This window comes from Lissotriton vulgaris, chromosome 6, assembly GCF_964263255.1.
Source record: "Lissotriton vulgaris chromosome 6, aLisVul1.2, whole genome shotgun sequence".
NCBI classification, from domain to species: Eukaryota; Metazoa; Chordata; class Amphibia; order Caudata; family Salamandridae; genus Lissotriton; species Lissotriton vulgaris.
The window spans coordinates 1,588,717,488-1,588,861,666 of NC_141694.1; positions in this window are offsets into that span (position 1 = coordinate 1,588,717,488).

Consider the following 144,179-nt stretch of genomic DNA (forward strand, 5'->3'; position numbering starts at 1 on the left):
TTTGTCGCCCTAAATAGGAAGGGTATACCCCGACTTGGGTCCCGTGCTCAATGCGCTACTGGATTCAAGCTAGCCTGGCTGATGAGGGCTGATGCCCTGACACCGGTCCCAGGATGCTTGTTTCCGGTCAAGGTAGGACCTGGCTTGGCAGTTAGAGCAAGACTGTTCCCATGAGGAACAGGGTCAAGACTAATTTGCATATGGCCGGGTCCAAACTGGGGTGCTGTTGTGAGTAAAAGAATGATCGATTAAACCCAGACCTTTGTGATTGGGGGAGAATGTTTGCATTGTTCAGCATTCCGCTCATCATTTGTTACTTTTGCACCTGCTTAGAACCTATCAGACAGCAAGGCATGTAGGTTGGTGCCACAGCAGGTTATTTCATTTCTAATAGTATCTTGCGCACACATTTTTATTATTTGCTTGCACTCGGAAACCACGCAATTGAGATTGTTGATGCCCGAATACATGTTTATTCCTTAGTATTCTAAGTTTGTTCATATGGGATACTAAATGTATGTATTTACATGCCAACATACTTAATGTCATAAAACGATTAACGAATTAAGCAACAAAATGTTTTTTCTTCCTTATAGGTACCATATGGTAATTTGTAATTTTAAATTTGCCTTGTATTAACAGCAAAATATTAGTGGGATAATGTGGTGAAGCAATTTACTCTCATATTATTGCTGCTCAGCAGTCGTAAATAATTCGTGATTCGAAACTGTCATGTAAAAATATACCTGACACAGGAATAAATTGAGTTATGTTGAAGATGTAAATAATATATATTTTTTCACTGCTCGGCTATACAGTGTGGTTAGCGCTAAAAACTTCAGTTATAGTGTGCATGTATTTTCATATGTAATTCGATTGCATTTTCACTGCCAGCATATCTTTTAATTATAGTGCATTGTATTATTACACTAGATCTTTTGACATAAAGTACGCTGCACACAAATATTGTCAAGGCATGGAAACACGTACAAGAAAGCCAGATATTCTATGAGATTATTTTACATTTTCTTAGGAAAAAGCATGAATACGTGTTTTTGGAACTTATCGCCTTATAGCATACATTTACAACGGCTTGTCTTTTCTCACAGACTGCCTTAAGGCTACTGGAATACGCAACATTCATTTTGACATCTCCTGTCTGGTTTGTTTGTGTGGTGGGCTATCATGGTGGTCCAGCCTGTCTTCTTGTCAGCATGACTGTCTTCTTCCGCCAAAAATATTTTGCACAAAAAGCGGGTGAAGCTTGCACTAAAGAACATATTGTCACCCATTTCATTTGAAAGTTATAGTTTGCACAATTTTAGTAAAAATAAAAATCGGGGCTCAGCTTTTCTGCGTTTTTAAACGAACTGCGAGTTAAAAACGTGCCCTAGAAATACTGTAGAATTGTTAAATGATTAGTATAATTATGTGGGCTCACTCATTGACTACCCAAATATTGTCGAAGTCGAGTAAATAAAATTACAATTTCAAAGCAATGTAGGATTGCTTCAGGGCTGGTAGTCTGTTAATTAGCACGTGGTAAACACGTCAGTATTAAGAACGGGTGGCAATTAATATAAAAAAACGACAGTCATTGCTTTGTGAATGCCATTTTTGTAGCACACGTAATTAACGTCAATCAAAGCACATGTAACTTTTAAAGGGACTAATTTCTTTTTTCCACTGACTAGCCTCAGATTTATATAGCCTTTGCTCCTCTAACACTCCCCAGATTTTTTTGACTGTTAGTCACTCTTTCCCCATCCACAAATCTTCCACTCTGCTGGCACTTGTACCAAAGCAATCATTCAATACAAAAAAATCAAACATGTTTCTAGTGTTTCTTGTGATATCATATAATTCCAGTGATGATGTCTCAGATCCAAGAATAGTGAATGAATAAATAAAAATGTATAACGCGCAAACAGTAACCCAAAGGCATCAAGGCGCCTAACAAAACAGATCAAAAGTAAAATCGCTACATCGCTACAGGTACGCTTGCGCAAAAAGGTGAGTTTTCAAAGCCCTTTTGAATGCCTGAAAGGTGGGTAGTGATCTTATTTCCAGGGGAAGAGCATTCCACCACTTAGGGGCCAAGGTGGAGAAGGCCCTGCCTCCCCATTTCACTCTCCTGAAACGGGGGTCGATAGCAGGAGTCTACCGGAGGACCATAGATTCCTGGGGGGAGAATAGCGGGACAGGATAGATCCTAGACCAGTGGGGCTATTTCTGGCCAAAGCCCTGTATGTCAAGCATACGGTTTTAAAGTGGATCCGCGCCTCAACAGGGACCCAATGTAGCAGCTTTCTAGCCGCTGTGGCTGAGGTGCGCCTGGGAAGATCCAGGACGAACCTTGCAGCGGCATTCTGGACTACCTGCAAGCACTGCAGTAGGCTCTTTTTCAAGCCCGCATACAGCGCATTGCAGTAGTCCATTCTGGAGCCGATAAGGGCAACAGCTAGCTGTTTCCTTGCCTGAAGGGAAAGGTAGTTCCTAATCCTTCTCAGGATATGGATAATGCCCCAGCAGGTAGAGATGGTTCGACCGACCTGCTTGCTCATGTCAAGGGCAGGGTAAGCATGGGCGAATTTTGCGAATCTCGCGTTCGCGAATTTTGCGGATTTGCGAACTCGCAATCCGCAAAATCCGCGAATTCTCGCGAATTTGCGGATTTTTATTTTTTTTGTGTTTGCGCGGGTTTCTGCCAGTTCGCGAGGGTTTTGTACACTTTCGCAAATTGCGAACTTACCTGTCGGGTCGCAAGTTTCGCGAACTTGTTGTTTCTACGTGTCCAGACTGTTTGGGACACTCTTCTTCATCACTGCCACTCTCTGTCACCACTGCCACTCTCTGACTACTCATGCCACCCTCTGGCCCACCCATGCCACCCTCTGTTTCATCACAGCACCCTCTGGTTGTCCAGTCAGTGTACATTATTGTGGCAACGCAAGCACACCTTCCCTGCCTCAAGTGACCTGAATTAATTTGGGGCTGATTAATGTGTCACAGAATATTTTTTTACCTGGCACCTGCTTCCTTAGTGCTTCCTGATTAGTGATCTTTTGCACTTGCTAAGTGCTTTCATTGTTGCAAAATTAGTTACAACACCTGCCCTGCCCCAACTGACAATAATGAATTAGGGGCTGATTAATGGATTTGAACTTCCAGCCTGGCTCCTGCTTGTCTCCCTTAGCTGTAATTCAGGACCTTTGTGGCATATGTGTAACTATTCTGAGGTTCAGAGCAGGGTCACATAATAGTTGCAACTGGCAACTGAACTCTGGAGGGGCCCCTCAGGAAGCACTACAGGAAATGGCTACTAATGATGAGCCTGAACTTTTGAACCTGGTAAGTAGTTTCAGTTTTGCTGAGATCGTATTTCTGCAATTTTGCACTTATTCGCGGGGCGCGAAGTTGTACTGGGAAGCAGCGAACTCACGCAAACAGTGCAAGCAGTGCGAGCAAAATCCGCTGCTCGCGGATTTGCGGATTTTGCGGGAGATTCGCGAATCTCGCGGATTGCGAATTTACCGAAAATCCGCAAAATCCGCGAGCGAAACGGATTTTCCGCCCATGCTTAGGGCAGGGTCTATCATAACCCCCAGATTTTTTGCGGAGGAGGTGGGGGTGGGACAGGCTCCTAATGAGTCTGGCCACCAGATGGGAGACCATATTTCCTCTTTCCCTCCGAACACCATCACCTCTGTCTTCTCTCCATTTAATTTGAGCGAGTTTATGATCATCCATTTACCGACAGCCTCCATACAGGATCTAAAATTGGAGGCAGTCGGGACGCTAATGTGGGAGAGAGAGACCAGGATCTGGGTGTCGTCTGCATAGGAAACTATCTCCATCCCATAAGATCTGATAAGCCTGGCAAGTGGGGTCACGTAGATGTTAAATAGGGTCGGACTAAGGGCCGACCCCTGAGGGACCCCACATTGCACAGGGAGGGATGGAGATAGGTACTCCCCCAGCTTCACTCTTTGTACTCGGTGGGTGAGGAAAGACGTGAGAAGATCCAGGGCTGCTCCACGCACCCCAATCTCCCTCAGCCGAGTTGTTAGTACTGAGGGAGAGAGGGTATCAAATGCCGCAGTCAGATCTAGGAGGATCAGGAGGGTGGTCTGGCCCTCATCAACATGTGTGCGTATGTTATCCAACGCTATGGTGAGGGCTGACTCAGTGCTGTGTTCCCTCCTGAAACCATGTTGGGAGAAGTCGAGACATTCCGAGCTCTCAATGAAAGCGGCAAGGTGCGTATTGAGGTGCGCCTCTAGCATTTTTGCTGGGGCAGGGAGTAGGGAAATGGGCCGGAAATTTTTTAAGACCGACGGATCCAGGGAGGGCTTTTTTAGAAGAGGTTTTACAACCGCTCTTTTCCATTGAATGGGAAAGACACCATCTCTCATGGCTCTGTTCATGATGTCTACCAGAGGAGGCAGGAGAGTTTCCCTGCATTGTTTAAGAATCCTTAGGGGACATACATCCAAAGGAGAGCCTGATTTGGTTTTGTTAAGGAGGTTATCAAGCGTGTCCACAGAGAGAGGGGGAAAGGAGTCTAGGGTTCCCAGGAGGGTTATTTCTACCGGGGCGGGGTCCATAGGCCCTAAAGTAGGGGGCCCGCTCATGAGAGATTTTTGTAGCTCCAGGGCTGAGTAGATGTCAGATATTTTTGTCTGAAAGAAAGAGGCGATGTTATTACAAAGCTCTTGGGACGCCACTACAGGATCAGGGGTTTGAAGGGTTATAAGTGAATCTACAACCCTAAAGAGCTCTTTAGGGGAAGACAATGAAGTGGTCAGGGTCGTGAAGTGCTCTTGTTTGGCTTTAATAATTTCGGCCTTGTATTTTCTAAGCAGGATCTTATGTGCTTCCTTATCTTTTAGGTTCCATCCTGTATGCCAGAGGCGCTCCTGTCTCCTAACCTCCTGTCTCAGGAGTCTCAGGTGTTCAGAGAACCAAGGGGCTGAGGGCCTTTTCCTGGTACGTCGGCAGAGTTGTAGGGCGGCTAATTCATCTAGAGCTTCCATCATGGTTCTATCAAACTGCATTGCAGCTATGGGGGCACTTTCTTCCTGAGAGGGACACCATTTGGATGCCCACCTGGAGAGGGAACTATTTGAGATGTCTTTGTAGTTCCTACGGAGTTCCTGTTTGCTAGGTGTGTTTGGGGGCACAGATGTACGGAGGTAACTAAGTAGGAATGGGACAGCCATATGGTCAGACCATGACAGATGGATAGATTCCTCAATCGATATCCTCTCGTCGTTGGTAAAAATGCCGTCGAGCGTATGCCCAGCTCGGTGAGTGGCCCCTTTGACCAGCTGGTTAAAGCCGCAGGCTGACAAAATGTCCAGCAGAGAAATGGTATCCTTGTTGTCGGACCTTTCTAAATGGAAATTAAAATCTCCTAATATAGTGAAGTCTTTTTGGCCAAAAAGGGTTCAAGGACTTGGAGCAGCTGTTGTCCAAAATTGGTACGAAGGCCTGGGGGGCGGTATACCAAGATACCAGTTAGGAGGGTTCTGTGGCCACTTTTTATGGCAAAGGAAAGGGCCTGAAAACTGTCTTTAGGGTCAGTAATGGTGACCGTGTGACAGTGAAGATGGTCCCTATATAGGATGGCGAGTCCTCCACCCACCCGGCCAGGTCTATCATGGCGGGACAGGCAGTAACCTTCTGGTATTGCTTCGATAAGATCCGGACCAGAGGATTCCTTGGCCCAGGTTTCGGTAATGAAGACCATGGAAGGCTTTCTAAGAGAAACGAATTCCCTAAATATAACATTGTTTTTGATAAGTGAGCGAGCATTCAGAAGGACACCCCTTTCTGTCTCAGACGAGTTTACCGGAGTAGTAGTGAGTGACTTGGGTCTAAACCTAGGAAGAGGAGGGGTGGGGCTTACCGCGTTGAGAGTCCCGCAGCCACATGTAAAAGGGCGTAGCAGTTCCTCAGGGGAGTAGGTATGCGAGCATGTACGACTCGAAGGTTTAAGTGCGAGCAGAGTCTGAGGGGCATATTTCAAATAGGGGGGGTTAAAGGTAGCATGACCAGACGTCCAGCTGTCCAGCCCGTCCTCAGCGCGGACGGGCTCAGACGGGCTGGACTCTGGCGTGACTCCGGCGGGCATCCGGCGCGTCCGCAAACGAGTCCGCTACGCGGAGTAGGTCCGTCCCCTTTTGTACACAGCTAGAGCGCGTCAGGGCGCAACCACACACAATATGGCCGCTGTCCCGCCCTCACCTCCCCGGGACCAACTCTCACCATCAACACTCAGATGAGAGTGGCCCAGGCGGTAGAGGGAGGTAAGAGGAGTCAATTCCAAAGTAAAACGCTTTTTTAAATCAAGCGAGGAAATTTGCACAAATAAGTTTTAAAAACAACCTAAAATGCCTTTTTAGTCCAGCGTAGGTCTGCTGGCTATGTAGGAAAAGACAGAGCGTAAGAACCTCCGACTTCCGCCTCAGAGGGTGAAGAGTAATGTTCTGCGCGCCAGAAAGAAGCCCCTTTTGTACACAGCTAGAGCGCGTCAGGGCGCAACCACACACAATATGGCCCCTGTCCCGCCCTCACCTCCCCGGGACCAACTCTCACCGTCAACACTCAGCTGAGAGTGGCCTAGGCGGTAGAGGGAGGTAAGAGGAGTCAATTCCAAAGTAAAACGCTTTTTTAAATCAAGCGAGCAAATTTGCACAAATAAGTTTTAAAAACAACCTAAAATGCCTTTTTAGTCAAGCGTAGGTCTGCTGGCTATGTTGGAAAAGACAGAGCGTAAGAACCTCCGGCTTCCGCCTCAGAGGGTGAAGAGTAATGATAGTGTTGACGGTATTCTTTGCACTCCTAACCTCCAATGTGTCCATAATCAGGTAGTGTCTTTCCTTTTAATAATACATGTTTTCTGCCCAAATGCGGCAGTGTCTGTAATGCTTTTGGATTTCCTTACATGTCGTGGTAATGGAGGGACGCAATGCAACAGTAATAAAGTTAGTAGAGCTAGCTGTTCATGATAAGTCCAGGATGCCTTTTACCTGTCCCTCTCCTCATCTTGGCTCTTGGATACTTTGGGGTCATTCCATTTGGTGCGCATCTATGCTATGATAGTGTCAATACCACAGGATGAACTTATTGCTTGACAGTTCTTGTTCTCAGGGAGGTAAACCCAAGAACATCTATACTTACCTTCAGGCATACTTAAAGGAATCTAGAGTCAAAGATTTCCATACGTAATCGTGTTCCATCGTGTATCCAGCAATAGATTGCATGCATGGTGAACAATTAACAAGACTAAACTTAAGGGAAATGTGTATTAGCACATTTCTTTGTAAAAGAACTTTTTTTCTCCAGAGAAGAGATGTTATTTCATGAAGAGGGACTTCCTTTCTTTTGGTTCTATGAAATAGTAACTGTTCCCTTCTGCTCCCATGTAGCATAAACACTCCTGTCATTTGGACAAGTACCTTTCATGTGTACCTTTATCACATTAGCTTTACAATATAAATATATATATACATACACACACACACACACACACACACACACTTATATATATATGTAGCTCAGGGACCTGGGTTTTAGAATGCATTTATATTCTGTACAGTATGTGTAACCATATGGTAATGCGCTACTTCCTGCATATGAGTAGAGAAACTCCTCATTTTCACTTTTTGCACTTTATTCGATTACTTGCACTTTGTTGATCGATTGCTGCTATTTCAATTTTGCTATTTGCACATGATGATTTAATTCCTTTCATTGAGATGTGATGTTTCCCTGATCTATAGATCACTTTAACCATTCAGGAATTATGCCATTTTGCACTACTAGGATTCATTGACCTATTTTTACTTCTGGATTTTAACCTAGTTGTATTGTAGTGTGTTATGAGTAATTTTAGCCATTACCCGTATCATTGTTGGATTTTATCCAAAAACTGTATGTTGCATGTGCATTAAGCTTATTTTTCTATGTGTCAGCAATAGTCTTTCCTCACTTGTCACTATTCACACAACACTGGAGGTTACCACCAGGGGGCGGTAACGGAGGATTAGTAATGCATTAAAAAAGCTAGTGAATGTTCAGTTAGTCGCAGCGTGATCAAGGGTACTTGTACTCGAAAAGCGTTGCTGATGGTTCTGTGAAAGACTAATAAACCACATTTGCTGATTTCTGTGGTCCGTTCCTTTCCTTTGTTGGCGTGGAGGCGTGGGTCCCGAGCGCAGAGCAAGCGAAGAAGGAAACTTTGGTATTTGCATATATATATATATATATATTATATATATATATATATATATATTACCTACTGGCGGTCGCCAGTAGGTATATATAGTTAGGATTTTTTCTCTATGGAGCTTTTGAAAATTCTATGTCTAATAACTTTGGCGTTTGTGGACGGAATCGGCTGAAATTTTCAGGAAAATTGCACTTTTTTTTTGAGCAACCCCTGAAAATTAGGGGGGGTTCCGTCAAGGGGGGCCGAGAAAAAAGGGGGGTCCCAAAACGCGTTTTTCCCATTCATTTTTCCATAGGGCGTTTGGCCTCACTTTTAGCTCGAACGGCTGAATGGATTTACACGAAACTTGGCAAAATTGTAGGGACTGTTAGCCCGATTTGCCTTTGCTGGGTCTCAATATATGTGCTCCAGTGGATTTTGAGAAATTAACGTTTAAAAAAACAGATATATCTGTGACAGCGTCCCGGATAGCGCTCCAGATCGCGTACTTTTCGCGTAACGGAGCTTTGCGAAGCGAAGCTGATTGGCTCTCCGGTGTCTGTCAACATTCTAAACAGTCCAGTGCGGACGCCATCTTGTCTCTCGGTAGGATCGAGAGACAAGAGGAGGAGAAAAACGAAGGGGGAATTTAATGAAAGGGGGCAAGGTAGACTCCTCTTGACCCCCTAGGAATGATGTTGGGGTTATTATAGGGTCCGGTGGGGCAAATAAAAAAAATTAGATTTTTCGCGGTAGAAGCGCTTCTCAGTTCGCGAACCGGGTCGCAAACTGGTAGCGAAACGGGAATTTTGCCATTTTGTGTTTCGATTTAATTAAATTACAAGATTGAGGAAAAGCAAAGTGAGTATTGGGTATAAGGGGGTATGGGAGACGTATCCTGACCCCCTATGTTTTCTGAGGGTGGTTGAGGAGGCTCATATATGTTGATACTTGTCTTCCAGCGGCTGCGCGTGAGCGTTTTTTTTTTTTTTTGCCGCTTGACTTCTGTTAACGTTCGATTCGAAGGAAATCAGGAAGTGTTGACCGCCATTTTGACACTGCGAGTAAATATATTGTTAAAAATAATTGTTATAAATTAATTCGTATTGATAAACATTGTCTGCGCCATCTTGCTTTTTTTCCAATGCCACACTTTTGTCGTGCACGGCAGCCATTTTAGATGCCTTGACCAGACCCACTCTCTGCACGCCGCCGATCCTCAGCATGACTCCCCACCCTCGCAAGCATCTCCCCCATGCACTGGTCACCCCTGCTCTCTCTCTCATGCATGGGCCATAAACCTCCCCCCATCTGCGCTGCTCTTCCCTGAGTATCACACCCTGTGCCCGCCCGACACCTCTCTTTCACCCTATTCACTACCGCACCCTCTGACACTCCTCTTCCTTTGTGTCTGATTGTTCAGGCCGGTCCCAGGCTATCACCTAGCCCTGCGGATGTAGTTTATGGCCCCAACTGTAAAGAATCACCCCTGTTCAAAGGAGTTACAGTAGATCAAGGCCCCCACCTCATGAGATCCGTCACACCACACGCGTTCCTACTATCTGATAACGATCCTGTATTGTGATTGGGGAGTGGATCCTCACTGTAAGGGTGTGTGGGACCGAGCCTGAAGCGGAAGATTCCAGGGATGCCTTTTTGTACTTCAAAGTCTTCACAATTATGTGTCTCATTAAAAATATATAGCACTCCAACAAAGTAGAAAGGTTTATAACACTTTAATAACTTATAAATATATACAACGCTCCAACAAAGTGAACACGTTAAAAAAAAACTTTTTAAACAACTATTTACATGACATTGCTTTAACCAGGATAGACAAAGAAATGACACAGTGATGTAACAGTTTCTGAAAGAAATACCAAGAACGTCCCATGTGAAAGTGAATTTTATCTGGCAATTTTTTTCTTTTCCTTCTCATGAAAAGAAAGTTAAAGCCAGGTTCGTTACCTGCCTCATCTGCAAAAAAAAAACTCTTGAGAGGGACCGAAAAACAATATAGCTATGGTAATCATACCATGCATCGGCACATGGAGAGGTGGCACCCTCTTAATTATTCTAAAGCACAACTTCGAGATTTGGTGGATAACCCCCGACCGGCAAAAACATCCACCAATGACTTAGCTATAAGTGAGTCAGAGGCAAGGGAAATGGTCCCAAATCTGCAAAAGAACTTTGGGCAGATGAGATTGACTTGTGTAGCATGTGGAAAATTAATTTCATGCGGAGAGATGAGTATTACTTTAATAAATAGATCATATGAAATTCATCAATGTCCAAAACGTCCTAGAAAGTAATTTTTGTCATTTTTGAGGAAGAGAAATAACCTACAGTGGTACGGGGTCGTTTTCGTTCGTACTAGGGGGGCCAGGTGACATTCCTTCGGGGTGGCTTAGGGGCATTTAAAACAACTTTCCTGATACAGGTAGCATATAAAGTAGAGGCTAAATACCAGGATCTTTATCGATTGCTTTATGCTGTACAAAAATGAAAAACACATACAACAAACCTGGACCATTCATATTTTCAATTTTTCTGCGTACTATACTTTTTAACCCTTAACTAATTGAGCTGCTTCATTTCACCTGCTTTTTAAAAAAAAAAAAAAAATCGGAAACAGTGGCCATTTATTCGAAACTTACCAATCTACGCGTTACAACTACGTTTGCTTTTTCAAAAACCTTTAATAAAAATGTTGGTGCCCAAATACGGGCCTACAACCCCGTGGGCCGGCCACGGAGCAGGCTGGAACTGTAAATGGGGGGGGGTATTTATTTGTGGAAAACATAACAGAGAGTCAGTGGTCGTTGATTTCATAGAAAAAAGTGCGACAAGTGCAACAAAATCATATCGATAATTCATTGTGAGCAAGTACCAAAAGTGTCGACAATTCGAACCTTCAATAATAAATACAGTAATCAATGATGCATTAGAACTTAATATCAATTCATTGTTCGAACGTGTAATCAGTACCCGTCCCATGTCAATTCATTGTTCGAACGTATAATCAATACCCATCCTGGATCAATTCATTGTCCGAACATATAATCAGTCTTATCCCATATCAATTCATGTGCAAAAAACTGCATACATATCTCATGATATCAAGGCTGAGCAATCGGGGCACAACAAGGAGTTGAGAGTTTCATTTGTACCGGCGCCATTTTGGGTGAGGTCAGGAAGGTCCAAGTATAGTCAAAATGTCTCCAACAACTCGTGGTTGGACCGGGACCTCTTTCGGCAGTCCAAAAGTTTTCGTTGAAGCGTAGCAGAGGGGACTGCCGACATGAACCATCAGTCAAAGTGGGGTGGGAGGCAACAATCTCTCCTACCGGGTCCTACTGGTGTCCCACCGGAACTGATCAAGTTGGTAGTCATGCAGGATTTTGGTCATTTCAAGACTGAGGCCGGCGCCGGCATGAGCGCGCCGTCGTCCCGCGGCTACGTCGTGGTCGTTCCGTGGGTGATCATGGCAGTCATTCCTCATCGGGGGTGTCTGCGGGGGTTGAGGGCCCCCATGGCCCTTATAGAATCTTCAAAGTTGAGGAGAACGTTTCTGGACGCAGGACTCATTTTCTAGTTGAACTCAGAAGCGCTGTTGCACCGCAACAGTAGACGAGACCCCCGCTGCGTGAGCGGAGCATCATTGCCTCGCAATAGTGGACGAGACCTTTTGTCGGGTGAGTGCAGCGCCGCTGCATCGCAAGAGTGGAGGAACCCTTGTCGGGTGAGTGGAGCGTTGGGGGTGCAGCTGAGGAGGGGGGTGGGAGAGGCTCGTTCGCGCCACCTCTCCCTCCCAGCGCACCCCACGCTGACACCTGGCGTTGATATCCGTGATGTCCGGACCAGGCGATAAGAGGGGGGGGGGTCGGAGGCAGAGGCAAGACATCCCCCCCGTGGCCTGCAGGGCGCCGCTTCAGGACCGAACGGGGAGCTCATACCAAGCTGGGGCCAGACCAGGAGATACGAGGGGAGGGGTCGGTGGCATGTGCAAGACATCCCCCCCCAGTGTTGTCGCAGCCATTAAAGAAAGAAGAGGGATCCCGTCGGCGTCAGCTCCTTTCCTGGCCTGGGGGGGGGGGTCGGTGGCATGTGCAAGACATCCCCCCCCCAGTGTTGTCACAGCCATTATTGAAAAAAGAAGAAGATACCGTCGGCCTCGGCTCCTCTCCTGGTGCACCTTACGCGACGACCCTTTTGTTGGGTGAGTGGAGCGTTGGGGGTGCAGCCGAGGGGCCCCCACCTATGGGGGTGGGAGAGGCTCGTTCGCGCCGCCTCTCCCTCCCAGCGCACCCCACGCCGACACCTGGCGTTGATATCCGTGATTCCCGGACCAGGCGATAAGAGGGGGGGGGGTCGGAGGCAGAGGCAAGACATCCCCCATCAGTGATGTCATTTGAGATGTCATCAGTGATGTCATTTGAGATGTCATCAGTGATGTCACTGAGCATGTCATGAATGATGTAATATGTGACATCATCAGCAGTGGATTGCGGGTGCGCGATATATAGTTAGTGCATCTAACTATATATGCGAATTTCAATGGTTTTGTGCGAGTAAAATAAGGTTTTGAAAATGCTAATCCCTAACTATATATGGTCTATAACCTATGGTTTTTTCAGTGAATATATATATATATATATATACTGAAAAAAACAAAGGTAGTTAGCATTTATAAAACCTTAGAAATTCATTGAAAAAAACAAAGGTTACAAGAACGTTATAATTAGGCTCAGATTTCACTCATACAAAACTAGTGAACTTCAGCAGTTTTAGTTAACTAAGCAAACTATAACTCGCGCCACCCCACAATGCACTGTTTATGACCTCACATATCACAAACACTCATGACATGGTCAGTGATATCACTGAAGACATATTAAATTGCATCTTTCAAAAATGACGACCTCTCAGCAATCCAGCTGTGTGGGTCCTACTGGAGGTCACAGGAGGGATAGTTGGCCTCCAAGGACTCTCAAACACCAAGGGTATTGTACCCCCCTACTAGTAGTGCTCCAAGAGGCGTGTTTGCAGAGTGATGGAGAAAGGGTGTTTGGATTTCGACAACCTCTCAGCAATTCTGCACTGTGGGACTTACTGGAGGTAACTGGAGTGGTAGTTGGCCCCCAAGGACATCCTCGGGTGCCAACTACACCTCCTGTTACCTCCTGTATGTCCCACACAGCAGGATTGCTAAGAGGTCTTTGGAAGCCTTGCCCGCTTTTTCCACCACTATGCAGACACGCCTCCTGACACACTAGTGGTTGTGGGATGAAGTCCACTTTACTCCTGAGGGACCTTGCGGGTCAGGAAGCCATCCTGGTACCTACTGTAAGTCCTACACAGCAGGATTCCTGAGAGCTGGTCGGAGACCCAACCCCCTTTCTCCACCACTCTGCAAACATGACTACTTTGTATAAAACCATAGAAATTCACCGCCGGGGTTAACACCCTCATGCAGGGTTCAAGACAGGAGATGGAAAAGGAGCCAGCACCAGGAAAGAAGGCTGCACCAACAAGACCAAGCCCAAAGACCACGCAAACACCTACCAGCCCAGAGAAGACTGTGATGGAACCAGAGGCAAGTCGGGACATCCCCACAGGACCAACAGGCTCGAAAAAAACCACCACCACCCACAGAAGTTCAAACCAAGCAGACCCAGGCATCGTCTACGACCACTGAGAAAGAAGGGCCAACTGTCACAGGAGCACCAGCGAAGTCAGGACTAAACCAGAACAAGAAAGGGAGGAAAGGAAAAAAGGAAAAGCAGGGGCAGTGAAGCTGAACTTCAAAGGGAATGGAGTCAGATAAGGTCCCAGACACTGCGTGCCAATTTCAAGAAGGAGAGGGAGGAGAAAGAAGAGTGGAGGAGGCACACCAGGTCTGAACTGATGCCAAAGCTGATGCCAAGACCAGCGAGGAGGAACTGAAGGGTGACCAGTGCTTTTTCCAGATCAACGGGAAGAGGATGAAGGAGAGGAAAAGGACTTCTACACAAGAAGAGGATAAACAAGGCCCAGGAGGAAAAATCAGAGGACGGGTACGTCACAGTAGATTTTAAACCAGAGGGCAGCAAGATAGAGGATACAGGTACCACTCTGGTATGCCCTATGGGGGCAGTCCTGGAGGACCAGAAGAGGCTGCACTGGAAGATCAATAAAGTGCCGGAAACCAGAGCAAACAAAGAAGAGGAGGATGAGGAACCAATCAAGTTGGTTGCAATCTCTGATGTTGCAGCGTTGTTCTCCATCAAGATCCCAGGAGAGGCAGCACCAGCTACGGAAGGCATGCAGGAGGTTCAGAAACCAGCTGTACAGTATCCATCTCCTCATAGTGGTTTTAAAACCAGACACTGACAGCTAGCACTGAGACAATGGCTATATCATTGTTCACCCTAAACGTCAGGATTGTGATGTAGCATATCAGGCGGATTGGCGTGTTGCACTTCTGGGCAGCCCAGGACCAAAATATATGCTTTCTGCAAGAATGTGGGATTCTGTATTCCCAGTCGTACTGCCAGCTCGAACGTAAGTGGATGCACGGGCCATCATTTTGGTCCAGAGGAAACGATTGCAAATCGTCTGGAGTTGCCATTCTGATTAAGAGAAAGCATATAATCCCCAACAAGATCACTGAGCAGGTCAAAGGGGGAGTGCTGGTTGTGAATGTCTCATGGACCAGTGAGCCTATTATGCTCATTAACGTCTATGCCCCTCCAGAGAAGAATGAGTGGCTTGAGATGTTTAGGGTGCACAGGATGCAACTTGTGACCTCCAGGAGCATCCTGATGAGTAGTGACTTCAACTTCACAGTAAAGATGGATGAACAAACTGGGTCAGACCCTGCAGGGATGGATGTTACATCCAGGGTGTTGGGGGGGGATAATATTTGAGGCATCCCTGAGGGATGTCATCAGAAGCATGGTGTTGAACACCAGGAATTTGTCCTGGAGTAGGCCTTATGGATCTGTGCGTTCATGGATCGACTTCCTATTCACCTCCCCAATGGTAACGCCTGGGCGAAGCTCGATGGTCGCCATCCAGTTTTCTGATCACAGAGCAGTCAGTTTGGAGGGGGAACTTACCAGGAAAATAAAATTGGTGGTATTTGGATATAGTGCCTGGGTGATGCTTTTGCAGTTAGGTTGTAATTACTAGTGCCCCCTCGATGATTAACATATGATTTCACTTATCCCACTTCAAAAAAGAATTGGGGACCTCCGAGGTTTATAGCCTCAATCATTCTCCTGTATTGACATGCACCCTCTTCCTAATGTTCAAAGATGGTGACTGGGGTATAACATACTATTTAGATGCCTCTCAGCATTCATATCTGGTGTCTGTATTTTTTATGGATTTTTAAATCCCCCAGAACATTTTCAGACTACAGTTTTGCTGCATTAAAAACACCATGTGTGAGCTACTAAACTCACAGGTAATCATATCGAGGGACTGGGTGAACACTTGGCAATGCTTAAAAAAAAGAGAAGCTCGTCAACTAAAAAAATCCACTTTTAAAGGAAACTACTAATGAGACGTGGTTGCATTTATTCATATAATTCTGACAATTTGAATTGCATATTATCAAACAATCATGGAGTCTCTCCTGTGAGGAGGGTTAAGATGACTGATCTCTCAGACTTGTGCATCTCCTTGTTCTGAACATAATCATAACCCACAACAGTGATAGCTACAATATATTCCTGCTTCAGTCTCTTTTGTAAATCAAAGTTCACAAAAAGACCTCTTTCTGGACCAAGAGATAACTTTGTGCCATATTTGCTGTAAATCCGTTCAGCGGTTCGGGCTGTATTCATGTTCTAAATTGCTATGGGAAATTGTATGGGGAAAATGCATTTTGTGACCAGCCCCCTTTTTCTCAGCCCCCACTGCATGGATCACCCCAAAACATTCCAGACAGCACCTGAAGTGACCAGGACACTACTTTTGGAACAATGGATTGGGATGCAGCCTGTCTGAATGCCTATGGCTGATATTAATTCAATCATTCTATCCATCACCTTGTTGTTTTTGCATTTGCTGCCCTAAGGGACCGATTATGATCGCGGACGGACTTGCGTCCGTCCGCGATCATTGAGGAGGAGGGGACGTCCGCATGGGTTGCGGAGTCCCCTCCTGTGCGATTAGGATGTGACCGCCAGGGTGGCGGTCACATCCTCTATTTTTAACATTGCGGCGGGTGCGGCTTCAAGCTGTATCCGCGGCAATGTTAAAAATGCACGCATTGCATTTGCATGCAGAAAGGGGCAGGCACCGTGCAATGCCTGACGCTTTCTGCATACAAATGCAGAGGGGTACCATAGGTACCCCCCATGTGCACCCCCCACCCCCCCTTCACCTAGGGGGCCCGCAACGGGCCCCCGCAGTGAAGTTACACATGCTTTTCCACGGCGGAAAAGCCGCAGCGGAAAAGCATGTTTGCAGGCACATACTAATCTGGCGGACGGTGTCTGAGAGACACCGTCACCATATTAGAGCTTTTCCGCCGTGGTTGTAAGCCAACCGCGGAGGAAAAGCTGCGGACGGAAACCAGGACCCACCAGCCATCCTAATGTGGCGGTGGGTCTTTGGTGGGTCCGCTGCGGATTTTCCGCATCCTCCGGGCCGGCGGTGGCTTCCGCCGGCCCGGAGGATGCGGAAAATCCGCAATCATAATGAGCCCCTAAGTGTGCCGAATATGCGCAGATGTGGGTCCTTTAAGCTAGCTTGACTGATGAGGCGTGATACCCTGAAACAAGTCCCAGTATACTTGTTTCTGGTCCAGCCCTGACCGGGGCTGGCAGTTTGAGCTGGAATGTTCCCATGGGGAGCAGGGTCAAGACAGATTTGCATATGATCACCACTGACTAGTTCAGCATGTCACTGAGCCAGAACCCATCGGGCGACACCAATCTACCCAACACCAGCAACGCAGCTATCAACCTCGCACAGTGGATCACCAACTGCACCAACAACCTCGCTCCATTGAAATAGCTCCACAGCAAGACCACCAGCAGAAGACCCTCCTGGTTTACAGATGCCCTCAAAGCTGCAAAGGGATCCTGCTGAACACTCGAAAAGACCTGGCTCCAAGAACGGACAACTGAAAACCTGACAACTCTCAAAGCCGCCACCCGCGAATACCATCAGCAAATTCGGCCCACCAAGAGGACAGAGTTCAAAGAGCAACTGGACAACAACACCCAGAACAGCAAGGAACTCTTCAGCATCGTAAAAAAGCTCTCCAGTCCCGACGCCAGCAATAACAATGTCACCCCCTCGCAAGACCTCTGCAACTCCCTTGCCATATTCTTCCACCGAAAAATCACAGACATACACGACAGCTTCGGACCCCAAACTCCACTGCCGGACATCAAACCAGCGACCCCCAGCATCACCATCAACTCCTGGGCCCCATCAGCAGAGAAGGCACCATCCACGTCATGAGAACCATCCACTCCGGCTCCCCCTCCGACCCATGCCCCCATCACATCTTCAACAAAGCCGGCACCACCATCGCACCCCACCTGCGGAACGTCATAAACAGCTCCTTCACATCAGAAACCTTCCCTGAGAGCTGGAAGCACGCAGAGATCAACGCCCTCCTGAAGAAACCCACAGCAGACCTCAAGGACCTCAAAAACTTCCGTCCCATTTCTCTTCTCCCCTTCCCGGCTAAAGTCATCGAGAAGACCGACAAACAGCTGACTGCTTTCCTCAAGGACAACAACTTGCTCGATCCCTCTCAGTCCGGATTCTGAGCCAACCACAGCACCAGACCGCCGTCATCGCAGCCACCGACGACATCAGAACCCTGATAGACAACGGGGAAACAGCTGCCCTCATCCTTCTGGACCTCTCCGCAGCCTTTGACACTGTATGCCACCACACCCTAATACACTGCCTCAACAACACTGGAATCCAAGGAAAGGTCCTGGAATGGATCACCTTGTTCCTCTCCAACAGAACCCAAAGAGTCGGCCTCCCTCCCTTTCGGTCCGCGGCCACCGAGATCATCTGCGGCGTACCTCAGGGATCTTCACTCAGTCCAACACTCTTCAACATCTACATGAGCCCCCTCGCCACCATCGCACGAAAACACAACATCAACATAATCTCCTATGCCGACGACACCCAGCTAGTACTCTCCTCACAAAGGACCCAGCCACCGCCAAAACCAACTTCTAGGAAGGAATGAAAGAGGTAGCAGACTGGATGAAGCGCAGCCACCTCAAGCTCAACTCAGACAAGACGGAGGTCCACATCCTCGGTCAATCCCCATCTGCCTGGGACGCCTCATGGTGGCCCACGGTGCTGGGAACCACAACAACACCCACGGACCACGTACGCAACCTGGGCTTCATCCTGGACTCCTCCCTCTTGATGACCAAACAAGTAAACGCCGTCTCATCCTCATGCTTCAACACCCTGCGAATGCTCATGAAAATCTTACGATGAATCCCAACCGGAACCAGAAGAACAGTCACCCAGGCTCTTGGCACCAGCCGACTGGACTACGGGAACGCCCTATACGCAAACTTCAGACTCGGCTCCAGCGCATACAAAATGCCTCCGCACGTCTCATCCTCAACATCCCTCGTCACAGCCCCATTTCCACCCACCTAAGAAACCTCCACTGGCTCCCTGTCAACAAGAGGATCACGTTCAGTCTGCTCACCCACGCACACAAAGTGCTCCACAACATGGGCCCGACTACCTCAACAGCCGACTCTCGTTCTACGCTCCCACCCGCCAGCTTCGCTCCACCAGCCTCACCCTCGCCATCGTCCCACGAATTCGCAGAACCACCTTCGGAGGAAGATAATTCTTCTACCTGGCAGCGAAGACCTGGAACTCCCACCCCACTCACCAACGACTGACCCAGGACCATCTCAGCTTCAGGAAGCACCTCAAGACCTGGCTCTACGAGCAGTAGAAGCACCCCCCCCCCCAAGCGTCTTGAGACCCTCACGGGTGAGTAGCGCGCTTTATAAATGCATTGATTGATTGTTTGATTATGATAGGGTCCAAACTGGGGTTTTATAGTGGGCAAAAACCAAATAATTAGGATGCGTCCCGAGCAATTGCCAGTGGCTGAGATTAAACCAAGCTTTCCATCATCACATTTTTGCATTTGCTGCCCTTAGTGCGCCATGTATGTCCAGATGGGAGTCTCAGGCTCACTGTGCCACTGGATTCAAGCTAGCCTGGCTGATGAGGAATGATACCCCAAAACCGGTTCAAGGATGCTTGTTTACGGTCTAAGGAGGATCTTGCCTGGCAGTTCGGGCTGGACTGTTCACATGGGGCGGAGGCTCAGGACTGATTTGTATATGGTAGGGTCCAAACTGGGGTGTCATGGTGGGCAAAAATGATGAATTGGGATGTGGCCTGGGCGATTGCCAGTGGCTGAGATTAATTCAAACATTACATCATCACCTTTTTATTTTTGCATTTGCCGCTCTAAGTGCACCGGGTTTGCCCAGATGGGGGCCCCAAGCTCACTGTGCCACTGGATTCAAGTTAGCCTGGCTGATGAGGGGTGATGCCCTGAAACGAGTCCCAGGATGCTTGTTTGTGGTCTAGGGAGAACCTGCCCTAGCAGATCAGACTGGACTGATCCCAAGGGGAGAAGGATCAAGAATGATTTGCATATGGCTGGGTCCCAACTGGGGTGGCATGGTGGGCAAAACAACAATGAATTTAACCCAGATCTGTGACTGGGGATGAATGTTTGACAATGTTCAGCATTCCGTCCATTATCTTTTTGTGGTGCTATAGTAGGTCCTAGAACAGAAATATTATTGTCTCAAATGCAATGTCATGGGGTCCTTTTACCTGTTCTAAGCCTGGACTTCATCTGTAAGCATTTCACATGAACCTAGAACTTAGGTAAACTAAAAAGGTGGTATTCAAATGGAAGTTTTTCGTCCTGATTCATAGAGTCAATATCGTGCCTGGTTTATCCACCTCTTAAATAGTTTGCTGTAAAACAGTGCGGGGGGTGTTTGCAGGAGAGACATGAGATGCAGATGCAAGGAAGTACTATGCCATAAACTTTATAAGAAATATATGTACAACTGTCTATTCCATTTTATAGTGTATTTTATTTCTTCTTAGACCACTGTTTTTATAGCAGTTTTTTTTGTTATGTTTTAGCAAATGTGTCCATGGTTGGGCTGTACAATACTAGTCAATGGCTGATAATGGATCCTGGATTTCTTCCCCTACTGGTGCCACCTTGCCGAGCTCACTTAAATCAGACCAGGTACCAGTTATGACACTTTATCATCAGCACATGGTGTAGCAAAATTGTGAAGAATAATTATAAATTGTAATTGTGAACCTTGCAGACATGTTACAAATCTGCAACTACACCGTAACACTACTTTCTGACTACCTGTTCAGCAAGAGCATCACTTACAGTGACTCAGAACTCAATGGTTCTAAAGCAAGTTTCACTATTTTACTGTGACTACATTGGCAAAACACTCAAGTAAATTAATTTTTTTACACGGCTTCAGGCAATGCCATGTGACTGCTCACAGCTTAATAATGTCCATATGGAAGAGTAGGGTTAAAGGAGTTGGCTTCCCATTTAATAACAATAATAATATTAATACAGAATTTCTAAAGCGCAAACAGCTAATTCACATGGAGGTGTCCTGGTGCTAGGTGAGCAGCCAGATGTAAATAGCAAAGGGGGGTGGTTTAGATTTTTTGAGTAAAGAGCCAGGCATTTAATTGCTTCCTAAACAAAGTTTCTGAAGTAGCAGACCAGATGAATAATAATACAGGTATAAAGTGAACATTTGTCTAACACACAGATGTTGGGCATAGGTATGCCTCTGATCTTCAGGGTTAGCTGATCTCAAATTGGGTTTAGTTGAGTTTTGCTGAGTACAATTGATAAAAAGGTCTTTCCCCACAGCCTGGTTATTGATTAAGGGATGTATGACGTTACAACGCATATAGTCACAATGCATACCATCACAACACAACTTTTGCAACGCAGGATCCATTACAACGCAAGCCATTACAACGCATGCCATTACAACGCAGATGCTATTACAACGCATACCATTACAACATAAGTATAGGTAAGTATATAATTTAATTAATATTAATTTAAATTCAATTTAATTACAATTATTTTAAATCATTTAATTGAATTAATTTTCAATTTTAAATTATTAAAATATAATTTACTATTCTAAATCTAGGGGTGTGTAATAGTAGGGTAAGTGCTGGATAGTGTAGGAGTAAAAATTACTATTCTAACTCCAGGGGGTGTAATGGTAGGGTAAGTGTTGGATAGTGTAGGGGTAAAAATTACTATTCTAACTCCAGGGGGGTGTAATAGTAGGGTAAGTGTTGGATAGTGTAGGGGTAAACATTACTATTCTAACTCCAGGAGGGTGTAATAGTAGGGTAAGTGCTGGATAGTGTAGGGTTAAAATTACTATTCTAACTCCAGGGGGGTATAATAGTAGGGTAAGTTTTGGATAGTGTAAATAAAATATAATTAAATTAAAATATTCAAAATTATTATAATAAATGACATTATAATTATTTTAGGAAAATTAATTAAAAAGTTGTAATTAAATACAAATAAAAATAATATTAATACAATTATAAACTTACCTATACTTACGTTGTAATGGCATGCGTTGTAATGGATCCTGCGTTGTAAAAGTTGCGTTGTGATGGTAGTGTGTTGTAAAAGTTGCGTTGTGATTGATGTTTCCCTGATTAAGCAAGGATAAAAGTTAAAAACCAAAATATTTTTTCTTGAACAAATTACAGTATAGTCAATATTTTTATATAATTTATACATCTTGTATTATTTATCTATTTTTCGTATTTCATTCCCTACTGCTCCTGTTACTCGTTTGAGTTCACACTGAAATACTGATAGAATTCACATATCTCAATGGTTAGAAAAATGTTGTTACCCATCCCTGAAGTGATTCGCCCTTTCTTTGGCACACAAGTCGTGGGCCTTCTGAAGGCTGGAATATTCATATACACTAATAAACAAAGATCAAACGAGTAGAGATAACATTGGCAAGTTGGTGAAAGATTACGCTGTCTCCAGGGGGGCAAAACAGTGCATCATTTTTTCTTTTGGAAACTTCTTTATTTGTGACTGCATAGTATATCACATTACATAGTATGATATTATGAACAAAGTACAGTCTTTTAACTTTTTCCCCCACCCCATATTCTCCCCTCGTTTGTTTTTGCACCATTTCCATTACAATTGCAGCCAAGTACACAAAGAACATGCATGTCATTATTAAGCACATCTCCAACACCTCCTCCCCTGTTCCCTCCCAGCCCTCCCTATGCGTCAGTCCCCAAAGTCCAGCGCCTAAGTAGCCCCCCATTAAGAACATCAGAGTCCATTGCATTGATATCTCCCAGCCCCAAATGTTCACTCCCTCTCTGATACCCAGCCTGCAAGTGTCTGCGATCTCTCATAGTCCTCCATCAAGGCCGTGATAGTGTCTCCATTTGCCCCACACTCTACGAAATTTCTTCGGGCAGCCCCTCGCCCGATATGTGACCCTTTCGGCTGCCATGTATAGGTCCATGCTCCTTCTCCATTCCTCAAGCAGCGTAGCATCAGGCGCCCCCCATTTTCTAGCTATATCCTTCTTGGCCACTACCAAGGCTAGCCCCAAAAAAATCAGGAGTGGGCGTGCTAGGTTCACATCATTAGTCATCCCTAATAGTACTACCTTTGGGTCCGGCGGGATGTCTGTCTCCAGCACCTCCCCCAGTTCAGCTAAGACCTCCCCCCAGTACGTTTGAATGCGGGGACAGGACCAAATAGTGTGCAGGAAGTCTCCCCTATCATGGCCACAGCGTAGACAGCACGAGTCAGGTATCCTCCCCAATCTATAAAGCCGCACTCTATCAAAATATGACCTATGCAGGACCTTAAATTGGATCAAACGGAGGCATGATTTGATCGCTACCTCTCTAATGTGCATCAGTATTGCCCCCCAATCCACATCATCCATTTCTCCCACCTCCCATACCCATGTGTTCCTGAGGCCTTCTAATTTGCTTGGTCTATTATTCATGATGGTTTTATATGTCAAGGACACAGCTTTCCCCGGGATTTGTTCCTGTAAAAGGCGGCCTTCTAGTGGGGCATATTCGGGAAGTGCCTCCAGCGATGACCCTTCCACCCTCCATGCATGTCTGAGTTGCATCTATTTAAAGAGCTGGGAGTGGTGGAGTCCATACTCCTTTTGGAGCGACGGGAAGGATTGTAACACCCCTTTTTTAATCACATCCCCTAGAGTAGAGATACCAATGGCATCCAACTCCTGGAACCCCTTCAACTTGTGTAATTCCTTCAGCCAGGTCCAGTGCCACAGTGGGGTTTGCTTCGTCGGTTTGTGTTCTCACTGTATTGCCTTTGTCGCCCACTTCCATGCTCCCAGCGTGAATCTAGTAGCCGGTAGTAATCTGGCATGCCCTTTCCCTCCATTGATGTAATGAAGACCGCTGTGGATGCCCATCTTGTGTCGTTCTAGTGCATAGGTGGGGTGTGTGGCGTGTGCATGGAGCCATTCATTTATGGGTGCCAAGTGTTCTGCCCAGTAATAGGCCTCTAGGTCAGGCAAGGATATTCCACCATCGTATTGATGTCTCTGTAAGGTCAAGAGAGCTACTCTAGGCTGCTTACCCAGCCACAGATAGGACCTCAACGCCGCATGGATGTCTTGGAATGTCTTGCATGGCAAGTGCGTATAGAAATCTGGGGAGCGTGACCATTTTAAACATAGCTGCCCGCCCCAGAATCGTCAGTGGGAGCGATTGCCATCTACCAGCGTCATCAGAGAAAGTGCGTAGGACCCGGCTGATATTACGTTCGTAGGAGAGATTACCATCAGTCGTGACAAATATTCCTAAGTACATAAACCCCTCCCTAGTTGTTTTCAGTCTCTTGGGCAGCATGGGCCAGTCCTCCCTACCTTGTGGATCGTACATCGTCGACTTGTGCTAGTTAATCTGGTACCCTGATTTATTTCCGTAGCGGTCTAACTCTTCAAACAGTGCCGGTATGGTAGTGTCCGGGTGTGTAACACAGTAGTAGTACATCGTCTGCGTATAGGGACAGCTTCTCGTCTGCTCCATCCGCTGGCCCCATTCGGACCCTGGTAATTCCTACATTTTGTCTCACTGCACATGCCAGCACTTCAATGGATAGAGCAAACAACAGGGGGGATAAAGGGCATCCCTGCATGGTGCCTCGTTGAATCGGGAAGTCCTCCAATAACGCCCCATTCACCCTAACCCTAGCACTGGGGCTGGTACACAAGAGACTGATCTTATGTCTATACTTGGGCCCGAATCCCATGCACTCCAGCACACCCTCTAGAAAGGGCCAGTGGACAGCATCAAACACCTTCTCGGCGTCCAGGGAAAGGAACCAGTGGGGCTCAGTCCTGTCCTCCTCCTCCCTAACCCAGTTATGGGTCCGTCTTGATTGTACCTGGTGGCCCGTTCCGGGATGAACCCCGTTTGATCTAGATGGACCAGCCCTGATACCACCCGTCGCATGCGGAGTGCTAAGATTGTGGCATATAGTTTCGCCTCTACATTGAGGAGGGAGATGGGGCGGTAGGACAAGCAATCGTCTGCCGGCTTCCCCTGCTTGTAGATCAGAACAATTTTTGCCTGCCTGAGGTCCAGGGGGAACTGCCCCTCCTTCTCAGCATCAAGGAATAGCCCCAGCAGGTGGCGGGTCAGGAGATCCGCCGTTTTCTTAAAGAATTCTGCCGGGAAACCATTTGGGCCTGGGACCTTTCCTGGTCGGAGCTTCGTCAATGCTGCCCTTACTTCTTCCTCCGTTATGTCTGCCTCTAAGTCCACCCGCTCAGATTCTTTAAGCTCCGGACAAGAAACTGCCGCTAAAACAGCAATAATTTTAACGAGGTTCTTGCTAATATGCCCGTATTTTCCCAGCATGTGCGAATATTAGTGCCCAACAGTGCATCCATTAATGGGGGGTTTACTTTACTTATTTGTGTTTGCTTTTCGCTGTTCTGCACAATTATCAACTGATGTGATCGTATATGATCACTATTATTACCTTGTATTATGCCCCATTAAAGTGAGTGAGAGAAATCTTGCACACACATATTCAATTTGAGCAATGAGGCAATTAAGCAATGATAAAAAAAGAATTCCAAACAAGACCTTACATTTTTAAGCCAAAAAGGATAACAAACGCTATGTAGAAAGTTTAAGGTTGAGACTTAGAAATAGATTAGTAATAATCCGAAAGCAGTCAGTTTTTATTTTAACTTAGGTCAGATGCATACTTCTATTTAATAGACATGCTTTAATTGGTTCCAGTAATGATTGAATACATTACATTCTTTCTTTAACCTAGATTAGTCTTATCGTAGTATTTAGCAGACATATGAGAAAACAGGGTCGAGAAGTACAAAGGCATATTAAGTAATGATGCAAAGCATTTTAAAACTAATCCTGTACACCCAGGTACACAATGCAGGTCCCGTACGTATTTGGTGACTGAGCAAAATTTGGGCACCTTCAGCAGGAGCTGCGCGGCTGCTTTTTGTAATGATTGCAATTTGTGTGTGGCAGCTTTTGTACCGCCTACAAAACAAGGCATTACAATAATCTATCCTAAAAAGCATGAGCATGACTATGACAGTTTTTTGAAGATCTTGTGCGATAAAAGGTAACACATTTTTCAGTAGCCTAGTAGTAATATAGCATGTGGAGGTTGTATGATTGATTTGCTCAGAAAAGAGTTGGTTATCAAAGATCACCCCAAGATTTTTAATCTTCGAGGCCGGGTTGTGCAATCGACCAAAATCATTCAGCCACCAGGTAGAGTTCTAAAAGTTGATATTTTTTCCACTAAGGATCACCTCAGTTTTTTCAATATTCAGTTCTCAAAAATTATTACACATCCAAGTCAATGCTTCAGTTAGACAGCTTCTAAGATTTTAAGGCTGTTTAACCCTCTTCTTCTGGAATGGCCACAATAATTTATGTGTTGTTGCCATAAGAAACCGCATACAGACCGCAAGCCTGAAGGAGTTTTAGCAGAGGCGCTATGTAGATGTTAAACATAGTTGGGGGATAGAGATGACCCCTGGGGAAACCCCGTATGGCAAAGAGACAGGTTCAGTTTTAAATCCGCTGACTTCCAGTCTCTGGAATCTCTCTGTTAAAAATGACCTGAGGAGGGACGGAGCAACGCCAATAATTCTGATACTCCTCAGTCGCTCGATAAAGACCTCATGGTTTACCATATCAAAAGTGGCTGAGAGGCCGAGAAGGATTAACGCTGCTCTACCCCCCTCATCTACAACGCTACAAATTTCTTCAGAGGCATCCACTAAGGCAGATCCGGTGGAGCGCTGAGCTCTGATTCCATGTAGAACCAGATTTAGGATTTAATTTGTTTCCAAAAAGACTGTGAGCTCTTTATTCAAAGGTTTATCAAGATTTTTTGCTGGGAAAAGGCAATCAAGAGATCAGTCGGTAATTCTTAATGTCGTTTGGATTCAGATTATCTTTTTTTCAGAATAGGCAAAAACTGATGCTGACTTCCAATCTATTGGGCAAATCCCTGCTTCTAAAATCTGATTCATGAGTTTTTTAAGATATAACCCCAGTATGTTAGGTACCATATGCCAAATGCACGGGCATGAATCATTTGCTGAACCCGACTTTTTGGTCCTAATAAGATTCTCACCCATCTCCTTCAATATCAGGGAGAAGTTATTCATCTGTTCCTGTTCAAATACAGCCACTGGAGCAGTATTTGCTGAATTGACCACCCAAGACTGATTTATGGTGAAATTGGAGCAGCCCTCGCCCATTTCCCAAAGGGGTTGTCACAATTCCGTTATAAATCTATTAAATTTTATTCTGAAAGAAGTCTGCCATCCTATAGCTGTCCTGGTCTAAATTGTAGGGGGGGTCCTGTTTTAAATTTGGCCGAGACTTTATCATTTTAAATAGTTCTTAAAATTAGTATTTTGCTGATTTTATTTTAGTGGAAAAAATAGAGTTTTTGTGCTCATTATCAGAGTATATTACTCCTTACAGGTCCTGGCATACTGATCTTTCCTGGCTTGGTTATACCTCTTTCTCCATAATTGTTCTGCTAGTCAACAGTTTTCCTTAAGGTGTTTTAGTTCAGGAGTATAACAAGGAGTGGAGGGTAGCTTACGGTGGGTAGCCACCTGTTTTTCAGGCTGCAGCTATTTCACTGCTGAATCTATCCAATTGAACAAATTATTAGAGGCAGTGTTAATATCAGGATGTCTGTTGGGGCAGTTCTCACTCAAGATGGTAACTAGGTCTTCTTTCACCACCTTGCACCATGGGTGATGGGTACTGGCAAATTTGTCCGGGCTTTGATCGAGCTCCTGCCCAATACCTAAAAAAACAATACCACCTTAAGGTCAGACCATATGCGGGGACGACACATTCCTATTCTTAGCCAGGAATTGTTTTTAATCATTCTATCTAGTGTTTGGTAAGCCTAATGGGTAGGCTCTGCTACTTGTTGTCTCAAACCAAAACTACCACACACATCAATCAGCTTTATAGTGTCTGGGTTCGCTGCTGCCTCTAAGTGAAAGTTAAAATCAGCCAGAACTGTGAATTTCTGTAGTTCCATGCCTGACTCTAGGAGCAGTTGTAGGTTGGAGGGAAATGACTGTCTTCCATTAAAGGTAGCTTGATTTGCAAGTGTACAATTAAGCATGATACACTCTCCATCCCAAAGAGGGACAGGTGTACAGTCTGTTATGGATGTTTTCCTATACAAAATGGCCAGGCCTCCCCTTTGTTTCCCTTCTCTGTCTAGTCTGTTTATGGCAAAGCCATCTGGTACTACAATATTGAGGTCTGGATCAGCCGCATTGTCAAACCATGCATACAACCATGTTTTAGATGGCAAATGCTTAAAGTCCTCCCAATGCTTGGTGATTTGTTTGAAGACAATTGCTAACACAAGGTCTACTATTTGCACATTAATTGAAACATTATATGGAATTAATTTGATCCCAAACTTGCTGCCAGAAAGTAGAGACATAGCGACAAGTAAAGAATAAATGATTGAGGTATCTGGATGAATTTTATGAAGGAGAACAGGTGTCGTAAAACGTCTATTATAAACAAAAAAAACATTTGTGTAGTATTTGCTGTGCAAGAGGATGTTCTAATTTTGATCCAAATCTGTTTCCATGTATAGATAGGCAAGGTGACTTGAGTTCACTTTCCCAAGTAACTTCTGTTGGGGATTTAGGCAGATCACTCATTGTATTTTGGAGGAATGAATAGATAGAAGAGGATTTTGGCTTTGTCCATAAAAGATTGGCTAGATTATTGAAAGCGGGTGGAAAAATAAATTATTGAGGTTAGCACCAAAACCAAACCAAAGGAGGGTATGAAATAAAAAAGACTAATCAACCCTATCAAAAGCCTTCTCTGCATCTAGAGCAATGGTTGCTAGGGTTTCATGGTGAGTAAAATCGAAGAACAAATCTGAAACATATCTACGTGAGCCAAACCTCAATTGCTCCTTTCCTAGAACATTAGGCAGAAGAGTTAGTAGTCTAGTAGCTACTAGCTAGTACCTTGACAAACAATGTATCATCTAAATTGACCGTAGAAATGGATCTGTAATTTTTTCAATAGACAAATCTTTATCATCTTTCGGGATCAGTCAAATAAGTGCTGTGAGAAAGAACCTGAAGACGTGGAAGAATCAGAAAAAGATTGAATTAAAGTAAGTAACTTGGGTAAACGAATTTGAGAAAAATGAATGTAAAATTCAGCAGTAAAACTGTCAGGCCCAGGAGCTTTATCTTTTAGACAGGAAAGAAGCGCAAGATGCAGTTCTGAAAGAGACATTTCCTTTACCAGAGATGAAATATCTATTTGGGAAAAATCTGTTTATTGAATAGAGGAAAGATATTGTATAATGTCTTTCCCCAAAGGTGAAAGTTCAGCTGTATATAAGATGGAATAAAAGTGATGAAATCGATTCAGAATATCTGTCAATGGAGGAAGTGTGATCAGTGTCATCTATAATGGATTCCAGAAAAAGTCAGTTTTGTTCAATTTTAAGATAATTTGCTAGCAACTTGCCAGATATATTTTGACCTCTGTAATATTTGGCACTAATCTTAAAAAGATAAGATGAGGCTGACTCAGTGGATACTTTGTTAAAAGATAACTTAGCATTAATAAGTTGTTGCAAGGACAGCTGTGTATGAGAAGTGTAATATATATATATATATATATTACCTACTGGCGGTCGCCAGTAGGTAGTTATAGTTAGGATTATTTTCAATGTTAATTCTCAAAATTCTATTTGGAATAACTTTGGCTTCGGTTGACGAATCTGCCTCAAAATTTCCTCAAAATGGCCTCCCGGCGCCCCGGTCCTTCCCTGAAAGATTGGGGGGGATTCGTCAAGCGGGGGCCGAGATAAAAGAGGGGTCCCGAAACGCGTTTTCCCCATGTTAATTTCCATAGGGCGGTCGATTTCACTTTTAGCTCGAACGGCTGAATGGATTTACACCAAACTTGGCAAAATTGTAGGGACTGGTAGCCCGATGTGCCTTTGCTATGTCTCAAGATATGTTCTCCAGTGGATTTTGAGTAATTTAGGTTCAAAAAAATATATATATCTATAGGCGCTCTCCGGAGAGCGCTCCAGGCGCGACACGCGACTTGCGTGCAGAAAGCTGATTGGCTCTTGGGTGTCTGTAAACATTCTAAACAGTCTGGAGCGGCCGCCATCTTGTGTCTCGGTAAAATCGAGACACAAGGGGTTTGAAAAAAAAGGGGCTAATGACCATAAGGGGGCAGAGTAGACCCCCTCTGACCCCCTAGGTTTGATGTTGGGGCTAAAATAGGGTCCTGCGGGGCATTAAATTATTTATTTATTTTTTCGATGTGCGCGGGGGAAGCGCCCGGTACGCGCTCCGGGAAGCGCACCGGGGAGCGAAGCACGGGGAAAACCCAGGACCATATTTATGAAGGCCTTGCGCTGCCAGTTTTGGCCACCTGTGCGTCACTTTTTGTGATGCACCAGCGGTGTAAAAAAATGCGCCTTTTTACGTTATATTTAAAAAGTGACGCATCTATCTAGATGCGTCACTTTTTAAATATAGCGCAACGAGGCGCATTTTTTTACACTGCTGGTGCGATGCGTCACTTTTCTGTGTGCACTCCTTATGACATTCCAGATGTGTCATATTTAATGTATGACGAATCATGTTGCAAGGAGTTACAGATACGTCAGTATTTCTGACATATCTGTAAACATAAAAGTGACGCGAGGCAGGTGCAAGATTTTGACGCAACAGCATCCTAAAAGTGACGCAGTGAAATCTCATGGATTTCAGTACGTCGTTATTACCAAGCTTTTTGCGGGGGAATGCCCCCTCTGCATACATTATACCTGACGCAGATATAATGTGGCGCAGAGTTTTAAAAAGTGACCCATGTACCTAGATGCGTCACTTTTTAAAAATAGCGCAACAAGGTGCATTTTTTTACACCGCTGGTGCGATGCGTCACTTTTCTGTGCGCACTCCTTACGACATTCCAGATGTGACATATTTAATGTATGACGAATCATGTGGCAAGGAGTTACAGATACTTCAGTATTTCTGACATAAAAATAAACATAAAAGTGACGCATTGCTGGAGTGCGTCACAAAAGTGACGCAAGTCCAGTAATGCGTCCTTTCACAAGGTGAAAGCACCATCGCACCAGCGGTGTAAAAAAATGCGCCTTGTTGTGCTATATTTAAAAAGTGACGCATCTAGGTAGATGGGTCACTTTTTAAAATCCTGCGCCACATTATATCTGCGTCAGGTATAATGTATGCAGAGGGGGTGTTCCCCCGCAAAAAGCTTTATAATAGCGACGCAGTGAAATCTATGAGATTTCACTGCGTCACTTTTAGGATGCTGTTGCGTCAAAATCTTGTGCCTGCTTCACAGCAGGTGTAAGACTGACGCAAGACCTTTCACATGGTGCTTTTTCCATGCGAAAGGACACATTACTGGAGTTGCGTCACTTTTGTGACGCACTCCAGCAATGCGTTACTTTTGTGTTTACAGATACGTCAGAAATACTGACATATCTGTAACTCCTTGCGACATGATTCCTCATACATTAAATATGACATATCTGGAATGTCATAAGGAGTGCGCACAGAAAAGTGACGCATCGCACCAGCGGTGTAAAAAAATGCGCCTCGTTGCGCTATATTTAAAAAGTGACGCATCTAGGTAGATGGGTCACTTTTTAAAATCCTGCGCCACATTATATCTGCGTCAGGTATAATGTATGCAGAGGGGGTGTTCCCCCGCAAAAAGCTTTGTAATAGCGACGCAGTGAAATCTATGAGATTTCACTGCGTCACTTTTAGGATGCTGTTGCGTCAAAATCTTGCGCCTGCTTCACAGCAGGTGTAAGACTGATGCAAGACCTTTCACATGGTGCTTTTTCCATGTGAACGGACGCATTACTGGAGTTGCGTCACTTTTGGGACGCACTCCAGCAATGCGTTACTTTTGTGTTTACAGATACGTCAGAAATACTGACATATCTGTAACTCCTTGCGAATTGATTAGTCATAAATTAAATATGACATATCTGGAATGTCATAAGGAGTGCGCCCAGAAAAGTGACGCATCGCTGTTTTCACGTAGCGATGCGTCACTTTTCAGAAATGAGGCCTCCAGTTTATTCACTGTGTCACCTCTACGACCCTTTCTTGCGTCAATACGTCCCTTTTGCATACATTACACCTGATGTAGGAATAATGTGGCACAGGGGTTTACAAAGTGATGTATTTACCAAGAAACGCCACTTTGTAAATATGAATAAATAAGGTGCATTTTTTATTGGAATGTTGTGTCACAAAAAGTGATGCTTTGGTGGCGTTAAAGTGACGCATGGCTTCATAAATGAAGCCTTCTACCTTCAACTCCAGCAATGCATCTTTTCTTATCCTTCAACACTCCTGTTCTTTTTCAACATTTTCATTGAATATCAACATTCCCCATATTCACTCTTCTTCTCATAACTTTCTTTTCTAACACTCACCTTCTTTCAGTCCTCCTACTTCACTTCTTTTTTCCTCTCATACCTTTCTGTTCTTTCTTACTCATTCTCCTTTCAATTATCAATGCACTATATTTCACTTACTCTTCATTTTTTTAAGAATATAGCTCTTTGATGAGAATTGGAGGTAGTTCTGAAAAGAAAACTTTTGGTTTTCTTCTTTTTTCAAAACAGGAACAAAAACAGGGAATGGAAACTGCTCAACAGGAGCAAAATAAAACAAAAAAAATTAGGGGTGGGAAGGGCAGCAATGGTTCTCCAATGCTCGAACCATGAGCTGGACACTTTGCTCCCCATAGGTGAGGAGTTGATTGCAGTATCTGCATCTGAGGACACCATGGTTAAATGCAAGTTGAATGTTTGGCACCTGCTTCTGTGATTGCCTCCTCCCAGAAGAAGTTGCTCCTCCGGTTGATGTAGAGGCCCCATCACTGGGAACCTCTTGTGCCAGAGCCCTGACACTTTCCCGGGCATAATTCTGGGGGTGCCTCCTTTCCACATGCCGGATCATCGTGAAGTTCCCAAATGAGTATTTTTTGGGGGGGTCACCCCATGACAGGACCTGTTTGCAGATCCTGCAATCCACTTTTGGAGCATTCACCTTCTTCTGGTCAGCTGGAATCTTAAAAAATTTCCAAATAAAATGTTCCTTCACCTTTGGGGTAGGAGGCTCTTCATTGATGAAATCAGGTTCATCCTCACTGCTGGATTCTCTGGCAGCCATGGTAAATCAAGAAAGATCCAGGAGAAAAAAACAGGTCTTTCAGTCACAAAAGTGAAAGAAGAAGTGAAGGAAATGGGTGGGGATTTCATTCTTTGTAAAAAAACTGTTAGCAACCAATGAAAAGTGTTATTTTAGGGTCACATGACCTGACGCGTTTACGCTGCGCGCTCCGGAGCGCTTCCGGGTGCGTTTACGCGGCGCGATCGTAGGCGCTTCCGGGGCGCAAACGTGGGGCGAACGTAGGCGCTTCTGGGTGCGTTTACGCGGCGCGAACGTAGGCGCTTCCGAGGGCACTTCCGTTGCGCGCCGAAGTGACGTCATCAAACTTTTACAGAAATGTATAATTATTTTCCTTATAAAAAAAAACTGATTTTATTTGTATGGTCCGAAATGTTTTGCATTATTATTAACTTTTCATTCATATTTTTTTTCACGAACGACAGTAGCGCTCTGGGTGCGCTTTCAGGTGAGCTCACCGGTTAGCTTACCGGAAAGCTTACCGGAGAGCTTAGCTGAAAGCTTCCCGGAGCGCGCACCCAGAGCGCAAAAGAAAAAAATTATATATAAAAAAAAATGAATACTTACAAAAAAACAGCAAATTGTAAAAAAAAAAAAAAAGGTTAGAAACTCGATATAGAAAGGAATTAGCATTTAAAAAACCTATGAAATTCACTGAAAAAACCATAGGTTTCACACCAGTTATAGTTAGGAATTAGCATTTAAAAAACCTATCAAATTCACTCTAAAAACCATAGGTTTCACACCAGTTATAGTTAGCTGGAAATTTTACTGACATAAAACCATTGAAATTCCCACGTTATAGTTAGTTGGACTCACTATAACTTGCGCGTGTAATGCACTGCTGAAGACATCACATATTACATCACTCATGACATGGTCAGTGACATCACTCATGACATCACTGATGACACCATCCAGTGAATGTGTGTCTTTCAGATAAATAAATATATTTTATATATGTATGTTAAGGTCGATGGAAGAATATTTGTTTAAATTATTGTCTTAATGGATGTTTTTTTTTAAAAAAAATGATTGGATAACTGCCTTATTAAGTGTATCTTAGTGAATACATATATTAGCGAGTAATGTCTAAATATTTAAATATATGTATCAGTGTTTCACAGAATTATAGGGACTGTTAGCCCGATGTGCCTTTGCTGGGTCTCAATATATGTGCTCCAGTGGATTTTGAGAAATTAACGTTTAAAAAAAACAGATATATCTGTGACAGCGTCCTAGATAGCGAACCAGATCGCGTACTTTTCGCGTAACGGAGCTTTGCATAGCGAAGCTGATTGGCTCTCCGGTGTCTGTCAACATTCTAAACAGTCCGTTGCGGCCGCCATCTTGTCTCTCGGTAGGATCGAGAGACAAGAGGAGGAGAAAAACGAAGGGGGAATTTAATGAAAGGGGGCAAGGTATATCCTTCTTGACCCCCTAGGAATGATGTTGGGGTTATTAAAGGGTCCCGTGGGGCAAATAATAAAAATTTGATTTTTCGCGGTAGAAGCGCTTCTCGGGTCGCAAACTGGTAGCAAAACGTGAATTCGCCATTTTGTGTTTCGATTTAATTAAATTACTAGGTATAAGGGGGTACGGGAGACGTATCCTGACCCCTTATGTTTTCTGAGGGTGGCTGAGGAGGCTCATATATGTTGATACATGTCTTCCAGCGGCTGTGCGCGAGCGTTTTTTTTTTTTTGCCGCTTGACTTCTGTTAACGTTCGATTCGATGGAAATCAGGAGCTGTTGACCGCCATTTTGTCACTGCGAGTAAATATTTTGTTAAAAATAATTGTTATAAATTAATCCTTATTGATAAACATTGTCTGCGCCATCTTGCCTTTTTTGCAATGCCACACTTTTGTTGAGCACGGCAGCCATTTTAGATGCCTTGACCAGACCCACTCTCTGAACGCCGCCGATCCTCAGCATGGCTCCCCTCCCTTGCAAGCATCTCCCCCACGCACTGGTCACCCCCGCTCTCTCTCTCATGCATGGGCCATAAACCTCCCCCCATTTGCGCTGCTCTTCCCTGAGAATCACACTCTGTGCCCGCCCGACACCTCCCTTTCACCCTATTCACTACCGCACCCTCTGACACTCCTCTTCCTCTGGGTCCGATTGTCCAGGCCGGTCCCAGGCTATCACCTAGCCCTGCAGATGTAGTTTATGGCCCCAGCTGTAGAGAATCACCCCTCTTCAAAGGAGTTACAGTAGATCAAGGCCCCCACCCGATGAGATCCGTCACACCACATGCGTTCCTACTATCTGATAACCATCCTGTATTGTGCTTGGGGAGGGGATTCTCACTGTGAGGGTGTGTGGGTCCGAGCCTGAAGCGGAAGATTCCAGGGATGCCTTTTTGTACATCAAAGTCTTCACAATTATGTGTCACATAAAAAATATATAGCACTCCAACAAAGTTGTAGGATTATAACACTTTAATAACTTATAAATATATACAACGCTCCAACAAAGTAAACACGTTTAAAAAAACTTTTGAAACAACTATTTACATGACATTGCTTTAACCAGGATAGACAAAGAAATGACACAGTGATGTAAAAGTTTCTGAAAGAAATGCCAAGAACATCCCATGTGAAAGTGAATTTTATCTGGCAATTTTTTTCTTTTCCTTCTCATGAAAAGAAAGTTAATGCCAGGTTCGTTACCTGCCTCATCTGTAAAAAAAAAACTCTCGAGAGGGACCGAAAAAAAATATAGCTATGGCAATCATACCATGCATCGGCACATGGAGAGGTGGCACTCTCTTAATTATTCTAAAGCACAACTTCGAGATTTGGTGGATAATCCCCGACCGGCAAAAACATCCACCAATGACTTAGCAATAAGTGAGTCAGAGGCAAGGGAAACGGTCCCAAATCTGTAAAAGAACTTTAGGCAGATGAGATTGACTTGTGTAGCATGTGGAAAATTAATTTCATGCGGAGAGATGAGTATCACTTTAATAAATAGATCATATGAAAATCATCAATGTCCAAAACGTTCTAGAAAGTAATTTTTGTCATTTTTGAGGAAGAGAGATAACCTACAGTGGTACGGGGTTGTTTTCGTTCGTACTAGGGGGGCCAGGTTACATTCGTTCGGGGTGGCTTAGGGGCATTTAAAACAACTTCCCTGATACAGGTAGCATATAAAGTAGAGGCTAAATATCAGGATCTTTATCGATTGCTTTATGCTGTAGAAAAATGAAAAACACACAACAAACCTGGACCATTCATATTTTCAATGTTTCTGCGTACTATACTTTTTAACCCTTAACTAATTGAGCTGCTTCATTTCACCTGCTTTTTAAAAAAAAAAAAAAAATCGGAAACAGTGGCCATTTCTTCGAAACTTACCAATCTACGCGTTACAACTACGTTTGCTTTTTCAAAAACCTTTAAATAAAAATATTGGTGCCCAAATACGGGCTTACAACCCCGTGGGCCGGCCACGGAGCAGGCTGGAACTGAAAATGGGGGGGGGAGGGGTATTTATTTGTGGAAAACATAACAGAGTAAGTGGTCGTTGATTTCATAGTAAAAAGTGCGTCAAGTGCAACAAAATCACATCGATAATTCATTGTGAGCAAGTACCAAAAGTGTCGACAATTCGAACCTTCAATAATAAATACAGTAATCAATGATGCATTAGAAGTTAATATCAATTCATTGTTCTAACGTGTAATCAGTACCCGTCCCATGTCAATTCATTGTTGGAACGTATAATAAATACCCATCCTGGATCAATTCATTGTCCGAACATATAATCAGTCTTATCCCATATCAATTCATGTGCTAAAAACTGCATACATATCTCATGATATCAAGGCTGAGCAATCGGGGCACAACAAGGAGTTGAGAGTTTCACTTGTACCGGCGCCATTTTGGGTGAGGTCAGGAAGGTCTAAGTATAGTCAAAATGTCTCCACCAACTCGTGGTTGGACCGGGACCTCTTTCTGCAGTCCAAAGGTTTTCGTTGAAGGGTAGCAGAGGGGACTGCCGACATGAACCATCAGTCAAAGTGGGGTGGGAGGCAACAATCTCTCCTACCGGGTCATACTGGTGTCCCACCGGAACTGATCAAGTTGGTAGTCTTGCAGGATTTTGGTGATTTCAAGACTGAGGCCGGCGCCGGCATGAGCGCGCTGACGTTCCGTGGCTACGTCGTGGTCGTTCCGTGAGTGATCATGGCAGTCATTCCCCATCGGGGGTCGGGGGCCCCCGTGGCTCTTATAGAATCTTCAAAGTTGAGGAGAACGTTTCTGGTCGCAGGAAACTAGAAGCGTCGTTGCACCGCAACAGTGGACGAGACCCCCGCTGGGTGAGCGGAGCATCATTGCCTCGCAATAGTGGACGAGACCTTTTGTCGGATCAGTGGAGCGCCGCTGCATCGCAAGAGTGGAGGAACCCTTGTCGGGTGAGTGGAGCGTTGGCGGTGCAGCTGAGGGGCCCCCACCTGTAAGGGTGGGAGAGGCTCGTTCGCGCCACCTCTCCCTCCCAGCGCACCCCACGCTGACACCTGGCATTGATATCCGTGATGTCCAGACCAGGCGATAAGAGGGGGGGGGTCGGAGGCAGAGGCAAGACATCCCCCCCCGTGGCCTGCAGGGGGCGCCGCTTCAGGACCGAACGGGGAGCTCATATCAAGCCGGGGCCAGACCAGGAGATACGAGGGGAGAGGGGGGGGGGTCGGTGGCATGTGCAAGACATCCCCCCCCCAGTGTTGTCGCAGCCATTATTGAAAACAGAAGAAGATACCGTCGGCCTCGGCTCCTCTCCTGTTCCACCTTATGCGACGACCCTTTTGTTGGGTGAGTGGACCGTTGGGGGTGCAGCTGAGGGGCCCCCACCTGGGGGGGTGGGAGAGGCTCGTTCGCGCCGCCTCTCCCTCCCAGCGCACCCCACGCCGACACCTGGCGTTGATATTCGTGATGTCCGGACAAGGCGATAAGAGGGGGGGGGTCGGAGGCAGAGGCAAGACATCCCCCCTCGTGGCCTGCAATGCGGCAGAAGAAGGGAATCGGGAGACCAGTACATTTCGGGCCATCCACCCCACGGCTGCCCTGCACGTGTCGAGGCCTCATCTTTCGGATGGGCGTAACCGTGGCCCTGTTGCACTTCGGGAGTTTCCGGAATGGGGGTAGGTATCTGCTGATTTGTATCTATTTCATGTTACCGTTAATGGGCGTGGCGGGCGGTGGGACAGACATGCTTGGAGCAGTGGGGGGGTGGCGGAGCCTAGCTACCTCGTGGCTGCCGTAACGTCAAGCTTGGCTTTTTTCACCACTTCCATGTTTCTTAAGGTATTGGTGAATTATACTTCTCCGGAAATTTAAAAGTCACAAATGTTTTATTTGTGTAATCGTTTCAGGTCAAACGGATTGTGGGACAATGTTCAGAATGGAAGAGTCACCAAAAGGTGAAATTGTTTTTGATGGTAAAATGATGTGACTCCTGCAATGTGTCGCTTTTGCGGAACAGATATATGATGTAATTGTGTTGGTAATGTTACGGTGTACATGTAAAAAATGATGCATAAGTGTTGCACGGGCATTGTAGATACTCTCCTATGTGTGCTTAGCAATTTCAAGTCACTTCCCCCGGGTTCAAGGGCCTTGTAAATACGTCCCCATGTGTGTCTGGTCATTTGAAGTCATTTTCCTTGTAGTGTAAGGCCCTTGTAAATACGCCCCCATGTGTAAAATTAATTAATTTGCCCTTAAATGTTGCGTTTTCTGTAATTTTATCGAATCGGTAATTTTACCGATTCGGTAATTTTACCGAAAATGCAAGATTGAAATGTGGGTAGCCAATTTTCCAGTGGCACATGGCTTTCAGAATCGGTATTTTACCATGGAATACAAATCCATGGTAAAATACCGATTCCTGTGTACATGCACATCTGTGCATGTACACATATGCCATGTGACAGACAGACGTGTCCTTAGGGCATGTCTGTGTGCCACATTGCACACATGCCCGTTTTGGGGGTGCTAGATGGTGTCAAAGTGATACCCCCTGCACCCTTGACAAATTCGGTATTTACCGATTCGGTAAATACTGAATCGGTATTTGAATTGAATCCTATGGGCTTCAAGGCCCATAGGATTCAATAGCAAATACCGATTCGGTATTTACCAAATCGGTAAATACCGAATTTTTAAGGAATCGGTAATAAATCAGATGTTGGTACTTACATCCCATTTACCGATTTTGAAATACAGAATCGGTAAAATTTGGTAATATTCGGTATTTCAAAATCGGTAAATGTGATTTACCTACATCTGGCACTAGGTGTATTATTGTTTTACATAAAATGTTTTAAAACTTTGTTTGAAATCAAATGCATGCACACTTAGGGCCAGATGTAGGTGGTCGTTTCAGGCCATTTACCGACCGGTTACGGCCGTTTTCGGCCATTTCCGATCGTTAAATGGCAAATCGGTATGTAGGGGCTTAAATCCAAGGCCACGTGTAGGTAAATCTACATTTATAGAATCAGAAAAATTATTTGTTCGGTAAAATACCGAATCGGTAATTTTACCGATTCTGTTAATTTGTTATGTAGGGGGGAGTCTTCTGAGTCCCAAAGACCTTAACGAATTGGTATTTTAGCATGAAATCAAACTTCATGGTAAAATACCGATTCCGGTGTGCATGCACATGTGTGCTCGCACACCTATGTCATGTGAAAGGCAGACCTGCCCTTAGGGCTGGTTTTCTTGCTACATGGCACCTGTGCCTGTTTTGAGGGTGTCAGAGGGTGTCAAAGTGATACCCCCTGCACCCTTGTGCATACTTTTTTTTTTTTTATAGCATTGTTGAATCTAGTTCTTACTGTTATTGATTTACTGTTTGGTAATAGTGGTTAATAACATTTTTTATTATATTTCACCACAGATTCAACTGCAGATTATTTGGGAATTAGACAATGCCGTCTAAGGATAGAATTCGAAAGGCTACAAAACGTCAAAGACAGCTTGACCCCGGGAGCCGGCCGCCTATGTCGGGTGCGATCTCAGGCTACACCAGGGCTATAAGACTTGGGGAGGGGGTCGGAGCCAAGCGTCTTCTCCGAGTCCGTGCCATGACACCGCCCCTCGGGGGCCTCCGTCAAGCGGTTTAGGGAGGTACCGTATCACATTGTTTTCAAATGCAGTCAGGTCCACAAACGGCCCCCACTTACTTTGAGAATAGTGAAGCTGCAGCAGGTGCAAATAAGCTTTAGACAGTGTTACAAGCGCTGCTCAGAACTCTGATCTATGGCACCCAACATCCAGGACTTATGCCATTTGTGCAAGGCAGTGACATCGAAGCAACTCAGGGACCAAAACCATGAACGAACACTCATGTATTAAAATTTTACTATTGATGCTTGACTGAGGCAAAAGAGATCAGAGTGCATGAGTCTCATGCTCGATCGATTGAGCTAGCCGGATCGGGCAACTAAAAGTATAAAATAGTTATGTAAATAGTTATTTAATAAAATGTTTTACCTTGTTACTTTGCTGGTGTGTTGTATATATTTATAATATTTGCATAGGGTTTGTCGTTATTTTGGGTGGGGTGGGTGGCGGAGCCGAGCTGTCTTGCAGCCATCATCGTGTGGAGCTCAGTTCATCTCACTAGTTTTGTATTTCTCATGAGGGGTTGTTTTTAATGTTTCTATTTTAGCTAGGTCAAAAAGAGATCCCATTAGTGGCCTACTGATTTTGCTCGATTCCTTTTGTTTTTTAAAACGATTTTTCACTATCTGCAAAGACTAAACAGAGTATTGCGACTCTGTGCTTGTTTGTAAATAGAGAATGAACCAAAGAGAACCAATTCTAAAACAGTAAATGCTTGGATAACAATCAATCAAATGGAGAGAGAAGCAGACACGGCGGATTAGAACAGGGGCAAAGGCCTGCGTTAACTACCCTTCACTATCTGCAAAGAGAGAGTACTGCTAAGAGAAAAGCGAGGGGGGGGGCAGCGTTCAAAGTACATCAGCGTGCATAAATACGAAAATGTTTTTACCTATCACGTACTTCACATTTGACAGCGTTTGATATTTGCTATTAAAAAACCATTGAAATTCACTGAAAAACCATAGGTTTTAGGCCATATATAGTTAGGGGTTAGCATTTACAAAACCTTAATTTACTCGCACAAAACCATAGAAATTTGCATATATAGTTAGATGCAATAACTATATATCGCGCACCCGCAATCCACTGCTGATGATGTCACATATTAGATCATTAATGACATGGTCAGTGACATCACTGATGACATCACTGATGACATCTCAAATGACATCACTGATGACATCACTGATGACATCTCAAATGACAACATCCAGTGACTGTATGTTTCTGAAAAGTCAAAATATGTCTTACATATTGAAGAATGAGTGGATGTATAAGTGTCTGGATGAAGGATTTAGTAGGTGCATGACTGACTGTATGAGAGAGTGATTAAATGTGTCTCACTGAGTGCATGGGTTAGTGACTAAACTGTCTTAATTTGTGCATCATTATATCTGTTGTTCTATGAAGTGCTGCATGTGCTAATCAGTAGGTATATGAGTAACTATATGGGTTATTGATTGGTTGCCTAAGTATTTCTATGGGAGAGTAAGTGTGTGTGTAGGGGTGGCTGGGAGGTGTGTGACTCTGTGTATACATGTGTGAACAGTTGATTCACTCGATCTATGGGTTCAAAACTGCATGTTGAAACAGCTGTATGGGTGGTTGACTGTGTACAAGTGTATTGGTGAGTGAATGGATATCTCAGTGCTACATGTCAAAGTAAGTAAATATGTAAAACACAGTACATGTGAGAGTTCACATATATAAATTACTGTGTATAAGAGCCAGTGAATGTGTGAGTGGCTGAATGGATCATTGAAAACTTGTATCAGGAATTGTAAAAGAGAGTAAATATGTGTTAGTATATGTTTGAATACTTAAGGTGTGTATAACTGTATAGCTGATGAAATGGAGGTGTGATTGATTCAGTGCATGACTGACTAGGTGTGTGAGTAACTCCATGGATGAGTGACAGTCTGTGAGTGTCTGTTTAATCTGAGTGTATCTAAGGTTATATTAGAGTCTGAAGAGGTTGATCGTATTATCACATGATTGATGTCATCAGTGATGTTGTCAGTGATGTCATTTGAGTTGTCATCAGTGATGTCATCAGTGATGAAATCAGTGATGTCATTTGAGATGTCATTGGAGATGTCATCAGTGATGTCATCAGTGATGTCATTTGAGATGTCATCAGTGATGTCATCAGTGATGTCACTGACCATGTCATTAATGATGTAATATGTGACATCATCAGCAGTGGATTGCGGGTGCGCGATATATAGTTATTGCATCTAACTATATATGCGAATTTCTATGGTTTTGTGCGAGTAAATTAAGGTTTTGTAAATGCTAACCCCTAACTATATATGACCTAAAACCTATGGTTTTTTCAGTGAATATATATATATATATATATATATATATATATATATATATATATATATATATATATATATATATATATATATATATATATATATATATATATATATAACAATTCCCTTGCAGGCATAGAGTGACGCATAAATTATGCAAAAAAGAAGGAGAGAACTCTGGGTAGTTCCCAAGTTTAGGTGGAAGGCAGCTCCTGTATAGAGCACCCTCAAAGCCAGCGAGACTCTAATTTTGCTCACCTCAAATGTCTGCTTTTCTATCAACGTTTTTAAGCATAGGATCAGCACAGTGCTATCCATGCCGCGATAGAAATGGACAAAGTCTTTTGCCATTTGTACAGCAAAGTCTTTAACCATAGGATTAGCACAGTGCTATCCACGCCAAGCTGTAAAATGACAAAAGCCATTTACCACTCCAGGCACATTATTACAGCTTTGGATTGGTAAAATAAAAGCAACCCCTGACATGTGTTTGGCTCTCATTACAGCTCTTCAGAGAGGTTTAGCTTTGTCCAGACACAAGGGAGCACCCAGTATAAGTCAAAACAAATCCCTTGCAGGCATAGTGATGCTTAAATTATGCAAAAAAGAAGGAGAGAACTCTCGGTAGTTCCTGACTTTAGGTGGAAGGCCGCTCCTGTATAGAGCACCCTCAACACCAGTGACACTCTAAATTTGCTCACCTCAAATATCTGCTTTTTTATCAAAGTTTTTAAGCATAGGATTAGCACAGTGCTACCCACGCCGAGATAGAAATGGACAAAGTCTTTTGCCATTTGTTCAGCAAAGTCTTTAAGCATAGGATTAGCACAGTGCTATCCACGCCGAGCTGTAAAATAACAAAAGCCATTTACCACTCCAGGCACATTATTACAGCTTTGGATTGGTAAAATACCATGCAAGCCAACCGGAAATGAATAAAAGCAACCCCTGACACGCGTTTCACGGTCATTACAGCTCTTCAGAGAGGTTTAGCTTTGTCCAGTCACAAGGGAGCACCCAGTAAAAGTCAAAACAATTCCCTTGCAGGCATAGAGTGATGCATAAATTATGCAAAAAAGAAGGAGAGAACTCTGGGTAGTTCCCAAGTTTAGGTGGAAGGCAGCTCCTGTATAGAGCACCCTGAACACCAACAACACTCTAAATTTGCTCACCTCAAATGTTTTTTTTAATCACAGTTTTTAGGCATAGGATTAGCACAGTGCTATCCACGTCGAGAAAGAAATGGACAAAGTCTTTTGCCATTCGTACAGCAAAGTCTTTAAGCATAGGATTAGCACAGTGCTATCCACGCCGATCTGTAAAATGACATGATTTGAAAGCCAACAAGATCCTTAATGTGAAAAACCCCTTCAGGGACAGTATCCTCATCTGGAGGAGATATATAGACGATGTCTTTGTAATATGGAAAGGTGACTTGCAGTCAGTCATGGACTTTATGACATGGCTGAACATCCAAAATACCTTCCTAAAATTCACAAGCTCTGTCTCTAACGAATCCCTGGTGTTCGTAGATCTGAATATCTACCCTGGAGGTGGCACATTCAAAAAAACCACCCATTTGAAACTGACTGCCAGAAACTGCCTGCTAAGGTTTGACAGTTTCCACCCTCGACACCTACGAGAGAATTTACCCTATAGCCAATTCCTACACCTAAGGCGGAATTACACTGACGTGGCTATGTACAAAACACAGGCAAGAGACCTAAAAACAGAGCTACAAGTAAGGCAGTATCCTGACCGAATAATTGATGCAGCAATGAAATGGGCGGGGAACAACAACAGAGATGCCCTCCTAGACGAAAAGGCCAGAACAGACAACGACCAGAAAAGACAAGTCTGTGTAACAACATACAATACACATTCTAATGAGGTTTCCAAAATCATTAACAAAAACTGGCGATCCTAACCTGTGAGGAACTGGATTTTGAAAAACCAATGTTCGCACACAGGCGCGGAAGGAATCTGAGGGACATGCTGCTCCATACCCGCCCCAAAGAATGTCAACCACATACACCATCCATGCATGGCATACAAGGACATTTCCCATGCGGCAATTGCAGTAGTTGCCATCTCACCAAAAAGAGTAGATAACTAACATTCAGGAACGGCACAACATGGGAACAAAGGAAATTGACCAATTGTAACAGTAAGAACGTGATCTATATGATTACATGCCCCTACGCACAGGAGTACATAGGAATGACAACCAGAGCAATCAAAACACGGATGAGTGATTACAAAAGCAACATCATATGCAAAAAAAGTACCACGAAAATGGCAACGCATTTCCTGGAGTCCCAACATTGTGTGGATGACATCAAATTGACAGTGATTGAACAACTACAATCAGACACCGGCCTGTTCTGAAAGGCACAATGCTGGGTATTCCATTTGGGCACCCACATTGTAGGGCTTTACAATGAAATCCTGTGGGGTCAACTGAATTAATTAATTAACTGAAGTCTAACCATATTATGCAGTACTACCTTCTTGAGAAAGGCCTGCCACCATGCAGTCAATTTAAGTGATATAGAATATGTACAACCTCCTGTGACCCCCATGGCTGTCACCTTGACCCCTGTTTTTCAGTAATGTAACTATAACCGGGGTATAATATCGGAAGGTTTACTATATTTCACTTATGACACCTTATTTATATTTGACCTCGTATGTTTTCTTAAAGCCTTCTCCACTACTACCATGGTTTTATATCCTGGGGTACTCCGCCCATTATAGATCATATATCACGTGTTTAATGACATCCAGCCACCTGCCTTCATCCCAATACCAGATGAGACACGTGCGCCTCAGATTACATGCGCGACCACTTAAAAAAAAGGCATTCGGCACAATCACTTCTGACATAACGCAGGAGAGACGCATCTCAGACACGCCCATGCGCAATCCACTATAAACGATACTAAGCAGGCGCGAGCGAGAGCAGTCTCCCTCAGCCGCACATACGCTTTGGCTCAGAGGACAAAGAACTACAAACACGGCTCTGTGAACTACTCACACAAAGCATGCCGGCAGAATACCCATACAAGGTCTTTCCGACGGGTCCAATTATGCCTCTAATTGTAATCAATGAGAGTTTCTGAGCACTTAAAGTATTGCCCCTCTAACGCACTACCGCACTCCCAGCGGAGCCGAGTTTGGGGGAACAAGGACATTCCTACCGCAGAGACTCGTGAGTATAGATCAAGGAGACAGCGGTAATTGAGTCATCCTCCTGTAAGTACTCGCAATACTAATACCATGTATTACCCTCAGGAGCAAATTGGCAAGAGAAAACCCCCAACGTTAGGAGGCTCATGAGGCATCGAAAAAAGAACAACAAAGTATGCTTTTTATCCTCCCATATTTTGATATCCACACTAGAAGTTATGTCCTAGAGGCACAGCAGGTTAAATCCATTAGAGAGTGTGTTTTATGTTATATGTGTGTCTGTAATGTCTTTGTCCCCTTATTTTACAGGGTTACCATCACAAATAGAATGACAACATTTGTCTAGTGATTGCAAACCCCACACTATATATATATATATTTTTTTTGCAGGTCACTGTACCGTATGTAATAGGAGGAGCAGAGTACTACATCTGTGGTCTCTTTTTTTCCCCTTTGCCTTCTCTAGGTTTGTTTGCATAATAGCAGAGAACTCTTTATTGTAGGCACATTGTAGCACTACATTTTCACTCTTTTGTAAAAACAATTTTTTACTTAGGAAAACGTGAGTAAGGTGGGATGTGGTGCATTCCGTCTTGAAAAAGGAGTTGATCTCCGAAACATGTCGGCGCACCCAAGAGATGATGTGCTTAATACCACATAATCACCTCATCCTGCACCTATTTTTAATAGTACCAGCCCGGGGGCTCATTAAAATTTGTCCTGACCTACCCCACTAGCCAGGCACTTTTTAACCATTCACTCACTTAACTTACTCCACCACATACTCACACTTAACCCTCACACGCACCACGAATAGTCATTGGATCAGTGCTCCCGCGTAGTTGTAGGTCGTAGCACACCGCATCCCGTAGAGGGGTGCGAAGACCCCGATGATGAAGCATGACACCAAGGGTCCTTTTAGTGTGTGAGGGGTATTTTAAAAACGCTATGTGCTCCCCACCACAGTAGGGAACACATCACCCTAACAGGCGGATTCCTGTTGTTTATACATGTTGTCAAACAAGACTTTGATGACGTTATCCCTAGAGTTCCCTGTCCTGCCTATCCTATGGGAGTAAACCCTCGGTAGAAGTGTAAATATTTATTCGCAGTGTAAGAATCAGAGGATGTCATACCCAAAGCTGAAAGATGAAATTGGAAGTATACCAGTCAAAACAATTTAAACCAATCCTCGCAGCTGCCAATATATGACAATGGCATGGACAACAAATTGTTGCTCTTGTGAGTGTCTGAAGGGAGCAACCCACAAAGCCAACAATTAGTTGTATTGGAGACTTTAGGAGCTTGATGCAACAATTGTAAAAACACATTGTCGGTTTATGACAACCTATTCGCTTCTTTGTGTGGAGCTAGAGTAACAAAGAGTGGTCAGGGGAAGTGAGAGTTTTACCAACCAAGGAATGTACAGGGAATTTCTCCTCTAAAAACAGGATATTTCAAATATTTCTATTAGTGCAATCACAACAATTATTATGTAAACAATTTTACTCTTTGTTGACCAACCCTGTACTAAATGCGGTGGTGCAAATGGTTGTTCCTGCTCATCAATAGGCCGACCAAATGGCTGCATTATGAAGCAAGTATAGGAGTGCAATAAAATGATAGCAAAAGCAAGTGTTCCCAGGGTCCGTCAGAGCCTCACTGGTAAAGACTCCTATTGTTCATCAAACATTGGTGCGCTTGAGCACCGTAAGTAGAGGTTGCTCTGTCCTAAGCCCACCATGAATCCCTTTTCGATCAGGATAATGTACCCCCATCGAAGGGAGCACGTTCAAGCTATCCTGCCCAATGTCAGGACAGTGCACCAATTTCACATCACCCTAAACTAACTCCATTGGTACAATAGCAAAGTACACCCTAACTTAAACAGTCCATCCCTGATTAATCTGACTTTTCCTTTAGTGCACTATTCCTCAGCCAAGGACGCAGATTGTAGCTGGTGACTCCAGGCACAGAGTGATAGACAAACAGTGGCTCCTTAATAGCTCGTATTTCTGGGGGGACTGCTGCATTTAGCACTTGTTAGAACTGGGGGTCTCTAGTTGGCTGAGGTAGGTACATTAGTCCAAATAGGGACCCTTGCTTCTAAGTCAAGGAAAGGAAGGACACCTTCTCAGATGGCCACTGCTCACCCCCTCGGTAGCTTGGCAAGAGCTGCCAGGCTTATCTCCAAGGCAAATGTGTAAAGTATTTGCAACCATGCTCACAATAACACAGTGATAACACCACAAATGGACACCACACAAGTCTCATAAAAAAATTATATGTTTATAAAGAAAAGGTACGACGAGACCAAACGATATAAATCCGACATATGCGTATTTGTAATATTTCACTTTGCCAGTTATTAGGCCAGCAAGCACTTGTAGGTTCTTGCAGTATTAATGAGCCATTCTCGATGATCTAATGCAGTACTAATGCAATGCTATGCAGTTCGTAATGCAAGAATCAGGCAATTCGTAATGCAAAAATCAGACAGTTCATAATGTAAAAATAAGGCACTTCGTAATGCAACAATCAGGCACTTCGTAATGCAAAAATAATGTACGTCGGCACAGATTGCGGTGCTTTGGACGGTCTCTATACCACTCTTACTGACTTGCAGTCAGCTACTGCAAAAGCATGCCCCCAACACTGTCATGATGGAAAACAAAGTGCGGTTCCACACTCCGGCCCCAGTAATGCCACTCCTCTGCACGTACGGTCCGCGATACGTTCTTGAGTGGAGACTTGCGCTGATAATATAGGAAAGGCTGAGAGTGTTTCTATCATAGCTCGCACTCCGCCCAAGGCAGCGACACGCATGCTCGCTGAGCGTTACCTGCGGGGTGCGATCTCACTCTCCTCTGCTCATGGCTTGGGCCTCTGGGGCGACTTTGTTGATCTTGGGCATTAATAGGGGGTTGTACCCAGCTAAAGTCACTGGGACCTGGGTTATCAAAGTAATTATAAGGAGGGGTCCCAGTAAGGTAGGAACAATATGCAAAACAAATAAAGATTAATCAACCAAGAAACAAATTGATCCACATTGTTTTAATCACAATGGGAATGTATATACCAAATATACAATTTATCCAAAGAAACAAATAAATTAGTGGTTTCACAGTGCCCCAAAAGGGATGGAAAAGGGGGGGGTTTGGTGAGTGATCCTGTGAGGATGAAGTGAAGGGAAGGAGGAAAATTCTTAAGTGACAGTATAATCAATAAATATACAACATTCGTCCATGTTACACAGTATGTGCAGAGACAAGGACCATCAGGTTCAAATTATTGTTTCCACAAAACAGCATACTCCACAAAGTTCAATAAATGAAAGCAATAGGGCGTGGAGTTGATAAATACAGGTGGTTGTCGACGTTTCGACCCTCTTGTATGCAGGTACGGTTGCTATCCTTGCTGCGGGGTCTTCATCAGGACTGGGGAGTGGGACACATAACCTATTTAATATAAATATATAGATTAAACACGGGAAAGAATATCCCTTGATATATCGAAACAAAATGGCACATCGGTCCCATGACAGGACGGTAGGGGATATGAGTTTACTAGGTCCCGAACTCGTTCTGGATTGTTAACAAAGGAACATAGTACATTAACTAAATTACGTTGAAGAGTTTTAATAACTGGTTTATGACAAGATTAATGTCAATTCGAGTGGCGCTAAATAGTCAAAATGACTTGCGATATATAGAGGATTGGATTGGAGAAGAGCCAAGCCGGCATTGGTGGCGACAGCTGGACATCTCTAAATCTTCAAGCATGAGATTTGGTAAAGCACCTGTGACCCAATCGGTCGGGCTCAGAGTGCAGACACCAAGTCTGTTGATAATGGTAATGGACCAAGTCCGGTATTCGTGTGGACTAGCAATTCAAATTATGTAGTTTATAAGGAACTTACCACAAGGTGGTATTAATAGGACCCAAAGTTAGCAGGACACGTTCAGTCGGAACGGGATGGTGGTTCAGTCTATCGGGTATAATTAACATAGACAGGGTGATGGTGAGTTTAGAGGGGAATTGCGTCATACAGCTGAAAATGTTGAGAGCGTAGATAACTCACCACTTCGCAGTTAGGAGAAATCGGTGTTTGGGATAGCTCAGAGGTCTGGCGTGGTCCAGAATACCGACGACGCTTTCAAAACTAACGAATATAAACAATGGGGAACAAAGTTTAACATAAGGGAAACTCACGGCATCACAACGACATGATGCACTGAAAGGAGGGCACTCACCTAAGAAATGTTTAAACAACGCGATCAGCCGAGGATCGTGGAGAGGTCTGGTCAGGTCGAGATTTGACTCGATAATTCTAAAAGAAAGGGCGGGATTTGTTATTGAAAGGCCCGCGTAGAGATTTAGCCGAGGTTGCTAAACTAGCATCCTAGAAATTTGTATAGTGCTTACCGGGTACGGAATGAATCACGTCCTCAACAACGCTCAAAGTCGCAATGGCGAAGTACAGTTCCGGGTTTGGAGATATCACCATGGCGATAATGTCACGTGGTGCGGAGCACCCGTGTAAACATAGTAAAAAGACTACTTGAGTTGCCAGGTTACAATGACCATAACAATTCAAACACGGACAACGTCCGAACTGTTAAAAAATACACAAGACAGTCTCTAAATAGATAAGATCAGCGTAGATTGGTCTAAATCAAGATAGTTGCTAATTTAGATTAAATAGGGACGCGTCACGATAGAGTTCGTGACAGTGATAGCCGACTTTAGTATTCACTACATCAACATGCCTAGTGACTGACTTGTCTAAGCATGAGGTAGCGTACTGCCTGGACGTGAGCAAGGGCTGGGCACCATAACCGTCAGCTGTGTGTTATTATTTGACCATATTGAATGCAGAAAAGCAGATTTATGCATATAGTGACATCATACATAACTTTACGAAACCTGTCTGAGACAGGGAGGTCATTCAACAGCATAGAAATTGTGGCGTAACTTTGATATGGGAATAGGTAATACAGATTATGGTCAGAGTATTATGGCTGGTTGGAGGCAGAGAACAGCCATGACATTCAATTCAACTACATTATTTTTAGATATCCTTACTGGAGCAGGGAGTGACGTACCTCTCACACGAGGGTAAAGGCCACATGTCATAGTGGTCAATCAAAAAAGTGCTTTACATGTTGTTATATACAGAAGATTCAGCAAGGAAAACATCATATACCACTTCTAGAGAAATGAAAAGTAATGTGCCTCTGTGTATCTCTCATACAGGGGTAAAAACCACGTAAAATTGGATTTAAATAGAGGATAAACAAACAGCTATGACATTAAATGTAGCTGAGTCCTAGAGGATAACATCACTAGAGCAGGGAGTGGCATACCTATCACATGATGGTAAAGGCCACACATCTGTTATAGTCATTCGGATGTTGTGCTTGACATATTGTGTATGCAACGAGGCATATGGAACTCCTTGTTCCTCTCATAGATATTGTGAAAAAGTTTATACTGACAACACTTCGAGTAGGGCGTGGCGTACCCCTCACATGAGGGTAAAGGCCACACACTTTTTTTACATGTCTCTCACAAGAGGGTGAAGGCCACATAGAGTGTAATTGAGATAGATGATAAAGTGGCTAATTGAGAGAAGGAGCTGTCGTGCTCGTTGAGCCCATTCTCAATGGAATCAAACCTAAACATCCATTTTAACTCATGGGTATTCAAGATACTCGCGATGTTACCGCCCCGGGGTCCTAAGGTGGCTTTTTCAAGGATTACCCATTTGATACTTTCAGGTGTGTGACCGGCCGTAGAGAAATGCTCGACCATAGGTGCGCCTTGTACTTGGCACCTAATCCTACTCATGTGTTGAAGGATCCTGGCTTTAGCTTTTTGCTGTGTCTGACCGATGTATATCATTAAACATGGACATAGGATGGCGTATATGATGTTTGATGAATTGCAGTTAGTGTGTGTTTTCAGAGGAATTCTGTGATGACGATAAATACATTCCTTGGTTTGAATTACACTGTCACATGCTTTACAATGGCCACATCTGAAGTGGCCAACAATTGCAGGCAGGTTCCAAAGAGTTGTGACCGTGGGGTCCTCCGGAGTCTTCAAGAAGGAACGAACGACATGATCTTTTACACTTCGTGCTTTTTTGAAAGCATGTAGAGGCGGGTTGGATTGCTTGATGTCATCTGATATTAGTTCCCAATGGTGGTTATTTATGCGTTTGATTTTATTGCTTTGGGTGTTAAAAGTGGTGACGCATACAATTCTGCCTTCCTGTTGGTCTTTGTCTGTTTTTGGGGTGAGCAACTCTTCACGGGGGTAGAACCAGGCTCTTTTCCTTGCTCGCTTGATCAGTTGTTTGGGATACCCTCTGCTCTGGAGTCGTTGTTTGAGTTCTTCCGATTTGGTGAAATAATGGTCCTTGTTTGAACAGTTCCTGCGAATTCGCAGGAACTGCCCAAATGGTAGGTTGTCGCGCAGAGCTCTCGGGTGGTGACTGTTATAGTGTAATAATGAATTCCTTTCAGTAGGTTTGCGATAGAGCGTTGTTAGTAGGTGACCCGAACTTTCATAGATGGTGAGGTCCAGGAAGTTTATTCTGTGGTTATCGGATTCAATGGTGAATTTAAGGTGTTCTGATTGCTCATTTAACCGACCGAAAAACAACATTAGTTCTTCCAAGTCTCCATTCCAGATCAGTAAAATGTCGTCTATATAGCGCATCCAGAGACCCAAATGGTCTCTGAACGGGTTGACTTGATTGAGCACCGTATCCTGCTCAAAGGCTGCCATATACAGAATGGCTACATCGGGAGCAAAGGGGGCCCCCATTGCTACTCCGGATGTTTGAATGTAGAATTTGTCTTTAAATATAAAGAAATTTTTAGTCATGGCAATGCGTAATAGAGCCACAATAAACTCAGTTGGTACTTGAACTGGTGCCGGACGTTGATGTAGACAGCGTGTGATAACCATTAACGCTTCATGTTGGGGAATACATGTATATAAAGATACTACGTCGCAGGTGGCCAGTCGTTGCTGTGAGGCATCGAATGCTGAATTTTCGATAATGTTAATGGTGTGCATAGTATCTCGTAAATACGCAGGGGAATCCTCAGCCAGCGGTTTCAAAAAGAAATCGATATATTTTCCCAGAGGCTCAAGCATGGAGCCACAACCCGAGACAATTGGACGACCAGGGGGGACTGCCATAGACTTGTGAATCTTTGGTAAGGTGTAGATAGTGGTGAGGCGTGGGTGCTTTTTATTCAAGAAATTGAACTCCAGTTCCGATAAGAAACCCTGATCAAGACCGGCTTGGGTAAGCTCCAAAATCTCACGAGCAATAGTCCTGGAGGGATCTGATCGTAGTTGCTGGTAACTGGTTCCATCATTCAATTGCCGGAGAATTTCGGACTCATAAGCGGTTACGTCCTGCACCACTATGGCTCCGCCTTTGTCTGCGGGTTTGATAATAAGTTGCTCATTCCGAGCAAGTGATTGTAAGGCCAATTTTTCATTTTTGCTGGTATTGTATTTGATAAATGACTTTGTTCCCAGAAGCTGTAACACATCTCTCAAAACAACTGATTCAAAAGCAAGAATTTTGTGCGACATTGCACTGTTGAATGGAACAAAGGTGGAGGGGGGTCTAAGCCCAGTGACAGATGGTTGAGTGGTAGGTTCAGAGTTGCGAAAAAAATATTTTAACCTTATTTTGCGAAAGAATTGAAACAGTTCAGTGCGAATGATGAAAGTATCCGGATTATTGGTGGGGACATATGATAGTCCTTTCCCGAGTACTTTAATTTCATCATCATTCAAGGTTTGTTTCGATATGTTAACCACCGGGCTGCCGGCCACCAGTGGAGCTCCTCCAAGCAGTCTTAGTCGAGGGTAATTTTCCAAGTTGTCTACCATCTGTAGGTTTTGTTGCGGGTCACTTGTTCCCCATGTTGTGGTTCCGTCTGGAATTGCACCTGTTTCTGTGGTTGTCCGCGCCCTCCATTCCATGTGCTTGTGCCCTGTTGTGACCCACGTTGTTGGCCGCATTGCCAATTGTTGCTTCTGCCGCGTGGTGGGCGCCATGGCCATTGGCGTTGCCCTAAAAAAGGGTTATATTGATACTGTTGGTAGTAAGCGTAGTCCGGATAGTTCTGCTGAAAACTGGGACCTGGTTGTTCCTGCTCTTGTTGATCTTGGGCAGTGGAACTCAGACCACCGACGGTGATAAATTGAGGTCCGTCCTTGGAAAAGGTCGGCTCATGCCGGTGGCAGTGACTCCTCACAGCTCCTCTGGGGATGCCGGTCCCAGCCGATGGCAATGACGATCGCAGCACTTCTGGTCACGCTGTCGATCGTAGCAGAGAACAAGACTGCTCTCGGTCACACAGTCACGGGGCAATTCTCACAAAGGTCTCAGGCTGCAACAGGGCACACGCACACAGCGTCGCTGAGACTCACTTGAGCACCGGGTGTACACTATCACAGGGAAATCCTCTCGAAGGTCTCAGACTGCACGAATCACATGCACACAGCGTCGCTGAGACTCACTTGGACTCCGGGTGCACACAATCACAGGGCAGTTCTTGCGAAGGTCTCAGGCTTCAAAAAGCATGTGCACACAGCGCCGCTGAGACACACTTGGAAACTTTTATGTTCCTGAGTTTCAACAACGGGGAGCCAGCTCTCCCCTGTCCCTTGGGGACAAGTTACTTTGGGACACAGCCCACAGCAAAGTCCTTTCAAGCAGGGGGACACAGCAAAGTCCCTTAGCCTCTCCTTGGTTAAATCAGGAAACTTCAGGACATCCCTAGAACACACAGCAAGGTTAAGTCCTTTTCATCAGTCTCTTCAGCTGTTCTTTTTTGGCAGAGGTCCCTCTTGACTATGAAGTAGTTTTAATCCTTTTCAGTCTTGATCAGTCCAAAGTCCAGGGGTTTCAACTCTCATAGTTATACCCCTAAATGTCTTTGAAGTCTTTGTGTTCGGTGGGTACTGACCCCTGTCCAAACCCGTTCTGGGTGTCTCCATGCCAGTGACACCATCTTCCTTTGATAGTGGGGGGTCTGGGTCCTCAATCACTCAGCAACAGATGGAGCTATTGTTTTATGGCAGCAGCCCAGGCCTCTTCACCTCCAGGGGCTCTCCTCCCCCCTACACTCTAGATGCAGGTCAGCCGTGGCTGTCTCACCTACTCCTCCCCTGGGTCAAGACATTCCCTAGATCCTATCACATTCAAATCCAGACAGTCAATACACAACCAGGCAGAGACACACAGAATTGTTAAAACAAAAAAACAGCCACTTCTCACCCAGTGCCATAGGAGGCATCAGCATCATCATAATAATGTGGCCATGCCCCGGGGAATGGGGTCCCCGGGGCTGGAATTGGCCATGGGAAGGGGGCCCACGAGGTCCCCTTCCAGTTCATTTTTATTTTTTTTAAAAGAGTTCAGGCCCTGGGGGATGGGGTCCCTAGGACCCAAAAAAGGGAAAAGAAGGGGAACCACACAGCCCCCTTCTAAAAAAAAAGAAAAAAAAGACATGATCGTGCCAGAGACCCCGCCCCCTCCCAGCAACACACATTTTAAATTGGGGAATTAAGTGCCCTTCAATGCTGGTAGGGCAACTATCCTACCAGGTACCTCCAGTAAGCGCCACAGGGGTGCGTTGCAGAGAGGTAGTCCAGGCCACGCCCCTTTTTACACATCTCTGCAATGCAGCTCTTTGGCAATTACTGGAGGTACCTGGTGGGCTAGTTGGACCCCAGGGACCCTCAGGATTCAAGGGGACTTAATCCTCCAATTTAAAACACGCCACAGGGTGCTTTTGCACGGTGGTGAAGGGAGGGGTTGGGGCCTGAGGTGACATATGTGCAAACACACCATGTGGTGCCTTTTAAGTTAGGGATCTAATTCCCCTTCAATCCTTAGGACCCCTGGGGGCCAACTAGCCCACCAGGTACCTCTAGTAAGTGCTACAGGGCTGCAGTGCAGAGAGATGGTCCAGGCAAAGCCCCTTTCTACACCTCTCTGCAACTCAGCTCTGTGGCATTTACTGGAGGTACCTGGTGGGCTAGTTGGACCCCATGGGTCCTCAGGATTCATGGGGACTTAATCCCCCAACTTAAAAGGCACTACGGGCGCGTTTGCACAGTGGTGAAAGGAGGGTGGGGCCTGAGGTGACATGTGTGCAAACAAGCCCTGTGGTGTGTTTTAAGTTGGGGAATTAATTCCTCTTCAATCCTGAGGGTCCCTGGGGTCCAACTAGCCCATGAGGTACTTCCAGTAAGCGCCAGAGGCCTGCGTTGCAGAGCGGTGGTCCAGGCCACGTCCCTTGTTACACCTCTCAGCAAAGCCGCTCTGTGGCACTTACTGGAGGTACCTGGTGGGATAGTTGGACCCCAGGGACCCTCAGGATTCAAGGGGACTTAATTCCCCAACTTAAAACACACCCAGGGGGTACATTTGCAGAATGGTGGAGAAAGAGGGCATGGTCTTTGTCTACCTCTCACCAATCCCACTGCGTGGGGCTTACTGGAGATAAAATGTAGGCTATTTGGCCCCTAAAGAAGCCCCAGCAGTGAAGGTGACTTCCATCCCCATCCAGGAGCATTCCAGGGAGTGCCTTTGTAGAGTGGTGGGCAAAGTGGGCATGGCCTGATACGAACTAACCAATGCTGCTGTGTGGGACTGACTGAAGGTAATATTTTGTGAATTTGGCCCCCCAGGATGTCTTTGGTGGCCAACTACCCCTCTTGTTACCTCCAGTAAGTACCACATAGTGGGATTGCTAAGATGTCTTCGAAGGCCATGGCCCCCTTTCTCAACCACTCTGCAAACATGCCTCGTGGCTGACTATGGGATGGGGGATGAAGTCCAATTTAGTCCTGAGAGAGTTTGGGGGCCAAACATCCCTCCTGGTACCTCCTGTAAGTCCTACGCAGCGGAATTCCTGAGCGTTGGTTGGACGTCCAGCATCCTTTCTCCACCACTCTGCAAACGTGACAACTAGTTAAAGTAGCATATTTCTGCACCTCTGATTTAGAGATAGCCTGCCCTATTATGTACTAGGGCCTTACAGAGGAGGTCATGCTAATCACAGGGGTACCCCAACGCATAGTGTTCCCTAGTGTATGTAGGTGTTTTCACTGTATGCTAAGTGTCTTTTAGCATAGCACTGGCTCTAGGCCTGGTTAGTCAGAGTCAGTTACCACCAGTACCCGTCTGAACAAGCTGTGGGCACTGGATGATTTTGCAACAAGGCCTCTTTATGCTACTCTGTTGGTTCTTTCTGCACATGTCTTGCTTCTTCCTGCACTTTTCTTCGTCTTTTTGGCCTTCTATTGCTTTTTTCTGCATTACTTTTGCTTCTTTCTGTGCGTTTTTTCTTCTTTCTTCACAAGTCCTACCTCTGTAGGCATAGTTAGAAACTAGCATTTAAAAAACCTTAGAAATTCACTTAAAAAATTCACTTAAAAAACCATAGGTTTAAGGCACGTTATAGTTAGACATTACATTTAAGAAACCTTTGAAATTCAATGAAAAAACCATATGTTTCAGGCACGTTATAGTTAGAAATTAGCATTTACAAAACCTTTGCAATTCACTGAAAAAAACCAAAGGTTTCAGGCACGGTATAGTTAGAAATTAGTCACTGACCATGTCATGAGTGATGTAATATGTGATGTCATCAGCAGGGCATTGCGGGGGCGCGAGTTATAGTTAGCTGAACTAGCTATAACGGGGGAATTTCCATGGTTTTGTATGAGTGAAATGTCCAACTAACCTTTGGTTTTTTCAGTGAATTTCAAAGGTTTTTTAAATGCTCATTTCTAACTATAACATGCCTGAAACCTAGGGATTTTTACAGTGAGATATATATATATATATATATATATATATATATATATATATATATATATATATATATATATATATATATATATATATAATATTATTATATCATATATTTATATATATAACAAGCCTGCGGGACAGGCGAAACGCATCCGAGGGTTGACAAATAAACTCATTTGTCTGGTACACAGTCTCGCCAGCGTGTGGTTTTTCTACTGATTGTGTTAATATATATATATATATATATATATATATATATATATATATATATATATATATATATATATATATATATATATATATATATATATTACCTACTGGCGGTTGCCAGTAGGTAGTTATAGTTAGGATTTTTTTTCAATGCAATATCTCAAAATTCTATTTGGAATAACTTTGGCGTCGGTTGACAAATCTGCCTGAAAATTTCCTCAAATTTGCCTCGTTGAGCTCCGGTCCTTCCCTGAAAGTTTGGGGGGGATTTGTCAAGCGGGGTCTGAGATAAAAGGGGGGTCCCAAAACGTGTTTTCCCCATGTTAATTTCCATAGGGCGGTCGAACTCACTTTTAGCCCGAATGGCTGAATGGATTTCCAACAAACTTGGCAAAATTGTAGGGCCTTTGCTATGTCTCAAGATATGTGCTCCAGTGGATTTTGAGTAATTTAGGTTAAAAAAAAATATATGTCTATGGCAGCGCACCGGTACGCGCACCGGGGCGCGTACCGGGCGCGCCACGCGACTTGCGCACGGAAAGCTGATTGGCTTTCGGGTGTCTGTAAACATTTGAAACAGTCTGGAGTGGCCGCCATCTTGTGTCTCGGTAGGATCGAGACACAAGAGGTGGCCAAAACAAAGGGGGAAATGACGATAAGGGGGCAGGGATAGACCCCCCGTGACCCCCTAGGTTTGATGTGGGGGCTATAAAAGGGCCCCGCGGGGCAAAAAATAGGATTTTTTTTTCGTTTTGCGCGGGGGAGCGCCCGGTACGCGCACCGGGGAGCGGACTGGGGAGCGTACCATGGGGTAAAAAGAATGACAGACTTTTCAAAAATTGTATGTTTTATAAATTGTTCTTTTTGTTGTTTTTTTTTTATTGAATACCAACATGTAGGTACCAATGCAGAGTCTAAAATTTAATATACAACGTCTCCTTTGTAGATATCTTGCATGTTGTTACAGAAGTTATTGTGGTATATGGAATTCATAGCATAGTCTATCAGGAAAGCAGAAACAACATGGAGGCAGGAGATGATAAAGAGATGTTAAATACACATTGGAGATAATATAGTGGGAGAAAGAAAGTAACTATGAGCAAACTTACTATGTAACACAAAAAAGTTGGACAGTATACTATAAGTCTCACTTTATATTATAAACATTTCGGAACTACTTGATGAATTACATATAAAAATGAATAATGGCTCGAACAATTTTTGATTATTAAATATTAATTTATTCTTCTGATTCTTTTTCATAATTTAATAAAACTTCTAACAATATATTGTCTGGAATGTCCTCATTTTCATTCTGTGATTCCATTGATTCAACACACTGAACTAATTCATAGTCCAGAGACTCATCCATAAAATCAAAGTTATCATTCTCAGCAATTTTTTCTTCTGTGTTGTTGTCCAAAACAATTTCAAAAGAAATATCCTGTTCTCCTTCCATTTTGTTGCTGTAAATTGCATAAAAAAATAATATATATGTAGAGACAGGGCACTGTTGTGTTTAAGTTCAGACAGGTAGTTTGGATTTTTTAACAGTGAAGTTATCTTTGGGCAGTGTATGATATCAGGCTGGAATTAGAAATATAAAAAAGTGTATGTGATAAAGCCTAAGTAAATTTATAATTATACAAGGGAAGCCTAACTCAATCCATAACTATAACAGAGAAGCCTATCTCAATCTATAACTATTACAGAGGGATAGTATATAACTAACAGAATATTTTTTCTCAAATTAACTTAAAGTGCACAACATACTTCACTTTCCAAAATAACAACTTACCTTTGAGAAAGCAGTTGAAGTTCTCAGTGTAATTTCTTTTCAAATATACTTCAGGAAGTAGTAGTCAAAATGGCTGTGTTTCCCTCTCTTTTTTTATATATATTCATGTACATAACCAATCAAATGTCAGGAAATAATCGTAGAAAATGAAAGTAACTTTTTAATTGGTTGTAAATTCTAACACTTCATATGTGTTTTGGTCATGTAATTTACCTCAGGATATTTAGACAGGACTGCAGCCTAAATGTCTCAATGGAATTCCACCAAATTTGGGTAAATGATAGGGACTGCTATGTAGTAGGGCCTATTCTATATTTGATGAAAGTGTCTCCAGTGGTTTTTCTGTAAATTACTTTCCCACCTTTTTTGTGATCAAGCTGTAAAGGCGAAACGCGTTATGGCGGCGGCAGGCTTGCTGGAATAAAACACGAAGGTTAAAGCACTGAAACCTGGGTCCGTTCTTTCGTCAGCGTTGAGTGTTGGGCTGGGGCAGCTGCCTTAGCCGGTGACGAATTTTCGTACATATATATATATATATATATATATATATATATATATATATATATATATATATATATATATATATATATATATATATTACCTACTGGCGGTTGCCAGTAGGTAGGTATAGTTAGGATTTTTTTTCAATGCAATATCTCAAAATTCTATTTGGAATAACTTTGGCGTCGGTTGACAAATCTGCCTGAAAATTTCCTCAAATTTGCCTCGTTGAGCTACGGTCCTTCCCTGAAAGTTTGGGGGGGGTTTGTCAAGCGGGGTCTGAGATAAAAGGGGGGTCCCAAAACGTGTTTTCCCCATGTTAATTTCCATAGGGCGGTCGAACTCACTTTTAGCCCGAATGGCTGAATGGATTTCCAACAAACTTGGCAAAATCGTAGGGACTGGTAGCCCGATGTGCCTTTGCTATGTCTCAAGATATGTGCTCCAGTGGATTTTGAGTAATTTAGGTTAAAAAAAAATATATGTCTATGGCAGCGCACCGGTACGCGCACCGGGGCGCGTACCGGGCGCGCCACGCGACTTGCGCACGGAAAGCTGATTGGCTTTCGGGTGTCTGTAAACATTTGAAACAGTCTGGAGTGGCCGCCATCTTGTGTCTCGGTAGGATCGAGACAGAAGAGGTGGCCAAAACAAAGGGGGAAATGACGATAAGGGGGCGGGGATAGACCCCCCGTGACCCCCTAGGTTTGATGTGGGGGCTATAAAAGGGTCCCGCGGGGCAAAAAATAAGATTTTTTTTTCATTTTGCGCGGGGGAGCGCCCGGTACGCGCACCGGGGAGCGGACTGGGGAGCGTACCATGGGGAAAAAAGAATGACAGACTTTTCAAAAATTGTATGTTTTATAAATTGTTCTTTTTGTTGTTTTTTTTTTTATTGAATACCAACATGTAGGTACCAATGCAGAGTCTAAAATTTAATATACAACGTCTCCTTTGTAGATATCTTGCATGTTGTTACAGAAGTTATTGTGGTATATGGAATTCATAGCATAGTCTGTCAGGAAAGCAGAAACAACATGGAGGCAGGAGATGATAAAGAGATGTTAAATACACATTGGAGATAATATAGTGGGAGAAAGAAAGTAACTATGAGCAAACTTACTATGTAACACAAAAAAGTTGGACAGTATACTATAAGTCTCACTTTATATTATAAACATTTCGGAACTACTTGATGAATTACATATAAAAATGAATAATGGCTCGAACAATTTTTGATTATTAAATATTAATTTATTCTTCTGATTCTTTTTCATAATTTAATAAAACTTCTAACAATATATTGTCTGGAATGTCCTCATTTTCATTCTGTGATTCCATTGATTCAACACACTGAACTAATTCATAGTCCAGAGACTCATCCATAAAATCAAAGTTATCATTCTCAGCAATTTTTTCTTCTGTGTTGTTGTCCAAAACAATTTCAAAAGAAATATCCTGTTCTCCTTCCATTTTGTTGCTGTAAATTGCATAAAAAAATAATATATATGTAGAGACAGGGCACTGTTGTGTTTAAGTTCAGACAGGTAGTTTGGATTTTTTAACAGTGAAGTTATCTTTGGGCAGTGTATGATATCAGGCTGGAATTAGAAATATAAAAAAGTGTATGTGATAAAGCCTAAGTAAATTTATAATTATACAAGGGAAGCCTAACTCAATCCATAACTATCACAGAGAAGCCTATCTCAATCTATAACTATTACAGAGGGATAGTATATAACTAACAGAATATTTTTTCTCAAATTAACTTAAAGTGCACAACATACTTCACTTTCCAAAATAACAACTTACCTTTGAGAAAGCAGTTGAAGTTCTCAGTGTAATTTCTTTTCAAATATACTTCAGGAAGTAGTAGTCAAAATGGCTGTGTTTCCCTCTCTTTTTTTATATATATTCATGTACATAACCAATCAAATGTCAGGAAATAATCGTAGAAAATGAAAGTAACTTTTTAATTGGTTGTAAATTCTAACACTTCATATGTGTTTTGGTCATGTAATTTACCTCAGGATATTTAGACAGGACTGCAGCCTAAATGTCTCAATGGAATTCCACCAAATTTGGGTAAATGATAGGGACTGCTATGTAGTAGGGCCTATTCTATATTTGATGAAAGTGTCTCCAGTGGTTTTTCTGTAAATTACTTTCCCACCTTTTTTGAGGGAGCGCTTACCGGTGCGCGCCCCAGTATGCGCACCGGCAGCGTTACGGGAGTCCTCCATTTTGTGTTTCGGTACAATCGAGACACAAGATGGAGGACAAACAATGTTGGGAATGGGTAGAAGGGGGCACGGTAGACAGCCCCTGACCCCCTAGGTTTTCTGAATGGGGCTTAGGAGGCTCATAAAGGCTAAAAAAAAAAAAGGTTTTAATTTTTCACGGGGGAAGCGCCCGGTACGCGCACCGGGAAGCGTACCTGGGAGCGTACCGGGGAGCGTATTTTGGTGAAAAATAGTGAAAAAAGTTAGAAAAAGAAAATCATTATGAGTGATCAGAGGTAGGGTAGCCCTGAAAAGAGCTTTTGGGTTCTGTGGCTGATTTAGGTACCTACAAGTAGGTTCTAATGCACAGTCTTAAATTCAACAGGAGTATTCTATTCCCCTCATCTGAGAAGTGCACACCATCTCCTCTGTAGATGTCTTGCATGTTGTAACACAAGTTATTGCTGTATATTGAACCCATTCCACAGTCTCTCATGTAAGCAGAAACAGATTTAATCACATGTTTCCGTGCTTTCTCAAATTGTGGACAAAATTGGTTGGACCAGTTCCATTTCTGTCTTTGGCATATATTAGAATATACCAAGGCAGTTTGTGGAAAAAGTGTCATCAATTGATCAAAGGTGTCCTTTAAAAGCATTTCCAGACCAACCCCAGTCATAGTGCCCAAGTCATTTCCTCCACAGTGCACTATTAAGAGGTCAGGGTTTGGCAGATGCAAAAAGGTTTTCACCAATGGTATCAATTGGTGATATCTCAATCCTCTCTGGCCAATCCACTTGATTTCCACATTTGATAAATCAAGGTTGTGAAAATTTCTGCTAGCTGCATACCTTTGAGCCCAGTGGATGTAGCTATGACCAATATTCCAAACAGAATATATGGAGAGAGAAGGTTCTGGCGCAGTCAGATGAAGTGTGGGAATGAAATGGCAGTTGGAACAGTAGGAGTTTACAAAAAAATAATTGTGGAGTTTCCCTGCTCTTGAATCACAAGCAATGATTGGTGGATTTAAAACTGAAAGTTAGGGTGCATGGTTGCGTTGTGTGAAAGAAGCAATTTGAGTGGTTAAGAAAAAGTCAATTAAAGCAATAATGCCCTGGATAAGCTGGTGTATTGAGAGGTCAAACATCCTTGCTGACTTAATTTGCAACATTGTAGAATAAAGTTTTGAACCTGAGAGTTCAGTTAGGAGGGAGTTGCTATGGTAACAGATAGAAAGGTCTGAGAGGGGGAAGGGTGTTGGTTTGAAAATAGTGAGGGAAGAGTTTTGATTGGTTGAAATGAGGCATATGTGTGTAGAATTAGAGGTTATCAGTGCCATTAATGGTTGCAGTGCCTGGAGAACATACCTTTTGCTCTTGCTCTGCTAAAGAAATATTGGTGTGTGTATCTGACACTGTTCTTAATCTCCCAAAGCATTTATAAAGGTAAGTAATGATTCATTTAATTTAGATAGAGACATATTTGCTCTATGGAGAAGATTTGGAAGCAGATAGTGAAGTTTCAGTAGTAAAATTGAATGCTTGTACATAGGACTTGTGCTGTGTTTGTAAAAAGTTATTTAAAAAACTATTTTGGGGTAAAAGAATGCCTTTTATATTTTTGAGAAGCAATTAATGGTGTCTGCCTCTGTCTTTGCTATGTATATTTGCAAGATTGGGGATTTGTATTTTGTGAAACAGTGAGGTTTCAGTAGTGAAATTGAATGCTTGTACATAGGTCTTGCGCTGTGTTTCTAAAATGTTATTCAAAAAACGATTTTGGGGGCAAATCAATGCTATTTACATTTGGGTATTATTTATGATTGCCTTGTGGCGCCAGTGCGTCACTTTTAACATGGGAAAAAAGTGACGCACCGGTGGCGCAAGGCCTTCATAAATAAGGCCCTGAGTTTCTTTGCTATTGGTTTCTATCTTGCTTTTTGATGATGCCTGCTATGTATATTTGCAAGATAGGGGATTTGTATTTTGTGAAGCAGTGAGGTTTCAGTAGTGAAATTGAAAGCTTGAACATAGGTCTTGCGCTGTGTTTCTAAAATGTTATTCAAAAAACGATTTGGGGGGCAAATCAATGGTATTTATATTTGGGTGTTATTTATGATTGCCTTGTGGTGCCGGTGCGTCACTTTTAACATGGGACAAAAGTGACGTACCGGTGGCGCAAGGCCTCCATAAATAAGGCCCTGAGTTTCTTTGCTGTTGGTTTGTGTCTTGCTTTTTGATAATGCTTGCTATGTATATTTGCAAGATAGGGGATTTGTATTTTGTGAAACAGTGAGGTTTCAGTAGTGAAATTGAATGCTTGTACATAGGTCCTGCGCTGTGTTTCTAAAATGTTATTCAAAAAACGATTTTGGTGGCAAATCAATGGTATTTACATTTGGGTGTTATTTATGATTGCCTTGTGGCGCCGGTGTGTCACTTTTAACATGGGGGAAAAAAGTGACGCACCGGTGGCGCAAGACCTTCATAAGTAAGGCCTTGAGTTTCTTTGCTATTGGTTTCTGTCTTGCTTTTTGATGAATGAAATGAAATTTGATTTGTAGAGCGCATGGCTACCCGAAAGCGTCCCAGCGCTTGCTTAGGGAACCCGTCCTGGTATTCCCCTGCGAGATAACCCATTACTGGGCATCCCCAAGGTGAAAGCCAGGCATCCCGCTGCGAGGGGCCGTTGTGGAGATTAAGCAAGCTATTGCCCAGAGTTACAGAGTGGGACTCCATGATTGGAATAGGCACCGAGGCGAGAATTGTCAGGTCCAGGGAAATTTTGAGCCCAAGACCCGCCGAGGCGGGGAATTGAACCCTGGTCCGGGCCAGACCTCTGCATCAGGGTCTGCCGCTCCAACCACTTGAGCCACACTTCTGATAAAGCTTGCTATGTATATTTGCAAGATAGGGGATTTGTATTTTGTGAAACAGTGATGTTTCAGTAGTGAAATTGAATGCTTGTACATAGGTCTTGCGCTGTGTTTTTAAAACGTTATTCAAAAAACGATTTTGGGGGCAAATCAATGGTATTTACATTTGGGTGTTATTTATGATTGCCTTTTGGCGCCGGTGCGTCACTTTTAACATGGGACAAAAGTGACGCACCGGTGGCGCAAGGCCTCCATAAATAAGGCCCTGTGTTTCTTTGCTGTTGGTTTGTGTCTTGCTTTTTGATAATGCTTGCTATGTATATTTGCAAGATAGGGGATTTGTATTTTGTGAAACAGTGATGTTTCAGTAGTGAAAATGAATGCTTGTACATAGGTCCTGTGCTGTGTTTCTAACATGTTATTCAAAAAACGATTTTGGGGGCAAATCAATGGTATTTACATTTGGGCCTTATTTATGATTGCCTTGTTGCGCCAGTGCATCACTTTTAACATGGGAAAAAAGTGACGCACCGGTGGCGCAAGGCCTTCATAAATAGGGCCCTGAGTTTCTTTGCTATTGGTTTCTGTCTTGCTTTTTGATGATGCTTGCTATGTATATTTGCAAGATAGGGGATTTGTATTTTGTGAAAAGTGAGGTTTCAGTAGTGAAATTGAATGCTTGTACATAGGTCTTGCGCTGTGTTTCTAAAATGTTATTCAAAAAACGATTTTGGGGGCAAATCAATGGTATTTACATTTGTGTCAGAACCTCCACTCCTCAGGATCTGGGTGATGCAATAAGGGGTCCATCTCCAGACATCCCCGAACTCTGAATTATAGCACAGAGTTGAAGGGTTATCAGGTGAGGGAAAAAAGATGGAAAGCCGGGGCCGGGGGTCGAACGGTGAACCTGTGGGGAGAAAAACAGAGGTTCAAGGAACATGAAACAACACGCCCTACTCTCATTCAATTCTCGCTAATGGCGTACCTTTTCTATCTACAGGATCAGCGTACTCTAAAGGGATATCCACCTCAATCAGAGCACTCCCATCGACAGAACCTAATACACACAATAAGGCAGAAGTTATTACACACAACTCTATATGGCTAGTTGCAATAGTATGATGGAATCTAGAACAGAGCTCACCGGTTTAAATAATAAGTGATTGCATGTACCCCAATACAAGACAGACTTTTGGCCCCAGAAAAATATGAATAAGAATGTTCAGTTTGTAGAAAACCAACAATGTCACGCTACTGGGCTTCCACGGTGTAGCATACCGCCGCCCTTCCTTGTTGATTGCCAGAAAAGAATATAACACAAACAACGCTTTCAATATTGGTCTCGGTTACGTCACCGATACCAATGTGTAAATAAAGTAGACCCTTGTAATTCCCCACTTATTCAGGCTTCCACGGTGTTGGTACAACCGTCGCCTAATATGTGGGGGTATTACTATGGCTCTTGCCCTTCTTGCTCGGTTCTTCCCCAGGAGAAACGGTTACGTCACTGTGTTTTCCTTTTTAAAAGTGACTTTTCAGTCTAAACGCCAAAGTTATCAGGAAGACGGCTCTGCAAGCCTCCACTTCCTTTGGACGGCTACACGGTTTCCTAAAACGGTATCGCTAGTCAAAATGTACTCACCACAGCCGTGGTTATGTTCAACAGGAGCAGATCAGGATACATCCGCGTATTCGTTTCGGGAAACGCCAAGTCGCGATGTCGATGCAGGAACAGAATTACGCACACCGAGTGCGCTACGGGTGTCTAGATAACAGTACTTCCGCCCCAGCGCCTCATGGGACATGTAGTTCGATTGAATAGGCGCGATTCAGTTCATATCACGAGCGCTATTTCCTGACAATTTGGGCCCTATTTATGATTGCCTTGTGGCGCCGGTGCGTAACTTTTAACATGGGACAAAAGTGACGTACCGGTGGAGCAAGGCCTTCATAAATAAGGCCCTGAGTTTCTTTGCTATTGGTTTCTGTCTTGCTTTTTGATGATGCTTGCTATGTATATTTGCAAGATAGGGGATTGGTATTTTGTGAAACAGTGAGGTTTCAGTAGTGAAATTGAATGCTTGTACATAGGTCCAGCGCTGTGTTTCTAAAATATTATTCAAAAAACGATTTTGGGGGCAAATCAATGGTATTTACATTTGGGCCTTATTTATGATTGCCTTGTGGCGCCACTGCGTCACTTTTAACATGGGAAAAAAGTGATGCACCGGTGGTGCAAGGCCTTCATAAATAAGGCCCTGAGTTTCTTTGCTATTGGTTTCTGTCTTGCTTTTTGATGATGCTTGCTATGTATATTTGCAAGATAGGGGATTTGTATTTTGTGAAACAGTGAGGTTTCAGTAGTGAAATTGAATGCTTGTACATAGGTCTTGCGCTGTGTTTCTAAAATGTTATTCAAAAAACGATTTTGGGGGCAAATCAATGGTATTTACATTTGGGTGTTATTTATGATTGCCTTGTGGCACTGGTGCGTCACTTTTAACATGGGACAAAAGTGACGTACCGGTGGCGCAAGGCCTCCATAAATAAGGCCCTGAGTTTCTTTGCTGTTGGTTTGTGTCATGCTTTTTGATAATGCTTGCTATGTATATTTGCAAGATAGGGGATTTGTATCTTGTGAAACAGTGAGGTTTCAGTAGTGAAATTGAATGCTTGTACATAGGTCTTGCGCTGTGTTTCTAAAATGTTATTCAAAAAACGATTTCGTGGGCAAATCAATGGTATTTACATTTGGGCCTTATTTATGATTGCCTTGTGGCGCCGGTGCGTCACTTTTAACATGGGACAAAAGTGACGTACCAGTGGCGCAAGGCCTTCATAAATAAGGCCCTGAGTTTCTTTTCTATATGTTTTTCTGTCTTGCTTTTTGATGATGCTTGCTATGTATATTTGCAAGATAGGGGATTTGTATTTTGTGAAACAGTGAGGTTTCAGTAGTGAAATTGAAAGCTTGTACATAGGTCCTGCGCTGTGTTTCTAAAATATTATTCAAAAAAACGATTTTGGGGGCAAATCAATGGTATTTACATTTGGGCCTTATTTATGATTGCCTTGTGGCGCCAGTGCGTCACTTTTAACATGGGAAAAAAGTGATGCACCGGTGGTGCAAGGCCTTCATAAATAAGGCCCTGAGTTTCTTTGCTATTGGTTTCTGTCTTGCTTTTTGATGATGCTTGCTATGTATATTTGCAAGATAGGGGATTTGTATTTTGTGAAACAGTGAGGTTTCAGTAGTGAAATTGAATGCTTGTACATAGGTCTTGCGCTGTGTTTCTAAAATGTTATTCAAAAAACGATTTTGGGGGCAAATCAATGGTATTTACATTTGGGTGTTATTTATGATTGCCTTGTGGCACTGGTGCGTCACTTTTAACATGGGACAAAAGTGATGTACCGGTGGCGCAAGGCCTCCATAAATAAGGCCCTGAGTTTCTTTGCTGTTGGTTTGTGTCATGCTTTTTGATAATGCTTGCTATGTATATTTGCAAGATAGGGGATTTGTATTTTGTGAAACAGTGAGGTTTCAGTAGTGAAATTGAATGCTTGTACATAGGTCCTACGCTGTGTTTCTAAATTGTTATTCAAAAAACAATTTTGTGGGCAAATCAGTGGTATTTACATTTGGGCCTTATTTATGATTGCCTTGTGGTATAAACTTAGATACGTTGCAAATTAGTGTTTATATTGTTTGCTTATTGTGATTGCTTTGTTGTTTGCTAATAGTGGTCTATAATGTGTTATTTTTTTCTTTACCATAGATTGAAATCAACGTTTAAAAAGTTAGCAAAAATGCCGTCAAGGCAAAGGAGAAGAAAAAATAACATACGGAAAATTACAAAATTAGCAACAGAAGTAAAAGATTCCTCTACAACAAGTACTTCAAAAAACACCCAAAAAGGTCCTGGTAAGACAACTAAGTCTTTTTTTCGCAATATATGTAAAACAAAAACAAATGTTAACGGTAACGTGAAGATCCAGAAGGAGAGAACAAATTTGAAAAGGAAAGAGAGGGCGTCAAAAAATGTCTCTATTGGAGCAGGAGAGAAGAATATGGATAGCAATAGAAGGTTAAATTAATTTAGGGACATTCGTAGACGAATGTTTCGCAATAGGGTAGTTTTAAATTTGCTAAAAAATGAAAAGAAAGGTAAACAGAGAGCTGCTTTTTACAAGAAAAAGAAAAGTGTAGAGAAGATTGTTGATCAGGCTTTTGAAGTTAAGAAAAAATTATTTATTTTAGTAATCAATAGAATTAGGATACTTAATAAGGCAATTGATGTTTTCAAATCGAACAGTAGATGGAAAAGAATAATTAATCGGACTAATTTTTGTGAAGTATTTTCTGGAGAATGGATGCATAGTTCAAGTTCTGAGCCATTTTTTAATGAGGAGAGTTACTTTCAGGAAAGTAATTTGGTGCATGCAGTTGACACTGGTGGTCGAGCATATGAGGTGAAAGATGGTTGTGTGATGGAAAAAGAGAAACTTGTGTCTAGAGATGCAGAAGAGGTGTAAGCTGATGAAGTTTTAGAGAGACGTACTAAGGGTCCAGTGTACACATGGAAGTGCAGTAGTATTTGTAGTGTGCGACAGGATTCAATCGATTTGCTTCGAAATTTCTTACGTGCATATAGTAAGAAAAGTCTAAAACAAAAAATGAAGCTCTTGCAAGACTTAGATCCTTGCAGAGTGAGAGAAAGCACAGGTTTGCATGGGCATTCACTGGCTTGTCTTTCTAGAAAAGTATGTCAGAGTGTTTTTCATCATTTTAGGATGTTAGGAGTGCATCATAATAAGGTGAGGAAATTAGTGAGAAGGTTGTATTATGCAAAAAGTCCAGCACTTAAGCTTAAACAGTTAAACAGTGCTCTTTTGCATGGATCTGAAGTAGATGTGAAGACGATTTGTGAAGAAATTGAGTTTTGTTATTTTGGGAACAAAGAGGACAGTGTAGAAATGGATATAGTAATGGATGGTAATGTGGAAGACAATGTAGAGATTTCAAGTACAGAAAAGTTTGACGAGGAAATTACCATGTTTAAGGTGAAATCATGTGAAAGGCCTAATTTAACTTGTGTGTGTTGTCGACTGACTCATTATAAGATTCAGACTAGGTTAGTTAATTTATATGCAACATGTGAATTGGAAAATAATAGTGAATGGAAGGATTTTGTAAGTTATTTGTTGTTTGAGAATTGTTTTGATTTGAGTTTTGATCAGCGTATTTGTAATTATTGTTTGAAAAAATTAAATGAAAATAGAATGCCTGCTAGAGCTGCTCATAATAATCTTCAGTTGATAGATATTCCTTCTGAATTGATGGATTTAAATACTTATGAATCAATTTTGATTCAATGTGTCCATCCTTTTCAAGCTATTGTTCGCATGGAGCCTAAGATTGGGAAATTACCTCCTACAGATTTACAAAGAGGATTAAAGGGAAGAGTTGTTTATTTGCCTCTAGATGTCAAGAAAAATATTGATACAATTGGTGTAGAAAGAGTAGAAGTGGATCCTCTGGTTATTTTAGTTAATGGGGTTCCGACAAAGAGTAAGAAAATCTGGCAAGATTTAGTGGATGTTATGAAAGTCAAAAAGGCAACGTTGTATTTGGTCAAAAACAATGAGTACTATAAAGATGTAAGTGTTGGAGCGGAGGAAACAGCTACAGAAGAAGACAGTGATTGTTCAATTGGCCAAATTGAAAAAGTTGATGTGTCTAGAAGTGAAGAAATATATGAACATTATACTGTTCATCCTTTGCATTCCAAAGAAGTAATGGGGAATGCAATTGACTTGTTTCAAATGAAAGCAGCAAAAGGAAGTCCTATTAGTGTATGGGAAGAAAGTTTGGAAGCTCGTTGTTTTCCACAGTTGTTTCCAACAGGTCGAGGTGGACGATATGACGATCGACCAGTTCAAATTCCTGCAGCTGAATACCGGACTTTAAGATTATATGCTGAAGATCCAAGGTTTCGTGAATGCATTACGTATTTGTTTCATCTACTGTATGAAAGTGATTTGTCTGGGCTTTCTTATGCAGTTAATCATATATTGAAAAGTGGAGCTCATCTGCAAAATGTTTCGGGGAGGGACTTTATGGAGAAAGTCAATCTGCAAGACAGTATTTTAGAATCTCAGCTAATCAATCTCATGGCATGTCAGCGTGGGACAAACTAGTATTGTTCCGTCGTCATGGGGAATTAAAATGTATGCTCAGAAACTTAGGAACTCCTACATGGTTCCTCACTCTTAGCTGTGCTGAGTATGCATGGGACGACTTACTTCAATTTCTACGAGAGGCAAATGGAAACATACAAAATATAGAATTGAAAACACCTGGAGAACTGTGTTCTTTGGCTCCAGTGAATGTATGCAGATATTTCAATCATAGATTTGAAGCTATGATGTCTTTTATTACCAACAAAAAAAAACCTTCCCTTGGAGAGGTTTTGGATTTCTTTTGGAGGAAGGAGTATCAAGCGAGAGGTGCTCCTCATATACATATGTTGTTATGGATTAAAGATGCACCCAAATTTGGATCAGATTTGGATGAAACAGTGATGAGTTTCATTGAAGAGTATTCAACATGTGCTGTTCCGAAAACTACTGAAGAAAACAGTTTAAGGCAACAAGTTTTACGTTTTCAATCTCATCGTTGTGGAAAGTACTGTCTTTGAAAATTCAAAAACAAGGAAAAGTACTACACGAAATGTCGTTTTGCGTTTCCACGACCAGTGATTTCTAAGGGAAGAGTAAATAATTTAATGTCATCTCTACGACATACTGTGACGAGGAAATCACCTAAAAATACATATAATTTAAAAAGAAACGTAGAGTCCAAGTACATCAAAAACTACAACCCAGTGATTTTGTCCATGTGGAATGCTAACATGGATATTCAGTTTGTTGCTGACAACTCTATTGCTGTGGCTCGATATGTGACATCTTACATCACAAAAAAAGAAAAGACAGAACTGAAGGAAATGTGGGAGGACATTTCACATGAAAAGAGTCTAAGCAAGAAATTATACAGTTTCAGTCTGAAGATGTTGTCGCATCGAGAAATTGGAGCATATGAATGTTCTGATCGGTTATCATCAGCAAGTCTCTATGCCAAATCAAGAACAATCATTTGGGTGAGTCTAGGTCTTGCTGCAACACGAAACCGAGTTTTGAAATCTGTACAAGAAATTGAATATTTGGCGGAGAAAGAACCAAACAGTACAGATATTTTGAAGACAAATATGTTGGATACATTCTATCCAAATAGAAGTACTCACCTTGAGAACACTTGTTTGTATGAAGTTCTGCAAAACTACAGTTATAAGAGGAACATCACAGAAGATATCAATAATGGAAAATATGCTGTCATTGGGTATGAAGGATGTCTAGTGAAGCAGAGAAAAGGCCATTTGATTAATCATCGAAAATTGAGTTGCGAAGCTCCAGACAAAAGAGAATTTTACTATTTAGCTCTTTTGCAACTCTTTAAGCCATGGCGTACAGAAGAGGAACTACTTGGAGATTTTCTCTGTTATGAAGACTCTTTTAATGCAACTAAGGATACCATAGAATGTCCTGTTTTTCCAAATTATCTGCAAATGTTGAACGAAAAAATAGAGCAAGAAACCACAATTGCTGAAGAGATTGCTAGAGACAGTTCTCACGACAGTCAGAGTTCTACTTCATTGAGCCAGGATCCACTAGGAGGACCAATTATCCAAAATGAAGCTGCAACTGCCATGGATGAGGTGGAAAGAGCTATGGAACAAGCTCAAGAGGATGGAGTTAACTTAGAAGATTTGGTAAAGCAACTGAACGTTGAGCAGAAAAAAATATATGACGAAGTTACAGAAGAGATTGAACATGGATTCAGACATGAGAAAAAAGTGTGCTCATGTACATCATTTAAGCCTGTTCGACTGTACGTAAGTGGAGAAGCGGGAACAGGAAAAAGTTTTCTGATTAAAGCCATTGCAACTTATTTGCAGAAAAGGACTGAATCACCGCTGTCTTGTGTTGTAACCGCTCCAACTGGACTGGCAGCACATAACATTAACGGGATTACTCTACATCGTTGGCTGATGCTGCCAGTTGAGCATGATAATAAATTGCATTACAGCAAGCTATCTGGAGATGCGTGTTCTGAAGTTTCCAGAGTCTTGAAGAGAATTAAACTTCTTATAATTGATGAAGTAAGCATGGTCTCAAATCTAATGCTTGCTTTTGTGCATTTGAGAATGCAAGAAATTCTTAGAACAGAGTATGATGTGTTATTTGGAGGAAAACACATTATTGTTTTTGGAGATCTACTGCAGTTGACTCCAGTAAAAGAACAACCAGTGTTTAAAATGCTTACGCATGAAGATACCAGGAAGTCCCTTGGAAGCATTGGAAACGTTAATATATGGTTAAATTTTAAATATGCTGAACTGCTTCAAAATATGCGACAGACAAAGGATGAAGATTATAAAAATATTCTACAAGATGTAAGAATCGGAAAAGTAAGTGAGCTTGGGAAAGAAGCTTTACATGCTCGATTAATTTCAAATTTGTATCCAAATGAAAACATTCTTCCAGAGAATATTTTTTAAAAAATGACTGAGAAGAAATCTGGGATATGTTTGATGCTAACTCTGCAAGAATGTTCCATCTTCAACAACAAAATGTTAAAGTTAGAAAATGAAGAGATTGTGAAACTGGAAGCAATAGATAAAATAGAGCATATGGGGGCAACAATTGTTTTGTCAGAAAATTTGAAAACAAAATTGGATTCATTAGAGAAAATTATTTCTAAAACAGCTGGTTTTGAAAAGACTCTGAATGTGTGTTTAAATTGTCGTATCATTTTGAGAAGGAATTCAAATGTTGAAAGAGGTCTGGTAAATGGAGAAATGGGTTATGTTGTTGATTTTGTGAATTATAGAAATAGAGATGGAATTGAATTTTTAAAAATTAAATTTGATGGCATTGAGCAAGTACAACAAATCAGTCGTTGTTCTGCTAGATTTTTGCTTGTAAAAGACTTATATGTTCACCGAAAACAGTTTCCTGTTTGTTTGACATATGCGGTGACAATTCATAAATCTCAAGGTTTAAGTGTAGATAGTGCTTTGGTGAAAATTGGAAGATCTGTGTTTAAAGAGGGTGTGGCATATGTGGCATTATCACGAGTCAGAACTTTATCAGGATTGTACTTGATTGAGTGTGATGAGACAAAGATTTGTGCAGATCTAGATTGTGTTAAAGAATACAATAGGTTAAGAAGAGAGTATGCTCCACATTTGCCTCAAAATCCTCCGTTTGAAAAACGTGTGGTAGGCCGAAAAAGAAGAAATGAGAATAATTGCAGTGAGGTAGTAGCAAAAAGACAAAAAGTAGATGAAACTGTAATTCAAAACAGAAAGAAAAAGGATTCTGATGAAAATGTTGTTGGATTTCAGTTTGAAAACAGTTCTGGTGTCAACTGCTATGCTAATGTACTGGTTAATGTTGTTTTTTTTCTTCAAACTTTACAAAAACAGATTGTTGAAAATCGGGATCAAAGATTGTGTAGTTTATTGAATTCTGTGTTTGAGAAATGTAGCAGTGATAGAGCAAAAATAGAAAGTGTAACAGAAAATCGAAATATTTTAGATATGTGTTCTGGTCAAGATACATTTTCACAGAATATTCAGCAGGATTGTCAGGAATTTTCAATTTATATGTTTGGTATTTTGGAAGATGAAGGTGTAGATGTAGATAATCTTTTTAGCCTTTCTTATCAATGGCAGCATGACTGCCACAACTGTAGTTCATCAAGTACTACTAGAATAGACACTGAAAGATTTATATATTTGACTTTACCAGCCTATAATCAGTGTCATTTAAAAATCTATTTGAAGCAGCAGATCATAATATGGTGTGTACCCAATGTAAGTGTCAAATGCTATCCACATTATTTATACAAAGTTATGGTCAGTATATCATTTTAGTTTTCCAACGATGTAGACCTGATGGAACTAAATTGACAACTTCTATCAAAAAATTTGTGGCTTCTCAGTTATCAATTTCAGGAAGAACCTTTACAACTGTAGCTATTATTTATCATGACGCTCCTTCGACAACATCAGGACATTATACATGCTACTTAAAGTGTCAAAAAGGTTGGAGTTACTGCAATGATTCTCATTTGACTTATAAACAACGTTTGCCTTATGACTTTAAAAATTCTTACCTAGTGTTTTTTAAACCAAAGTTTTAGTAAAGGTAATTGGCCTTTGAAGACGGGAGTAGTTAATAAAAGTTAGTTAGTTAGTTAGTCTAATGTTTAAAATTATTTATCCAATCCAAAAATTCTTTATTTCGGCCATATAGACCATAAAAGATGCAGTAAAATACAATACATACATTTAAAATACAATGTAAAATACATATAAAAGAGTCTCTTGAATTTGAATTTGAATTTAAAAACATTTGTATAGCGCGCTTTTACCACGCGGTTTCTTGGCGCTTTTGGATTGCGAGGAGACAACAGGAGCGGAGGGAGTTTAGACATTGTAAGCTCGGGAGAAGAGCAGGGTTTTAAGACCTTTCCGGAACTCAGTGTAAGAAGGTGTCGTGCGGAGTTCCGCAGGAAGGGAGTTCCAAAACACAGGAGCAAGAACTGCAAATTTTGTTCCGCCCGCCTTTTTCTTTCTGAATCAGTGGGTGGTTAGAAGTGCCTGGTGGGTGGAACGGAGCTCTCTGCCCGGTGTGTAAGGCTTGATAACTGAGCAAATGAACTCCGGGGCGGTGCCCATTTTGGCCTGAAAGGTGGTGCAGCCAAGCTTGAACAAGGCTCGCTCTTTCACCGGCAGCCAGTGTAGTGCCTGCAGTAGGGGAGTGGCACGGTGGAATTTGGGCAGGCCGTGGATCAGGCGGGCAGCCTTGTTCTGCACTAGCTGCAGACGGTGAATGGCGTAGGCCGGAGCGCCATTGTAAATGATGTTACCATAGTCAAGGCGCGAGAGCACCATAGCCATCACTATGATCTTTAGGGCAGGTAGGGAAAAAAAGCGAGAGATCTTCCTAATGGTTCTGAGGGAAAAGAAGCAGGAGGAAACAACCGAGTTAACCTGTGAGTGAACGGAGAGTGAAGGATTAAGGAAGATACCAAGGGTTTTGACCTTGGGGACAGGGAGCGGGGGAACACCAAGTGAAAGTGGCCAGTGAGAAGGGGACCAGGGACTGCAACCACCTCCGGTCAAGACTAGCTCCGTCTTGTCCGGATTGAGTTTGAGGTGGTTGCAGTTCATCCAATCCTGGATGAACAACATGACAGATTGAACGTTCTGGGCAGATGAGGGGGAGTGGGAAAGGTTGAAAATTAGCTGGAGGTCATCGGCGTAATTGAACACCGTGACCTCAAGCTGCTGTAACATAAAAATAAGGGGGTAGATGTATAAATTAAACAAAAGAGGGGAAAGTGAGGAACCTTGGGGGACCCCGCATACAACCTTACGGGAGGCAGCAGTGAAACCAGCTAGGTGGACCGCCTGGGCCCTATCACTCAGGAAGGACTCGAGCCAGGCGAGGGCCAGGCCCTCTATGCCCGCCGCCCTGACACGGGTGAGAAGGATGGAGTGGTCCACCGTGTCAAAAGCGGCGGACAGATCTAAAAGAATGAGGGCCTGCGGGAGGTTGATGTCAATGCCCTCGCGTAGGCTGTCCATCACTGAGATCACCACCTTCTCCGTGGAATGGAGGGGGCGGAAGCCCGCCTGCCGGGGGGAGAGGCAGTGATTGGTTTCCACATAGGTGCTCAGGGTGCTGGTTACATGGGTTTCTAAGACCTTACCCAGGTAAGGCAGGAGGGAGATGGGACGGTAGTTGGAAGGGGACGAGGGGTCAGCACCGGGCTTTTTTAAGATAGGGATAACAGCCGCAAATTTGTGGGCATTGGTAACCACTCCATTACTGAGCGAGTCATTCAGAAGAGTGAGGGGAGGAGTTGGACAGGCTAGGAAGATTTCTCTCAAGATGTGAGCAGGGGCAAAGTCCAGGGGGGAACCTGACTTCACCTTTTGAAGCAGAGGGAGGAGCATGGCTTTAGTCAGGGGGGGGATGGAAGTGAGTTTAGAAGTGACAGCAGGTGGGGAAGGGTTGGTGAATGTGGGGGAAGGGGGGGGGATGTTGGCCTTGATCTTTGCGACCTTGTCAACGAAAAAATCGTTGAGCGAGTCGCAGAGCGGTTGGGAAGGGGGAATCGAAGCCGTGGCTCTATTAGATGAGGCAAGCTCGTATACCGTAGCAAAGATTTCCTTAGTTTGTGACTCTGCTGCCAGTATCCTGTTGGAGTGGAACATGGTCTTAGCATCGAGGATGCCTTGCTTGTATATCTTGAGCACGGAGAGGTAAGTGTTTTTTTTGGCGGGGCAGTATTCTCTTCTCCATGCGCGCTCTGCTCTGCGTGCGGCCAGTTTCTTCTCCTTGAGGTCAGGGGTGAACCAGTGGTTAGCAGCATGGGCTCGCTTGACCGCGATCCGCCTCAAGGGAGCGAAGTCGTCGCCGGCTTGGGTCAACCAGTTGTTGATGGTGGTCAGTTGGACCGGGGTGGCGAGGCCGGAAAGGTCAGGGCTGGAATTGGCTAGGGATGAGCAGAGGGATGGCATGTCAACTTTACCCCATTTTCTAACCCAGGTGTTCTTGGGGAGAGGGGGTTTGGCGACTGGGGCTAAGGCGAGGGAGAAAGAAATTAAAAAGTGGTCAGACCAGGGGCAGGGGGAAATGGTAGGAGGAGTAACGGGGATGTTCAGGGACCAGACCTGGTCGAGCGAGTGGCCATGTACGTGGGTAGGACTGTGGACGTGGGGGGTGAAGTTGAGACTGATCATAAGGTCGGTAATTTCTTTGGAAAGGGGGCTTTCGGCTGGATCATTAGGCCAAAAGTTTAGGTCGCCTAGGACCAACACTGACAAGTTGTTTACTACCAGTGTTGCGAGAATGTCCTGAAGGCTGGAAACGAAAGTGGGAGTGGGGTGGGGGGGACGGTAGATAAGAACAGCGGTTAGGGGAGCCGAGTGAGAAGTAGCACGAATTATCAAGCAGTCGACTTCCGGAATGGGGGGAGAGGGGAGAATCTGAAAATGGAAATCAGTATGAGCTATCAGGGCCACTCCACCGCCTCTTCTGCCCTCCGGTCGATCCGCTCGGATGGTAGAGTATGAGGGAGGTAGTGCTGCTAAGACGTTGGGCAGGGAGTCGGCCTTAAACCAGGTCTCTGTTAGAAACAAGAGATCCGGTTTATGGGTGTCGATGTAGCCGAATAGCTCATGCTGATGGCTGACTGCTGATCTGGTGTTGAGAAGCGCAGCCGTGGTGTTAAAGGTCGGAATATGGGGGGCAGGTAGAAGGGAGAGAGTGGGGGGAACAGTGCAGGGAACAGTGCTGGGCAAGGGGGACGAACCTGATATGACAGCAGGAGGAATGGGCGGTAGACTAGAAAGGAGACCTAGGTGTTTCAGCAGATCGGAGACAGACGAGCTAATGGTGCCAGGGGTCCAGTGCGAAAGAAGACCGGGGGAGGAATAGGTCAACAGTGGAACATTAGGAGGTGCCCCATGCCCCGGCCTGCCACGGATGGGCGCAGACGGGCTGGACTCTGGCGTGACTCCAGCGCGTCAAAGGCGTGCCCGCTGCGCTCGTCCGCTGCGCTGACACATGAGGGACGTTTAAATGGAGAAGCGGCGTGGGGGGAGTGGCGTGGGTGGGGTTGGGCGATCCAGCCCAAGCCAAGATGGCGGCCACGGCCGCTGCGAGCCCGCGATGGAGTTAGCTGCCAGCCAGCCCCGCACAGCCCCTAGGAAGCAAGGTGGGTGATTAATAAACCTGTTAATTTTCAGTGCAGGTTAGGAAATGAACATTAAAAGTCAAAATCAGAAGTAAAATGAAAGCGTGCCTCCGCTCTCAGTCAGCGTGACAACGCACAATAATTAAAAATGCTAACGTAGCCCTCAGCTCCTGCAAGCAAGCCCACTGCCACCGGGCTGCTCGCAATCGCTGGGATAACGTCGGAAGCGCTCCTAAATGGAGAAGCGGTGTGGGGGGAGTGGCGTGGGTGGGGTTGGGCGATCCAGCCCAAGCCAAGATGGCGGCCACGGCCGCTGCGAGCTCGCGATGGAGTTAGCTGCCAGCCAGCCCCGCTAACTTCTCGATCAGCGAGGAATGGGGAGAGCAAAACAATACCATGATTCAGAGGGCTATTTTCTTTCTAATTATCCATACTGCCATTAAGAATTTGGATATGGCAAACACAATGTGGCCAAAGTGCTAGTTTTCATTACTCTGTATGCCTGTGTGTACTTCCTGAACCCCAGGTTTCTACAGAGCGGCGCTATCCAATATTTCCTGGGTCTGTGATAGGCAGGGCATACAAACATGATATGGAGGTCATCTTCCTCATGGGTGTTGCAACATGGACACAATTTGTCACCCCCTTTAGTCCATTTACAAGTAAAAGTTTTGGTAGGGAGTGTGCCAAGCCTCCATTGCACAAACAATTTCCTCGCCAGTACAGGAAAAATAAAATTCATAAAGGGTTCAAAGACATAAGAATTTTTGGATTCCAAGAATCGCGCAGTGAGGGTGCCGCTGTTTTGAACATTCACCATGAGGGAGAGGCTCCTGTCCTTGTAAATTTGGGTCAAGGCTTTGCGTGTGATCCTTTGGCAACCTCGAGCAGGATCGTCCCATAGCTCTGACAAGTTCATACTGAGCAGTTCATTCTTTACAAAAGCGAGCCAGGGGATTTTGCTGTTGCGGTTCAGGCTCATAACATGGATAAGGTCCTGTCTATAGTGGTGTAGTTCGTTAGTGGACCATAGCCGGTGCCAGAACTTCACTGGCTTTGACACAAGCTCTTCAGCAATAGGGGGAAGACCCATGTCTAATCTTGTGGGCAAAAGTGGCGTGCCTTGCGGGAGACCTAGTAGGCGCCTTAAAAAGCTGTTTTCCACTCCTGCCAAGTCTTTGCCTGCTTTATACCCCCATAGCTCACTGCCATACACGGCCGCTGCCTTAGCTTGAGTCCTATATGTTTTAAGGGCCGGGCTTAAGGGCTTAAAGGTGGAAGTATTTGCCACCTTCAAAATTGCGCCCGACAGCTGGGACAGTTTAACCCTTGATCTGGCTATCTGGCGGTCCCATGATAAATTTTCCTGGAGTGTTACCCCCAAATATATGAAGGTAGAAACCCTCTCAAGGCTAACAGTACCTAGGGAGGGGTTGGGTCTGGCTTTGTTAGGAGGATTAAAAATCATGAACTTGGTCTTCTCTGTGTTCACCTCCAGCCCGTGTTGACGACAGAAGAGACCAAATCCGTTCAGGATCCTCTGAATCCCCATGGGGGATTTGGAAAGCAGGAGGGTGTCATCAGCAAACAGGATTGCCGGAACCCTCCTGCCTGCCAAAATTGGGGCGTCATTGTCCTTAACGTTATCTAGGTGTAGTATAATGCTATTAATGAAAAGACAGAACAGGGTCGGTGCCAGGACACAGCCCTGCCTGACCCCTCGACGGACAGGAAACCTGGACGAAAGCTTACCATCCCTCCCACACCTCACCTGTGCATAGTTGTTCTCATGCAGCCTGGTTATAATGCTGAGTAGCTAAGGGGGTACTCCTAACTTTTCCAAGACCTCCCACAGTTTCCTGCGCGGGACTAGGTCAAAGGCTGACCTCAGATCCACCAAGACCATGTACAGCCTTCCCCCCTCTAACCTCACCGTCTTCCAGTAAAGGAGGACGAGGCGGAAAATCTGATCCATGGTCGACGTGTTTTTCCTAAAGCCAGCCTGCAGGGGGCTCATAATATCGTTGTCCTCCACCCAATCTAGCAGATGGTTGAGAATGAGGCGCGCAAAGAGCTTTTGGGGTACATCTATCAGGCTAATCGGCCTGTAGTTGGCCGGGAGCAGAGGAGACCCCTTCTTATAAATCGGGACAATCTCTGCCCCCAGCCAAGAGCCGGGGACCGCCATACCTCCTAAGATGGCGTTAAAAAGAATAAGGAGGTACGGACCCCAGATGTCAGGATGATGCCTAAAGAGATCCCCCGGTAGCTTATCCAGCCCCGGCGCCTTTCCCAGCGCTAAGCGCTCCAGAGCAGACACCACCTCAGCTAGGGAAAATTCCAGGGCTGTATCCGAAGTGCTTGTGGGCACTGCCACCACTCCCTCGGGCCATAGAGTAGTGTCTTGGTAGAGTGCCCCAAAATTGGCCTCCCAGACAGAGGGGGCGATGTTAGGTTCGACTGCTGGTTTGAGTTCCCCCATCCCATTGTTTACCAGGGCCCAGAATTTCCTAGAATCTTTAGCTTTTAGGGCTTCAGACAGGTCATGCCAGTGATTCCAATCCCACTCTGCCCTTGCATTGGCCATTGCTGCTTTGTACTCCCTCCTGAGGTCTCGAACCTTACCCTTATTACAGCCCTCCTTGATGGTAGCAATTAACTCGGATTTAATTGCCCTACAGGAGGAGGTGTACCAAGTGGGGGTACGAGTCTTTTTCCTTCGGAATTGTACCACCGGATGGAATACCTCTGCAAGGTCCCTTACTAGTCCCTGGTGAATGCTGGCTATTCTCTCATTATAGTCCGAGAAACTTGGTTCATTTATGAGAGCATCCACCTCCTTGAACCTGGGGAGTGCCAGGCCGTATAGCTTATTTATGGCATCTTTTGTGCTGAGCAACTTTCCCCATTTAACACGACGCCTGTTTGTGGAGAGGAGCATATCCCCCTGATCCTCTCCGCAGGCATTAATGGACGAGCCCGCTGGGGGAAGGGGATGCTGGATCTCATATAGGTACTGTAAGTGGATCTCATAGTAAAAAATACTCATATATCTGAGACGATTTGGCCGTAAGGAAAGTGTAAGGTATGATGTTCTTAGATCTTTTTTCATAGGAAGTCGATGAAATGGAAGTTATAGAGAGCAGCAGACTTTTTTTCCACCAAAAGGACCTTCACTATCTTCTATTTGGCCTCAAAGAAAACTAAGTGAATCAAAGATTACTGTACATAGATGATTTGTAAGTTTTTATGTTTTTTTTTAAACACAATCTTTTAGATTGTGTTTTTTTTCCCGCTGTTATATGATGAAGAGTTTGAACTCACTAATTTAAGTGCAATTCAATATATTCTGAGAACAGCAAAAATAAACAATGTAACATATTGTATAAGTCATTCTATAGTTTGCATTGTGTAATTTACATTGTATTCCCATTGTCTCACACTCATTTTCCTTTTTCCATCCTTATTTAGCTCTCTTTACTCTCTTACACTGCCTTTTTTTTACTTTGTTTCATCGCTGTTCCTTTACTCCACTTCTTTCACAACTCCTCAATCCAATTTCAACTGTCTGCATTTCCTCTCTCCCTTCCACCACTTTTCAGCTTTCTCACATTCTCTCAGTACCACTGCTTTAGTTCTCTTCCCCTCTCTTTCCTTCTTTTGCTCCTTTACTCTTTTTCCTTTCTCACTCATTGTAGTGCAGTTCACTCAGTCCTTCCCTTTGTCTTTCTCTGTACTTACTTTCTTACTCCTTTTTCCTCTATCGTTCTGTTAGAATTGGGGGTCTCTGGTTGGCGCAAGTATGCACTTGTGACAAGCAGGGACCCTCTCCTCTAAGTCAGGGCGAAGGATGACCCCTTAGAATGACCCTTGCTCACCCTCTAGGTGCGTGGCGTGAGCAGCCAAGGCGATTCTCCAGGCGTTAGTCAGTTAAGCATTTGTAGACACACACACAGTAAAACATACCAATCCCCCCACAAATGGACACCAGGCTGTGAGTATATAAAAATACGCTTCTTTATGTAAAATATATATATCTCTTAGGTCAGACTTATCACAAGATCAAATAACGTTTTTGGGGTGCCCACAGGTTGTAAATAGGCAAGCTTTCTTTGTTGTAGTTCAAAATGTACTTTCAGTCTTTATCAACGGATGTTTTCCTGCAGTGTGCCTTTCAGGATGGCTCTCTTAGTTCCTGGGGGGTATAGAGGGTCACACTGCTCCTTCCCAACTTGTTGCAGCCAGCCCAGGGGCTCCGGGATGCTTTCTGCCCGTTCCGGGCCGAGATCGGGGCCCGACCGCCCAAAGCTCACGCTTCCCGCGTGGGACGCGTTCGGCCCTGCCGGGGCTGGTGATGCGCACGGCCCCCACGGGTCTGGGGGACTCAGGCGGGGGTTAGTGCTGGCCTCAGAGCGGCCCACGGAAGGCAAGGGCCAAAGGACCTGGGGCCGCTCCTGTCACTGTGGCCGGGGCGCTGGATGCAGCCTGTGATTTCCCTCGCCCGCCTGGATCGGATTCCAGCGGGAGGGGCTGGAGCGCTCGCACAGAGCGGAGCGGCGCCGCGAGCAGGCAAACAGAGAGCGGTGCGAGTCAGCTGCGAAAGGCGGCTCGCACCACAGCTGATCTGGAGGCCGGGGGCACTCGTAGGCAGGGCGGCTGGCACAACAAAAAGGGCAAAAACAAACGTTGCGGGCCCCGAGCCCGTTGACGGTCTCGGTGGCGGCTTTCCTCCGGGGACAAAGGCGAGGTGCCCAGCAGCTCAGGCAGAGCGAGGCTGGCACCCGAGGCGTCCGTCCAAGTCGGAGGTCTGTCCCCTGGGTCTGTTTGCGTCCGGTGGGGATTTCTGGCGGGAGGGTGAGGCACCGCAGCGGGCCCTCTTAGGCGGTCGACACAGCGATCCCCTCAGCGGGGGAAGAGCGGCTCAACGGAGCGGAGCTCTTCCTCGGCGGGGACGAGGAGACACAGTCGGTCACGGCCTCAGGGAGGGGCTGGGGGGCACCACAGCAGCGAGCCTTCCAGGCGGTCAACACAGCGATCTCCTCAGCGGGGGGAGAGCGGCTCAACGGAGCGGAGCTCTTCCTCGGCGGGGACGAGGAGACACAGTCGGTCACGGCCTCAGAGAGGGCTGGGGGGCACCAAGGTCACAGCTCCGGCAGTAGTAGATATCCCGGTTAATTACCGGCAGACGAGCAGAGGCAGGTTGAGCCAGATGGTCCTGTGGCTCAGGTCAGGGGGCAAGCTCAGTCAAGCCCTTGGAGAATGTTTAAGCACAAAGCAGCAAAGTCTTTTCTTATCAAGTCTTTTCCTCTCCTTTCTCAGCAAGGCAAGCAGCAGGCCAGTTCTCCCAGCGTCTCTTCTCCTTCTAGGCGGGCAGAGGTCCTTCGTGGTAAAACAGGATTCTAATTCACAAGGAGCAGGGCTCCTACTTTTATACACAGTTTCTTTTGTTCTCACTGGCCAGGGGGGCCTCTGCATAACTGCTCTCAGCTCCTGAGCACTTGTGGTGGGTACTTCTGCTTCTGCATTCAGTGTGAGGGCAGGCACATCAGCCGCTCCCCAGGGGGGCGGAGCCGGCATTGTGAAGACAGGGGCAGCCTGAGCACTCTGTTGACAAACTTCGGTCTTTCCTGGGCCAGGTGTAGGCTGAGTCATCAGTCGCTCCCCAGGAGGGCGGAGCCAGCATTGTGGTGGCAGAGCACAGCCTGATGCATCGTTCAGGGGAAACTCCCACCACCCACTAAGGTGTCATCTGGCTTATTCACTACCTGTCAACTCCCAGCCCTGTCACTCACACACACCAGACAGTCAGATCCCCATCCAAGCAGAGGCGGGCTGAAATGGTTAGGCAAGCAAATGCTAACTTTCTAAAAGTAGCATTTGCAAACACAGGATATTAAAATAAACTTTACTAAAAGAAGTATTTTATTATTCTGAGTTCAGGCATACTAAACATTAATTTCTACCATGTTCCCTGAGCCTGCTGGGATTATAGGGTGTAATAATTCCAGCAGCCCATCTGGCCTAAAGGGAGCAGGTAGCCTTTCAATAGTGAAAAACGAATTTGGCTGTAATTCACTATTAGGACAGGCCACACACATCAGGGCATGTCCTACCTTACACTCACAATGCACCCTGCCCTAGGGCCTACCATAGGGGTGACTAATATGAAGTTAAGGGAAGGTTTAGGGGCTGGCAAGTGTGTGCACTTGCCCAGCCAGCATGACAGTACCAGACTGCACGCAGGTTCTGCAATGGCAGACCCTAGACACATTTTAAGGCTGCTTCTGTGGGTGGCGCAACCAGCGCTGCAGGCCCACTAGCAGTATTGGCACTTACAAGCCCTGGCACTCCTGGTGCACTTTACTGGGGACTGACAGTAAATCCAATGAACCAATCAGGTATACCAATCACAGTTATACTTTATACAGGGAGAGCATATGCACTTTAGCACTGGTCAGCAGTGGTAAAGTGCCCAGAGTCATTAAACCAACAAAAACAGGTCAGAGAGAGTATTGCAGGAAGGCAAAAAGTTTAGGGATGACCCTGCCAAGAGGCCCAGGTCCAACACAACCCCCTTCCAGCCAAAACGCAGGGTAGACCAATCACCACTGTGATGGGCTTCCCTGCTTAGGGCGATAGAACATGGACCTGGCCCGCAACAGCAGGGGCACATTCCAGTTCTACGCCAATCAGAACCTATTTTAAATCCTCTGTACATACTCTCAGGGTCCACCCAGCTACTCCATGGGGCACCCTTCTCTTCCTCTGTGGACACCACCTGTGCAGCCTCTAACCTTAACTTGCTCACAGGTGTGTCCCAACAGACAGTCATCAACTCACAGTGGCCACTGACAGTAGTCAGGAATGAGACCCAGGCCTTATGCCTCTCAGGGCTCCCAGACCTCTGTGGCCTCAGAGAGTGGGGGACAGTAGCCCCAGGTGCTTGGCACCCTTTGTCCACTCTTCCTCCGGTCAGGTCAGGTATGTCATCCTGGCACTGACCCACCAGCTCCAGGTCTGTACCTGGCTGCTGGACCAAACACGGGGGTGGCCTCTCCCACACCCGGTCCTCCTCCCTGGGGCTCTGTACCCTCCCACCTGGAGCGGTACCCCCTTCCAGAATTGTCAGGGCACCTGTAGCAGGTGACCTGCACAATTCGCCCACAAGTTCAGGGGTGCTATCCTGCAACTGGGGCACCAGGTCAGGGGGGACACCCTGCACCTGGCCCTCCATCCTAGGGTCTAAACCCTCAAACTGCACTGGGGTCAGAGGCAAGGACTCCCTCCCTCTGCACCCCCTTCCAGAGTACTGCCCACTCCCCCCTGGAGTGGTACCCCTAGAAGTGACATGGGTCAGGACACTGATTACAGTGGTCCCACCCTCCAGGTCAGACACCTGAACCTGGCTCCCCAACTCAGGGACCCAACCCTGCAGTTGAACACTTGCCTGGCGCACCAGGACTTCCTGGGGAGCACGCATGCCCCCCCTGAGGGTGGCACCTAGCTCATGTGCCGTGCGATAGTCTGCCTGGCGCAGATCTCCCAGCCTCTGTCCCTCTGACAGTGCGGGAAGATCCCCCAGGACAGAAGTGGTGTCCCCATGGTCATTCACTGGGGACGCAGCCCTGCTGGCTGGCCCCTGACCCACTGGTTCTTCCACTGGGGACTCTTTCCCCCTCTCGCCCCTCCATCTGGACCTCTGCACCCTCCCAACTGGAGCGGTACTGCCAGATACCAGAACTACTGGACCTCCGTTTACAGAGGCTCCACGTTCTCTAGCCACTGGGGGATCCCCCACAGAGGGTGACTCCTCCGGACAGCCTAGGCTCCCCACCTGGTGTTCCCTTAAAGAACCATCCAGGCTCTGAGACTGAGGTTGGGCACTACCGGGACAAAACCCATTCTCACTCCTTCCCCTCAAGGACAGGACGTGAGGCCCTACACCCCTCTGACTACTACAGGACCTAGCTGGGCTACTCTGCGCCACTTCCACCGCTCTGGGCTGGAAGATACCTGAGCCACTCCCCACAGGATCACACCCCAATGCCTCTCCAGACCCTCTGGAATCCACCACAAGGTCTGCCTCCAATGTGAGCTCCCTGGGGTCAGAGAACTCACTCTCAAACAGGTGTTGGCATAGCTCTGGAAAACTGGGACTTAAGGTATGCTCTCCCACAATTGGGTTACACAGCCCCCTAGCAGGGTTAACCAAACTATCCTTCACCTCACCATCCAGCGCCTCACACACATACTCCACACCATTCTTCTGAGACTGGCCAGACAGTAGCGGACTGTCTCTGTCACGCAACCCACACTCTTCTGGGCGGTCCTTACACTCACCCACCATGACCTCAACCATGGGGGAATCCCTCCCACCACTAGGACCATGAACTCCTACGCCCGCCACCCTATTCCCTTCAGGGACGCTGCGCACTACTGGAGCTACCTCATGCCCTTGAACCTCCTGGTGTATGTTAACCCCCTCCAAGTCAGGTGCCATATCTCTAGGTGCGCGCACTATGCTGTCAGCACTAGATACCTGAATGTTGCTGCCACCATCTGAGCTGGACTCCACCTCCAACTCAGCAAAGCTCAATCTGCGAGCTACACAAATCTCTGGATGTTGGGCGGAAGCCCTCCTGGCTTCAAGCTCCAAATCAAGTTCTTTCATCCTAAAGTAGTGATCTCTTTGGCGTTTTAGCGCCTCCATGGCTAATTTTTGGCTTTCCATTGCCAATTTATGCTTGTCCCTTTCCATTTGTCCTTTTAATTTCGCCATCTCTATTTCATGTGCCCTGGTTGCTGCCTTGTCTGCCAACTCCTCTGGCGACAAGCATCTGGTTGCTGCCTTTTCCATCCTCACTGAACCAGGCATGACGTTTCACAAGCACATGGAGATCTCCCAGCAAAATTATAAAAATGGAAACCTGTGGCTACGTTATAGATCTGCTCTCCCTATGTGGTGATCAGTAGTTCACTGTATGTAAACTACAAATGCAAATTCGCAAATCCCACCGCTGCCACCAATGTTAGAATTGGGGGTCTCTGGTTGGCGCAAGTATGCACTTGTGACAAGCAGGGACCCTCTCCTCTAAGTCAGGGCGAAGGATGACCCCTTAGAATGACCCTTGCTCACCCTCTAGGTGCGTGGCGTGAGCAGCCAAGGCGATTCTCCAGGCGTTAGTCAGTTAAGCATTTGTAGACACACACACAGTAAAACATACCAATCCCCCCACAAATGGACACCAGGCTGTGAGTATATAAAAATACGCTTCTTTATGTAAAATATATATATCTCTTAGGTCAGACTTATCACAAGATCAAATAACGTTTTTGGGGTGCCCACAGGTTGTAAATAGGCAAGCTTTCTTTGTTGTAGTTCAAAATGTACTTTCAGTCTTTATCAACGGATGTTTTCCTGCAGTGTGCCTTTCAGGATGGCTCTCTTAGTTCCTGGGGGGTATAGAGGGTCACACTGCTCCTTCCCAACTTGTTGCAGCCAGCCCAGGGGCTCCGGGATGCTTTCTGCCCGTTCCGGGCCGAGATCGGGGCCCGACCGCCCAAAGCTCACGCTTCCCGCGTGGGACGCGTTCGGCCCTGCCGGGGCTGGTGATGCGCACGGCCCCCACGGGTCTGGGGGACTCAGGCGGGGGTTAGTGCTGGCCTCAGAGCGGCCCACGGAAGGCAAGGGCCAAAGGACCTGGGACCGCTCCTGTCACTGTGGCCGGGGCGCTGGATGCAGCCTGTGATTTCCCTCGCCCGCCTGGATCGGATTCCAGCGGGAGGGGCTGGAGCGCTCGCACAGAGCGGAGCGGCGCCGCGAGCAGGCACACAGAGAGCGGTGCGAGTCAGCTGCGAAAGGCGGCTCGCACCACAGCTGATCTGGAGGCCGGGGGCACTCGTAGGCAGGGCGGCTGGCACAACAAAAAGGGCAAAAACAAACGTTGCGGGCCCCGAGCCCGTTGACGGTCTCGGTGGCGGCTTTCCTCCGGGGACAAAGGCGAGGTGCCCAGCAGCTCAGGCAGAGCGAGGCTGGCACCCGAGGCGTCCGTCCAAGTCGGAGGTCTGTCCCCTGGGTCTGTTTGCGTCCGGTGGGGATTTCTGGCGGGAGGGTGAGGCACCGCAGCGGGCCCTCTTAGGCGGTCAACACAGCGATCTCCTCAGCGGGGGGAGAGCGGCTCAACGGAGCGGAGCTCTTCCTCGGCGGGGACGAGGAGACACAGTCGGTCACGGCCTCAGAGAGGGCTGGGGGGCACCAAGGTCACAGCTCCGGCAGTAGTAGATATCCCGGTTAATTACCGGCAGACGAGCAGAGGCAGGTTGAGCCAGATGGTCCTGTGGCTCAGGTCAGGGGGCAAGCTCAGTCAAGCCCTTGGAGAATGTTTAAGCACAAAGCAGCAAAGTCTTTTCTTATCAAGTCTTTTCCTCTCCTTTCTCAGCAAGGCAAGCAGCAGGCCAGTTCTCCCAGCGTCTCTTCTCCTTCTAGGCGGGCAGAGGTCCTTCGTGGTAAAACAGGATTCTAATTCACAAGGAGCAGGGCTCCTACTTTTATACACAGTTTCTTTTGTTCTCACTGGCCAGGGGGGCCTCTGCATAACTGCTCTCAGCTCCTGAGCACTTGTGGTGGGTACTTCTGCTTCTGCATTCAGTGTGAGGGCAGGCACATCAGCCGCTCCCCAGGGGGGCGGAGCCGGCATTGTGAAGACAGGGGCAGCCTGAGCACTCTGTTGACAAACTTCGGTCTTTCCTGGGCCAGGTGTAGGCTGAGTCATCAGTCGCTCCCCAGGAGGGCGGAGCCAGCATTGTGGTGGCAGAGCACAGCCTGATGCATCGTTCAGGGGAAACTCCCACCACCCACTAAGGTGTCATCTGGCTTATTCACTACCTGTCAACTCCCAGCCCTGTCACTCACACACACCAGACAGTCAGATCCCCATCCAAGCAGAGGCGGGCTGAAATGGTTAGGCAAGCAAATGCTAACTTTCTAAAAGTAGCATTTGCAAACACAGGATATTAAAATAAACTTTACTAAAAGAAGTATTTTATTATTCTGAGTTCAGGCATACTAAACATTAATTTCTACCATGTTCCCTGAGCCTGCTGGGATTATAGGGTGTAATAATTCCAGCAGCCCATCTGGCCTAAAGGGAGCAGGTAGCCTTTCAATAGTGAAAAACGAATTTGGCTGTAATTCACTATTAGGACAGGCCACACACATCAGGGCATGTCCTACCTTACACTCACAATGCACCCTGCCCTAGGGCCTACCATAGGGGTGACTAATATGAAGTTAAGGGAAGGTTTAGGGGCTGGCAAGTGTGTGCACTTGCCCAGCCAGCATGACAGTACCAGACTGCACGCAGGTTCTGCAATGGCAGACCCTAGACACATTTTAAGGCTGCTTCTGTGGGTGGCGCAACCAGCGCTGCAGGCCCACTAGCAGTATTGGCACTTACAAGCCCTGGCACTCCTGGTGCACTTTACTGGGGACTGACAGTAAATCCAATGAACCAATCAGGTATACCAATCACAGTTATACTTTATACAGGGAGAGCATATGCACTTTAGCACTGGTCAGCAGTGGTAAAGTGCCCAGAGTCATTAAACCAACAAAAACAGGTCAGAGAGAGTATTGCAGGAAGGCAAAAAGTTTAGGGATGACCCTGCCAAGAGGCCCAGGTCCAACACGTTCTATATTAACCTCATTCCTTTCATCCCTTCACTCTGTGACTCCCCTTCACTCACTCTCAGTCATCTTCCATTCCTCTTTCTTATTATTGGTTCCTCATTTAGACTTCTTTCCTTTTCACTAATTTTCCTTTTACTTTCTTCTCTTTCCTGATTTCGTTTTGGTATCTCACATTCTTTTAGTATCTTACTTATCTTCAGTAATTTGTTCTCTTTCTATTTCCTTTTCCCTCTTTTTTGTCTTTCTACATTACTTTATTTCTGTTTTTGTATCCTTCACTATTGCTTTATTTCCTAGTACACTTTTTCGATTTTTTTACCTCTTGACCTGTTTCTTCTATTTTAAAATATATATTTTACTAATTATAACTTGTTTTTTCTTTTGTCTTTCACAGATACAAAGTGTAGTTTAAAGATGCAAGTAAGTTTTCATTAATTATATGTTAAGTGTGACTACAAAATGTAGTTTGTCATCACCCTTTGCTTTAACCTCACTACTTTTCTCTCACCCTACCTCACCCCTGTTTCCTTACTCTGCTTCCCTCACTTATTCTTATCCTCCATATTTACTTCTCTTTTCCTTACTTTCCTACCACATTCAACTTCTTTCAGTGCCCCTGCTTACCCACACTCCCTCTCTTTCCTTTTTTTTCTGCTTCACTTAGTCTCTTTCTGACACTCCTTCCTTTACTCTCTCTGTTCTTTCTTTCTGTCACTCCCCATGTCTTACCCTTATTCACTTTTATCCTCCCTCTTTCACTCCTCTTTACTTACACTCACTGCTATTTTCTTTCCCTCCGTCACCACTGTTCCTTTTCTCTGGTTTCGTCACTACCTGTCATTCCCCATCCTTTACTCTCCTTCCTTTTACTTTCCTCACCCATTCACATTCTCCCAGAACATCTGCTTTAGTTTTCTTCCTCTTTATTCTCTTCTTTTGCTTCTCTTCATTTTCCTTTTCTCAGTTACTTCCTCTTATACCTTTTCTCTGTTTTACTATCTATTACACAGTCCCTCTGTGTTTCTCCCTCTAGCTCTCTTTCTCTTTCCACCATTCTCTTTGTCCCCATTCCTCATGCTCACTCCTTCATTATTCTTTTTTTTCTTTTTTTTTGTTGGTGCGCTCACTGGTACGCGCACCGGGGCGCTCACCGGTACGCGCACCGGGGCGCTCACCGGTACGCGCACCGGGAGCGCTCCAGAGTGAAATATAAAAAAGAAATGAATATACTTTAAAATAAATATATATTATATTAATATACAATATAGGATTCATTTTTAGAAAAACATACCTTTCTAAGCTATAGATATTTGCGAAAAAATAACCTTAGAAATTCACTAAAAAACACATAGGTATGAGGCCCTATAAAAAGTTAGGAATTAGCAGTTAAAAAACCTATGAAATTCACATAAAAAACCATGGGTTTCACACCAGTTATAGTTAGGAATTAGCATTTAAAAAAACTATTAAATTCACTGAAAAAACCATAGGTTTCACACCAGTTATAGTTACCTGGAAATTTTTCTGACAATTTTACTGACATATAACCATTGAAATTCCCACGTTATAGTTAGTTGGACTCACTATAACTTGCGCGTGTAATGCACTGCTGATGACATCACATATTACATCACTCATGACATGGTCAGTGACATCACTATGGTTTTTTCAGTGAATTTAATAGGTCTTTTAAATGCTAATCCCTAACTATAACTGGTGTGAAACCTATGTTTTTGTCAGTGAATATATATATATATATATATATATATATATATTCGAAGCTCCGCTACTCCGCGACCGGCAACCGGCAGCAGAAAGCAACAAGACGGCACTCTCAGCAGATATTTAAACCACGTACGGTTTATTTAGCGCAAAAGAATCGTAACAGACGCGTTTCAGCACTTGCCTTCGTCAGTGTCAGCTGGCGCCGGCAAGGCAGCAATTGATAAGGCTCAATTCATTGAAACAAAAGAAAGTTCATAATGCAAATGAAAGCGCCATCTTGAAACGATGGAATAACGCTATTTACAATTCAAATTCAACATTTTCGAGCAATGGGTGTAAGCTGTACATTTGATAACACAAAATCATATGTTTTTTAACGTATTGAGCCCTGGATGGGCTAACAATTAAACACAAAATTGTGAATCAGCGTAAGAGACATTGCTCAACTAATCTTACACTCGTGTTGGTATACAGTTAAAGTGACCCAATCCCCATGATTTCTGATACTACGGTAACGATTGAGGCCTGGATGGCCGTGAATACAAGTACCATTATTTACAATGCCACACTAAATTAACCCTAACTAGAGGAAAGGGGTGTGGAGGGGGGGGGGTTGTATTCTTCTGTAAATCAAATAATATCAACGGCATTTCCAGTACAAAGAAAAACTCACTACGGACAGTTATGTGGTTCAGGAATAGGGGACAGTGATTATAGGTGTGATAGTAGCTCCTCCCCTGCATTAAGTCCTCCTGGTGACTTCGTTTGGAGGTCGATAATATATCGAGACTCCAAGCGTCTAAGTCGCCTCTTTAGATCTCCACCCCTGATGTCTTGAGGGATGCAGTCTAAGCTGAAAAAGCTGAGTTGTGTCCTATCGCTATTGTGGTGACTAGCAAAATGCCGGGCCATCGGATAGTTTGCATCTTTGTTAGCGATGGCCCGTTGGTGCTCCAAGATCCTCAACTTAACTGCTTTTGTAGTGCTTCCTACGTACATCCGTCCGCAGGGGCACTTCAGGCAGTATACCACGAATGTGGTCGAACAGGTAATGAACTTGTTAATTCTGATTTGTGAGTCCCTGTGTGGCACCTGGTAGCTCAGTACCCTCTGACTGTTACTGCAGGCCTTGCATTTCCCGCATGGATACGAGCCATGCATTGACTGCAGTTCTCCTTTGGATTTGCCCTTCAGTAGGTGGCTGGTGACCAGTCTATCTTTTAAAGATCTTAGTCTTCTAAAAGTAATCATGGGATGTTGTTGCAGATCCTTTCCAATTACATTATCGGATTTGAGGATCCCCCAATTCTTGACCATGATGGCTCTTACTTTGTTAGCTGCCACTGAATAGTTGGTGATAAGTCTAATGATACCAATCCCACCTTTAGGGCTATCCACCTTTTTATCCTGTAAGAGGGTATGTCTGATGACTTTCTCTGCCTTCTTCTCAGCTTGTTGGAGGGTAGTAGCAGAGTAGCCGCGAGATTTGAAGCGTTTCACGCTTTGTTGAGCGGCCTCTGTATAATCTCTCTCCAGAGAACTGTTGCGCTTAATCCTCAACAGTTCCCCATAGGGGATGCTTTTGACCAGGGAGGTCAGATGGCTGCTACGTCCGTGGAGGACAGAGTTACCCGCCGTCTCTTTTCTAAAGAGGGCAGTCTGGATTCTGCCTGAGTCAACGAAAACCCTGAGATCTAGATAATTAACCTCACTCTTGCTTAATGTACAGGTGAAATGCAGGTTAAGATCATTGTCGTTTAGAATCCTAATGTACTCTAGTGCTGTCTGCTCCGACCCCCTCCAGATGAGGAAGAGGTCGTCGATATACCTTCTCCAGCATATCACATTCTCCACCCAGGGGGTTTTATCGTCTGCCCAGGCCACCTGCTTCTCCCACCAGCCCACAAAAAGGTTCGCGTAGCTGGGGGCGAAGCAGGTGCCCATCGCAGTCCCCCTTACTTGCCTGTACCGTTGATTTTGGAAAATGAAAATATTGTTATTCAAACAAAATGATATAAAGTCCAAAATCATTTGACTGTGCTGCAAGTAGCGGGCGGGTCGCAGATTCAAAAATGTCTTAACTGCTGCAATTCCGTCATGGTGTCTGATGCTCGTGTAGAGGCTCGAGATGTCCATAGTTATCATCAATAAATCCTCCTCCCACTCCACGTCTTGAATTTGCCTCAGAAAATCTTTAGAGTCCTTGGTATAGGAACTCAATTCGGTGACCCATGGTGCCAAAAATGAATCGATAAATTTCGACATATTCTCAGTTAGCCCACCGATAGATGACACGATGGGCCTCCCTGGTGGTTTCGTGGGGTGTTTGTGAATCTTCGGGAGGTGATAGAAACTCGGTAGTCTCGGTTGCTTGTTCTGTAGGAATGAGTATTCCTCCCTGCTTAGTATGCCCTTTCCATACCATTGATCAACAAGGGAGTGGTAGTTCCGGATACTCTCCTGATACTCTTGTTCCGTTGTAGGCATATAGTTGTTACAGTCTTGTAGTTGACAAAGAGCTTCCTTGCAATACTGTTCGCGACTCTGAATAACCACGTTCCAGCCCCTTTTCTGAGGGCTTTATTACTATAGAGTCATCTTGTTGTAAACTAGTGATTGCTTTACGTTGTTTGAATGGAAGGTTCCAGTGAATGTTCTTCTTCCGTGATTCTTCAAGTTTTGAAAGCTTTATATATATATATATATATTAAACCAACTTCCTTCGTGAATTACTTTAGTCAAGGAACGAAAGAACCGAGCCCAAACTCCGTTTTGCGTGTGAAAAGGGTTTATTTAGTCATAAATCGGCAGTCCTGCCTGACGCGTTTCGGAGCCCAGCTATATATACTACACACCTTATCCTCCACTATTGGCAGAAAGTGCTCGGACACTCCGGCATGCTTCAATGACTTGAAATGATGCGTTTTGGCCTTTTCTTCGCTCACGCTCCTGATTACACAGATTCACCATTAGTCATTACAAACACTTTCTTTAAAAGTAAAAGAAGGACTTCACCTATACGATATATACAGAACAGTGTAAACTGTGGCGGACATTTTGACATGATGTATTATTCATAACGGACATAGTCAACATTGTGTGTCATGTTGTTAGAACTTATAGGTGACAATAATAGAGCATAATATGAATCATTTTGGATCAATTTAACCAAAATACATTGTCAATTCATTGAATCAATTTTGACAATTCAAGAACAACTATTTGACCCGCAACATAAATATCAAATATATCAGTGCTCCTGAACTCAGATAGCAATACAAACAGTTACTTCTGAGTATGTTTCAGTAAAATTCATAAACATTCAGAGGCACCAGGAAAGGTAATATTGTATGAATACATGTAAATCTCCAGAAGTTGTCCCAACCCAGTGGGCGAACTGCCTATCCAATAATCTTGTCTTTACAAGGCATTGGTTTATGCTGCAGGTTTTCACAGTGCCCGACAGCGCATTCTGCGTCAGATTTGACCTACATCTTGACCCAGTAGGCATTAACAATCAAAAATGTACTGAAAAGTCATCTAAGCCATCCCAAAAAGTTCTGGAGATATATGTTGAAGAAAAATTCATATAAATTACAGCCACAGTAGAATGAAAGGGGGGGGGCCCTCTGCCCCCCCGCCCGCATGGCGGTGCGGCGATCCCCTCTCCCCTTGCCTCCCGGTGGTGTGGGGGCGTGATCTCCCGGCGTCCAATTATTACGCGGGAGGTGTGCGCCACACCACCGGTCGGCTTGTGCCCAATCCCTGATCCGGAAGGCGTGGTTCAGTCTTCCGGGTCAGAGGGGCGGGCGTCGAGGGGCGGGGGCGGCCCGCCCTCTCCCCGCGTCCCCGGGAATAAAGGAGGAGGAGCGCTCAGTTGGCCCTTCTTGTCGCCTGACGCTCCCCCACACTGGTTGTGCCCCGCGCTCGGGCCTCCTAATTTTCTGTTCTTATCTTTCAGGTCAAGGATTGCTGCTGGAGTGTGTGGTAGCGTGACATTGGAAGCTGACAGATGGAGCGTGGATCGTACGTGCCGGAGCGTTCACCTAGTTTACCGGTGTACAGTGGATGTGTGAAGTACGGGACGTAGAACACGCAGGACGTCGACGGTAAGAGGAGAGCGGGGGGCTCGCATTTCATTGCTTCGTGTGGCCGCCGGGTGGGTCTACGTTAGAGTTTGGCCACCCCTAGCCAATAGCCGGTGTGTTGCGGTTGCAGTTGCGTGGTGCTTGTAGCCCCCTGCGTATCCTCCGTCTGGTGAAGGTACAGGGTGCACGGGTTGCGAATCCGAGCAGTAAGTGAGTCGGTCAGTAGACAAAATGCCGGGAGCTAAGTGTGCTAAGGGGACAAAAATGGAGATGATGTTGCAGGCCATGATGCGTAAGATGAATGCCATGGATAAGAGATTGGATAAGGTTGATAGCCTAGAGGCTCACGTGATGGAGAGGATTGATGATATCGCAGGCCCACACGGTAGACCCAAGCGGCAGATTGCTGCGCCTTTGCCTGAGGGGATTCCGACTCCTCGCCTAAAAGGAACAAGACCAAGAGATCGAGGTGCAGTGCACCCGCTCCTGCACCTATGGCTGTTCCCACTACCCCCGAGCCGGTAGTCTCGGCTCCCGTGGCACCAGCTCCTGCCTTGCCATCAGGGGCCCCTCCTGTCGGGCCAGCTCTGCCTTCCCCTATTTGCCCACTTCCGTTGCCTCCTGTGCCGGCACCCTTTGGGCCCCCCCCGCCGGTAGTGCCAGCAGCAGTGCCGGATTCTGAAGCCCCGATCCCACCCGAGCTAACTGCACAGATAGCAGCTTTACTTCCTTGGCTGCAGAAGGGGGGTATGATGCCCTAAACGCTAGACCATTTCGCTGAGGCGGCCAAGATGGTGGAAAAGATTCGGGCGGCAACAGTTGCGAGTGGGGCTGCGGGCTCCGTTTTTCCTTCTTCTGCAGGTATGGATGCCGCTCGACCGAATGGAAGCGACGCGGGACCGGCCCCAGTGTCCGGTAATGGTAAGGAGGTGGCCCTGCCTCTCTTAGGGGACGGCACAATCCCGTCTAGGAGCGAAGATTTAGCGCAACTCGGGCGGTGAAAGAAATGATTTGGGCGGGAAAGTATATTTATATTTTCTCTCTGTTATTGGACAATAGGGAAATGGAGAATGCCAAAATACTTAAGGAATGGATGCACCCTAGTGAATGGAGAGTACAGTGTGCGAAGTTTAGGGTGGAGGAAACTCTGGTTAATTGGATCAGGGCCTTCTCCATACTTACGGCTATCACTGTTGAACGCCCTCCTAATGTAATGGGGGCAATGGCCTGCTACCAGAGCAGTATTGTAGGGTGGAGCGAGCAGTACCCGGGGGAGGCATGGAAGGAATATGATGTAAATTTCAGGAAATCTAAGGAATTTGGCTTGTCATTGACATGGGACAAGGTTGACTCGCTGTCGTGGCATAAGCAGTTCTCAGGGAACACGGCCTCTGCCCAGCCTACTAGTGTAGCCAGTGTGTTCCCCGCTAAACCCCAGCAGCCCTTTCGTGCAGCACAGGGGAATGAGTTCCCGGGGAAGAATAAGGGGGGCAGCGGGGAAAGGAAGTGTGTGTGTTGGGACTTTAATAAGCGCTCCTGTACGAGGCCGGCCGGCACATGTAGATTCAGACATGCTTGCGCAATCTGCGGTCACACATCCCATCCCGAGACAACATGCAGGTCGAGAAGTGGTAATCAGAGTCAGAGAGGGGGAAAGAAACCAGAATAGCGTGGAATGCACGGTTGGCCCCTCCCCCATTAATGTCCCGGCAATGATCCCATGGTTGAACAGATACCCAGACCACGCTGCGGCTGCCCTACTACAGGAAGGTTTCTCCCAACGTTTCCGGATCTCGGCAGGGGGATACACAGGCAGCGCACATTGTAAGAATCAGTTATCAGTACAGCATAATCCTGCAGTAGTTATTGCTAAGATTCAAAACGAGCTATCCATGGGTAGGATAGCTGGGCCATTCCTGGAGGTCCCAGTGCCCGACTTTGTGTGTTCACCATTGGGTGTAGTCCCCAAGAAGGAGAAGGGCGAGTTTAGACTGATTCACAACTTATCGGCACCAAGAGGGGCGTCCTTGAATGATGCGATAGGCGAGGGTATTTGTAGTGTGAAATACGCTTCCTTTGACCCAGCAGTGGAGCTATTGCGGGGGATGGGGAGGGGCCCTCTCATGGCTAAATCGGACATTGAATCTGCCTTTCGTCTGTTACCGGTGCGTCCTTTGGACCACCACCTCCTGGGTTTCACTTTTGATGGCAAATTTTACATGGACAAATGCATGCCTATGGGTTGTTCGATTTCTTGTGCATACTTTCAGACGTTTAGCTCTTTTTTAGAGTGGGTCATGAGACAGTCCACAAACAGGTCATGCATTATTTGGACGACTTCCTTTTCCTGGGAGCAGCGGGGACTCAGGAGTGTGCCTGGGCATTGCAGGAATGTTGCGTGCTCATTCGGGCTTTCGGGGTTCCACTAGCGCCTGGGAAGACGGTTGGCCCGTCCACCTGTTTGGAATTTTTGGGTATCGAAATTGATTCATTGGAAGGGTGCTTCAGGTTACCCAAAGACAAAGTGTTTAAGTTCAAGGCGGCCCTGCGCCAGTGCCTACTCAAGGATAAGGTTACCTTGCAGCAGCTACAGGAGACGGTGGGTCAGTTGAACTTTGCATTGCGAGTCATCCCAATGGCACGCCCTTTCTCTCGGTCAATTGCCCAAGCCATGAAGGGTTTGAGAAAGAAACATCACCGCACTAGGTTGTCAGCCGAGGTTCGCCAGGATATGCGGATATGGACGGCATTCCTGGAGGACTTCAATGGCAGGATAGTGTGGCCTGGCCCCCCCACGACATCAGCAGAGTTGGGTTTATGGACGGACGCTGCTGGTAGCGTGGGCTTTGGCGCCATCCCGGGAACTAAGTGGGTCGCCCAGAGATGGCCTGAGGAATGGGGGTCATGGGGATTGACCTCCAACATTGGATTCCTGGAACTATTCCCGATATGGGTAGCACTGATGGTCTGGCCGGAGCACCTTAGCAATCAGTTGGGGGTGTTCTGGTCAGATAACATGAGCGTGGTAGAATGCATTAACCAACAAGCGGCACGGTGTCCATTCATACTGCGCTTGGTAAAGGAGATTGTGCTACAATGTTTGAAATGGAATGTGATTTTCAGAGCCAAACATGTGCCAGGCGTTCTCAACAATGCAGCTGACGTCCTTTCTCACTTTAAAATGCAGGTATTCAGGAAGCAGCTTCCAGCAGCAGACCCATCGCCAGCACCTTTTCTGGTTGCTCACTGGCGGATTGGTGCCCCAGACTACCGTACCTCGTGGCATCTAGCTTAGCCCCCAGGACCAAGACAGCATACAAAGGGGCGTTCTTGTCTTACCATACTCTCTTAGGGCACAATTGGGAGGCTATCTGGGCACAGGAGGACAGTTTAGCAGCATACCTAGAGTTGATGCACAGGGAAGGACACTCGGTGGCAGCTGCACACAGGCACAGGGCTGCAGTTTCCTTCTTCGCACAAGCCAAGGGCATAAGGGACCCTACGAACACGTTTGTAGTGCGCAAGGCGTTGAGGGGCTGGCGTTGTATACAGGGAGATTCGACAGATTCGAGAAAGCCGATTGGGCTGGTAAGGCTCACAGCCCTGTTGTTAGCACTCCAAAGCATCTGTAGCTCAACATGGGAGGTGCTGATTTTCAAAGCGGCGTTCACACTAGCGTTTTATGGGGCTCTAAGGATAGGCGAGCTGGTAGCAGCGTCAAATGGTGACAAAATGGGCGGCCTTCAAGGGGCTTGTGTGGTGATCCAGGATGATACAATGTGGGTGACAATTTGAAGATCAAAATCTGACCAGGAGGGAAGGGGGGATACCATAGTGCTTCACCGGGCACGGACCAACCCTTGTTGCCCAGTCTCGCATGTAGAGGCTTTTAGAAGGCAGCGGGAGGGTACGCCGGGGGGGGGGCACTATTGTGTCACACGGATAGTACACCATTGACCAGATATCAGTTTAGGAGAGTCCTGGAGCTGGCGGTCGCAAAAGCAGGCCTGGATCCCACGGAATTTGGCACCCTGTACTGTACGATAGCTTTATTCGATTTTTAAATATAAAATCATAAAAGCACATTGCAAAATATATACACCATTACATTTCAATTCATATCACAGTAAATAACATTATAGCATAAAATCTTTGAGAGGTCAGGTACCAAATCGATAGTATATCAAGTCAGAGTCTGGATATTAATGCCCCTCACCCCGGAGCCGTTTCAGCCCAACCAAAAGTTACTCTCTTCATTAATCTTGTATGGGGGTGGAGTGATTCTCTGGGATAAAAGTCAGATAGTCCCCAGGTGTGTATAGGTCCATCTCCTATCTGTGGTTTCCAAGTCTGGAGGTATGGGACAACATTGCTGTTTGTAAACTTTATCAGCACCAGATTGCCAGATCTCTCTTTTCGAAGCGGACCTAACCATCCCACCCTTCTAACACATTGTATTCTACCGTCGATGTCAGGGGGCAGGGGTCTATTCTTTGTTAACCAAAACAGTGCCTTATTTCTTAGCTCCTGTTGACTTTCAGTTTTTCCATTTGTGAGCTCAGGCACACCAGAAAGGACACACACGAACGGGGCAGACTCCGGTGGTAAATGGATGTGATTTGATTTTCGTGGCATGTTCCCTATTTTGGGAAGTGACCCTTTGGGTGGTATGGTTACTTTGTTCAGCCCCGTTTCAAGGGAACAACTATGTGTTGTTTTTATTTTAGCGGGAACTTTCTCGATGGGTTGAGTTAGCATACCTGGGACTGCCCGTCGAAGTTGATTAATATTATTTTGGGGAGTTGTTAAAGGCATTATAGTGTCGCATAAGGGCTGTAAATGATTGGGGCCTGCCATACTTTTTTGGAGTAGCGAGTTTGTCTTGGTCATTTCCTCTATTGCCACGATCCTATCCCCAAGATTATTCATTCTTTCTATTAAAGGGTGTATCGCAGAGTTAATCATAGTTTGTAGCTGGGCCAACAGGGTTGGTGATGTTGGGGGTGCAGGCAATTTTTTCACCTTTGCTTGGGTGCCTGTGTGTTTATCCACTGGTCGTTTTCTTTTACCAGAAAGGTCCTGAAGAGACATTATGGGGTTCGTGTTACCTGTTTCAGGTAGACAGAGGGAAGTACCCAGGAGGTTTCCATGGGGTGGGGATAATGTACTGGACTGGGGGCTTGTGATGACTGTAGGACAAAAGGATGCATTAATGTGCTCTGATGTCGACTTAACAGCAGCATACTTGGATTTGCATAAACTATTAAGTTCCTCCAGAAATGATAGATTTGGTGATGCGGCGGCTGATTGTGGGGGAGTGAAATCACTATTGGAACAGTCAATAGACAATTGTTCTCGTTCTATTCTTACAGGTTGTTGGACAGTAGGTGGTGTTGTCTTGATTAAGTAGTGGACCATTGTCCCCTTAGCCATGTCCCTTGTCACAGTAGGAGTTTTCCGGCCCCCCTTAGAAGACATGGCGTAAGTAGGAGCAGGCACCTACAGGGACTGGGAATGTCTTAGCGCAAGTTCTTTTACCTCTTTTAGTTGCACGGCCAGGGGGGGTGGCCCGTCCCGGCCTCTTCTGGCCTATGATGGCCTTAGATGGTCCCGCCCTTGTCCCGGCCTTCACCCGGACGCTCCCGCGCGCGACTCGTGGTGCGAGAGGTTCTCCTGACTTTTACCCGCACCTCCGGGCGCTCCGCTGACGTCACCCGACCGCCGGGGCACCTGGGGGATGTAGTCCCTTGCCCTCGCGGCGGTCAGGATGCTGGCGCTATTGTGTCAACAGCCGTTCCCCTCACGGCAACAGGGTTATGCAGCAGGTCCTCCCCAGGGCGTCCACCTCACTTGCGACAGCTTCCCCAGCAGCGCTCGCCAACAGCGCTCGGCTCTCCTGACTTTTACCCGCGCCTCCGGGCGCCCCGCTGACGTCACCCGACCGCCGGGGCACCTGGGGGATGTAGTCCCTTGCCCTCGCAGCGGTCAGGATGCTGGCGCTATTGTGTCAACAGCCGTTCCCCTCACGGCAACAGGGTTATGCAGCAGGTCCTCCCCAGGGCGTCCACCTCACTTGCGACAGCTTCCCCAGCAGCGCTCGCCAACAGCGCTCGGCTCTCCTGACTTTTACCCGCGCCTCCGGGCGCTCCGCTGACGTCACCCAACCGCCGGGGCACCTGGGGGATGTAGTCCCTTGCCCTCGCGGCGGTCAGGATGCTGGCGCTATTGTGTCAACAGCTGTTTCCCTCACTGCAACAGGGTTATGCAGCAGGTCCTCCCCAGGGCGTCCACCTCACTTGCGACAGCTTCCCCAGCAGCACCCATTCTTTCAGAATTAGGGCAGCAACTGAGGCAATTGTAGGGGGACTCCCAGTCGAAAAGGTTGAAAGGATTGGGAGATGGTCGTCTGAGTGTTTCAAACGTTATGTATGTATTGACATGTTGTGACATGACCAGATGACTCACGCTTGGTATCTCTTGGTTTTGCAGTTTCTCGAACCTGTCACGCGGGGGTGGAACTCGCCGAATGTCAGCAAGAAACATCAGCTTTGCAACACAAGCAACATGAAGATCAACGGACATTGGTGACTTGGATTGTGGGCCACTCTTGTGTTTGACGCGCAAAAAATGTGTTTCTTTCAGGTGAAAGGAGGAGAAGGGTTGAGGAAAATGGGTTCTCCGTTTCCTTCTTCGGGAGGGGAGGCTTAGGCATTAGACAGTTCAAGGACTACTTCATGGAATTATTATCTCAGCAACCCGCTCCCCCATCAGTGGTGATACTTCACCTGGGGGAGAACGATTTGACCAAACTAGGGAGACGCATCCTGATAGAAGAAATCATCTCCACTGCGGGGTGGGTGTCTAGATCATGCGCCGGTTGCACAGTAGTCTGGTCGCAACTTATTCCTCGTTGGCAGTGGCGAGGGGGGGACTCGGTCAAGGCGTTGAATCACTCGGTAAAGAGGATCAACACACAGCTGGACAAATTATTTCGAGCCCCCTGGTTGCAGACGATTCCTCACGGGTGTATTTGGGGGGAGCATTTCTACCTGTGGGACGGGGTGCACTTGACTGAGGCTGGGAATGTCCTGTGGTCGAACAACATATTAGCATGGTTAGAGGGATTTGCGAGGTGAACATGACCTTTCTTAGGAGTAGGAAGGGGGGAGGCCAGATTGTAGGGTAACAATGCTGGCCTGTGGCGGTAAGGTCATGACCGGTGAGCAGCTATTTTAAGGTCTGAGGGGGCGGCATCATCCTTTGGAGGTGTCCGCCCAGGGGGAGGAGGGGTCACTGGCCCCTCCTAGAACTTCAGGGGCAGCTGGTGACGCGAGTTAGGGCCCTCCTTCAGTGGTTAAATAGAGTTCACGGGTTGGACCGAGTAATTCACAGGCTCAGCTGCATGGGTGGACCGAGTAATTAACGGGCTCGGCTGCATGGGTGGACCGAGTAATTAACGGGCTCGGCTGCACGGGTGGACCGGGTAATTAATGGGCCCGGCTGCGGATGCGCACCTGCGCTAAGTGTAGGAGAGTAGGGTCTGCTATCCTATGGTCACCCCAAATTTTTGCTTTTTGCTTCACTGGTTTATGACTTAATGTGGCTGTGGGCCTGCTAATCAGACCCACAGCCTGCTGTTCTCTGCCAATGCACTTCAGGTGCAATACGAATTGGAACTGGTTCACCGTATTGGCCCCTGTAACAGTGTACCCTAGGTACCCAGGGCATAGGTGTTTCCAAGGCCTACCAGGGGCTGCAGCATGTATTGTGCCACCCCTGGCCTGGCCTCCATATTTGACTCAACTGGCTGATCACTCAGCTGGGGTAAGTTGGTGTAATCACCTCTTACTTAGGTATAGTATCCCTATATCTAACCTTAAACTGGACACATATGTTCCTATCAGCCACTCCTATGGAAGGCCTCATCAATCCTGGAGGCAGAGTGCTTGGAAATATGTGAGATGGTGCTCTAGCAGGAGCTGAGCCTGCCTGCAGCTGTCGGGAACCACTCCCTTCGCTGTTCCGGGATATTGCCATACCATATACTCTTAAGTGCATTATAATCCTATGCTATCTTTGGTTTGGCTTTATCAAAACATGTCGAGTAAGGTGTCATACGATTTGGAATACTATCCCCTCGACAATTCTGTCGACGGGGATAGCATTCCACCCTTCTAGAGGGACACGACATGTGTGTAGCCTTAACCCCGTTTAAAGTTAACCAGAGCCTCAGCATCACAAAATGGATGCTGCCACCACAGACACAAGTCTGACCTCCTGCTGCTGGGAGTCCTTCCAGCGAGGAAGGCTTGGACAAAGGGTTTCCTGCCTTGGGAGGTGCAAGCACCACCCCAGACAGGGTTTTGTGTATTGGGTAGGACAGGGTGGAGAAGTGTTGCTCACTGGTTAGAGGAGGCAGACCTGGAAGCAGAGGTCACCCCGGGACCAGGGTTCAATTCCCGGCTCGGCGGGGACTTGAGTCCTAAAAATGTCCATGGACTCGACAATTCTCGCTCCGGTGCCTACTCGATTCTTGGGTTCACACTCTGCGACTCTGGGCAATAGCTTGCTTAATCTCCACAACGGCCCCTCGCGGCGGGATGCCTGGCTTTCACCTTGTGGATACTCTGCCAGGGTTATCTCACAGGGGAATACCAGGACGGGTTCCCTAAGCAAGCGCTTAGAAACCGCTCGGTGATTTGCGCTATATAAATTCCTGTACATTTACATTTACATTTACATTTACAGGGCTGAATAGATTGAGACATGCCCGGGGCACACAAGGTGTTCCCGTGCATAAGCCAGTCCAAACCGGTCCTGGGACTTTCCAGACCCAGGGCTGGCGAGGAGCTGGACAAAGGAAAGGGGGTGTAACCGCTACCCTTCCTGGTCCCACCCAGAGGAGGGACCTAGTAGGTGATCCACCCCTCAGATTGGGAATAAGAGTGAGAGCAGTGCCATTGCACAGCTTATCCTCCTGAAATCAACTTTAAACAAAGAAGAAGACTGGACTTCAACATTCTGCTGCACAGAAGACTGAAGAGAATCTCCCTTGTGGCCTAGGAGTGGCCACCCTGTGAATACAGGTACCAACCAGCGAATCGGCGTCTGCTTTGCCGCCGCCTCCCGCCGGAGCCCGAGCCCAGAGCCTGACAAGACCCAGACTTCCTGACTTCTCAAGGCCCGATCCACAGTTCCTGCAAAGAAGGGAGCCGTGGAGGCACCGAGAGACCGGACATCTTGGAAGACAACCGAAGAGCTGACTGCGCAGCATCGGAGGCATCCTCGATGTTGTGCTTTAGGGACTGAGAACCCCCACCACCGAGCAGCACTTGCACCGAAGATCAGCCCCCCAGCATCTCCACGATCTGCGTGGGGCCCTTTTGCATTGTGCCACTCGACGCGCCATCCCAGCCACTAGCCACGTGGTCAGCGGCCATCTTGGCAACGAAACCAAAGAACTACACTGCGGGTCTGGTTGCTCCAGAATTGCCCTAGCTCCTGTAAAAAGGAGCACCCGCTCTGACCTTGCTGGTCCGAGTAAGAAGCCTTTTTTAACTCCTGCGTGGCTTGCATTAACCAAGGCCTGTTTGCTCTGATCAAGTTGCCGACACCGCCAACAGCGAGAAGCCTGCTTGGGACAGCTCGTGACTGACTCCTGGATGTCCTCAACCCCCGGTGTCCACGTGGCTGCAGAGAGAAGCTACACCTCAATGCCTGTTTGCACCCATTATCGCCTGGTTCCAATCTGGTTCCACGGTAGTCACTGGCTAGTGACTTTGAACATTGTCCCCTCTGCTTTCAGGTCTTCACATCTTCAGATCCACCCTTGGATCCACCGGAACTCTTCACATCGAGCCGCCTGCAGCATCTTCAGCTCCAAGCACCATCGACCAGCGTGATGAAACCCGACACTACTTCGACCCTATGCACCCGTTTCCTGTGGGTGAGGTAAATCAGCAACGCCGGTGTTCCTACACTGGTACACACCTCTAAGGCCTGTGTCTCAAGTTTCAGCTTTCTAGGTCACTCGGAAGGTTCCGAACTAACTAACTTTGTACTTTTTATGCACCATAGACTTAACATTGGTGAGTGCGTGCACTTTAAACACTGCACCAGAGTCCCGCGGGCCTTTCCCGACTTAGTCACTGCTAGTCCCGATCAGCTCCAGCGATTCCCAAGGCCCTAGGCTGTTTCCATTCAGATTGGTATCTCTTATACCACTTTCTTAGTATATGGTTTAGATGGCCCCTAGGGCTCATCAATATTGTGCAACTTTTGTGTATTTAAAACTGTGTTTTGTTTAACGCTTGTGCTTCTGTGCTCATAAAGAGTTCAGGGGATATTTGTAGTTGATAAATATATATATATTTTCAATCTATATTGTGTGGTGTCCTTTCATTTGGTATTCAAGGGGGTTGTGTATGGTAATACAGCTGGCTTCACATGCCTTTCAGAGTTTAGCCTAAGACTGCTTTGTCCACGTTACCACTAGGATAACTGGTCCATAAGGTTGACTTACAACCGATCATCATAAGGGTAGCTTGGCATGGTACAAAGTGATCACTAGATCTAGTGAGCATTATATACCAGGCCAACTTCTCACATTGGTGGCAGCAGTAGGATCTGAGCTTGCTTTTGTTTTACCATTACAATCTTTGGGATTATCATTTGAAACATCATACAGGTACCTTTTACGTACATATAAAACAAGACTAGTATACTTAAGTTCTACTGAACTTAGTTGTTGTAGAGGATAGGGAGTAGCACACCCTGACTACAACTACTAGATAGGTTTAGTAGGTAAACACCAGTGTAGGTAGATTGCAACATATCCACCCACACTAGAGCAATGTCTGGAGCAGAGGGGTCCAATGGACTTACTCCTGTTGAGAGTGACCCTCCAAGGGCACCATCCGGATTTGCTATATTTTCCTTTAAGGAACTAAGACAGCTTTGTGTCTTAAGGGGTCTGAAGACAGGGCCTTCCCCTACTACAGACCACCTTAGAGAGCTCTTAGACCAGTCTGAGGCTCTAAAGACCTCTAAAGCAGGCCCCACAGGGAATGCTGAAGGAGGCTCTCCCACTGAAGATTATAGTGCAGATGCCCCTGTCCCCATAGTCCAGGTAGATGAGGATGACCAAGTCACTGGACCTCCTCAGATAGATTTGGAGGAGGAAGAAGAGGAGGAGACAGAAGGGGGGAGCAGTGATTCTGATGATGGTAGACTTAGTCAGGTGCCAGCCAACAGGCCCAGCCAGGCTAACTTAAGTATATTTGGGACTGATGCAAGGCTGACCTTGCTCAGACACCCAAGTAGACTTAACCAGGAGCGTAGGAGGAGGAGGAATCACTCAGGTGAATCCAATACCTCCCAGGCTTCTAGAGGCTCTCATGGTCACTCCAGAAGGAAGATGACTAGCCCTCAGAGAAGGGAGCATGAGGCCAAAATGAGAGAGGCTGACCTTAGGATCCAGAGACAAGAGTTAGAGGTTGCCCTGGCCCAAGAGAAGCTTGCTAGAGTAAGACAGCCTAGAGAGAGTGGGGTAATAGAACCCACTGGTGGCAGCAATATCCACAAGGATAAAGACAGGTCTTTTGATAACAGAAACCTGAGTAAGATAGTGCCCCCCTACCAGGCTGGGGATGATATCCACAAATGGATGACTGCACTTGGGAGAGCCTGCAAGGTACAGCAGATCCCTCAGGAGCAGTGGGCAGCAATCTTGTGGCTCTCCTTTGAAGGTAGAGGCCGAGACAGACTCCTCACAGTTAGTGATGGGGATTCTAGAAACTACCTGGTCCTGAAGAGTGCTCTGATTGATGGGTTAGGCTTAACCACTGAACAGTACAGGTTAATGTTCAGAGACACCCAGAAGACACAGACTCAGGACTGGTCTGAATTTGTTGAGTGTGCCACTAAATGTGGCGTATTTGTATAGCGCGAACAGTGACCCGGAGGCATCCCAGCGCTTGTACTCCTACCACAAGGGAACCCCTCCTGGCTTTTCCTTGTCGGGTGTCCACTCCTGGGCATCCCATGGTGAAACCAGGCATCCCTTGTGTATCAGGGGGCCTTTGTGGAGACTAAGCAAGCTATTGCCCAGAGTTGCAGCGTGGGACCCATGCTTAGAATCGGCACTGAGGCGAGAATATCCGGTCAGAGGAATTTAAGCCCGAAACCTGCTGAGGCGGGAATCGAACCCTGGTCCCTGGCTAGCGTTCTGCATCAAGGTCTGCCGCTCTAAGCATTGAGCCACACTTCTCCACTAAGCTCTGGAGGGATGGTTGCTGGGAAGCAAGGTTACAGACTATGAAGGATTGTATAATTTGCTGATGAGAGAACAGATTTTAAATAATTGTCAGAACCAGCAGTTGCATCAACATTTGGTTGACTCAGATTTGAACTCTCCCCAAGAATTGGGAAAGAGGGCAGATAAATGGGTTAGAACCAGAGTTAAGCAAAAGAACCAGAACCAGAACCAGGGTGGTGACCAGAAGAAAACAGACTAGAAGGGTGGGGAGCAGAAAACTAAAGACCAGAAGTCTTCAACAGGGCCCCAAACTAATGCAGAGGGTGGGTCCCAAACTTCTAAGAAGAAGAAGAAAGAAGGTCAAAGAAAACCCTGGTGTAGTACTTGTAAAAACACCTCTCACTGGACAAGTGAGTGTAAAAAGGGTGGAGCCCCCAGCACTGCAGCCCCTAAGGCACCTGCACCCACTAGTACAGCTAGCAGTGCTGGTCCACAAACCAAGGGGGTAGTGGGTATCACCTTGGGAAATGAAGGACATTCTGACCTAGTCAGAACCCTTACACAGGCTGTTCTGATTTGTGAAGGGGACATCGATTTGACCCCTGCCATAAGTCCTAGCAATCTGGGCAAATACAGACAGACACCTTTGATTAATAACAAAGTGGCTCAAGCTTACAGGGACACATGTGCCAGTGTCACTATGGTGACACCTAACTTTGTGGACCCTGGTCAATACATGCCAGGTGATAATTACCTGGTGACCAATGCCAGCAATGTCACCACTACCCATAGTGTGGCAATTGTTAACTTTTCCTGGGGAGGGGTAACTGGCCTAAAAAGAGTTGTGGTTAGTGCTGATCTCCCAGTTGAGTGTTTGTTGGGCAATGACCTGGAGAGCTCTCTATGGTCAGAAGTTGAGTACAGGACTCATGCAGAGATGTTAGGGATATCAGCACATGTTCTTGCTGTGACCAGGTCACAGGCCAAAAAGTGCCTCTCTGAACCTCAGGTCTTGGATCCTGGAGCAATGGACCAAGCACCTTCCAAGAAGAAGAACAGGAGGTTTAAGGCTGTGCCTTCCCAACTGCCTACAAGTGAGGATCAAGCTTCACAGGAAGCTGGTCTTGAGACCCCTGAAGGAACTGTCTCTGAAGAACTTGAACCTGACCAGGTTGAGTTTCTGGGGACAGGGGAACCTTCTAGGGCAGACTTGGGGCAGGCTCAGTTAACCTGTCCTTCTCTTGAACTCCTCAGACAGCAGGCTGCTGCTAAGGCTGCTGGGAATGCTCAAGGTGCCCATAAAGTTTATTGGGATGATGGACTCCTTTATACAGAGGGTAGAGACCCCAAGCCTGGTGCAACCAGGAGGTTGGTTATACCTCTGCAATTTAGGGGTTTTCTTCTTCTCACCTTGGCCCATGATATTCCTTTAGCAGGACACCTAGGCCAGAATAAGACTTGGGACAGGCTTGTCCCTCACTTTCACTGGCCTCACATTTCTGAAGACACCAAGGAGTTTTGTCGCTCCTGTGAAACCTGCCAAGCCAGTGGTAAAGCAGGTAGCACCACAAAGGCCCCCCTGATACCACTACCTGTGGTGGGGGTTCCCTTTGAAAGAGTGGGGATTGATATTGTAGGTCCAATGGATCCCCCTACAGCATCTGGGCTGAATACATGGAAAAGGCATCCAAAAACCTTGAGGCCAGCCAAGAATTACAGAAAGTTTGGCATGACCAAAAGGCTGTTTTGGTTGAGTTTCAGCCAGGACAGAAGGTATGGGTGTTGGACCCAGTGGCCCCAGCAGCACTCCAAGACAAATGGTCTAGACCCCTTACAATTCTGGAAAAGAAGGGAGAGGTTACCTACTTGGTGGACCTAGGAACTCCCAGGAGCCCCCACAGGGTGCTACATGTTAACAGACTAAAGGCATATGTCAACAGGGAAGACATGGGCTTGCTCATGGCTACAGATGAGGGACAAGAGGAAAAGAGTGACCCTCTCCCAGACCTGCTCACTCAGAACCCTGAGGATGGCTCAGTTGATGGTGTGGCCTTAGATGGCAGCCTCACTGAACATCAGCAAAGTGACTGTAGACAAGTTCTGCAGGCATACAGGCATATGTTCTCATTGACACCCAGTCAGACTAACTGGTGTACCCATGTGGTGGACACTAGTGACAGTCTTCCTGTAAAGAGCAAGATTTACAGGAAACCTGATCATGTCAGGGACTGTATAAAGACTGAGGTGCAAAAGATGCTGGAATTAGGTGTCATTGAGCCTTCAGAGAGCCCCTGGGCTAGCCCAGTGGTTCTGGTCCCCAAACCTCACACCAAAGATGGCAAGAGAGAGATGAGGTTCTGTGTGGATTACAGAGGACTCAATGCTGTCACCAGGACAGATGCACACCCTATTCCAAGGGCAGATGAGCTCATTGACAAGTTGGCTTCTGCCGAATATTTGAGCACATTTGACTTGACAGCTGGCTACTGACAAATCAGGTTAGCTGAGGAGTCTAAAGCCAAGACAGCATTTTCTACCCCTAGTGGGCATTATCAATTTGTTGTGATGCCCTTTGGTTTGAAAAATGCACCTGCCACCTGGTTGGTGAATCAAGTCCTTACTGGGTTGGATGACTTTTGCGCAGCATATCTGGATGATATTGCTGTCTTTAGCTCCACCTGGTAGGATCACCTGGTCCACCTGAAGGAAGTGCTTGAGACTCTGCAGAAGGCAGGCCTCACTATCAAGGCAACAGAGTGCCAGATAGGGCAGAGCAAGATTGTATACCTGGGCCACCTTGTAGGTGGAGGCCAAGTTCAACCACTAGAGAGTAACATCCAGACCATCAAAGACTGGTCCCGTCCAACTACCCAGACTAAGGCCAGAGCTTTCTTGGGCCTGACTGGGTACTACAGGAAGTTTGTTAAGAACTATGGGTCCATTGTGACTCCTCTTAATGATCTGACATCCAAGAAGATGCCCAAAAAGGTTCAGTGGACAGTAAAGTGTCAAAAGGCATTTGATGACCTGAAGAAGGTCATGTGCTCTGCACCTATCCTGAAGAGTCCTGACTACTCAAGAAAGTACATTGTCCAAACAGATGCTTCTGAGTTGGGAGTGGGAGCAGTGCTTTCACAGCTTAATGTAGATGGCCAGGACCAGCCCATTGCTTTTATTAGCAGAAGGCTGACCCCCAGAGAAAAACGTTGGTCAGCCATTGAGAGGGAGGCCTTTGCTGTGGTGTGGGCCCTGAAGAAGTTGAGATCATACTTGTTTGGCACTCACTTCAAGATTCAGACCGACCATAAGCCCCTCTTATGGCTTCAGATGAAGGGTGAAAACCCCAAACTACTCAGGTGGTCCATTTCCCTACAGGGGATGGACTTTACAGTGGAGCACCGCCCAGGGACTGAACATGGCAACGCAGATGGTCTCTCCAGATACTTCCACTTAGAAAATGAAGACACAACTGGTCAAGGTTAGTCTAATGTCCCTGCATTTGGGGGGGGGGTTGTGTAGGAGAGTAGGGTCTGCTTTCCTATGGTCACCCCAAATTTTTGCTTTTTGCTTCACTGGTTTATGACTTAATGTGGCTGTGGGCCTGCTAACCAGACCCACAGCCTGCTGTTCTCTCTCTAGATTACTGCCAATGCACTTTAGGTGCATTACAAATTGGAACTGGTTCACCTTATTGGCCCCTGTAACAGTGTACCCTAGGTACCCAGGGCATAGGTGTTTCCAAGGCCTACCAGGGGCTGCAGCATGTATTGTGCCACCCCTGGCCTGGCCTCCATATTTGACACAACTGACTGATCACTCATCTGGGGTAAGTTGGTGTAATCACCTCTTACTTAGGTATAGTATCCCTATATCTAACCTTAAACTGGACACATATGTTCCTATCAGCCACTCCTATGGAAGGCCTCAACAATCCTGGAGGCAGGGTGCTTGGAAATATGTGAGATGGTGCTCTAGCATGAGCTGAGCCTGTCTGCAGCTGTCGGGAACCACTCCCTTAGCTGTTCCGGGATATTGCCATACCATATACTCTTAAGTGCATTATAACCCTTGCGGTTATATGCTATCTTTGGTTTGGCTTTATCAAAACATGTCGAGTAAGGTGTCATACGATTTGGAATACTATCCCCTCGACAGTTCTGTTGACGGGGATAGCATTCCACCCTTCTAGAGGGACACGACATGTGTGTAGCCTTAACCCCGGTTAAAGTTAACCAGAGCCTCAGCATCACAAAATAGATGCTGCCACCACAGACACAAGTCTGACCTCCTGCTGCTGGGAGTCCTTCCAGCGAGGAAGGCTTGGACAAAGGGTTTCCTGCCTTGGGAGGTGCGAGCACAACGCCAGACAGAGTTTTGTGTATTGGGTAGGACAGGGCTGAATAGATTGAGACATGCCCGGGGCTCACAAGGTGTCCCCGTGCATAAGCCAGTCCAAACCGGTCCTGGGACTTTCCAGACCCAGGGCTGGCAAGGAGCTTGACAAAGGAAAGGGGGTGTAACCGCTCCCCTTCCTGGTCCCACCCAGAGGAAGGACCTAGTAGGTGATCCACCCCTCAGATTGGGAATATAATTGGGAGCAGTGCCATTGCACAGCAGATCCTCCTGAAATCAACTTTAAACAAAGAAGAAGACTGGACTTCGACATTCTGCTGCACAGAAGACTGAAGAGAATCTCCCTTGTGGCCTAGGAGTGGCCACCCTGTGAATAAAGGTACCAACCAGCGAATCGACGTCTGCTTTGCCGCCGCCTCCCGCCAGAGCCTGAGCCCAGAGCCTGGCAAGACCCAGACTCCCAGACTTCTCAAAGCCTGATCCACAGTCCCTGCAAAGAAGGGACCGGTGGAGGCACCGAGAGACGTGGGACCGGACATCTTGGAAGACAACCGAAGAGCTGACTGCGCAGCATCAGAGGCATCCTCGACGTTGTGCGTTGGGAAATGACAACCCCTACCACCGAGCAGGCCTTGCACCAAAGATCAGCCCCCCAGCATCTCCACAATTTGCGTGGGGCCCTTTTGCATTGTGCCACTCAACGTGCCATCCCGGCCATTAGCCACGTGGTCAGCGGCCATTTTGGCAACGAAACCGAAGAACTACACTGTGGGTCTGGTTGCTCCAGACTTGCCCTAGCTCCTGTAAAAAGGAGCACCCGCTCTGACCTTGCTGGTCCGAGTAAGAAGCCTTTTTCATTTCCTGCGTGGCTTGCATTAGCCGAGGCCTGTTCGCTCCGATCAAGTTGCCGACACTGCCAACAGCGAGAAGCCTGCGTGGGACAGCTCGTGACAGACTTCTGGACGTCCTGAACCCCCGGTGTCCATGTGGCTGCAGAGAGAATCTACACCTCAACGCCTGTTTGCACCCAACATCGCCTGGTTCCAATCTGGTTCCACGGTAGTCACTGGCTAGTGACTTTGAACATTGTCCCCTCTGCTTTCAGGTCTTCACATCTTGAGATCCATCCTTGGATCCACCGGAACTCTTCACATTGAGCCGCCTGCAGCATCTTCAGCTCCAAGCACCATCAACCAGCGTGACGAAACCCGACACTACTTCGACCCTATGCACCCGCTTCCTGTGGGTGAGATAGATCAGCAACGCCGGTGTTCCTACACTGGTACACACCTCTAGGGCCTGTGTCTCAAGTTTCAGCTTTCTAGGTCACTCTGAAGGTTCCAAACTAACTAACTTTGTACTTTTTTCGCACCATAGCCTTAACATTGGTGAGTGCGTGCACTTTAAACACTGCACCTGAGTCCCGCGGGCCTTTCCCGACTTAGTCACTGCTAGGCCCGATCAGCTTCAGCGATTCTAAAGGCCCTAGGCCTGTTTCCATTCAGATTGGTATCTCTTATACCACTTTCTTAGTATATGGTTTAGGTGGCCCCTAGGGCTCATCCATATTGTGCAACTTTTGTGTATTTTAAACTGTGTTTTGTTTAACGCTTGTGCTTCTGTGCTCATAATGAGTTCAGGGGATATTTGTAGTTAACTCATTTGGTATTCAAGGGGGTTGTGTATGGTAATACAGCTGGCTTCACATGCCTTTCAGAGTTTAGCCTAAGACTGCTTTGTCCACGTTACCACTAGGATAACTGGTCTATAAGGTTGACTTACAACCGATCATCATAAGGGTAGCTTGGCATGGTACAAAGTGATAACTAGAACTAGTGAGCATTATATACCAGGCCAACTTCTCACAATAAGGGCGCAGCTTGTAAGACCTGACACCGGTGAGCGACCTTGCCAGATGGCCATAAATGTTAGTATGCAAAAATTTTCAGATGAGGGTGTTAGATTCGGTTAGGAAGCAAGCTGTATTAGAATCTTGTTAAGGTTAGCCGATCACACCTGTCGATACGAATGTATCTAAATGTTCCTGAATATTTTTGCATAAAAACTTTTATATTTTGTTTACAATTTTATTATTTTGTATCTTAATAAATACGGCCGGGGGGTCTTGCGATCCCCCGCCTTCCAAAGACAAATTATGTTCCGTGTCGATGTGTTCTGGGTTGATGTGGGCATACAGGGAGAGGGGCGGTAGCCGTCATTGACCATGGGAAAAAGTACCCACACCTATGAAAAATAGAAAATATTACATATTAAAATACAATTACATACTGCCAAGCGGGTTTCTGCACTTTTTATTAAATTTACCAATTATTTCTACTATTCAAACGGATAGCCAGTTCTTCACTTGAATTCAAACGATTAGGTACCAAGGTCTCAAAATCAATAATGTATCTTGATTCCAGCTTGCATAATGAGAGTTCACGGTTGCCACCTCTCACATTGGTTAATAGTGCATTGATTACAACCATTCTCAGCAGTTTTTCATCCTGGAAATGGCAAAGGTAAAAGTGACGTGCTACAGGATATTGTTTATTGTTATGTCTGATAGCACAAACATGCTCAAACACTCTGTTTATCGCACAATGTATCGTGCTCCTTATGTATAGCGTATTCCAGAGGTAGAGAGGAGCATACACACAGTACATGGCATTACATGTTAGGGGTTTCTTAATCATGAATTCTCTGTTAGAGTTCAATATTACAAACTTAACGCAATCAACACTGTTGCTGCAAGCTTTGCAGTTTTTGCAACATCTAAATCCTGGGCGGCGACTGTTACTCACCCTTTCACACCCTGTTAGTAAATGGTGGCTCAATTCATCACACAGTGAACGACTTTTCTTAAAGGTAATCTGCAGATTGTTACTTAGGTTTTTCTTCAAGCTATCATCTGTTAATAACACATGCCAGCGTTTGTTTAATATTTTACGCACCTCGTGTGCCGGACCAGAAAATGTTGTTATAAATCTCATGGTTTCAAAATCATTCTCTCATCTTGCTGGATGTAACAGCTTGTTTCTAGTAACCTCTTCCACTCTCCTGCATGTTTCTGTGATGATATTCTGGCTATATCCCCGCTCACTGAAGCGTTTGCACATGATCTCTTTTTCAGTTTTAAATGTCGCTTCAGTGCTGCAATTAAGTTTAGCACGCAGTAGCTCCCCATAGGGGATGCTATAAATGAGATCATGGAGTTGTGAGCTGTTCGCTCTAAGTATACTGCTCCCTGCCATTTGTTTGCAGAACAGTTTTGACTCCAGGGTCTCACCAATTAGATTTACCATTGCATCCAAAAAATCAATGGAATATTTGCTAATATGCTCAGTGAAAGTTAGATTGTATGTATTTACATTAAGCTTTTTCACAAAACATCTGGCTGAATCTTCATCCCCACTTCAAATAAAAAAATATCATCAATAAAATAGAGCCACAGGACTACACTGCTCTCAAATTCAGCCAACTGTGAGGTCACCTTTTCCTACCACCAGCCCATGAACAAATGTGCATAGCTGGGGGAAAAGCAGGTGCCCATGGCCGTGCCCTGTGACTGCCTATAAATGACATCATCAAAAATGAAATAATTGTTAGTTAAACAAAATTCAATCATATCCAAAATCATTTCCGAATGGAAAAACAAAGAGATGGATTGTGTCTTTAAAATATGTCTGATAGCCTGCAGACCTAATTAATGCTTGATAAACTGCTCACATCTAAGGTGACAAGAGTGTAATTCCCTTCCCACTGATGCCATTGATAATAGTGAGAAAGTGAGTAGTATCTCTAAGATAAGCAGGTAATCCTACCACAAATGGTCTTAGGTAATGGTTAATGAATCTCAAGGTGTTTTCTAATAGCAAGCCCTTTGATGAAACAATGGGTCTTTCCAGGATATTCACTGACTCCTTATGCAGCTTGGGTAGTAGGTAAAGTATTGGGATTTTGGGGATGGGCACATTTTAGATAATTGTACTCTTCCCACTCTAGCAATCTTCTTTCTCTCCATTCCACCAACAATTCCCCAAATCTAGTATTTGATCTAGATATTTTGTTTTTTTCTGTGGCACATTAGCAGTTAACATCACTGAGTTGCCTTTGCCGCTCCGCTACATATTTATCTAGAACCACCACATTTCCACTTTTATCTGAACGACGGATCACAATAGAATTGTCTATTGCTTGTATCAGATCAGTACTTAGATTTTTCTTATTCATGGGGATTTTCTTACATCTGATCTTCTTTAAATCTTTCAAAACTCCCTTCTGAAATACTTCAATAGCATTACATTGGGCCTTGATCAAAAATATAGATTTTGGCTCGAAAGTACTTCCGGGATTTATACCAAAATCAATATCCAAGTTTTGTAGATTCAGCATTGCATTGTCATCATACATGTCGTTCCCCTCTAGTATAGACAGTATATGTAGCACCTCAATATCAGTAATATCAAAATTACTCAATTGCTCAACTGCAACCTCTGCCACAGATTTCCTATGTTGTGTTTCAAACCACTTTTTTGATTTCAATGTCCTTGAAAAATAAAATATGTCTATTCTAGTTTGCGTAAAGTTTAAATTCATAGAAAGAAAAACGGACAAACCTATGGAGAGAACCTCCATTTCTTCTGAAGAAAGAGTCCACTGGGATAAGTTGAGAACAGTCATGGTTTTGCTTTTCTGCCCCTTATCTCCATTCCCAAAGGCGCTTTTTTGTCACTGTTTACTCCTTTCTTCGGCCTGTTTATTCCTCGTGGTTTTCCTCTGCCTCCTCATCCTCTGCCCCCTTGCTCATTCTGCTCCTGAAAGTATTCTGTCCTTCCTTAGTTCATCATCTGGAATTGCCGTAAAGAATTACTTTTTTTTGTTGATCTTGATTGATTTCTTGATTAATTGCTGTTACTGATACATCTGACAAGCTTCCATCTGATATGTCGCTTTCACTGATCTCTCTGATCAGTATTGGCATTTTTATTGTGGTGGCTGCATTCCCTTCTTTATTGCCAAATAAATGGTCATACTTCTTGTGAAATGTCAGTGTGACCCGCTTGGTAGTCTTTGAAATCTCTGAGGAACTTGCGAGGCCTTTTTGCAAGTTATCATCTCATTAAGTTTTCCCAAACACGTCACTAGATTTTTCATGAATTCTTCCAACGTTTCCTTTGATACCAATTTGCCTAGTTCAATAAGAACTGCGTCAATTTCAGAAAGGAGTTTGCTCCTATCTTTCAGGGCGTATTTTACAAGTATGTGCATCTCTGTGAGCGAGCATGCCGCAGAGTTGTCGGACCACTCTTCTAACATCTCGGGGTCCAGATCGTCATATGTGGGAATGGTAAATATCTGGAGACCTCGGGGTACTTGCACAACATCTCTGAAGCAATTCCGCATCCCACCAATGGATAGTTCTTTCTTGTGCAGAAGTTCCAATTGGTTATACAAGGTTTGCACTTTTATTTAATCCGTTATGCTTGGCGATGGGGTTAATGAACTCCCACTAGACCCCATTTGTGTAAATAATAATTTCAGCAGCAGTTTCTTTTCTCTGTGCTTCAAGAGGTGCAGCCATTGTCCTTTATATTCTTATGTTGCATGCAGGTGCCGACATCAAGACTCCTATGTCTTACGTTACAATCAGCTCCCAGACCCTCTGACTCGCAGAGAACACACACTGAGTAAGTAAGACCCAAAATGGATTCACACCGCCTCTGACACCATACACGGTCCCGCTGCACCCGGAACGGTTTCTCCACTCAGGTACAGACACTCGTGGTCTTTTCCTGCATAATGTTAGCTCCCTCTGATCGCCAGGTTACAGTTCTGGGCTCAATATCTCCATGCGCAGTTGTAGATCATACTTCAGACCTTTTGCTCCCAAAGAATCCTTGATGCCACAACATCACCGTTAGAAAGGGGGTCAGCCTCGTTCCCAAAATAGTTTACAAGACAGCAGTCCCAGTTAGATTGCGAGGCTGTCCCATGGGCGGTCCCAGTTCGGGCTACCGGGGACCACAAAATTACACACCCTATACTCCGCTATTGGCAGAAAGTACTCGGACACTCCGACATGCTTCAATAAAGTTTAACAACTTCAAACGATGTGAAGTGTTTATAATGACTAATGGTGAATCTGTGTAATCAGGAGTGTGCGCAAGGCATAAGCCCAACTGTGTTGTTTGAAGTAATTAAACTTTATTGAAGCATGCCTAAGCAATGTTAACTGCTATTGTGATATGCGAGTTGCTCACTGGGACCTGGGTGCGCAACTCCCAGCGCGGCCCCCTGGTGTGAATGCATTGGGTACGCAACTGTTAACGCGGTGGGTGCACGACTTCTAAGGCGTTGGGTGCGCGACTCCTAGCGTGTTGGGTGCGCGACTCCAAGCAAAAGAAAGGTCATATTTTTCAGATATATATCAAGCTTATGTGTTTAGATCTTGGGTGGCTCTAAAAAGAGCTGTTGTGTTTATTGGGAGATTTTGGTATCTGCACGTAAGTACCAGTGCAGAGTCTAAAGTTGTTGAGGGATAACTCTGTTACCCTCATCTGTAAACGGTACACCATCTCTCCTATAGATGTTGTTCATATTAAAATGCAGATTGTTGTTGTAAATGGACCCCATTCTATAATCTCAGAGATAAACAGAAACAGCTTTTTGACATGTTTCCTAGGTTTCTCAATCTGTGGACAAAATTGATTGGACCACTTCCATTTCTGTCTTTGACATATGTTAGAATAGACAAAGGCAGTTTGGGGGAACAGTGACATCAATTCTCCAAAGGTGTCCTTCATAAGCATTTCCAGACCTACCCCAGATAAAGTGCCTGGGTCATTGCCACCACAGTGCAAAATTATGAGGTCAGGGTGTTGAAGATGCAAAAAGGATTAAATCACTGGCATCAATTGGTGCCACTTTAATCCTCTCTGTCCAATCCATTTAATGTCTACATTTGGCAAAGCTAAGTCTTTGTCAATACCTCTGTTTTCTGCATACCTTTGGCTCCAGGAAAATATAGCTGTGTCCCACAATTCACACTCTAAGTATCTTGAAGGGAGGTCTGGATGCACTCAGAAGGTGTCTGTATGTGAAATGGGCAGTTTGAATACTAAGATTTTTCTAAAATGGCGGATAATATGCAGTTTAAAAAAAGAGAAATGATTGGCTATTTGAGAACATTATAGACTGAAAAATAGGGTACATTTTTCAGTGTTTCAAAAGCATGTTTCTTATTGATTAATGAAAACTGTGTGAAAGCAACATTACATAGGATAAGCTGATATTTTGAAATGTCAAGCACACTTGCTGTTTGGATTTGCAACATTGGGTGCTGAACTTGTGACCTGTGTGTTCAGTTGAGTGTTCCATGAACTGTTACTATGGTAACAGGCATTAAGCAGAGTTTGGGTAGGAATCAAAGTTATGTCAATTGGAAAGGGTTGGAAAGGAGTTCGCCCAACCCACCAGCGAGTCTACCGACATCCCTCCCTCACAAGACCTCTGCGACAAACTCAGCATCTTTTTCCATCACAAAATCAAGAGCATCTACGACAACTTCGACGAAGACAACCAACACACTGAACCCTCACCAACCACCCCCGACACCCGGAAACCAGCGATTGATGACTGGACAGCCCTCACCACCGAAGACACACTGAAGACAATGAAGTCAATCCACTCAGGGGCCCCCACGGACCCCTGCCCCCACCACATCTTCAACAGAGCCGCAAACACCATCGCACCCATGCTCTGCCACACCATCAACCGCTCCCTAGAGACCGCCTCGTTCCCCGACGACTGGAAACACGCCGAGGTCAACCCCCTCCTGAAGAAACCCTCAGCGGCCCCACCGACCTCAAAAACTACAGACCCATCTCCCTGCTCCCCTTCCCAGCGAAAGTCATTGAGAAAGCCATCAACAGCCAACTCGCCACATTCATTGAAGAACACAACATCCTCGACTCCTCCCAATCCGGCTTCAGAAAAAACCACAGTACGGAAACCGCCCTCCTCGCCGCAACAGACGACATCCGCACCTTACTGGACAAAGGAGAAACAGTAGCCCTCATCCTCCTCGACCTATCAGCGGCGTTCGACACAGTCTCCCACCGCACCCTAATACGCAGACTCTACGATGCAGGAATCCAGGACAAGGCCCTCGACTGGATCTGCTCCTTCCTCTCCGGCAGGACGCAGCAGGTCAGACTCCCCCCTTTCCTCTCGGACCCCACACCTACCACCTGCGGAGTCCCCCAGGGCTCCCCCCTCAGCCCGACGCTCTTCAACGTCTACATGTCTCCACTTGCCCCCATTGTCAGAACCTACGGACTCAACATCGTGTCATACGCAGACGACACCCAGCTCATCCTCTCCCTATCCAACGAGGCCAACACCGCGAGACGCAACTTTCGGAAAGGCATGGAAGCAGTCGCCAAATGGATGAAAAACAGCTGCCTACAACTAAACACCAACAAAACAGAAGTACTCATCATGGGCCCAAACCCCGACGCCTGGAGCGACACCTGGTGGCTCACCGCCCTTCGGAAACCCGCCAACCCCCACAGACCACGCACGCAACCTGGGAATCATCCTGGACTCCGAGCTCAAAATGGACCGCCAGATCAACTCTGTCTCATCTTCCTGCTTCCACACCCTCCGCCTCCTTCGTAAGACCTTCAAATGGATCCCCCTCGAACACCGAAAGACAGTCACTCACGCCCTGGTCACCAGCAGACTCGACTACGGCAACGCACTCTATGCCGGAATAAACTAAAACCTCATCCGCAAGCTACAGAACATCCAGAACGCCGCAGCAAGACTGGTCCTCAACCTGCCAAAACACTGCCACATCTCCCAGCACCTGCGCACACTCCACTGGCTCCCCGTCGAGGCGAGAGTCACCTTTAAGATGCTCACCCACGCACACAAGGCCCTCCACGGCACCGGACCAGCATACCTGAACAGCCGACTCAAATTCCACGCACCCCAAAGGACCCTACGATCAGCCCAGCTTTCTTACGCCGTGGTCCCTCGCACCAGAAAGACCAGATCGGGAGGCCGTTCCTTCTCCTTCCTCGCGGCCAAAGCATGGAACGCCCTTCCGCTCCACCTCAGACAGACAACATCGCTCCCCATCTTTGCAAGAAACCTCAAAACCTGGCTCTTCGACAGACCCCTCCTTGATGGAATGGAACCTGCACCCCCCCTGCCCCCCACCCCTAGCGCCTTGAGACCCTCACGGGTGAGTAGTCGCGCTTTAACAAACTCCTGATTGATTGATTGGTGTAACCCATAAAAATGTGTTAGCTTTTGAATTAATGCAGGAAGCAATGTGGTTTGGTATTTACATTAAGCATGGGCGAATTTTGCGGATCTCGCGTTCGCGAATTTTGCGGATTTGCGAACTCGCAATCCGCAAAATCCGCGAATTCCCGCGAATTTGCGGATTTTTTTTTTTGTGTTCGCCCGTGTTTCTGCCAGTTCGCGAGGGTTTTTACAATTTCGCAATTTGCGAACTTACCTGTCGGGTCGCAAGTTTTGCGAACTTGTTGTTTCTACGTGTCCAGCCTGTTTGGGACACTCTTCTTCATCACTGCCACTCTCTGTCACCACTGCCACTCTCTGACTACTCATGCCACCCTCTGGCCCACCCATGCCACCCTCTGTTTCATCACCACACCCTCTGATTGTCCAGTGTACATTATTTTCGGCAAAGCAAAGCACACCTTCCCTGCCTCAAGTGACCTGAATTAATTTGGGGCTGATTAATGTGTCACAGAATATTTTTTTTAGCTGGCACCTGCTTCCTTAGTGCGCCCTGATTAGTGATCTTTTGCACTTGCTAAGTGCTTTCATTGTTGCAAAATTAGTTACAACACCTGCCCTGCCCCAACTGACAATAATGAATTAGGGGCTGATTAATGGATTTTAACTTCCAGCCTGGCTCCTGCTTGTCTCCCTTAGCTGTAATTCAGGACCTTTGTGGCATATGTGTAACTATTCTGAGGTTCAGAGCAGGGTCACATAATAGTTGCAACTGGCAACTGAACTCTGGAGGGGCCCCTCAGGAAGCACTACAGGAAATGGCTACTAATGATGAGCCTGAACTTTTGAACCTGGTAAGTAGTTTCAGTTTTGCTAAGATCGTATTTCTGCAATTTAGCACTTATTCGCGGGGCGCGAAGTTGTACTGGGAAGCCGCGAACTCACGCGAACAGTGCGAGCAGTGCGAGCAAAATCGGCTGCTCGCGGATTTGCGGATTTTGCGGGAGATTCGCAAATCTCGCGGATTGCGAATTTCCCGAAAATCCGCAAAATCCGCGAGCGAAACGGATTTTCCGCCCATACCTAATTTACATGTATTTGCTAAGAGCAGTGCAGTACAGACATTCTGTATAAGAAAATCTGGTGTGTAAGACAGTTGTCTTACAATACAAATCAATTTGAAAGGTGAGTTATTAATTTGTGAGGAATTGTATGTGGTGCCTTTGTTTTTAATAAGAGTAATGTGTTTCTCCTGCTAAAGTCCAGGGGATAGTCTTGCTTGTCTAGAATCACACTCTGAGTCTGTGTGCATTTGGACAACCATTGTGAAAGAGGCATTTGGTTACTTCATGTATTTGCTGACACATTATTGCTTAAAAACCTATCCTGTTGTCAAGTTTTAGTAGTATTAGAAGCCAGTCATGGCTTATGCATTTGCAGAATGAGTCAGGCATTCACACTAGAGTGCAGTAGTGAAATATCAATCAAATATCAATCAAATCTTTTTTTTTTTCAGGTCACATGGGGTCTGCGCACCTTGCGCACAGGCTGCATGCACCCAATGCGACTTCGCGAAATTGCTTTTAAAAGTAATATAAGTTTATTAAAAGTAAAAGTATATTATTTTTATGATTAGCTTAGATAATGTCTTGTCCTAATATGTATATTAAATACATACTTATATTATTTAGGACATTAAAAAATTTCACGGGGTCGCGTCGCGTAAAGTAATGCGTATGTGTTGCGTATGTGCCTGGAGTCGCGTACAGGTCGCATAGCGATCGCACATGAAAATAGGCACCCATCGCACACCCTACGTGGATCCTACACAACATTCCTAAAATGGCAGCTAGGTTCCGCGCCGTGATCAAGAATGGCGCGCTTAGGGTGCGCGAGTAAAAAAAAAAAATTGAAAGAAAATAATATAAATATATTCAGATAAAAATATAAAACAAAAAAACAAGATTTGAGTTTCAATATTTTAAAAAACATTTATTTTCATGTAATTTAAAAAATCTAATATGTAAAAATAAACAATTAAAAAACGATTAAAAATCAGTATAAAAAATATATTTAACTAGTATTACATTTAAAAAATAATATTTAAAAAACCTTTGAAATTCACTGAACAAACCATAGGTTTCAGATATGTTACAGTTAGAAATTAGAATTTAAAAAAACCTTAGAAAATCACTGAAAAAACCATAGGTTTCAGGGGTGTTATAGTTAGCTTGACATTTCACTCGTACTACATCCACTCATTCTTCAATGCTGATTGCTATATATATAATACATATTTAAATATTGCACCAAACCAAATTCACTGGATGATGTCATCAGTGATGTCATCAGTGAGGTCATTTGAGAAGTCATCAGTGATGTCACTGACCATGTCATGAATGATGTAATATGTGACATCATCAGCAGGGGATTGTGGGCGCATGAGTAATAGTTAGTAGAACTAGCTATAACGGAGGAATTTCAATGGTTTTGTACTAGTGAAATGTCCAGCTAACTATAAGACCCCTGAAACCTATGTTTTTTTCAGTGAATTTCTAAGGTTTTTTAAATGCTAATCCCTAACTATAACATGTCTGAAACATATATATATATATATATATATATATATATATATATATATATATATATATATATAAAAAAAACACAAAAAGTCTCTGGTTCTGGAGCCCCAGACCCTACAAGGTGGCTTCAAAGGAAATGGGCACGGAGCAGCCCATCAAATACACTTGCAGCGCAAAACAAACATGTTGAAGCCCACTGCTGCAGTAAAATTGCTTTCAAGGTCGAGCAGCGCCAGCTTCCGTTTCCTAACGTTTCGGCATCAGTAGCCTTGCTCACAGGTGGAAGATGACGCAGACGTGAGCTCAAGCGTTTTTTTAAGGTTTTATTTACGTGACCAATTTACAAAAACTTCAAATTCCATAGTGCAATGCACGTTTTGAAAAAGTACGAACTGGAAGTCCTCAAATTCAGAAGCCATTTGAAAAGTTCTTTTATTTGACACATGCACTGATATTGTCATGGAATACTGTATGGTGGCGGTCAGGTGAGTAGATGTAAAGCCGTAGTTTTTTTCTTACTACTACGGGCCAACAGAAGGCATCTTAGACTGCAGCACGATTGTAGCAGGACGTCAACCTGCCACAAATCCCTTCCTCACACATCCATAGTTCGCTTAATTAGCATATCCTTCGTAGGTCAGGTGTGCGAGTGGATCAGGCTCCCCCATTAAACATCAAAAACACAAAAAGTCTCTCGTTCTGGAGCCCCAGACTCTACAGGGTGGCTTCAAAGTATTATCAAATTAAAAAAATATCAATTAAATCAGTACGAAGGTGGTGAAAGGATAAGCTAATTTTTAGCGTATAAAGTGGCTGAAGACCGAGCTCAAATGGCTATCAAGGAAATCAAAGGGGCCAATAATCAAACATTCCAGGATCCTAAATCGATCTTACAGCAATTTGCTCAGTATTATCAAGATCTATATACACCGGAAAGCGAGGTCTTTGAAGATAATATAATAAGATATATAACTCTAAACAGAGTCAAGACTCTGGAGGAAGAACATTCGGATCAATTAGCGATGGATATTACACAGGCTGAAATTAGAATTGCTTTCAATTCCTTGGCGTCTGGTAAAGCTGCAGGAGAAGATTCGATTCCTTTAGAATTATTCAAAACCTGTACGGAGGAATTGATACCGTTATTATCTAAGGTTATTCAAGCCATTGGGAATGAAGAGCAGGCGCCAAAGTCTTGGAACTCTATTCAAATTATCTTTTTCTTAAAAAAAAGCAAACCAGCTTATGAAAGAGGATCTTATAGCCCCATATGCTTATAAACAGCGATGCTAAAATATTTGCAAAGGTATTCACGTCTCGGTTGGCACCATTAATGTCACAACTGGTGTCACCCCAGCAACACGGGTTTATCCCTAAGAAGGACACTACGTCACATATTAACATGGCCATTACGGCGTTTGATGTGGCACAGATTGAGCCAACCCCACTCGGTATGATTTTATTAGATGCAGACAAAGCATTTGACTGAGTGGGGTGGGGCTTTCTATGGGCCACACTGCAGGCTTTTGGTATAAAAGACCAGTTTTTGAAGTGGATCCAATCTCTATTTGATAAGCCTATTGGAAAAGTTTGCTACATGGGTAAATGCTCTTCTACCTTTCCGATCAAACGTGGGACGAGACATGGGTGTCCCCTATCACCTCTGTTATTCGCCCTTATAATGGAACCATTTTTGATTGCACTACAGAGTCAAGATCAGATTTCTCCTTTTATAAACGGCTCAAATCCCCTTAAAATAACTGTCTATGCTGATGACGTTGCAGTCTATTCTACTAATGTTTCAGAAGCAATGAAGGGCAGCGTAACAGAGGCAGGGAAATTTGGCTTGGTTTCTGGATACAGGCTTAGTGCTGGTAAAACCCAAATTATTATGAATTACAAGCCATCAAGTGCATTGACGGGGGTATCTGATGTAGCTACTTATTTAGGGGTTAAAATCTCCTCGAATAATAATTTAATATCTGCCTTAAATTATGAATCTCTACTAAAAGAAACTATTACCTCATTCAAGAAATGGCAAACTTTACCTCTAAGCATTATTGGCCAAATAAATCTGGTCAAAAGGAAGATACTGCCTAAATATCTATATCTTTTTCGCTCTATCCCTTTACGGGTACATAATTCCTACTTTAATAGATTAGACGGTATTATTAGTAGCTTTATCTGGGGGTATAAGAAAGCCCGCCACGCTGTTACACTACTCAAACTTCCTTTTAATCAAGGAGGATTGGGTTTACCAGACATTAAATCTTATTATGGGTCTGCTTTTTTGATTCGTTTTCGAAGTCTTATGATCCCCGATAAATGTTTGTATTTTCACAAATTCATGTTAGGTGAGAATGCAAATATGTTCCTTTATAGGTTAAATGACCCCAACTATTTTAAACGTGTGAAGTTTAAGACGGCACGGGACACTGTTAATATCTGGCGCTCCATTCTTGTTAAGAGTAAAGTTTCTCTTTTTCATCATAGAACCCCTTTGTGGTTTCATCCGGGTTTACCGGGAATTTTTCATGACAGTTGGCTTAGCGCTATCAGAATCCGGTATTAAAAAGTTGGGAGATCTATATGACCACAAGGGATTTTTTACATTCGAAAGGTTGAGGGTGTGTTATAATCTTACAGAGGGGGCCCAGTTTAAGTACTACCAGATTAGGGATTATTTTGTGAGGAAACTAGGACTTAATAATATTTCAGATTCTGATTTAGGGAACTGTATTTATAGAGAAGTTGATAAAGCATTGATTAGCATTGGATATAACATTTTTACTGGTTATAGAACTGATGACTCTTCAAAGTTATCTGAGAAATGGAGCAGGAAGTTGTAAACTGATGTGGCCCCAAAATTGATAACCTTTTCTTTAAATAGCTTAAATCGCTCTGTTCACTCTTCTAGTCTAAGTTATTTAAAACTATATGTCAACTCTATTATACACCAGACAGAATTCTTAAATGGGGAACTAATAATAACACCAGTGAACGTACGAAATGTCCAAAATGCGATTTAAGAGCAGCTGATATTACTCACATGTTTGTTACTTGTCCGCAATTAACTGAATTTTGGAATGGAGTAACTAAAGTTTTGTCTACGAAACTGGCACGTCCAATTATCTTGACATCAGTGGATGTGGTTGTGGGCACGTCTGGGGGGAACAGTTTCCAATGCGATCTACTGAACAACCTAATTTCATGTGCCAGATTAATAATAGCTAGGGTCTGGATTCAACATAACCCACCAACGGTTATGGAATGGTGGAGTCTTGTAAAGGAAATATGTAATATGGAACATGCTTTAGCAACAACAAGAGGTCTTCAAACTAAAATGAAAGTGGAAAGAATTTGGGGATTAATAATGTCTTGATACTTGTTTGCTTTTCTTTTGTTATCATATGTCCTTACTGTTTTATGATTTATGTATTGCCTTGCTGAAGCTACTTTAATGTATTAATTATCTTTGATTGTATGTAGGAATCTTCTTGTTTTTTTTTATGCTTGTCACTTTTGATGCAAATCATTTTTTTTTAAAAACAGAAGGCATCTTAGACTGCAGCACGATTGTAGCAGGACGTCAAACTGCCACAAATCCCTTCCTCACACATCCATATTTCGCTTAATTAGCATATCCTTCGTAGGTCAGGTGTGCGAATGGATCAGGCTCATCCAATAAGCATCAAAAACACAAAAAGTCTCTCGTTCTGGAGCCCCAGACCCTACAGGGCGGCTTCAAAGAAAATGGGCACGGAGCAGTCCATCAAATACACTTGCCTTGAAAAACAAACATGTTGAAGCCCACTGCTGCAGTAAAATTGCTTTCAAGGTCGAGCAGCGCAGCTTCGGTTTCCTAATGTTTCGGCATCAGTAGCCTTGCTCACAGTGGAAGGTGACGCAGACGTGAGCTCAAGCATTTTTTTAAGGTTTTATTCATGTGACCAATTTACAAAAATAGTGAAATGCGGCGTTCTGAAAAAGTACGAACAGGAAGTCCTCACATTCAGAAGCCATTTGGAAAGTTATTTTTTTTGGTTCATGCACTGATATTGTCATGGAAAACTGTATGGTGGCAGTCAGGTGAGTAGATGTAACGCTGTAGTTTTGTTCTTACTACTACGGGCAACCAGAAGGCATCTTAGACTGCAGCACGATTGTTGCAGGACGTCAATCTGCCACAAATCCCTTCCTCACACATCCATATTTCGCTTAATTAGCATATCCTTCGTAGGTCAGGTGTGCGAGTGGATCAGGCTCCTCCATTAAACATCAAAAACACAAAAAGTCTCTTGTTCTGGAGCCCTAGACCCTACAGGGCAGCTTCAAAGGAAATGGGCATGGAGCAGCCCATCAAACATGTTGAAGCCCACTGCGGCAGTAAAATTGCTTTCAAGGTCGAACAGCGCCAGCTTCAGTTTCCTAATGTTTCGGCATCAGTAGCCTTGCTCACAGGTGGAAGGTGACGCAGACGTGAGCTCAAGCGTTTTTTTAAGGTTTTATTCATGTGACCAATTTACAAAAATAGTGCAATGCGCGTTCTGAAAAAGTATGTACAGGAAGTCCTCACATTCAGAAGCCATTTGGAAAGTTATTTTTTTTTGGTTCATGCACTGATATTGTCATGGAATACTGTATGGTGGCAGTCAGGTGAGTAGATGTAAAGCCGTAGTTTTGTTCTTACTACTACGGGCGACCAGTAGGCATGTTAGACTGCAGCACGATTGTAGCAGGACGTCAACCTGCCACAAATCCCTTCCTCACACATCCATATTTTGCTTAATTAGCATATCCTTCATAGGTCAGGTGTGCGAGTGGATCAGGCTCCTCCATCAAACATCAACAACACAAAAAGTCTCTTGTTCTGGAGCCCCGGACCCTACAGGGCGGCTTCAAAGGAAATGGGCACGGAGCAGCCCATCAAATACACTTGCCATGCAAAACAAACATGTTGAAGCCCACTGCTGCAGTAAAATTGCTTTCAAGTTCGAGCAGCGACAGCTTCTGTTTCCTAAAGTTTCGGCATCAGTAGCCTTGCTCACAGGTGGAAGGTGACGCAGACGTGAGCTCAAGCTTTTTTTCAGGTTTTATTCACGTGATCAATTTACAAAAACTTCAAATTCCATAGTGCAATGCGCATTCTGAAAAAGTACGGACTGGAAGTCTTCACATTCAGAAGCCATTTGGAAAGTTCTTTTTTTTTGGCGCATGCACTGATATTGTCATGGAATACTGTATGGTGGCAGTCAGTGAGTAGATGTAAAGCCGTAGTTTTGTTCTTTCTACTACAGGCGACGAGAAGGTATCTTAGACTGCAGCACGATTGTAGCAGGATGTCAATCTGCCACAAATCCCTTCCTCACACATCCATATTTCACTTAATTAGCATATCCTTCGTAGGTCAGGTGTGCGAGTGGATCCGGCTCCTCCATTAAACATCAAAAACCCCAAAAGTCTCTCGTTCTGGAACACCAGACCCTACAGGGCGGCTTCAAAGGAAATGGGCACGGAGCAGCCCATCAAATACACTTGCCGCGCAAAACAAACATGTTGAAGCCCACTGCTACAGTAAAATTGCTTTCAAGGTCGACCAGCGCCAGCTTCGGTTTCCTAACGTTTCGGCATCAGTAGCCTTGCTCACAGGTGGAAGGTGACGCAGACGTGAGCTCAAGCGTTTTTTTAAGGTTTTATTCACCTGACCAATTTACAAAAACTTCAAATTCCATAGTGCAATGCGCGTTCTGAAAAAGTACGAACTGGAAGTCCTCACATTCATAAGCCATTTGGAAAGTTCTTTTTTTTGGCCCATGCACTGATATTGTCATGGAATACTGTATGGTGGCAGTCTGGTGAGTAGATGTAAAGCTGTAGTTTTTTTCTTACTACTACGGGCGACCATAAGGCATCTTAGACTGCAGCACGATTGTAGCAGGACGTCAACCTGCCACAAATCCCTTCCTCACACATCCATATTTCTCTTAATTAGCATATCCTTCGTAGGTCAGGTGTGCGAGTGGATCAGGCTCCTCCATTAAACATCAAAAACACAAAAAGTCTCTCATTCTGGAGCCCCAGAACCTACAGGGCGGCTTCAAAGGAAATGGGCACGGAGCAGTCCATCAAATACACTTGCCGTGCAAAACAAACATGTTGAAGCCCACTGCTGCAGTAAAATTGCTTTCAAGGTCGAGCAGTGCCAGCTTCCGTTTCCTAATGTTTTGGCATCAGTAGCCCTGCTCACAGGTGGAAGGTGAGGCAGACATGAGCTCAAGCGTTTTTTTAAGGTTTTATTCACGTGACCAATTTACAAAAACTTCAAATTCCATAGTGCAATGCGCTTTCTGAAAAAGTACGAACTGGAAGTCCTCACATTCAGAAGCCATTTGGAAAGTTATTTTTTTGGCGCATGCACTGATATTGTCATGGAATACTGTATGGTGGCAGTCAGGTGAGTAGATGTGAGCAGATGTAAAGCTGTACTTTTGTTCTTACTACTACGGGCGAACAGAAGGCATCTTAGACTGTAGCACGTTTGTAGCAGGACGTCACTGACCATGTCATGAATGATGTAATATGTACAACTAACTATAACCCGGGAATTTCAATAGTTTTATACGAGTGAAATGTGTAGCTAAATATAACACCCATAAAACCTATGGTTTTTTCAGTGAATTTCTAAGGTTTTTTAAATGCTAATTTCTGACTATAACTTATCTGAAACCTATGTTTTTTTTAGTGAATTTCAAAGGTTTTTTAAATGCTAATTCATAGCTATAACATGTCTGAAACCTATGTTTTTCTTCAGTGAATTTCAAAGGTTTTTCAAATGCTAATTTGTAAGTATTTTCATTGTTTCTTCCATATTTTATAACTACATTTTTCTAATCTTTTTATTTTTAGATGTTATGTTTTAAATTACATGACACATTTTTTTATTACAAGATTTTGACATACAATTTTTTTGTTTCATTATTTTACATTGTTTATGATATACTTACATTATTTTTATTATTATTTTTATTTTTTTTGCAGTTGCGCACCATATGAACACCCTACTCATTCACTGCGCGAAATGTGTCCACCATTTTCGGGTCGCTGTCTAGGATCCGCGAAGGGTGTGTGACGGGTACAACTTTTCCCACGCTGTTACTATGGGACTTTTGCATACACGAGATGTACGTATAACGCGACGTGACGGATGCACGGTAGCGTGTGAAGTCATATACATATCAGACGCGGTGGGTGCACAACTTCCACGATTTTTTCACTGTTTAAAAACTTATTTAAATATATAATCAATATAAATATTAAGACAAGAGATTATCTGGGGTCATTATTTTAATAATTTTCCTTAACTTTCTTAAAAAGTACATCACTTTTATCCTACGGGTAGAAATTCACTTAGTAGGTAAATAGTGTTATTGTTTACTTTTCTTACTTAGTGGTGGATCCTGGATATAGCACTGCTGCATCTTCCCCAAACAGTTGAAAGAATGCAAATTACCAAAGACGTGCGGAAGCCAACAAATATCGCTAGAATGTGCAGAACATATGCGCATCCCACGATTTTTCCCCAAAAATAGGGGCCCTGGGAGACCTTGTGGGACCCCGCTGAGGAGTCCTAGAGGATCAGGGTGTGTCTACCCTCCCCCTTTTCACGTTTTAAACACACATTTCACAGGCTTCTTCAGCCTCCCTTGTACAGAGACATAAAAAGGCTGCCAACATTTTCTAGTTTCGATTGTTGACAACCAATTGACAGCCAATTAGCCTTCAGTGCATGATCGTAAGGGTGCGCTTATGGTACAATGACAATAAGCGGATTATACGTATTCAATTTTTGTATGGGAAGTGGGCTGTGTGGCCCGCTCCCGTGCCCAATTCCGGGCACCGGGGTCCCCAGCCCCCGGTGCATGGCTAATTATATATTAATTTTTTTATGGAGGAGGGCTGCACTTCAAGACCATGGGGGACATCCGAACTTCATCTATGTGTGTACCCTGTAGGAGTTGCCTTCACTTTGCGCATGCATGTTTGTGGTAGCGCATGCGTGTTAACCCTATTAGTGCCCATTGAAAATCCTTCAATGCCAAGCCATTTAATGACTTTTTGGAGTGCTTTGCTTTAACATGCTGTAGTTTGTGTAATTATGATTATAAAGTTGGGAAACTATACATTTTTGGTTTCAGTACTTCTTGAACTATTAATTTGCATATAAAACTCACATTTATAAAACACCCTGAAGTCACATGACACAATTCAAGATGGCCCGCCAGGTGATTGCGAAAATAATAAGTGTAAATTACTGCGTTGGTAGGGTAAAAAAAAAAATAGTGTTTTCGAAAAGCAGATACTCAGAAATATTTATTAGTCCGTTTGCTCACCTGGTAATAGGACAGATTTTGATTTTGATTTTTTTGTGTGTTTTTTATGGCTCTTTGTCAAACTATGACATAGATATAAGGCACAAACATTTTTCATGTTTTTCTATTGTTGTGCAGAATCTAAACTTATAAGCCTAGCAGAATTGGTTCACAGAAGTAAAATGGATGTTATCAGAGACTACCATTAGTAAATTTATGAAAATACATATTTTTGCTGCTTTTGACAGCACTTTATATGCTACAAAATGGCCGACATGCTGTTTCGTCTGTTGGTGTTTTTCATATAATGATCTCAGTCTTGTTATTGGACATATGTTCAACATCTCAAAATATATTTTCTGACTTTTATGCACAGTAGTGATGCATATTTTGTGAATGGTTGGCATATGATTTCATGCATATAACTCCTGAAGGTCACAGTCCTTGACCTTTGATCCCAAATAGTAGGTACTGGAAGTGTGCAAAGGATATATCTTTGTAACAGTGAAATTGATTTTGCAAAGTGAGGTATCTTTGTAAAGGTCATTGTCTGATCTCACAGGTCAACTAGTCAAATTTTATAAGAGGTGAAAAAAACGTGACCTTTGACCCCTAAATACACTTTTTTAACGTTTTTTCTGTTTATTCTGTTACCCTTGGATCAATTTCAACAAGTCTGGCATAATTGGACTCGGCATGCAAAGTGCTATTTTTTCCCTTGTTCAAATAATTGGAAAGGTCATAAAATTTGACCTTTGACCTCTATTTGCCCGTATTGTAGATGATTAAGGAGTTTATTCCATTATTGTGAGACCATTGTTTACAAGTGTTGCAGTGTTTGAATTGTAATGATAATTACTTACATTTTTGTTCATTAAATTTGTGGGAGGGGGGTAATATGGTTTGACCTTTGACCTCTATTTACACTCTTCTAAGTGTTTCATAGTCCTTAATCCATTACTGTCAGATCATTTGTTGCAAGTGAGGCATTATTGGAATTGTAATGATGAGTACCGGCATCCTCCTTAGTTACTGTGTTGGAGGAGGTTATGCTTTTTGACCTTTGACCTCTAATTATACTTATTTAGATGAATCAAGGTCATTATTGCGCACTACCCTTGGATAATTTGTTACTAGTGTTGCATTATTGTAATTGTCTTGATAAATACTTTTGTTTTCATTGGTTTAATTGGTGTTGGGGATCATGTCTGTTGACCTTTGACCTTTAATTACACTTTTCTAAGTCTTTCAATGTCATTAATGCATTACGGCTGGATCCTCCCTGCCCATATGACCCTTTACATCTCTACTTACCTCTGCTATCATTGGCCTGCAACCCCCGGTGCCAAGCCTGCAGACTTTTTGTCAAATGAAGAAACTCCATTGAGAAGCATTGGGCGCCTGGCACTTAATTGGCACCCTGCACTTGGCCACCCCTGTGCCCCTGGTGGTGTATGTTTGGTTCAGCTCTGAAGTTCCCCCCATGTGCTTGTGCTAACCCCCAAAGCTTGGCACCTACAACCAATCTACTTCTCTGCAAGCAGTGTGGCTTTAGGCATTCATAGTCTCCATTGGAAAGCATTGGGCCAAACTCCGACTTTGACCTCTGCAGCAAGCTGCCCCAGTGCCACTGGTGGTGCAGTTCTGGTTCTCTCCTTACCCTTTGCCCTAGCTGACCTTTCCAAGTATACTATGAATGATCATATGGATGACCAGACTTGTTAGACCAGCATTCGCCTGCCAGCATTTCTTGAGAGCCGGTGTGGAATGGTTGTCAACACAGGTTGCCAATGGAGACTCTTCGATGCTCTCCTATTGAGGGAGGCTTGGGAGCCCCTGACTTCAAATGTTATTATTTATCCGACAAACTACACTGGGTGGCACAGTTGCCAGCTGGTTCCTGCCAGGAGGAAACAGGCCTGACGGGTAGATTTACTCCTCAAGAAGCATTACTAGAGAAGCTTCTGGCTTGAAAGGCTGACGTTCCACGGCACGGGATTCTGTTGTCTGTGGTCCTGGAGTGTTGTAAGCAATTTATACAACAAACAGCTGGGAACCCACTATATAGCCCAGAATTAACACTGCTAGGAGTGTTTTTTGTTATAAGTTTACCCTTTGTTTTGTTGAATGGCCACTGCAATAGTTCCTATCTTAGACACATGTGGAGCACTGCAAAATGGCAAAACATCTTATACAGTTTCCTGGTATCCTGGAAACTCCCTTAGAGGTTTTTTGCGCACAGGGAGAATAAATGACTAACATTAAGGTATCTGAATAAATACGTCAGACAGGCAGAATCAGTACCCCATGGACACATGTTGAAACCCTGTGGTACCACCAGTCGGGGTTGCATGTGGGGTCATATCTCATACTGGGGATAACTGCAAGGTGATTGATTACATCCTTGTAAAGTGCTATGAATATATGATTGGAATGTATGTTGTAAAATGGCAATAAAGATATGTTAAAAAAATAACATTCTTGGCAGAGCCAGGAGAGACAAAACAAGTGCGAGGTTGCCTTGAACCAACTGTAAAAGTGGTGCTGTGGCTCTGCTGGCAGTAAACACAACTCAGTGAGGGCATTAATTCAAGGAAAACTGCAAAGCATGTGCCTACAAGCTGTCCCTAGGCTAAACATGTGTACTTGATGGTTGTTGAAGACCCGGTCCACCTAGAGGGAAAAAAGAGAGAGAGTTTGCCTATGATCTGATCCTTTACTAAACATTGTTGGTACAGCCAGGAGAAACCAAAGGAGACAGAGGTTGCCTTGAACCAACTGTACAAAGCGGTGCTGTGGTTCTCCTGCCACCAAAAGCACCTTAGTGAGGGCATTAGCACAAGGCAAACTGCCATAAACCTACAAGCTGCCCCTAGGCTAAACATGTGTCCTTGATGGTTGTTGAAGACCCGGTCCACCTAGAGGAAAAAAAGAGAGTGGGCCTATAATCTGACCCTTTACTAAACATTGTTGGTACAACCAGGAGAAACCAAAGGAGACGGAGGTTGCCTTGATCCAACTGTACAAAGTGGTGCTGTGGGTCTGCTGGCAGAAAACGCACCTCAGTGAGGGCATTAACTCAAGGCAAGCTGCAAAGCATGTAACTACAAACTTTCCCTAGTCTAAACATGTGTTGTTGATGGATGTCGAAGTGCCCGGTCCACATAGAAGGGGAAAGAGAGAGAGAGTGTGCCTACAACCTGTCCCTGTAGAAAACATTCATGGCAGCGAGAGGAGATAAAAAATGAGAGGCAGGTTGCCTTGAACCAACTGTACAAAGTGATGCTGTGGGTCTGCTGGCAGCAAACGCACCTCAGTGAGGGCATTAGGTCGAGGCAAGCTGCAAAGCATGTACCTACAAACCTTCCCTAGTCTAAACATTTGTGAATTTGTGACTGCATTACCACCTACTTGAAGTAGGTGGTAATTTGCAAGTGTTTTTTGACCGCAATTGCTTTCGCAAAACATTGGAACATAGCTTTGCGGTCGCTATTAGGAAGGGAACGCCCTTTCCTAATAGCGAGTCGCAAACCAGTATTTTGCAAGTCGCAATTTATTTGCGACTCGTAAAATACTGTTTGTACATTGGACCCATTCTTTTATAGCGTGCACAAATGGGTCTACGACCGTTTTGCACACACTAAAATACATACATCTGACCCAAAGACTTTAAAACCCCTTGCACATTGCTGCTTCTTTTTTTAAATCGCCCTGAGATATCTTGTGGCCCTCGCATAACTGTATGCAGGGGCACTAAATGCTGCCAACCAAGCTCCACTAATTAATCAGTCTGCATGCGCTTTGAAACTCTTCCTGAGTACTTAGCTTTTTAGTACACTAGGGAGCAAGTTTACTTTTTGTAATTTGTTGATGATATCCCTTTATCATCTCCAAATACGAGATGGGCCTCTCAGCTAAACACATTTCATGTGCCTTCAAAAATTAGTTCAGAATTAGAAGGCATTATGAAAAAATATGTGCAACCATGCAGTAAAGTGATTTTACTATGCTCTTGCCACGCATGCTCAAAATGTGTAAATGTGCAAAGTGCAAAGTTTGTGTCATTCTTTTTTGCAAAACTGAAATCTGTTGAGTTTCCATTGCCAGACTTACCATTTGAGACTATCCTGGTTCAAAGCATTGTACTCACACAGTTCGGACTGAACGTCCTTTGTACAAGTGCACAAGGTTTTCATTTTCTCACCGACTACTCCACTCCAGTCAACTCATAAATCAGCGCAGATTGGCACAGGCCCAACTAGTATAGGCTAGAATTCACACAAACAGCGCAAGAAAAACAGATGAATTCCAGGCATCTGTGAATGTTACTTGGAGGCGCAGGCCAGGCATTTAACCATGGGACCACGCTTCTCATTGCACGGCATGCTCTCATCCTACCTGCCATGTTTCCTAGAACAATGTGTAATGTGCAACTCCAGTACACACTTGTTTAATTATTCTGGGGCTTGTAGTCCTGTTTTATAATGGGGTAAATTACACTACAAGCACCAAAATTCAAAGGAAACAACAGGACTTTAGTAGTATATCATGCATGGCCCTAGAAGACGTGAAAGAGCTGCTGTCTCCTCGTGTGTGTTGTTTAGAATATGTGAAACTAGGTGCTGTAGTTAGAGACCAGCAGCTTACTTCCAAGCGTGGACTAGGGGTCGAGGAAAATATTCCACTGGCGTGTACACACAGAGCAGCTCAGATTGAGGGATATAAGAGAAAATGCCAAGTTTGGGGCTGTTCTGCAGACCTGAGGGATTTCAATTACATTGCGCATTAGATAGACACGGACTTTGCAATAATACCCAGACAAAAAAAGCGATGTAGTTGAGCTTATATAGCGCACAGCTACCCGCAGTGGGTGTCCCGGCGCTTGCTTAGGGAACCCGTCCTGATATTCCCCTGTGTGATAGCCCCAGCGGGTATCCACAAGGTGAAAGTCAGGCATCCCGCCGCGAGGGGCCGTTGTGGAGATTAAGCAAGCTATTGCGCAGAGTGTGAACCCGTGAGTCGAGAAGGCACCGGAGCGAGAATTATCGAGTCCATGGAATTTTTAGCCCAAGACCCGCCGAGGCGGGGAATTGAACCCTGGTCCAGGACCGATCTCAGCTTCCGGGTCTGCCGCCTCTAACCCCTGAGCCACACTTCTCCACTAAACTGCTATAATGAGGCCAGTGAAAAAATTAGTTGATTGTAGTTATTTTATAAAATGCATGCTGCTGTGTGTAATTTTTAAAAGGGTATCTTTTGAAAGCTAAGATCTTCAGATAAGTAGAAACGCAAAGCAAACCAGTCTCCTTCATTGCTCCCTCGAGTGTGCAGATGCATGTTACAGGGCACAATTATAACCACCAAAGCTTTTGCAAAGGTTTGTAAAATGACGATGGACAACAGCTTGCAGATATTGTAGTTCGTCAAATTGAGGAAAGTATTTTTAATTTATTATGGTGTAACCTTGCCTCCTCACAGCCGGCCGTGTATAGTCTCTCTAACTTTCTCCACTGCTTACCTCATTGGCCTGGAACAGGACAGAATATGTCCATTTAAAACCATTTAAAACTCCTTTCATTTTTTCTAAAACTCTTTAATTGTGTACTGTCCCTAGGAATAATTTTGTGGCTTGGTACAGACATGACTATAGGCTGGACTCTGTTGTTGCCTAGCCAGCCTAGACGACGTGAGGATGCGAGGACGAAGGAGGAGAGCAGAGAAGCGCAGCCCCGATAGTCGAGCACAAAGCCGCAGAGCCGATTGTCGTGTAAAGACCTCAGACGCAACGGCAGTCAAAATGGCTGCAGAACCACAGTAGAAGCTTGCGGTAGAAATTCGGAAGACATTTAAAAACCAGCCCTAGCCCCCGAGAAGGACAAGAGCCCTCTCAGAGCCTGCCGGGAACTGCTGCGTCGCCCGACCCTACCCGGCGCGTAATAGCATTTCGGCCGGGGGGGGTGGACAGGCCCAGGAGCACCAACAGTGAGGCGCTACCCGAGGAGCTAAGGAGCCAAGAGCAAAGGAGCCAAGAGCAAAATCGTGGGCAATTACGCTCAGGGCAATAAATCCTTAGACCATCTGCACTGCACCTCGAAGGAGACTATCTGCTCAGAGCCCAGGAAAAGCGTCCCAGGGAAGGCGCCCAGGAAAAGTCTTTCAAAAGTGCGGCAAGGCAGGCTGGCAGACAAAAGGCACAACAGAGGTAAGTGAATGCATGAGGAAAAAGAATTAGTATATGTACAGTAAACCCACCATCCCGACAACTATAAACTTGTAAATTGGGAGTATATAGGGAACAACTGCAGCAAATCTGTTTGGTTTACACTGTGAAGGAGGAAAATTGTTTTCTATGAATAGTTTATTTGAGAGGTAGGCGATCACTTTTCGCTATACTTGGCGAATATGCAATTGTAACTGTATCACCTTTGCTTTTGTAATTGTTAATTTTTTAATATTAGATTGTGAACTAGGCAGGTGTCATTGTACCAATATTTAATTTATCAAATCATTAGACTTATAGGAGGTTTGTATATATGACATGTGTCAAATTATGTTGATGCAGTGATGTAATGCATTCTTGTTTATCTTCAACAGCCCTGATGATGTCTGCCATCGGACGAAACGCGTCGGCTGTCTAATGTTTTGATTGACAGATGTTTTTTGGACTTACTGAAAAGACATTGAATCTGAATTGAGAAGCTGTCGTCAGGCTATTCCGACACAAATAAATTACTCTGGAAAAATAAACTCCTGGAATACAAATCTGCAATTGTTAAAAGCAAATCTACCTACTTCTGCTCCACTATAGTTAATGCCGCTAATAGCTCCAAAAGCATCTTCCAGATCCTAAACAACCTCATTCATCCTGACTGTGCCAAAAAAACTATCCCTCCTACACAAACACTCTGCGATAATCTCGCACTGTTTTTTAAGGATAAAATTGAGACCATTATCCACAACCTGAATACTTCCCCCTCACTGGATAGTCTCAATGGCCCCGCGGCCGCCACTACCAACCTTTATCCGGTGAGCCCAGGACACCCACCCAGGGAATGTCTGCGGGTATTTCCCCCTATCATGGAAGCCGATTTCGAGAGAATGGCACACGGAATCACTTCTGGTTCCCCCCTTGACCCTCTGCCCCCAAAAACCTGGAAAGCTTGTGGAACAGAACTCTTCCGCACCTTCTGCAGGATTTGTAAACCAATCCCTGCGTTGTGGATTTGTTCCGACTTCTTGGAAGAAAGCACTCATCACCCCGTTGCTGAAGAAACCCTCATTGAACCCTGAGTGTTTATCAAACTATCGGCCTATCTCTCTCCTACCCTTCCCGGCGAAAGTTGCCGAACGCTGGGTGAGCTCTCGTCTCTCGAAACATCTGGAGCAGAATCACATTCTGGACGACATCCAATTTGGGTTTCGTCCAGCCCATGGCACCGAAACAGCTGTGCTCACGTCCATGGAGAAACTTCGTATGCGTGCAGACAGGGGCCAAGCAGTGGCCTTGATCTTATTGGACCTGTCTGCCGCGTTCGATACGGTCAATTATGTGATTCTGCTGAAGAGACTAAGAGAGGCAGGGGTTGACGGCACCGCCTTGCTTTGGTTCCAGTCATACCTGCCAGATAGGAAGCAGGCTGTGTCCCTTCCCCCTTTTCAATCCGCCTTCTCCCCAGTCCCCCACGGGGTGCCCCAAGGCTCGTCCATCAGCCCCATCCTTTTTAACGTTTATCTCAAACCTGTGGTCACATTGATCAAATCCCACAGGCTAAAAGCTATAAAGTACGCGGATGACACCCAGCTCATCCTCTCTTGGGAGGGGGAAGAATCAATCCCTCTAGAATCGTTTCACGACTGCCTGAGAGACACAGCTGGCTGGCTGCATAAAAACTCCCTGCAATTCAACTCCTCCAAAACCGAGGTCCTGTTTTGCGCTGGAAGCCGGATTCCTCGCCTGTTTCCTGCCGAATTCTGGCCCCCTGAAGCCCCAGAAAAACCACAGCCGGTCACCACTGTCCGCAACCTAGGTGTCATGATGGACAACAAGCTTAGCATGGAAACGCAGGTCGCAAAAACAGTGTCCACCTGCTCGGCCCTACTGCGTTCTCTACGCAAGATCATGCCTCTTCTTCCCGCACAGGCCAGAGCGCTAATAGTCAGGTGTACTATCCTTAGTCGCCTTGACTATTGCAATGCACTGCTGCTCGAGTCTCCACCTGTTCTGTTGGACCGACTCCAAAGAGTCCAGACGGCCGCCGCCAAACTAGCCCTTGGCTGGACCAGGAGATCCTCGGCCACAGCAGCTTTAGCCGAGCTGCACTGGCTCCCTTTGAAGCAGCGCGTAGCTTTTAAAGCACTCTGCCTTGTTTTTAAAGCACTTCACGGAGTTGGACCCAGATCCTTGCAAAATATGTTCACCTGGTACACCCCTACCAGAACTCTCCGATCCGCCTCAGCCTGCCTTGTCAAGGTACCAAGATTCAACAAGGTCAGGACGGGGGGAAGATCCTTCAGAGTGGCAGCCGCAAAACTTTGGAATAGTTTGCCTGTCGACATCCGCCAAACATCGCAACTCCTTCCATTCAGAAAGCGGATTAAAACCTGGCTTTTCCCTTAATTCCCTCTCCGACAACCTGCTCCCAGTTTCCCACTACTTACCACCTTAGGAGTAATCTCTCAGCGCCAGGATACCTGCTAGGTGACAGATGCGCTATATAAATGTTTTAAATAAAATAAATAAATAATTTTTGTGTTCAACACTTGAATAATGAAAATTTTTGGGAATCAACGACTTTGACCCTGTGATACTTATATAAATTGGAAGTCGCTCCCTCAAATCATTGGAGGTTATTAAGGCCCCCAGGGAGGTTAAAGGAAAGTCAGATAAAACCTGAAACCCCCAAGAAAGTATTAGAGGTGGATAACAATAAATGGGTGTACCTGGAATCGGTGCAAGCGGGGCAAAGGGGAAAGAATTTGAGGAAAATGAACTCACTAAATAGGGTACAGATTTTTACCTCCTTTGCCAAATGCAGAAGCCTGAGTGGGATTGGCACAAAAGACCTGAGGCAGGTGGGCTTCATCGAGAATAAAAATGGCAAGGAAATAACAAAAGTATTACTTCACTCGGACCTGGTAAAAATGGCAAATATAAAAGCTACTAGTGAGATAACCCAAGTAGGAATAAGGATAAAACCAGAGAGGGAAGTAAATGGCCTCTCAGGAAGTAGCTTTCTAAAGTGCCATGCCAGTCTAGGGAGGAGACAAGTGAAGTTACTAAGAGATAACAAAGAAGATGGTAGCCGCCTGAATATAGTGGTAAATAATACAGGAAAGGATGACTTTATGGGATAACTGGAGCCAAAGAAGTTGCGTGGGAGAATCCTCCGGGAGAGACATTGAGGAAAGGGCAGAAGATGGTGGCCTAAGTGAGTTAGAATAGGATGGAGGGGTGTCGCACAGTCTAAGTCTCTTGACCGGGAATGTAAATGGCTTAGGCAATGAGATAAAACAAGAGTATATAAAGGAAGTAGTAAATAAAGTAGAAATTGCCTGCCTACAAGAGAGTTGGATATGCGACGAGACCCCATTCATCGAGGGTTACCTACAACTAAATCGACCGGCCAAGAGAAAAACATTTGTTCGCCCATCGGGAGGGATAATGACCCTTGTTTCAACAAAAGTACTAAGAGAAGTAACACCGTTAAAAATGAAATGTAAATGGCTATTGGCTGGTAGATTAGACCTACTGACCTTGGAAAAGAAATACAAAATGTTGGGGCATATTATCAAGGGGGTTTGTCTCCGCTTTTTTGGCTTTAAAAGCCAAGAAAGCGGAGATAAAATTATCTCCCTATTACCTAGCTGTCGCTAACACCAGTTAGCGACAGCTAGAAGGAGATAGCGACCATCTTGGGCCCCGCGTTGCATGTCAGTGATATTTATCACTAATGACATGCAAAGTGGGCGTGCCAAGATGTTAGCCACTGGAAACAGTCGCTAACATCTCTATCTCCTATTACCAACTTTTGGAGATATTCGCGCTAAGCGCCAATATCTCCAAAAGCTAACACCTGCCCCTGAGCAGTTCTTAGCCATGTTATCCAAAGGTAGGTGGATAACATGGCTAAGAGCATTAGCTCGGTAATGCATGAATATCGGTGACTTTTCAGCGATATTCATGCGTTTTGGCCGATTTTTATCGCTTAGGAGATAAACCTTGATAATAGCAAGGTTCCTAAGCGATAAAAATCGCCGCAGCTCGGCGATAAAAATATCGCCGCTAAACGAACATAGCGATAATTATCGCTAGTTGTTGGTAATATGTCCCATGGATTGTTATAAATGTATATTTGCAGTGGGATAATGCGGCAGAGCATGTTATTGAGGTGGGGAATTTTAAAGAGGACATTGATTCCTTATTAGAAAAATATGTCTTAGATGTACTGATAATCATGGGGGATTTTAACCATAAGCTATACCCAAAGTAGGCCGATCTCTGGAATAGAGAATTGTTGGATGTGTTGGAATAAATTATGTGATCCCTCGAAACAGGATATGGAACTAGTAAACTTTCTAGGAGGAAGGGGTCTTCTCTGCCTAAATGGCAGAGTTAAAACAGACTGCCCGGCAGGGAAGACCTTTAAAATAGGTTCACAAAATTGTCCAATTGACTACATGTTTATGCAATCCTGGAATTTCCCTCTAGTACCGAAATTCAAGATACATCAAAGTGAAATCAG